General features: G+C 46.0%; 1 protein-coding gene and 1 non-coding gene across 2 annotated transcripts; one reads left to right on the top strand and one right to left on the bottom strand.

Annotated features, from left to right (window-relative positions):
* Nucleotides 1-5,354: 5,354 nt before the first annotated feature.
* On the bottom strand, nucleotides 5,355-99,191 carry LOC8053221 (leucine-rich repeat extensin-like protein 1). The gene is made up of 8 exons (XM_029979527.3): nucleotides 98,987-99,191; nucleotides 32,071-32,230; nucleotides 11,864-11,955; nucleotides 11,439-11,508; nucleotides 10,630-10,705; nucleotides 9,388-9,756; nucleotides 8,286-8,865; nucleotides 5,355-5,529 (listed from the first exon to the last, which is right to left on the bottom strand). Exons 2-8 carry the CDS (start codon nucleotides 32,222-32,224, stop codon nucleotides 5,488-5,490), a joined length of 1,383 nt encoding a protein of 460 aa, XP_029835387.2. The 5' UTR covers nucleotides 32,225-32,230; nucleotides 98,987-99,191; the 3' UTR covers nucleotides 5,355-5,487.
* A 13,653-nt stretch (nucleotides 99,192-112,844) lies between these two features.
* Nucleotides 112,845-112,926, top strand: Trnav-aac. The gene has a single exon. It is a non-coding gene; the product is annotated as a tRNA-Val (tRNA).
* The last annotated feature ends 12,059 nt before the right edge of the window (nucleotides 112,927-124,985 follow it).

Raw genomic sequence — 124,985 nt, 5'->3', positions numbered from 1 at the left:
CCTTTTTCAGGATGGCATTTTGGGAGAGCCTATCGGCTTGGCTTTCTCCAACAATTTAGGCACTCTGGTTGGTGCGTTTTCGTGGACGTCAAATTGCCCTGTTTACAGGGAAAGAGTGAGGAAAGACGGGGTGAGGCTCAGGTAAACGTGCCTCAGGGATTCATGCGCTAGTCCTACGCCGGCTCCCAGATTTGCTTACCCGATACCCGCAAGCGAATCTGGGACCCGTCTAAGGGTCAGCGCCTGAAACATTGGAGCGTGTTTACGTAAGCACCCCCCCCCCCCCCCTTTCTCGCCGTAAACCATTCGATGAGACGTCCATGAAAAGGCGCCAATCAGAGTGCCGAAATTGGCCTGTTGACTTACTCCACAAGCTTTTCCGAATATGCAATTGGGACGAGTGGTATACTTCGTTTCAGCTTAAGGGCGCCCTGGGGAGTTTTTTGCGATCGCCTAAATATGCTGATAACTCACTCTGCTGGTTCTAGGCATCGTAGAGATTCCTAAATCAACAACACGCAACCGATTTTTCTATTTAAAAAAAAAAGTCAATCAAAGATCGCAACACACCGAGGTCACCTTCGGCGACAGAGGAGTGTTCCGAAACCAGCACCACTACCAGCCAATAACAAGCGAAGGGCCCTCGCGCCTCCGACCGGTGGAGCCACGGTGTGATACCTCGAATGCACGCGGCTCGTTGCCCATACAACCCGACCTATACGATTCCACTCAGCGAGCACGCGCTCGAGCGCTGACAAACACACACACTACCGCCGCGACAAAAAAAAAAAAAAAAAAGTCATTGCGCGTTGTTTTTGAGACGATTCTTGCAGTATTATGTTCCCTTTCCGCGAAAAAAAAAATTTGTTAGACTAGTCTTGTTTGTTTTTATCATCTACGAAATCATACACATTTTGTAATAACAAAGTTTGCAATCTCAATGAAATGTCGCGTTCTCATTGTTCACATGTCGTCCTGGCTGCCGGAACAATGTTCCTCCCATCGCCGGAGACGGTGTGCTCGATCTTTGATTGCTTTTTTAATGGAGAAACCAGCCGCGCATCGTTATGATTTATGAATTTCTGGGGTGCTTAGAGCCCGCAGTGTAATTTATCGCACTATAGGCAGTATTCACTGGCGGCCATAGCCGTGTGCGCGAATGCTGAGCGCGTGCCGATGGCGAGCTTTCACAGTTCTTTTGCAACGTGCGCACCATCAAGAGTGCCGGTCTTAGCAGCCTATTGATGTGAGCTCGTTCTGAGCATGCGCTCTAAACAGCACCCACAAATATGGCGTCCAGTGAATACTCCCTATTTATGAGATCCAGATACCTCCTCGAGGCACTTTTATGTCCAAACGCAGCCGACACTATGGGATCAATCAAACGGCGCCAAAAGCCCAAGTTAGTGGACCTTTTCTGTTTATGATTGGTTCAGCGATGATAGAACACGTACAGAAACATGACAAACACCACCAGGGGCGCGCCGATTCGGGTGTCGATAGCAGACGATCTATCGAAAGTTTTTCGTTGGATACGCCATCTGTGGGCAGCGTCTCCAAGCCAACGGACACCGCCTGCGTCGCCTGGGAAATGGCGCCGTAGATTGCCCGAAACAGGTCCTCCTTTCTTTCTTCCTTCAACGAGGTAAGTTTACCTGTTCATATTTTAACTTTATGCGTGCGCCACATAGCCGCACCTCTGTAGTATGGTGCCTCGATTGCGTCTTCGACTGGTGTGTTTAGCGCCCTATCCCGCCCATACATCAAAAGTGGTCCCAATATGGCAACAGATGACGCGAGTGTCATGCTGTTGCCTGCCGCGATCCTGGCGGTTGATCGTAGAAATGCTGGCGAAAAGCACGAGCGGACGGGAGTGTCGCTGTCGTCACGGCGTCGCTTTAGGCGTCCCAACTTCCGGCTGTCCTAGCTTCCGTGAACTGTCTCAATGGAAAGCGACCTGCAGCAGAACAGGCGTCTGCCATATTTACCACAACTGTTGGGACGCCGCCAGGGTCGTGACCGGCGACAACATGACACTTTAATGACGTCATCAGGCGGAAATCGAGGGACCACTTTTTTGGCCGCGGTAAACACACCAGTCGGAGACGCGTTCCAGGCACCATATCTGTAGTAAAGCCCAGCGCGATACGCTGAGAAGCCGGTTTTGGAGACTGTCCAAACTGGGATCCAAAACTTTATGTGGACAGGGTGTCACAAAAAACAAATTTCAAGGTTTTTCTTTTTTGTTTATCGCAAAAATAAAGTAAGCAACGCGAAACGCTCATTATCCGCCGATATGTAGCGCTAGAGGTCACAACCAGATGCAAAGTTTCAGCCCGATCCGATACCTTATTCAAAAGCTAAAAGTGATTTTCTGAAACTTTCAATGGGAAAATGGAGCCCATTTTTGCCCGTTTTCGGTTTCTGGTGCCCATAGAGCCCCATGTATTCGAAAACTCCGTCGGCCGCCATTTTCCCATCGAAATTTTCATTGGATCCAGAGCGGCGTTCTGGCGACCCCACGCGCTCTCGTCTCCTCTCTCTCTCTCTCAGTTGGTCGGCACATAGGCGTCGTAAATAATGGTTTCATGTCGTAGACTCATTTACACTCAAAACGTTGCTCTGTTCTTACGACGCGCTCGCATTATTTTTTTGTCTATTCTGTTTCTCTTGACTGACTACTGTTTCTCCCTTATTTTTGCTTCTCACCTGCTTTTCATGTTACTCACCTGTATCACAATCCCACTGCTATGTTACAAGCGCGAGCTCTTTAGGACGCACCTCGACTGCACGAACTCATGACCAGCAAGAGCAGCTTTCAAAGCTGAAGCTATGAGGTCGGGTTTCTAGCTGTCAAAATGTACCATTAGAACGCACGAAATATCTTATAGTGCTACCATAAAAATTGTCAAACAAGCAAATCTGTCGTGATATATATATATATATATAATAACATGCTGAATTTGCATAATTTTTTGAGACACTCGAGTGACACCGCATCGACACTGAGCTTGCTCCCTTGTTAAATTGAAAAAAAACAAAAAACAAAAAAAAAAAACACGTTAGTAGAGCCGTGTTATTTTCAATCCGGTTATCACATCATGGATGGGCTAAGAGTAGTCACATAAAGGAATCAACGCTGAATATGTCATCACTGAAACAGCGAGTTCACGAAAGGCAGGGAGCACGAGGTCCCTTTTCTAGGAAATCTCAAATGTGCCGATGAGAGAATCAGCTATATTTAAGCATGTAAACCACCGTAGTTTTCTTCTTTTACTGGGATCCTTAAAACGATCTCTCTCTCTCTCTCTTTCTCTCCCCCCCCCCCCCTCTTCCCCAATCCTGCGCCGGCCCTCGGCCTCTCGGAGTGGGCTATGAGGCCCCCACATCTGAATGAGTTTGAGACCCCTGGTCATGCGGCTAAAGTCTGGTGGCTTTTATTATTACTTAACAGCAGCTTCTAGGGAAAAGCTGGAGTTTTCTCAAACTCTTGGTTGCTAGAAAGCGTTTAGAAACGGCCGGATGTTTCCGAAGAACGTTATTTCCGCGCATAACTTGCGCCACCACACGGAAGTCACACGCACGTTTCTGCCCGCTTCCTTCGCGTGTCGCCTGCTCTCATATGACAGGCATATAGTGGAACTTACGTGGTTAGTGTGGAACAACATTTTACTAGTCACACAAAAATATAATGCGAGTTTTGTATGCCATTTACAAAACACGCTATTTTTACAGCGGAGCTGTCAAGGGCTAGGTTCGCTTAGATCGTGTCCGGTATGTCGACACAAACCTACCTTGACAGCTACCGCCATCTATAAGCGACGGCGGCAAGCACACAACCAGTATGGTTTCCGCCGTCGCTCGTAGATGGCGCCAACCTTTCCAGATATAATAGAAGAATGGATAGTTGGGCGCGTTGGTGGGAATTCATCGTAGGAAACAGCGCGAAAAACAGACGACGACGAAGAAGTAGCACACAGTGTATCGAGTACAGCTCCGCTAGTCTTCCTTCTTCACGAGAGTGGAAAGGCTGAACGTTTGAACGTTTTTTTTTTTTAATATTTTTCTGTCTTTTCGGTGCTGAAAATAGGTAAAGACTGACCCATAAACGGAGAAAGAGAAACATGTATTCTTGGATATTTTAATGCAGGACAGACGACACCGTTTGCGTTAGAGATGTTGGCACTCCTCGCGGAACAGACAAAAACGCACAGGGAGCAAGAACTGCTGGGTGCACGCCATGAGTTAATAATGGGTAATAAATTATAAACTTCTTATTTACAAGGAACGGACCCTTTCCGAAATCTAGCGCAACCTAAGGGCTCAAATACTCTTTGTTCCGTTCTGTTCGCATGCTAATGGCAGTAAAAAAAAAAAAAGAAAAAGAAAATGTAGGATTTTCATCGCGCACCACCAATTTCGTACGTCAGCGGCAGAGCGGAATGTCTTCTTTGCCGCACATTTCTTTCTCGAGTCATTTTAGTTTGGATAGTGGCCAAGACACCCTACGCGAAGCGCTTACCCCAGTAAAGTCCTTGATCAAACGCACTACATCATGAAATTGATCCCTGACAATTGAATAAACGCAGGACGTGGCCACTCCCGAGCATTTCACTTTAGCTTCGTTTCTGACGCCAGTCCGAAACGAACGCGGTTCAGGCGCCGCACTCCACTGACGTTTAGGATTCACGGGCTCTGTGAAATATCCGCCCCGGTGCATGACTTGAACTTTTTCAGCCACCAGAAAGGCAGCCATTAGCATGCGGCAGGTGCCGTCAACGTTAGGTGCCGTACATTCAGATGTTGATAGTGTTCAGAGTGGCCAGACTAAATTTCGGAATGGGTCTATCGCTATGGGTCTACGAGAAGGTCGCAGCGTTCCTGGCCTCCGTCTGAAGGGGCGAGGCGAAGAATGGTGGTCAATGGCTGCGTTTACGTGGATGCGACCATAGCGTCAGCGAATCAAGATTTGACTATTTTGATTGGTAGTAGATGGGTAGAAGGGAAAAAAAGTAGGAAGACACGCTGCGTGCGATTGGTCCCTGTTCGATTCGATGCGCTGTGATCGCATCCACGTAAACCTAGCCAATGACTATAATTACGTGAATGCGATCGTAGCGCATCGAGTCCAGCAGGGACCAATAGCACGCAGCCTGTACTCCTACTTCTTTCTCTGCTACCAATCAAGATAGTCAAATCTCGATTCGATACGCTACGGTCGCATCTATGGCTGCATTTATATGAATGCGACCGTATAGCGCATCGAATCGAGATTTGATAATTGTGATTGGTAGCAGATGGGTAGAAGAATAAGAAGCAGGAAGACAAGCTGCGCGCGAATGGTCCCTGCTGTATTCGATGCGCTACGATCGCATTCACGTAAACGTAGTCCATGTAAATGCAGCCAATGAATCCCTGGGATGCGTCGATGAGGCAGTGCTGGTCCGACTGACTTGGGAGCCTCGCGCAGCGTGCGTCCGAGCTGCTTCAGAATGACGGCGGCCGCCTCTTTGCTTTGCCCTTGGAATGCTGCGATATAAGCGAAATGTGGTGTCATCAACACGGCATCTCTGACGGTTTGTTGCACATGATACAGGTAGTATTCACCGGCGGCCATAGTGGAGTCCGTGACTGCTGAGCGCGAGCACATGATGAGCTTCCACAACACCAACATTGTAGTTCTTTTTAGAAGGGGGGCTCGTTCTGAGCGTGCGCTGCGAACACCGCTCTCAAATGTGGCGCCTTATGATCACAACCACCTTTGTGATCACTGATCTTAGTTCTTTTACTACTCGAGGTTTTCTCATTCTGTAAAGGCATGCAAACAACCAACCATGTGGGCATATCTGATTTCCCTTTATACGAGAGTTCCGCGCATGTTTACTCCAGGCCACGGTGTAAGATACACTCTTTAGGTGAGGACAAGGCGGGGCTGAATGCGCGGCGCGAGGAATCAGATAGCGTTCGTTCGACGGGCATCCAAAAAGTTGCATCATTCCGCGGTCACCGTGCCCGCGGCTAACAGTGTCGCCGGCAGCCAAACGGCGAAACTGCGTGAGAGCGAAAAAAATTATCTCCTTGCCATGACACCCCGGTACACCGTGGTCTTTCTGGACGTGCGACAACCTCGCTGGAGCTCTACGCATGAGGAGCATGAGGCGGCACGAGCCGTCTTATGCACTGCTGCCTGCCTCCTGCGTTTTACACCGTGCGCATGGGTCGACAAGTCATCTGCTGGCGCCGGTTAGTTGAAACCATAGTGAGAGAAAGAAAGAGAGAGAGAGTGAAAAGCGAACTGTATCGGCACGTCGCGAGGAGCACGCTGTCCTCACCTGAAGAGTATCATCTTACACCGTGCTCCAGGCTCGGCCCTGATCGCGTGCTTTTTGAAATTCCTTCTCGAAGTATTGACGGCGAGATGTTTTGGCTGCGCCCTCCTATGGTTACCTCTCGTGACGTCAATACCTTGCAAACAACAAGTTCGTCGGTGTTTGTAATGAGCATGGTGGAAACTTGAAATCATTGCGCTCTGAAACCAACCCTGCCTACACCCTCGAAAGTGAAGTTCTTACATTACTCTTATTTCCGTCGATGCGAAATCTTTGGTGACGTCATAGTCAGCATTAGGCCAATCGGGGAAGGCTGATCACAGCGACGCTTTCGATCACTCACGTCGCCAATAGGCCATTTGCTATATTACCCAAAGCATCAAGGAGAATGCAGGGATTGGTGTTCCACGCGCCCACACGCGCACGCCTTCCCCGTATAAAAGATTCGAAGTAAATAACCAAAATAAAGCGTTGACGAGCGCGCGTGCAAGACGCCATTGGTTTGAGGTATTTGCTTTAGAAAAGTTACTACTGCTGACGCCAGCTCGTGCGGCACGTGGAACACCAATCCCTGCATATTCCTTGATGCTTGGGTAATATAGCAATAGGTCTATAGCACTAATCCAATTAAACTACCCGTAGAAGAGCGCTCCGGCGCCTCTATATCTTCGATGGCTCTTTAGATAATTTTTAGGCGTATAGCATTTGGAGCTGGTTTCTGAATTTTGGGCTACACGGTTTACGTTTTGTTTCTTGAATTATTTTACTCAATAAAATTAGCTGAATCGAAGGTGGAAATATTCAGAATAATGATCCTGTCCTGACTGAGCTGCTGCAAACTGTGCTTACTTTTTTTTTCTTTTCTACTCTCTCCCTGCTCTTTTTCTATCCTTGTAGTTCCGCCAGTGCGTTGTTCAACGCCCGAGGCTGAAATGTATACCTCTAGAACAACCTTTTACTCGTAGAGCACACCCCTAGAAGAGTCACATATCCACATTAAAGCTGCAATCGTACTGCTCGTACATTATACAAAAGGCAAACAGAATTATCTCCGGACACGCCTTAAAGGGACACTGACAGGGTATTTACGCTCGCCAAGGTTTTGATTTGAACATGACATATGGGAACCCAGCTACCCAGAGCATAATTTTTGGCTCGAAATTCGATTTCTCTCCGCCCATGAACCGCCGATCGAGAGCTGGCCGGTTTGAGTCGCGCTTACTCGCTTCTCCGTGGTCACGTGCCGTTTTGTATGGTTTAGTAATTGGGTTGTGTGTGTGTTTATACAGCCTAGAACTTGGTCTGCCTCACAGGGGCGACGAGTCTCCCAGCTGTAGATGAGAAATTTAGCCAGTGCGGTACAGCCGCTAGCCTGGGGTCTTTAACGTGCATCACGCAGTAGTGATACACGACCGCACGCCGGTACGATGCTCATCCAGATCGAAACGGGCAGGGGTGGGGCTCGAACCCAGGATCCCAGGGTTCTGCAGCGCGAGCTTTCGCTCCACGTGCTCCGAGCTGGTGTGCGCTAGACCACTCGGCCACCGATCCCCCCATGTATAGTTTAAGCACAACCACCAAAGATAATCAAAGTCGTGGGGCATCGAAGGCACACACTCAATTCTAAGAATAGTCAAAAAGTATGATAACCTTTTTTTTGTGGCTTGTAAAAAGTTGCAAATGCATTGATTGAGAGAGAGAAAAAAAAAAAGTTGCACAGTCACGTAGTTTCAGTAGCTTTTTCCTCCTCTATATCTCTTCTTCCTCCCCAACCAAGTTTCGGTTTCGGTTTCGAGTAGTTGCGTTTTCTTACATCATTAAAATATACGAGACTTTATCCCCAATATGACAGCACCGTCGAACAAGAAAGAAACAGGCCTTAAACAAAGTCTGCAGACTATCTTTTGTATAATGTATTAGCAGCGTTATAAAAAACAAACCAAAAACCCTCCGTACCCTCGACGACCTGGCGTACTGAATGAACGGCCGCAGCCTGATGCCTCCGGGAAGCCGTCTCGTCTTGGTGCGCTTGTAGACAACCAGCTGGGCAGGCGGTGGAGGCACGTGCACGGGCACCGGCAGGGGCGGGGGTCCCCTGCGCAGCTCGAACATCCCGTGTGACGTCCCCGGCAGCGCGACGAGCTGGGGCTGCAGTGGGATGTGGGGCAGCGGCATCCCCGATGGGCCCATGGGCGGAATGGCGAAGACGTGGGAAATAGACTCCTGGGCCATCGGAGTCTGGATGTCCTGGAAGACTGCGGGACCTCCTGGTCCTATTGAGGGTCCTGGTAGCAGTGGTGGTCTCTGTGGCAGTGGTCTCTGGAGCTGCGGTATCAGCGGTTGTGGTCTTTGGAGCAGTGGTCTCTGCGGCTGTGGTCTCTGGGGCTGTGGCCGTGGATGCGGTCGGGGTTGGGGTTGCGGCTCTAGTTTGTGCAGGACCTGGACATGGGGTGGCTGCGGAGGTCTGTACTTCACCGCTGTTCGTCGCGGTGGCGGCGGGTTGGGCGACTGCAACTGGTGCATCGGAAGCGGGGGCCTGCGTCGAGGGAGTATGCAGGCAGTGTTAGTTGTTCGTCTCTTTTAAATACGAGGATTGTTCACTATTGAGAACTCCTAGTGATACGCTGTTTTCTGACACGCTTTTACAGCTTTATGCCTTGATTGTTTAAGCACTGTGAACGCTTTACAAGATCATGAATGAACGGATGTATTTTGATCGTTACATGTGGTGTCTTAGAGATGCCTGAGCTTCGCACTTTTGAGCATATGGGAGTATTAGCTAAGCATTCGAAGCACCATCAAGTGTTAATAATACCTGGTTGGCAAAACATGTACCCGTGAAACGACACATATTTTGCTGTTGCCTATACGTCCCGCGAAAGCTTCCTGTAGCGAAATGTTGTCGTTTTTTCCCGCGCCTTCACTGCACACCATGAGTTTCAGAAAACTCTCGCCATATATGGCAAAGTCTACGAATGAAGACATTGATATTGAGAAATGGTAGAATAAAAATGGTAGACCGACATTGTTAAGCTTGTTGCGACGACGTATAACGCACCTCTGGAAAACTATGGGGACCGGCTCCCTGTTCTCCCGATGAGGGGACTGCAGCTTCTGCGGTGCCCGAGGCCTTGGCGGTCGAGCCTTGTGGGCGCTGGGCTTGGCGGTCCAGCGGTCAGGTTCCCTGGAGCCGATGCGTTCGGGAGCCCTCCTTGTGGGCCCCGAGGACGATGTCGTGGGCGGTCCGTGGCTGCCGGACTCGTAGATGCCCTTGGTGAGCTGCGAGAGCTTCTCGAAGATTGGTGGAGGCTCGATGGTGATGCTCAGCCCAGAGGGGGCCGCAGTCATGTCGCCTCTACGTATCCTAAAGTCGCAGCCGTTGAAGAACTCCAGAGTGTTGCCCGAACACTTGTGACTGAACATCATCCTGCGAGTGGGGAGATAAGACGGGTTCGTGGAGAAGTTTCTACTTCGTCGCCAAATATATTTTGCCTTACCCCCACCCCTTCCCCGGCTTCTCAATAACCAATTCTGTACGTGTGTGTGTTTTTTTGTATTAGGTGGTTTTCTTTTTCTTATAGATTTAGAGTTTGAGTATCATTGTCAACTAGCTAGGGACAACGATGAGAATTTACGGAGAAGGGGAACAAGGGGGACAAAGGACAAACACATATCTCCAAAAGCAGTTAAGGTGACTGATGCGCGACTGAAATAATCCAGCTGGTACTGGTATCGAACCAGGAACCTCCATTTCGAGTGGAGCACTCTACCAATTGAGCTAACCAAGAATTAGACGTCACTTGAGCAAACAGGTTTTAACAGCTTCCACCAGTCTAGCACCAGCAAGGGTGAACGACCTGCCTTTTAAGGCTATTATGTTAATGCATTAATGCTAAGGTGCAGCGAGTTTTCGCCTACAGCTGTGTTTGCAGATTTGTGTTTGTCCTTTGTCCCCCTTGTTCCCCTTTTCAGTGGATTATTTTCGTTATTCTTGTCCAGCTCGCTGCACCTTTGCACTGACTGCATTAACATCACAGTTAGGAACCATTGCGTTCGTGCCTTTACCTCGTAGAAATTATGGCTTACGAATCTAAGTTGGAGACACACTTGCTATTCTGCAAGGTTAACGGCCAAAGCTCGCTGGAATACGGCACGTAATCGAAGACTTCTTTCTCGGCCAAGAGTAGTTTACAGTAATTCATGCAAAATCCTGCCTGTGACTTGCGGTGGAATTTAACATACGAGGCGTAGGCAAAGTCTATTTTCGTGCATCCAATAAAAAATAATATATTGCACCCACCAGGCGTGAAAACCGTGTCGCCGGAAGATCTTGTTTACACATTCAATGTCATCGTATAAGTTGTCGTCCCGCAGCACTGCAATAAAAGGAAGGTTATTGCTGTATTTCTTATACAGCAAACACAGGTGAGTCATTACATCGAACCTACATTCAATAAAGATAACTTTAAATAAATAATGAAAAATAGCGAAAGCGACCGAACGTTTTTTTTCACTGCCCATTTTATATAGTGCCACACAATGAATTCAAACCTCGATAGAAATTGCTGTGCTCATAAAATGTACCTCGCTATGGCCAAGAGGAGGTATGACTGAGTTCTATTTCGCAATTAGCGTTATTTGCCGCTAACTTTATTACTTATATATAGCACACATTTTGTAGTTACAGACGCGCGAAATTAACTGCATAAGTTGTCGAGTGAAGAATTGAGAATTTTTTTTTTTTTTTAGTTTTGAAGAAGTGAGGACGTATGTCAACACTGTGACCGAAACCTTGACATGCGATGTCTGTTACAATCAGATGCTCGCTGGCAGTCTGTAGGACAGGAGTCGGCAAACAATCATTAACGACCAAGTAAATTCGGAACTTCAGCGTAGGCTGCAGGCCTGTTCAGCATGCCCGTACATCAGACCGCCAAGCGTGCTGATTGATCCTTCACCATACCGCCAGAGACAAAGTTGCGACTCTGACAGGTCAATTTTCGGGGGATAAGATTGCTCTAAAGCGCATGTACTTATCGCATGCTCTCTACCACGGCAAGATAAGACGCCCCGAGGGGCCCGTCGGATGCGAGTCGTATCGTCACTCACGGTAACAGGGCATCCGGCAGACGTTCTCGCTGAGTCCTTGGTGCGGCTGACACCAGTGTTTGTCGTTGATCTGCGCCACGTCGGAAAGACAAAAGATTCGCGTAATAAACACAAGTTGCACAAGGCGTCTTCCAAGTTTGTCGCGACCAACGTGCACAAGTACATCAGGTCAGTCAGTGTCTGTAGAGCGCATGTCCTCGTATTTCTGCTGAGCGCGATTACAGATTGGTTATACATAGACTGTCTGCCAACATAGGTTCGAAGCATTCGTGTATGAAGCAAACATGCTTGGACGATGGTTGAGGCGCGTCCGCGGATGATACTGTCATCATGTCGGCAGCGAATTCCGTGTCGTTTGTATGATGTACGAGCGGCGTGATTGTGTTTTAAAGGTCGTATACAGAAGGAGAGAGAAGGGGGCTGACCTGGAAGATGCCATGGTCTCCGCTGCCGTCGTACTTTCCTTTGTGGTAGGCTCTGGTGTCGAACCTGCTCTCCCAGTAGGCGAGACATAACCCTGAAAGGAAAGAAAAAAAACGAGCCAAGGTGAGAGTGATGGTAGGGACAAAAAGGCCATGCTTGCACCACAACACGATGAATACAACATGGAACTTGTGCCAAGTGTGCCAGATAAAACGAAGTCATCGAGGAAAATAATTTATTTATAGACAAGTTTAGTAATCGGTTAGCAAAAAACAAAAACAAAACAAAAACAAGAAAACACTCCCTTGCAGTGGCGTACCAACTTGTTTTTGAGTGGGGGGGGCAAACCCGACCCTCTCCCCCCCCCCCCCCTTTTAATCGAAAATTCGGCGCAACTTTTGTCGAACTTTTCTAAAGATGTGGCAATGATTCCGCAAAATTGCAACGTTACCAGACTTAACATTGATATTTTGTTTTTTCTCACGGAAAAAATTTTGCTTCTTCTTCTTAAAATAAATACAACTTGTAGTGCCTATTGAAACAGTTATGATTAAATAAGGTGATATTCTACAAGATAATTGTATCGATGTCGCTTTTGTGTGTTTACTGGCAATTTTAGTGTTTGCTTGCAGAAAGTGGCGTGACAACGAGGTTGGGTAGTAGCCGGAGCAGTCACGAATCACACTACGAGAGTTTTGATTTTGAGGCTTCATCAGCGCACGCCTGCAAGTGTGTTTACATTGTTAAAATAAAGACAATCACTGCGTTCTTACTTTCTCTGGGAGTCACCGTTTCGTGCGCGAAAACGGATGCAACGGTTGTTTAGCCTTCACCAGAAGAGATAACAATACTGTAAATATGCATGTTTTTCGATTTGAGTCACTTGACGTCAGCTTTGCATGAAAGTGCTCGTTCCATATTCGCAACGTGCCGTTTTTAACCTTTAAAATTCCGGTTTCTGGTGTTAGGACACACACGGACGTTTAGGAAGATGGGGAGAGTTAGGAATGTCGGATATGCAACGTCGAGCATGATAGTTCTGTGTTTAACGAATACTTTTCATCAGTGTTTACTAACGAGTGCTTGCACTTCGTCCCCACTCTCCCTGAAGAGCTTTACGAGCGCATGCATTCTATTAACGTTAACTCCGCTGGTATTAAAACATTGATTGATAAACCAAAACTTACTTCGTCCGCTGGAACCGATAACATCAACCCTAAAATTTAAAAGAAACACCCGTGTTATTTCTAGTGAGTATTTGAAACTCATCTTCATTCAGTCCTCATCTCAAAGCTGCCTTCCATCTGACCAAAAGGTGGGAAGGGTAATTCCCAGTCTTTAAACAGGGCAGCCGCTCTTCCGCATCTAATTATCGCCCTAATTCATTGACTTCAATTTCTTGCAAACTACTTGAGCATATCCTCTACTCCAATATCATGAGGCACCTATCATCCCATTTCTTTTCTTTAAACAGCAGCACGGTTTTCAAAAGGTACTTTCCTGCGAAACGCAACTCTGCGACTTCATCCATGACTTGCACACTAACCTTGAATGTCACGTCCAAACTGACGCAGTTATTTTTTTTTTTTTCCCAAAGCGTTTGGCCGTGTCCTCCATCAACGCCTTCTTTCTAAGCTATCATCTTTTTGCCTCGACCAATAACCGTTTGCATGGATTCGTGACTTTCTTTTTTCCCGTGTACAGGTCACGTCCATGATGATCATGAATCTTCCTTAATAAATGCATCTCCTGGTGTTCCCCTGAAGTTCGTACTTGGGCCCTTACTCTTTTTAATATTTATTAATGACATTCCCATTGGGATTTCTTCAAAAAAACGCTTTTTCTCCGACGACTGCGTCATTCATAACAACGTAACTTGTGTGCAAAATAATAACCAGCTTCAGGAAGATCTAGATAAAATTAACAATTGGTGCAAAGAGTGGATTATGTCACCAAACAAGTATAAACGCAAACTAATCCACTTCACCAAGAAAAAAAACACTCTGTCATTTAATTACTTCTTGGACTCCGATCTGATTGAGACCGCTACTGTGTATAAATACCTTGGCGTAAGACTAACATGTGACCTTCCCTGGAATAACCACATTGAAGTCATTACCACCAATTCATCTGGAACTCTTGGACTAAGCAGACGTAACTTAAAAAATCGCTCCACCCTTTGTCCCTAAGCTAACCTTTCACACGTACGTCAGACCAAAAATAGAATATGCTTCAACCATCTGGAATACCCATCGACTGTACCTCATCAATACGCTGTAGAGGCAGTTCAGAACAGAGCTGCTCGCTTCATCACTTATGACTTTTCTTTTAGTGTCTCGGCGCTAAAAACTGAACTAACCATGTCCTCTTTGCAGCTTCGCAGGAAAGTCTCTCAGCTGTGCCTTATTCACAAAATCTACTACCACATTCCCGACCTCAAAACCACTTTGTTATTACCCCTCGACCGAACATCTTCTCGCCTCAACAACGTCTGCACCATCAAACACACTTCTGGCTCTTTGAACGCTTTCAATTGGTCATTCATTTCTCAAGCCATCAGCCACTGGAACAGTCCCCCATCCTCCTTTGTCACCATCTTGGACCCTGCTGATTTCTCCTCTGCAGTAAAACTACATTTTTCTTGGCCCATGTGATGGTGTGCGGGGCTAGGCAGATCAGTGAAAACACTTACGCAGAGCGCTTGCCAGGCCAGACTTGTACGTAGTTCAACTACTTTACTCGAGTTACTGTAGTTTAACTACTTTTCTGGGTAGTTTAGTAACTTTTAATTACATTTCTATTCTAGTAATCAGTAGTTTACTTAACTACTTTTCCGAGTGACTTCCACTCAAATTACAAATTACTTTCTAATTTTAGTGGTTGTTTTGCCTATCAACAGAGAACAGAGGTCGGAAGGTCAGCTGATATTTGCAGAGGGGGAAGCATGCGGAGTAGAAAAAGGGGGGGATGGGAAGGAAGAAAGTAATTTAGATAGTCCAAAAAACCCCACAATTTTAACGAGCCCCCCCACTGCAACAACACTGCTAGGAGGCGCGGGGAGCGAACATACACGACGCAAGAGAAATCAAGTAAATGTGGGATTAGCTCCGAATAGTGGCGTTTCTTTTTATTCCGAAGCTCAAGGAGACTTGACGCATTTGAAGAAAGGGCTTGTTCCCGCTTCTCTCCAATGTAGGAATTCTTGCCCACTACAGGAGGTGCACACACTGCTCCTTTTACGGTGCAGGCGATAGAACCCCTAACAACGACGCTCACGCCGGATGGGCTGCTCGTGTATCACTTGAAGCGCGTTAACCCACCCCCGCGCCTGCGTTCACGCCGCTTCGCGGTGACGGTGTGCGGCTGCTAATTACAAATCTATTAACCCACCTAGCCCCCCCACCTCCCGTACACGCCGCTTTGCGGCGTCCGGTCGGCAACCCAAGCCCCGCTGCCCCCCATGCACTTCCGTAAATAGAGTCGATACGATTTAGTTTAGCGATGTTTCGTCAACAACATTCGTTTTTTTAGTGTTAATGGTAAAAAAGAAATGTAAATATCGCCAAATGCCTCGACAAAACAAAATGTTCGAGAAAAAAAAAATAAAAAGAAGTAAGCCGGCCCACACCATAAATAGAACCCGGGTCTGACACGTATGAGGCAGACATCTCACCACTAAGTTACGCTACCTCTTCAGAAACTCGCATTGCATCCGCTGCCTAAGTTGACGGCGGCAGCGCCTATCTCCAAGCAAGCAAGCAAAACTTTATTTTGTGTAAGGGCCTACGTCCTGGTCTGGACGGCCCGTCCGGCCCATGTCTCGCGGATGGATTCCGTAAGGTTACCGTGTAGCCTTGTTCGTGGAGCAAGGCTTTACGAACCAGCCAATCCGGCGTGCGTGAGCACCGTTGCTAGGGTTTGTATCGCCTGCGCGTTAAAAATATGCCCGCGCGGGTCGGAGGGCAGTGCCCTTTGTATTCCTTGGGCGCCGCCGGCCTGTGTCTGCTCTGCCCAGTGGCGGCCGTTTCAGGGGGGGCAAAACGCATGCCTTGCCCCCCCACTCTGAGAACTGGGGGGGCAAGTGCCCCCTTTGCCCCCCCGGTTGGTACGCCCATGCTCCCTTGATATAGACGCTTTCAGGCAGTAGAGTAGATTGTTGGGCTAGTTGGTTTTGGATTTTGGAATACATTTTAGCGCTCAAAAAACAGGGACAAAGAGGCGAGAAACAGACAAACAGACAGACAACTTTCAGGCAGCTGTGCATGGGCGTCGCCATAACCGACCTTCAGTTTTTGTTCCCTCTTATTCTGTTCGCTGCACTTCATCATTGCCACAGCAGGACAGGTTATTGCCACTTTGGGTGTTACTGTGTCCTTCTCCCCAGCATAGGCCCTGGTGGAGACTCGGCAACCCCCGCTTCAGTGGCTCGGCATCTCGGCAGGACAATAGAAGGTCGGCTATGGCGGCTCAATTGGCGCGCCCCGAAAGCGTCTATAGAGAACCAAATAACCATGGCAGGTCATTCATTTGTAGATGTCAATTATAGTTGTTCAGCGGAACGAATACGTCCCAAATCTTCTACACCGCAGCTGTCTCGTGGGAGATATCCAAGGAGGTATTATTTTTACATCAAACTATCGGTGTATTATGTTAAACGCGAGATTGAGTTAAATGTTCATACTGATAGAAACCGAGGGAGAGGAGGAGACGACAGCGCGCGGGGACGTCAGAACGTTGAGCTCTGGCTAGAAGGATTAGATGGTAGACGCAAAGCTCCTTTGTCTCTAATCTCTCTTCGAACGCGTTCAAACAGCAAACGCTGGCGTCCGGCGCTCGCGTTCGGACGCGTTCGAACAGTGAGCAGATACAAAGGCAACTAGCGTTGCGTAGAAATGTGGCCACCGCGCACGTCGCAGATGCCAGATAAAGTCCTCTCCTCTCATTGGTTGCAAGCGGCGCCACCAGACGGCTCCTCGATATGCGGCTAATGGCATCCTGTCGCGGGCTCGGTATTCCATGCTTCTTTATGGGAGGTGTGCTCGTTTTTAACGTCGTCTTTTGGATGTGCCACGTCATGTATACTCTGTTTCATACTTAGCGTGCAACGCTGTCAAAGCTACTGGCGCGAGCGCGTGGCTTCATCTATGGTTTTGTTTGCACTGTCATTGACCCTAGTGCAATGTCATTGACCCTAGCGGCGGCAATAACATTTTTTTTTTATATAAACGCGTTGAAGTTGAGAGATCTCTGTAGTGGGTGTCTAAGCCAGCATCCATAAAGCCCGGAGCAGACCCTCCAAGCGGAAAGAGTGCGTGCCCGGGTGCCATGGGAACGAGACACCTTGTTTTGTATTGCATCTTACATTTTACCTCAGTTGCGCCGTCTGGACGGCGGAGACGCTGTCGGCGGAGGCTACTTGTGTCCGTCCAGATGCCCGCCGTTGGTTTAGCACGTAAAACCCCCCAATTCTTTTTTTTTTAACTTGTGTCCGCACGTATTATATCTTACACCAGGAGTCTCCAAACCCCGGCCCGCGGAAGTCTTTCGACCGGCCAGCGGCTGGCCACGGACCGAATCCCAAGGAAGCCCGGCTCGCAGCCCGTTTCCAGCAGACCCACTCCAAATGCGCCAAAGAAGATACCAGAAAAAACGAGAGAAACTGCATCGTAACGGGGTTCTCTCGCCATGACTGAACGTTGTCATCACCAGTATCACCATTGTGACTCCGCGCCTTCATATGTTTGTGTAACTACGTTAAAATTCCTTTGCGTTCTTACGTACATTGCGTCAGCATTAGTTTTATCATTCTCATTAGTATTTGTAAATGCGCACGAATGGGCCGAAGTTTCCACGCGCTTTGATTTATGCTTTTATGCTTGGTGAGTTTTTAGTGGTCGTAATTGTTGCGTAACTTCATGATTAGCTAAATATTACGTTTCAAATTGAAGTGTATGTAATCATCCAACTTAGGTGCTTCTTCTTTTCTTTTAATACTTACTCTAACATTTTTATTTGCGTTCAGATTCTTACCTAGGTTTATTAATTCAGCTTTTCCTCGTCTATAATTACTATGTTTCTTCTCGGTCGTCGAGATTGCGAGAGACGCCCAATCTGGCCCCTTGGCCAAAACGTTTGTAGACCCCTGTCTTACACCGTGGCCTCTACCCACTAATCATTCCAACCCGAGCTAGGTGTTTCGGCGTCCCACCGCGCCCTCGTCTCCTCATGCATGACTTTCAGCTTCTATCCGTACACCCGGTTGGCGTGTATTTCTTCCCACTTACGTATTTCCGGCGTGCTCGTATTTCGGCTCGAAACTTCGGTACCATCCCAGGCATCCCTCAAATTGCTTACACAAATATTTTCACCATTCTTTACTAGGTTTACGGGTACTTTTTTCTTTCTTTTTCCTGTTTGTTTTGAGCACACCAAAGACAATATATCTAGACAAAGCACTTCCGTGTTCCACCACCACTACCCGAAAAGTATAGCCCATAAATAGATAGATAAATATAAGGTACCCTTAATTTCGGAGCAATTAACTATCACGATGCAGATCACGACGCAAGATTCGTGCACGCACGAGTGTGCGTCGTGTTTGGTATGTGCGCGCATCCATCCATCTTAATTTAGCCTTCGCCAGGTTTCTATTCGCCACTCTAGTGTTCCTAGATTTCAGAGTGTTTCCAATTTCTCCATCGGTGTCACATGGTTTATGGGCCGTGTTTGCAATACGAGCTGCGAGAAAGTGACGAACGCGTTGGTCGTCTGCGAACGCCTCCGCCTTTCCGCCTGTTTTTCTCCTCGTCACGCGCAAACGCAGCGCATGCGCACTTGCCCCCCCATTGTTTAGTTGGTTCCTCTCTTCAATCTATGCTCACTGTACCACCCTGGAGAGCCTAGGTTGAAGAGAGGTACCAACTAAAACCGTGAGAGGGGGGGAGGGATTGGGGAGGGGGAGGGGGAGGGGGGCAATTGCAATTTAATGGCTTCCTGCGCTTCCTGCGGACAATGGTTCCCAATGCGCATCGCGATGGAGCAGTTGGAATTTCTTTGTAATGCAGGCTCTCTATACGCCACCCCGGAGGAGGCAACGTGACCCAGCCGAAAAGACCTGAAGGAAAGAGGTGAGGAGCTACCGCTCCTTTTGAGCATGCCGACAGTCCTGCAATTTCGGCTGGGGGAGCCTGGCAACCAGGAAATGGGATGTTACCTCCGCCATATTGTGTTATCGAATTTCGGACGCACTCTGAATTAAGAACACCTAGAATGCGGTGTCGCTTCATCGTACTGAAAGTGTTTTTCGATAATGCAAGCGTACAAAGTCGACACTGTTAGCGCGAACAAGCGATCGCTGGTTTTTCCAGTTTTTCTCATTGAAACCAAGGAATGTCATTCGAGTTGTTATTGCTACGGAAAGAGCTAATTTAGTACTATAATCTAAGCGATAAAAGTTTGCGCTCGATAATACTATTTAGAAGTAAAACGCGAAAGGGCGCCGATGTCGTGTTCGCGCTAACAGTGTCGCGATGTGTACGTCTTTGGCTCTGCAGTCAGCTGTTCAAACTTCCTCATGTGCAACAATCTTCTAAAATGTGGTGTTCTTTCATTTATCAATCTTGTCTAAAAAAAATTACTTCTCACAACCTAATTCGTAAGTTTTTGTCGTGAGAACAGTAAAAATGATCGATGCTTGGAAACAGATATGCTTATACACGCACCCCCCCCCCCCAAAAAAAAAAAAATAAAATAAATAAATAAATAAAAAAGAATACCCTAAAGCCTACCAGCTTTTTGGGCGCACAATAAAACACAAGATTGGTTGATTGGTTGACAGTAATCAATTGCAGGTGTAACAAAGGTCGGTGTACGAAAAAATTGTTTTTTATAACACGATTTGTAACCGCGAATTTGTATTGGCTCAATCCAAATAATAGCGCCCCCCTCCCATCCTCCCCCCCTCCCCCCCCCCCCCCCCCCCCCCCAGAAAAAAAAACAGCTACGCTTTTTCGATCAAACGCGATAAAATGCGGTAGCTCTACGGAACGTCGTTAGTGAAGACAATTAGGAAAGAATGTATGGTGATCAAATCGTAATAGGCCACGCACACATCGAAGAAGACGTCAAGGACGACCTCTAGGACAACCTGAAGGACGACGTTTAGGACGACGTCAAGGACAATCTCTAGGACGATCTTGAGGACACCGTTTAAGACGATATCAAGGACGGCGTTTAAGACGACGTCGAGGATCACGTCCTGGAGGACGTAATTCTCGACGTTGGACCTTTCCTGAGCGAATTGGTCGCTACGACGTCAAGAACGACTTCTAGGACGACCTAAAGTACGACTTCGAGGACAACGTCTAGCAGAACCTCTAAGACGTCAAGTAACGTCAGCTTCAGCTACCGACGCTTACGAGCTTACGCGACCGGCGCTAACGCGAGCGGAGCTTACGCAACCACACTTACATGGCCTTCATTAGGCGACCTTGAGCTGCAGCCACGGGCGTTACAACCAATATTGGGCATGACCTTGAGCGTTGTTGAACCTATAAAGCTACCTAACGTCACGTGACGCCATGGTGTCGGTGTCACGTGACGTCAACACGGTGTTCACCTGATGACATCACGGTGCACCTTTTAAAACGTTGGTGTGCTACGTCAACACCTTGACGTCGTCAACGTGATGTGACCGTTGACATATCCACGGACACAAAAGTGCTAAGTCTTGGCTCAATTAATGATATGCATTTAGAACCGTTCGTCTTGCTTTATCGCAAAGTCCGCTCGTTTCAGCGGGTTTTATCGGGGGTAGCGCCATTTTGAGAGCGAAAGAGAAAAGGGGAAAGGGCTACCGGCGCTTTCCCCCTTTCTGGTTGTGTAGAAAGAGTGAAAGTCCTGGGGATGAGAGGCTTGGCCGGTGTTGGGTGTCTGCAGTGCCCCAACTTCGTTCGCGGTTTCTTCTTGTTTCAAGCTCCCAAACTTAATTAGAGCCATGGTCTTCGATGACGACAGTCCCCCGGTCATCGGGACACCATTGCTGGGTGATAGGGTGCATGAATAACGACAAAAAGCGTCGAATACTGTTCGAGGACTTATATGTGGCTTGCATGGAATCCGGCAAGGCGAGTGTGGATGCAATGTTTTTTTAAGCTCCATCGCTTTCCGCATGACTGGAAATGGTGAACCATCTATCAATTTTTGCTTTCAATGGGCTTATTTCAACGTAGCCATATTTAGTAATCAACAAACGATACACGAAACGGGAACTTTAACTTTTGTAAACACCCGGAGCTGCTACAGAGCGTTTTGCTGCGCTGCTTTTATCTTCGTGTCCGTGTTCTTATATTTCTTTGTGGATGAACGACGAAGACCTTCTAGATGTATTTATATCGAACCGCAGAAAGCCTGAAAGCAGCCACGAATTATTTTACTATTTGATGCCATATCTTGAGTACTCACCTCCAATTTCTATCACTGGCACGTTCGCCGCCGCTGTTCCCCCCGTCGCCGCACTGACGGATGCCATGACTCGAACAAAGAAACTTGCCCACTGAGCTCGAAAACGCAGATTGCAACACACGAGACGTACCCTGCAGTGACTATAGCGTTTCGAAGCGCCCAATCAACGAAAACAACCCACCAGCGGCACTCCAAGGAGCGCTTTTGGCGGCTCTCTGGTATCACGCATACAGGAGATCGCGATTCAGGAAAACCGATGGAACTACCATTTCAAAAATTTCCAGCCTCACACGGCGGCGGAAGTGAGCCTTCAACTAAGTGTTGTAGATAATAAATTTGAGTCAGTCACCACTGCAAATGATCAATATTAAGATATATTCAGTTACAAAATTTTACAAGCTGAAACAGCAGTTATCACGAGAAAACTCGCACGCACCTTGCGAGCGTACGCCATGTTCATCGGCGGTTCAGCGTTCGGTGCGCGCTCCATTCACAAAATGTTCCGAGCACAGTCGAGAGGATGGCGTTGAGGAAACACCTTTTCGGTTCACGGACGCAGTCCACTGCCGCCTGAAACCGGGGTCATGTGGAAAGCGATGGAGCTTAAAGACATTGCAGCCGCTCTCGCCTTGCCGGATTCCTTGCAAGCTACATAGGTCCTCGGACAGTATTCGACGCTTTCTGTTTTTATTCGTGCATCCTATGACCGAGCAATGATGTCCGGATGACCGGGGGACTGTTGCCATCAAACCCCGTAGCTCTAATTAAGTTTGCAAGTTTAAAACAGAAAAGAAAGTGCGAACGAAGTTGGGGCACTGCAGACACCCAACACCGGCCAAGCCTCCTCATCCGGGACTTTCACCCTTTCTACACAACCAGAAAGGGGGAAAGCGCACGTAGCCGTTTCCACTTTTCTCTCTCGCCCTCTTTCAGTAAAACGGTCTATACAGCAACTCATGTTTACAAACAAACCGGAGCGCCCCTAGCGGACGCCACCGGCGCCGCGCATGCGCGATGAGGGTGTGAGCAAGAAGTTCGCCGTCGCCCATAAACAAACCATTGAAATGCGATGTTGTCGGCGTCGGTGTAGTCCCCCTGCTCTCTTTCGCGTTCGTATTGTGGATTCTACGTCTTCCTGGCGATATCTGACTGCTTGAGCGGCGTCAGCGAAATTACCGAGGCTCGTTACACCGCGAAACTTCGCGTGAAGAATGTGACATGTGGCGATTCATTCCGCGTGGACGCCGCATGCAGTATGTATTCTAAAACCTGATTCGCATGACGAGATTTCGCTCGCAATTTTCAGTCGCGGCGCCGCTCGGGCTGCAAAAGCGTGAACCGTAGCTGAGATAGTCGACGTCGATACTGAAAATCGCAAGCAGAATCGGACCAAGTCAATTAGGCATAGCAAGTCAGTGACGGTTACTCGTAACAATGATCAACATCTCCTTGTATTTACTGTTTACATCGAGCCTGCTTACCAACCTTCAAACTTAAGTCATTTGAGGCGTGCTTTTACTTCGTATAGCAAGTACCGGGCCAATATTTAATCTACGGGCCGGCGTCGTCCAGGAGTGCCGACGACAAGCAGAAACGTTTGAAAGAGCAGACGACAGTTCGAACAAACAAGCGGCCGTTCGAACTTGAAGACGCACTGAACGTAGTCCGCAGGTGGTCCGCGCAACTTGATGGTTTTCTGGCGTTCATGTTGGAATAAAACAAATAAATCTGATGACCACAAGTATCCGTGAATTCAACTCAAAGTGCTTCCCGCCCAAGCAATCGTTGTCCGTCGGCGTCTGCTTTTCCCTTTTCACGGCACATATCCAGATTCTCGGACGAACCGAGCACGTGAAAACTGACCTTCAAATCTTTCTCGACACATTTGGTACGGCCCCTGTCTCGGCGTTTTGAGGAGAAGGCAGATTTGCGTCTGGTTCCCTTCAAAACAACGCAGGAATAAACGTCTGGCATGGGGACTTCTGTAATTGAAAAACAGCGCGCAAAAAGACGAAGACGACGAGAGAAGAGCACAGGACAAGCGCTGACTATCAACTGAAGTTTTATTAAAAACGCCTCAAGCAAGAAAACACCACACAGTCAACCAACGCCGAAACAACCAATGGCGTGTCGCTCACCAGTAATCTATAAAATCTATCTCTTTTTTGTGAAGATAAACAGAAGGTTGGCTGACGCAGTGCCCCGCGCCAGCTTTTTCGATAGCATGCGCCTCCAGCACCTCTCTTTGCACTTTTGTGCGCCCCCTGCCAATGATTAAGGTATTTTGGAAGACGGGGTGACACTGGCAGTCTCTGCAATGTACGTACAAGTGACCTCCGGTCATTGACCGCAGGGAATTCGCATGCTCACGCATTCTCTCGTTGACGCAGCGTCCCGATTGTCCAATGTAAACCCGTCCGCATGACAATGGAATTTTGTAGATGACACCCACAACGCAATCCACGAATTTGTTGACATGCTTAACAGTATATGACATCTTGTTACTGCTTGCCTGGTTTACGCGCGGGCAAAGTTGTGCTAATTTTTGAGGCGCTGAAAAAATCATTGGCACATTGAACCGGTTATCCACTTTTTTTTAAATTATGTGAAACCTTATGTAAATATGGGACAACCTGAGGCCTTTGTTTAGGCTTTACTTTTGGTTCCTGAGAACCGCTCTTGACTTTTTTCAAGAGTGTCTGAGAGACACCAAGCAAAACAGAAAGAGGAAATCCTGCTCCTAAAAGTCGCTTGACCTGGGCTTCATAGCTGTCAAGCATGGCATGGTGACAGGACCTGTACAGTGAAGCTTGGAGGCATGACGTGGCAATATTTCGTTTCACAAGTTTGGAGTGGGCGGAATCGTATGGCAGGATTTCCTTCTTGGTTCGCGGGTTGTAGCGCCAACACACACGTTGCCCAGTGAATTGCAGCCGTAAATCCAAAAACTGCAAGTACTTCTGGCCACAACCCCAGACCGGAAGTGCGACCGACGCGCCACCACCGCGCCGTGACGTCACAGAGATAAGTTGGTGTATACGTCCATCGACTAAGCTCGTTACGCAAGTGTGTCCCAGATTTGAGAGAGGGACCAACTCAAACCATGGGGAGCGTCTACAATCTATCGGCGGGCTTCTCCTGGGCGAATCGGCCACTTGAGTGCCCTTGATAGCAAGCGTTTGTTCACCATATGTAGTTTCATAAACAAGAAATCTTCCATTTATCAGTGCATCGGGTGGGGTATGTTTGATGTTTGGGTACTGAGAAGCCAATTCAGTGAGATTATAAACATTTTTATAAACTTCAGATTTAAAAATATGCATAAACGAAATTCGTATAAGCTATTTGCACCCATCAAATCTACGCTTCGAAAAAGAGGTACACTTGGGTGGTCGAATGGAGCATTACAGATGTTTCGGAATATTTTTTCTGCAACAAAATTATTTTATTTAGTTTTGTATTGGTGGTATTGCCCCAAAGACTAGAGAAAAGTGAATTAGGCTTCAATGTATCGTATATGGAGGGAGGGAAAAGAGTGAGGCATCAATTTCTAGGCTGAATGTATGCAGAGGAAACTGTACTCTTAGCAGATTACCGAGAAGAGTTGCAAATATTGATTGAAATCTGCGGCGTGGAAGAAAACTCTCCTGGGCTAAAATTCAGCGAAACAAAATCTGGAATTATGTTTTTTTTAACGACATCAAGGCAGAAAATTTAAAGATGCAGCACATAGATATAGAAATAGTGGTCAAGTACAAATATCTGGGAGTGTGGACCTCCAGGCATACCAGAGACATATAATTGGTAAGGGTAAAAGGAATTCCGCCATTATGAAACACAGTGCGCTATGGAACTTCAATATATACAAAGTGGTGCGGGGAGTATTGAAAGGACTAATGTTTCCAGAATTGACATTTGGTAACGCAGTCTTGTGCATGAGTCCTGAGTCACCATCGGACCTAATCTGCTTATCCGGAACTATTACTTTCCGGCTCGTAATGCTTCTGTAGCGCTAGGTCATGTTCTTATCCGCATTTCTAATTTGCTTGACTTTTCAGTTTACAAGGTTTTAATTTTGGGGAACTTCAATGTACCTGGCGTACTCGATTTCGTGAATTTTAACGGCCTTCGTCAAATTAGCCGTGCCATAATTAAATACTGCCGGTAACATCCTCGATTTGACTAACGTCAAAGTGTCCTCGGAGGGCGCTGTTGCCTGTCCAGTCGTTCCTGTTGACAAGTGGCCTCCTCCTTTTTTTAGCAACGGTCTCTTTTCTGTTTACTATTAGCCCAAACATGCAGACTGCCGCGTTTGATTATGCTCGTCCTAACTACTTCGCACTGTACATGCATCTGAATGATACTGACTAGGACACGGTTTTGGAAATATGCCGACGTTGACTTTGCCGTCTCTCGGTTGACAGATATTGTCGAGTCTGCTCTGGGGCGCTTTATACCGGTATAGTATCCGATGTGCGTTTCCTCGGTGGTTCCCACGTGATTTCCGGCGGGCACTGACATTGAAATCGCGTTATCACAAGATATATAAATCGTCTGGCTTGGACAAACGGCACTCTTTATCCAAGGAGCATCGGTCTATGGTGAAGTGATCGATTGAAGTGATTGATTAATAGGGTCAAACGCCTACTACACGGCTCCATTGAGTCTGACCTTAGGCGTTATACTCACCGACTTTGGGAATATATTTGGTACAACAGGCCATCCAGTGGAATTGAGCCTATTAGCGGCCAGTTGTTTTAGTGGCGCCCTCCTACGGTTCCCCCTTGTGACGTCATTACCTTGCAAACAACAAGTTCGATGGTGTTTGTAAATAGCATGGTGGAAGCCTGAAATCATTGCGCTCTCAAAGGAACACTGCCAACACCGTCAAAATTAAAGTTCTTTCATTCCTCTTATTTCCGTCGATGATAAATCCTTTTCTGACGTCATAGTCAGCGTTCGGCCAATCGCGGAAGGCCGACCACAGCGACGCTTTCGGTCGCGCACGTCGCCAATAGTGAGTTTTAATAGATCGTTTCCATGACTCCGATAAGGATACCCGATACTCCGCCACCGCCTTTCTTGCGCATGCATAGTGTCGTTATCGGGGCTATCAGAGGTATCGGAACGACCTACTAAAACTCTCTAATAAAGGCCATGTTCTACACATGGCAGCGGAGCGCTGGAAGTATAGCGTTGACCTCGCGCTAAGCGCGTGCTGACGGGAGCGTTCACCACCTTTGTACCCTCAAAACAGTTGCTCATGGCAGACCATAAGACGCTGACCACACGCGAGCAGCGCTACATCAGCTCGTCTCTGCATGTGAGAACCGACTTTAACTCTGAAGACTCTTACTAGTCAGGTCTCTGACTCTTGCTAAACACTTCTCATCTATAGTAAACCCCAATGTTCTCCAGTGTAACAACACAACCCCTTGTCCTGGTAATCTTATTATGTCAATTCTTGTATTGACAATTGTTGATGTGGCGTCGGCCATAAAAGAACTTGACCCGAAAAAGTCGTGTGGGGAAGATGGGATACCTGCCTTCGTTGTTAAAGGGACACTGGCAGGGTATTTATGATCGCCGAGGTTTTTAGTTGTAATTGGCATGTGAGAGCCCAACAACCCAGAACAGAATTTGCGGCTCGAAATTCGGTTTCTTTTCTCTCGAAAATCGCCGATCGAGAACTGGCCGGTTTGAGTCGCGCTCACTCTCTTCTCCGTGGTCACGGGCCATTTTCTAAGGTTCAGACACAATCACCAAATTTGATCAGTCGTGGGTCATTGAAGGCACACACTCACTATTAAGAATTAAAAAAAAAAAAAAATGAAACCCATTTTTTGTGGCTTCTAAAAAGCTGCAAATACGTTGACTGAAAAAAAAAAGTTGCACAGAATGCCGGAAGCTATCTGTGCATTCGCCGCGTAATTCTCAACATGGCGTCGTATCGCGTATCGAGGGACTCGCGGGCTGGACGGCGATGGCAGCGGACGACGGGCATGGGACCTCTACTTGAAAACTGTCTTTCGCGGAACCGGCGAAACTGTCTTCCTTCGAAAGAGAAATTTTGGACCGATCAAAAAAATTGGTATTCATTCCGACGGCACACCCGACCACCAAGCCGATTTGCACGAAGACGTCGCCGAGCCGTCGCCCTTTCTCGTGTCTGAAGACATCGCTGGCGCAAACTTCAAGCACCAAGTGCGTACTTCGAGTTGAATATGCACGCGTATGATTTTTTTTTACTAGGTGCGAATGTGACCAATGCATGGTGCTGCCCGACTTTAAGCCTAGGAAGTGCCTTTGCTGGAGGGAAATCGGCAGCAAACATTCCGACCTACAGTCGACCGGCTGCATTACTACGAACGAAAGAGTTCCCCCTGTAGCTCAGAGGAAAGGTGTCCGCTTCACACGCAGCGAACCCAGGTTCAACCCAGAGTGTGGGCATACATTTATTTTTGTCAATCATTGTGCAATATTTACACTTTTTTACAATTATTATTGAAAACAAAATGTTGCGGACGAAACGTCGCTGAACTAAATGGTATGGCACTCCTTTTTTGACACTTGTGAACTCGCTGTAGTCACTTTCCACTAGATGCAAGGAACATATAAATCAGGTAACGTCCGCTTTTTGAGGTTCCCGTAGCTGTTCTGCAGGATTGCAGACAGCCATTGGTCCTGATCCCGTTGATCTTTCGGGAACTTGTGCAGACTCTGCTGCACAATGCCACTTTCGGATGCAGGACCTGTGAGGCAGCTCTTCACGCAACATCTTGAGAGCATTCTTCTCGGAGCCGATCACGGGCATTCACTGCGGGCACTCACTACTCATTTCCAACTCTTCAATGCGTGTACAAAACAACACATTTTGAAGGGCCGAACAGCGAGCTGAACAAACATAACTGCAAAGCAATCGCACGGCAAGCGGTTCCCGCAAACCAAGACGTCTGCTGCGCGCAGCCAAGAAAAAAAAAAAAAAAAAACGGGGGGGGGGGGGGGGGGGAATAAAAAGCGCACGGTCGGGTGTAGCCACGTCACTTTCGGCACTCACTCTCTCCTCCATGTTTCTGCGACCTTTGTGCGAAGGTTTCGGTTTCGGTTTGGAGCAGTGGCTTTTTTCGGCTTTATTAGAAATATACGTGTCTTTGTAATAAAACATTAATTGGGCAGTCTTCTGACACCCTACTAAATCGCCTGGTAAAAATGGGGGGAAAAAAAAGGGGGGGGGTGTCAGTGTCCTTTTAAAGGGTGTCCTGTTATCTTGGCTCCTGTGGTGCAGTACATTCCTAACGTGTCTTTAAAGACAAGTACCTTTCCATCTTCGTGGAAAAATGCTGTGGTTGTGCGAGAGCACAAATCTGGAAACTTCCTATGTCGATAATTACAGACAAATTGCACTGCTTTTTGCTGCTTTTTTAAAAGTTTTTTGAGAAAGTTATTTCTAAGCATCTGAGTTTTCCGATTAGACCAATGCTCCGTCCAAATCAGCACGGTTTTTGTCGGGGACGTTCTGTTGAGACTAACCTTCAGACCTTCACAAAGCCTATACTTGGCTCCCGTCGCCAGGTTGATGTTATATATTTTGACTGTTCTAAGGCGTTTGACCTCGTAGATCACAACCCATTGCTGACGAAGCTGTCTAATGTGGGTCTTTCTTCGGGTCTTTGCGACAGGTTTGGCAGCTACCTTAGTGATCGCTCAAATATGGTGCCCTACTTAGAATGCAATTCATATCCTTATATTGCCACGCTCGTCGGCGAGCGACCGCGTGCGTGGCCGAGTGGTTACCGTGCTTGACTGTCGCGCGGAAAGTCTGGGTTCGATTCCAGTCAGTGAGATGCTCTTTAATTCGTTCTTTCAACATTGCGTTCTCGTGAGTTCGAGAACATTCTCGTCTGATCGAGTTCCGAATGTTCCAGTCGCCGAACAATCTAGGCCGATTGTTTCAGAAGCTAACGCGCGTCCATAAGGGACTCCGCGTGGCGATCTGCAGTCAGTCTCGCCCCAGCGTTCGCCTCTGCTGTTACGCCGACTTCCACGCGCGCGACGCTCTGTTATTATCTTTTGTGCCATTTTATTTTTGGCACAAGTTCGCCACATTACACGTTTATTTCTTCCTGTTTATTTATTGTTTTTTGGTCACCACCCGTGACATTTTGGTGGAGGTGCTGGGAAAAGACAATAACAGAGCGTCCCGCGCGTCGAAGTCGGCGTAACAGCAGAGTCGAACGCTGGGGCGAGACTGACTGCAGATCGCCACGCGGAGTCCCTTATGCACGCGCGTTGGCTTCTGGAACAATCGGCCTAGAATGTTCGGCGACTAGAACACTCGGAACTCGATCAGACGAGAATGTTCGCGAACTCACGAGAACGCAATGTTGAAAGAACGAATAAACGAGCATTCCACTGACTGGAATCGAACCCAGACTTTCCGCGCGACAGTCAAGCACGGTAACCTCTGGGCCACGCACGCAGTCGCTCGCCGACGAGCGTGGCATTGCTGGAGCCGTGCACAGTCCGAAGGGCATCACCTTGAACTCGTATACAGCCCATCCGGCGTGACGAAAGCTGTCTTCTCTCGGTTCCGTTCGTCGACTTCGATCTGCCAGTAGCCGCTCTTCGGGTCCATCGATGAGAAGTATCGGGAGTGGCGCAGCCGGTCTAACGTGCCGTCGATGCGGGGGAGTGGATAAATTCTGGAGTACTACAAGGGTCGAACTTTGGACCGTTGCTTTTTAATATTTTTATGAATGACCTCACAACTTGTGTCAGTAAATCAGAGATCCTACAGTTCGCTGACGACATGAAAATGTATTGCAGTATCCACACGCCTGCTGACTGTGAGCTGTTTTTAAACGATGTTGATGCGATTCGCCTGTGGTGTTGTACAAACTCGCTCCCATTGAACCTAACCAAAACTAAGGTTGTATCTTTCTCCCATAAGGCAAATGTTATTGTTCATTCCTACTAATTGCACGACTCAAACATTTCAATCTTCAGTTGTACGTGACCTAGGTGGTTTGATTGACTCGTACCTCAATTTTAATTACCATGTTTCGAAAATTATCAATGATTCGTTACGCATCCTAGGCGTAATTGTACGCATTACCCGTAATTTCCGCAGTCACAACTGCACCTATTTCAATCGTTAGTTTTATTAAGGTTGAACTTTTCTTCTACTGTGTGGAATTCTCTGGGAGGCAATTAAAATCAGTTAGAGTGCGTAACGCGACGATTTGTAAGACATATCTAAGATCACCACATTGAACGGATGGTTCTTATGATTACGTGTGTCTCTTGATTACACTTGGTCTTTCGCCTCTTTCGGATAGACGACTAGTTCGCGACATATTTTTTTATATAAACTTACCAACGCTGCTATTGATTCCCCCCGTTATTGGGTAGAATCTCACATCATATGAAAAGTAAAAAGAAACCGCGGTTTCTTTTTACTTTTCTAACTTGGAATCTATTCCACCGCTGACTCGGATGCAGATCATCTATAACAAGTGTTTTAACCCTGACGCGGACTTTTTTAATCCTGACGCGGACCCTTGCATTCTTTTTTTAATTTTTTTTAGGTGTAGTACTTAGGCTTATTTTCTAGTCTGAAAATATTTTTGGTCTGATTGTCTTTCACTTCGTGCAGGTGTAACCCTCCTAAGGCCTTACCAGCTCTTTGGGCCACAAAAACACAGATTGATTGATTGATTGAAGTGCAGGCGAAATTGGACATTGGACAAAGGAGCGTTGGCAGGATAGCTCTCGGGGCGCATCGGAACACTCCAAACGAGGGTGTGTAACTAGGGTGATATGGGCTGATCACCGTTTGAGAGCTGAGAGGCAGTGAGTAAACACAATTTTGACGAAAGACTAACAGACATTGAGGACACGCGGTGGGCGCATAAAATCTATAAATATCCTGTATACGAGGAGTCTGAACACGATATGGACTAAACGGACATGAAAGCTTAGAATGAAATTCCTGCAGGCGGACAATGTTTTGGTGCAAACGCGTTCAGTTGAAAAGGCAGGGGCAGAGAGATGGATGTGAGAGGAGTAAATTCAGTCGCAGTCAGCTTTAAAGTTTATACGTCACAAAAGCAAAAAAATAAGAAAGGAAGGTTTATTCGATAAATCAAGAGGGAGCGCTTTACTGTTTGAGACAAGGACGGGATTCTTAAGAACAAAAAACATGTAGGGCCAAATTCGAAGACACAGATAATGTGCGAATTATGTAAGGAGGAGACGGAAACAATTGTGCATCTGATTTTAAAATGTAAGGAGCTTAGTCTCGCCCTTCTCAGTAAACCTAAAGAAAAAAAAAAGAAAAAAAAAAAAGGTTTTGCGCATTGTTTATGCACTGCGCGAAGTAGTTCTTACGAGATTTAGCTGTCGGAGGAATCAAAAGTGCTTTTCGCGTTTGGAACGTGCACGTGTTGGTAAGCTGACATATAGCTCATTTAAAATGAATCTACATATATCTTAATTACTCGCATAAAATGGGAAGTTAGTAATGTAGCACGAGGAACTGGCCTCTTTTTTCCTGTGGTTCTTACGGTGAACACGGGTGTAGGCACATTGGTGAAAACTGGCGCTGACATGGCGGCCGAAATCCGAAACGGAGTAAATGGGATTACGAATACTCGATTGATCGGAACAGAGAGCACGTTTGTTTTGTTTGTTTTCTCCCAATGCACACCTCGACAGAGGACAAGAGAAGAAGGGCAAAGAGGCTTACACTTGTCGAGGTCCCTCTTGGGGAACTTGAAACGCTCGTGCAGCTCTAGGGCCAGCTCGCAGCGGTCGTAGACCTTGGCCCGGGCGGTGGCCCAGAGGCCGCTCATCAGGAGCGCCAGCGTCCAGGCTGGGAGCCGCCGCCTCCTCCGCTCCATCTCCCCCTGCGCACCAGGGCACGTGGCCGGGGCGTCACTGATTGCACCGTCACACCCTACGTTAGTTATACTATGGTGCCTGGAGTGCGTCCCCGACTGGTGTGCTTAGCGTCCTATCCCACCCGTAGATCAAAAGCGTTCCCGAACTGGCAACAAACGACGTCGCAGAAGCCGGAGTGTCCCGCTGTCGGATGTCACGATCCTGGCGGTTAATCGTACAAATGCTGGCGAAAAACACGAGCGAACGCGAGTGTCGCTGTCGTCGCAAGTCTCCACTTCTGGCTGCCGAAGCTTTCGTGAACTGGCACACTGGACCTGCAGCAGAACAGGTGTCTGCCCCATCCACGACCGTTTTGCTGGGATACCGCCAGGATCGCGACCGGCGACAGCATGACACCACTATGACGTCATCAGGCAAAAATCGAGGAACCACTTTTTGGGACGCGCTAAACAGACGAGTGGGAGACGCATTCCAGGCACCTTAGTTATACCTCGCTCGCTTAGTGAGTAAATAAACCCTTAGGGACCAACAGATTGTTTCCATGTAAGAACGCGTTTGCCCACACCAGATGTGTGCAATGCGGGTGCGCAGAAAGCAGATTCGCAGGATGTGCAGGTTTTGTGCATGCGCCATGCGGACAGCAGCGCCACCGCAGAGGCGTGACGTCGTCGTCGAGCGTTGGTGTGTAGGCGTTGTTGTCATTCACCGGCCTGGCGATAGCAGCCATTATGTTTACCGAACACGCTCTTAGCAAGGACGAGTATATTCTTCGAAATTACTTGATGCGAGCTCTAAAATCAAATAACCTTGAAAAGGAACCTCCTGCTGGGGGCCTCAAAGTGGTAACCGACGTTTTGTCGAGAGACTCGAAGCACTCAGATTACGTTGAGACGTTTTTTTAGGGGGGAATCTACATCTTAGCGAAGAAATGATGATTAACACAATAAAATGGAAGGAAGAAAAATGAGGCGTTCGTGGGAGGGCAACGGAACAGGCAAAAAGAAATGATAAAAAAATGTTTTTTTGTTTTGTTTTTTATTTACACTATGTTAAAGGGCTACTGAACCGAACGCAAAATAAGGCCGCAGAAGTGTTGAACGAAACGCTACGAACTCCAAAACATCACTCATACATCAATATCCCAAACGAATGGCCGTACTTTTGGAAAAGAAGGGCGCGATCACGCGAGGCCTTTGACGTCATTGTCCCCCTGGAAAATTTGAGAGTGAGGGGAAGCGGCCTCGCTTCTCTCCTCCTCACCTAGGTTCACCAGCTCGACGGGACGTAGCGTGGAGGAGAGGGAATGAGAATCGCAACGGTGACGTCCCCCTCCTCCATCCTTCATCCTCCTCCCCCTCCTTCCCTTCTCCTTCAGTTCCCGCGCTAAATTTAGACGGGAAAATGGCGTCACATGTCTTGGCGAAACGTCATCTATGAACAAATTCAGTTTCTCTGCTAGATTTAGCGGAAAAATGAACGTCACATGACCGCAACGCCAGTTCGATTCCCCGCTAAATTTAGCGGGGAATTAACTTGTTGTTGAGGTCCCGCTAACTTTAACAGGGAATTGAATTGGTGTTGAGGTCCCGCTAAATTTATCGGGAAATTGGATTGGTGTTGAGGTTACTTGACCTCGATTTTCCCGCCAAATTTAGCGCGGTTACACCGACGCCGAAGCCGACGCCGCGATACACCGAAACGGGCGCCTAAGTGCTGCGCTGTGAACTGTGAACGATACATCAATCTGGTTTGTGCAGGTGAGTCACACGGCTAGGAGGGCGACATAATATAGGGGCTAATCGTCGCGATAAGTCACATAATTAACCAATGTTTGTTAATTAAATGTTAATGCGATAGTATTATTAAGCTACTACTCCAGATTTTCAGCTAGATAGGTGCTTGGCCGTGTTTTCAGGTTCCCCGCTAAATTTAGCAGAAAATTGACGGCACGTGAGTTCCCCGCTAAATTTAGCGGAAAATCAATACCACGTGACCTGCGCGCCAATGTAGCTTGCCCGCTAAAATTTGGCGGGAAACTGACGTCATGTGACCTACGCACCAGTTCACTTAACCCACTAAGTTTGGCGGGAAAACTGATGTCACGTGACCTATGCAGCAATGCAGTTTCCCCGCTAAATTCGATGGGGGGAAATGGACGTTACGTCACTAATGCGCCGATTCAGTATCATCGCTAAATTTAGCGGAAAATTGATGTCGCGTTACCAATGAACCATTTCAATTCAACAGCTAGATTTAACAGAAAAATTGACGTCACGTGACCTATGTACTAATTCAGGTTCCCCTAACCTGCCCGTGTGTGCAACGATAAATGTTATCGCATTCATGATAATCACCCCTGTGGTTACATCTTTGTTCAAACTTCAAAGGCGGATACAACATAAGGGAAACAAAATGTTCAGTGTAAAATACATTTAAAAGGCTGAGTCGATACATAAAAGCCTCTTTAGTCAGTGAAAATAGACACATGGTTCACAATAGAAACTTGTTGAGTGTCATCAAACGCCACTAAACGAATCATTTTTATAAATACTTTGAGCGCGCGGGGAGCGCAGCAAAGCGATGAAGTTACCACTCGCGCCACTGGCACAAAGTGGGGGAGAAAACGCGGATGATAAGAGACAGGAAAACCGCCGGGGCGTGTTATCACCACGGGTAGCCTTGCTTCTGCTGCACGAACTCTGGCGCCCCACGGCGCTTCCCAGGTGCTCCGAGTATTTCTAATAATCACTGATTTGGTGGTTTTTGATGACACTCAGCAATTTTATAATTAGAACTAGATGTTTATTTTCGATAATTACAAGTCAATTAACGTGTTTTCTTTATTTAGCCGATTGATCGTTACGATTTGCTCCCTACACTATGTCCCCCTGGCTGTATAACTCACTCGCCCAAACCGTATTAGTGTCACTTTTTTGTTTGTTTTCGTTTTACAGATTTAGTAAGCTTGAAAAGAAACACCTTGCATAGCGACACTGTATGGTGACGTTCAACTAAAACACAATATCAAATTAAAAAAAAAAAAGTTGTATCTTTATCTAAAGATGTCGAAACCAAAGACAAAAAGGCAACCTTTGTTCGCTTTTGCCAACAAAGCAGCAATAGCCAAGCTACTGGCGCGAAGCCACGTCTTGAACATTGTCTATCTAATGGAGTATAATTGGCCCGTGCACGCCGCCTGTGGGTCACAAATTTGAACCTGCGCGTTTAATTTAAGTGACACCCCTAGAGTGCCTTCATGTGTGCAAAGGCGCGCGCCCATTCGAGCGGAAATGTTTGACTTTTCATTACTACCACTAAATGGCACTGCCTTTTAAAACGGGAAATGCAATTAATAAAAAAAAAAAATCTATATTTGTGTGGTGTGTTGTCCTTCGTCCTTCCCCAGTCTCGGGGTTTTGTCTTAAATTATGTTAAACTTCACCAGCTCGTTTGCGCCCTAACGTTTTGTGGGTATATTTATTCGTCGAGCTTCAAAACTTTTTCATTCATCCAGTTGATTGCGTGGCAGGCACGTCTTTCCTTCGAGGTGCGGTAACTGAACTTATCGCCTCCTTTCAACGGTAACCGGACAAAAGCTCACCGGACAAAAGCTCACCGGACAGAAGCTCACCGGACAAAAGCTCACCGGACAAAAGCTCACCCGTTTTTTGACAGACCCGGACAAAAGCTCACCCGTTTTTTGACAGACCCGGGCAAAAGCTCACCTCGATTTCTTTTTTTTTCCCTACCCGGGCGAAACACGGGCTGAAATAAAGTGCGGACGCAATAAACATCGGACCATTTTTAGGAGAATTTGTACCTCATCCACCATTGAGTTGCGAATTTTTTAAAAAATACTTTGAAAGAACGGGAGTTTGGCCTATTGGAAAAGTACAAGACACATGACCAATTTAGAAAATTGTGCGGGATTTTAGATAGGCTCGGGTTTCTTCCACCACAGCTTGTTCCACAGGGAAAAGTATACCGGTGACATCGGCTAACTGCTGGACTACTTTGATTGCACGTATGTCAACGGCCACTTCCATTATGCTTCTGTTCCATCTGCGGCGGCACCCAGAACGAATTGTTCCCTTCGCCTGACTCTGCGCCGACGGCGACCGGAGTTTCCCCCGGTACGGTGGAATATGTACGACACCGCTCTTCAAGATAAAGACCGGATGAACACCTGCGAAAGATAGAGTACCGGGTTCCAGAAGCTCGTCGGCCACGCCCATCCAAGCGTCTGGAGGCTGATTGAATGCCTACAGCAAAATCAGGCGCTCGTTGCCACGGCATTGACAAAAGCCCGGAGAGGTGAGCCCACCGTAAAGCGGGTGCGAAAAATTACTCTGCACCTGCAGAATCGTCTTAGAAATATTTGCGAGGGCCTGCATGTACATCGATATCTACCAAGACTGCTGGAGCTAGTGGGGGACTGCATTCGCTTCTAACCAATCGATAAATAAACTTGTTTCTACTAAAATCAACAAACCATGCGCCTGTCAGATTTAATTTATCGTTGCTTTTTTGTGTCGCACGCATGCACCTAAGTTGTCCGCACTCGTGTTGAGGCCAACATGACATTTTCTCGTGGTGAGCTTTTGTCCGGGTCTCTGAAAATATGGGTGAGCTTTTGTCCGGGTCTGTGAAAGAATGGGTGAGCTTTTGTCCGGTGAGCTTTTGTCCGGTGAGCTTCTGTCCGGTGAGCTTTTGTCCGGTGAGCTTTTGTCCGGGATTCCCTTTCAACATACCTAGCGAACGTTGCTTTTCAAAGTACTTATACCGATTGATTTCGCCTGCATAAAAATAAAAAAACAAACAAGAAAAAATACGATTTTCACGCTTCCTTTTTGCCAACTTCCTGATTATCTACGCGCTGGGAAAAAAAGTAATACGAAACAGGCGCCCAATTTCCGAAGGAAGGAAATGTTCATTCGGTCTTGCATCGCACACCCGTTCGGACGCAGGAAGAGGCGGAGGCAGGCGTCCGCCGTGAACGTTACGCGACAGCGGCGATAGATGGCACTTGCGATAGTCCAAACCTCCTCGGAGAATCCCGAGTGCACCTCCAGCGGCACTGCTTCCGCGCTAGCCTCACCCTTCAGTACCGGGTGCCTCGGGCCCTGCATGCCCGCGCCCTTCCCGCGTGCACGTGCCACTGCCGTGGCTCTAGATGCGCCCGGAAGGCTGGACGCCACGAGAAAAACTTGTTCATCTGAGACGTGTTCCACTCTGGTTCTCTCCATGCCGGGTCTCGAGACGCCCTCTTTTATCTCGATTTCCTACGTCGTCCCTCCCCCCGCCTTGGGCGAAACAACTTCCTGGCTCGGGCACATCGTCGGAGAAGTTTGCGTTTTAGTTTACACTGGAGAATATCGCGAATATATATATATATATATATATACCGGGTGTTTCTGCGAAGACTCAAAAATCCTAAAACTTAAAGCGTAAAAAAAAAGAAAAAACTTTCTTCGGGAACAAACTACCAGCCACGGCGGACGTCAGGAATTGCCAAAAACATAGTAATTAGCCAACTAATTAATTAAAATTTGTTAATTAACTTTTTAATTAGTGGAAATAGACATATGGTTCTAATTAGAAAGTTGCTGAGCGTTATCGAAAACCACTAATTCAGTCATTTTCAAAAAGACTTTGAGCGCGTGAGAAGCGTAGTAGTGCACTAAAGTTACCGCTCTTTGAGCAGGTACAAAGCTAGCGGTTGCGATAAGGCGCCCGCGTGATTTTTCCGTCTCTTATCTAGCCCCAGCCTTGTACCTGCTCCACGAGCGGTAGCTTTAGTACAATACTACGCTTCTCACGCGCCGAAAGTCTTTCTGAAAATGAGTGATTTAGTGGTTTTCGATAACGCTCAGCAACTTTCTAATTAGAACCATATGTCTATTTCCACTAATTAAAAAGTTAATTAACAAATTTTAATTAATTAGTTGGCTAATTACTATGTTTTTGGCAATTCCTGACGTCCGCCGTGGCTGGTAGTTTGTTCCCGAAGAAAGTTTTTTCTTTTTTTTTTTTACGCTTTAAGTTTTAGGATTTTTGAAAGTCTTCGCAGAAACACCCTGTATATATATATATATATATATATATATATATATATATATATATATATATATATATATATAATCTACAGTGAATTTTAAAGGCTTGACTGTTCGGGCGAACCTTCAAACTAGTAAAATTCGACCATGTTCGACTTATGGGCAGTGCTGTCCGAATTCCACACCAACGTTTCGAATTTCGGGAAACAATTAATTTATAAACTAGATCATCTTTTTTTAAATTTAAATTTATAAACCAGATCAATGTTTAAACAATATAAAAGCAAACGCCATGTCACTAGTTCTTTCCAATTCTCTTGAAATTGAAGAGCTGCGATGAAAACTACTAGTGTGGCGGAAAGTTCTCACTCGGGGCATTAACAGCAGAAAAGCAGCAGTAATGTTTAGTGACCGTTACCACGGTCTATGAACAAAACGCAGAAAAGCGCCGTTTTCGTGTTCGTGTTAACGGTGTCGCGCAGTCGACATTTAATGTACTTTATTTATTGTGTGCCCTCGGGGCTCGAAGGCATTACAGAGAGAGCTGTGTGTACAATCAAACAATATGCTCTCTAAATATTGCGTTTTTCCACCGCCAGGTGAGGTCGGCTAATTTTTGTAACTTTCGCGCATTCACAGGAAATTCAAGCTTTAGTCGCAATTTAGTCGACATTTAAGTCGCACTTCGCGTTAGAAGGTCGAAAAAGTCGAGCCTTTTAAAACTCACATTTTTGTCCCGTTATTCGCGAAAGATGAATCTTTCGTGGCTCTTTTTTTGGAAGGTTTTTCGTTTCGGTTTTCAATGGCGCCATCGCGATGCGACATAATTATATCGTCTCTCGTACGGGTCAGCAGCAGATGCGCGAAAGAGATGGGCGCATTTCGCAATGAAACCGGTAGCGCGGCGAGCCAATGCCAGCCAGAAGACAAGGCTTCCGCATGACGTCATCGTTCGTGGCTTTCGACCCGACCCAAGCTGCAAACGCGCCAAAGCTCTGCGAGAGACGCCGCACAGCGGCAGACGCGTCCGTCTTCGCGTCGCCATGCGCTAACGTCGCGCTCGTTGTGAGACACTGCAAGACGCACAGGCGGCGAGGCTGACGCAAGTTTAAACAGCGCTGCGCAAATAAAAAAAAAAAATAAAAAAAAAATTTGCTAGGTGGCGCAAGTTTCTGCCCCATTCAAAGTGTTCAGTCTTATCCATCCATCCATTCATCCATCCACCCATCCATCCAGTTATGACGGTTGGGAAGAAAAATGTCAGGCCTTGTCTTCCAGAATGTATTGAGTGAGCTTGCACCGCTTGCTCGCGTTCTCGCCGAAGCGGCTTTTTCGCCCGCTGCCGGTGAGCGTGGTTCCTGCACGTCGGCCGACAAGGCTCATTATCTCCACGGTGTTTTTCTTGTCGGGAGGGATCTTCCAGTCGCTGTAATTATGAGCATCGTTTCTGCCTGCGTTTACTGCCTTTTTGTTTTCTTTTTTGCAAGGTCGTGGATTGTTTTCGGTTAATTTTTGGCATACGGTACGCTTTTTGCGGGCGTGCCGATATCTCTGAACCCGAGGCTGCACTATAACGGTCGCTGCTTTTGTTTATGTGTAGCGTGAAACGAGAAAACCGCGTATTTGGAGTGACTGCAATGAGCCACGTTTATATTTCATCCGCGATTCTCGATAGCACTTGGTTGCTCTAACCTACTTAACGATAACCTCCCCTTCTTGAATAGCAATATAACTTTACTAAAGTCACGCGTTTGTCATAAGAGCAATTTGACTGTAATGGGCAACGGGTGACCCGATAGCAGCTCCTCCAGCACGCTCTCGTCTCCAGCCGGACTTAGCTGCGCGTGTGACGAGGTGTGATCGAACGCAGACACTAAAAATGGACAGAAAAGGACCAACAGCCCTTTTTGAAAAAGGTCTACAGGAAGTATTCACTGGCGGCCATAGCTGTGTGCGCGACTGCTAAGCGCGTGCTGATGGCGAGCTTCCACAGTTCTTTTGCAACGTGCATTCCGCACCGCCAAAATCTCTAGAGCATGCGCTCTAGACAGCACCCACAAATATGGCGCCCAGTAAATACTTATTACAAACCTTTCAAAGACAAAAAAATGAAAAAGGCTCCTATCCGGTTCCATTTTCTGCGTTGGTGCGTATGGCGCGTGATTGGCCTGCTTTCCGGAGTGTCGAACATGCGCGTGCCGCGCTGAGAACATCGCACGCTGGGCTGAAGACTTGTAAATACGGAAATGGTGTACACGACCAGATACTGAGGGAGAGGAGGAGACGAGAGCGTGCGGAGACGCCAGAACGCCGAGCTCTGTTCTCGGTAAACACAAAGTTGTGGACCAAGTTTACGGAGTTCGCCGATTGAACTCTTGTGACGATGAGTCGGCGCTTTTTTGGCGAAAGTCCAATAGGCGTGCTCCGCGAAATTTCGGCTCAAACCTTGCGTTTGGCGAGTCCAGATAACAACTCCTACAGTCGATGACAAGTTGAAGAGTCCGGGGAAAGCTCCCTTCACCTCTCTCCACTTTAGCAGAGCGAATTCTGGAGAGGATTCCATCTCTCCGGTATTCGCTCTATAGTGAAGTGTAAAAAGGGAGAGAGGGTCTTCTCCTGAAAACTTCAGCCGGGGCACACTGCTTATACATCATGCAAAAGACAGTCTGCATACAAGTTCGACCGCGAGTCACCGCGACATCCGCGCTTCAAATGCCGCATAGCACTGATTTCGATGACAAAACTAGGCACGCTGATTCGAACCACGGATATCGCAGTGACTCTTGTTTGCAGACTGTTTTTTGTACGACGCATGAGCAGCGTGACCCCGACTTTAAGCTGTCACCAACTATCCATAAGAAAGCCTAATTCCCCTGTCAGACGGGCACGTTAAATGTGCACGCTCCACGTGTAGAACCAGGATCACGAGCTGATTCGCGGAGCGGTGAATGACATTCGATCAAAATGACATTTACTTTTCTGTCTGACAGGGGCATTAGTGCTGAATTCGCCTGCGTCATTCAAAGAGGTGACCCCGGGGCGCAGACTGGACACGACTGCGGCGTCAGCGTTCGGCTCGGGTTCTCACTGATTGGGCACGACTTCCAGCCTAGCACTTAGGCTTCTAGAGCCCCTGATTGAAACGATTAGTGGGTATAGACGGAAAGCTATACCCTGTTTCAGCTTAAGCAGCGGACGCTACAAACTAATGGGACTAATCAAGCAGCGTCAAAAGCGTGAGTCACTGAACCTTTTCTGCTAATGAATGGATCAATGACGACTGAACACGCACAGGAACATGACGAACGCCATGATGGTGCACTTTTGACACTGTCTGATAGGTCCCATCAGCTCGTAACGTCGGCTGCGTCTGGACTTGAAGTGAAGTGCCTTTGGGGGTCTCTACTCCCACTTGGAACGCGTCCGATTGGCAAATGCCAGCGTTCAGCGTTCAGGCTCGAACGCGTTGGAAGAAAGAGTAGAGACAAAGGCAGCTAGCTTTAGGGCTACCCACTAATCAGTCGAACCAGAGCTCGGCGTTCTGACGACGCCGCGGCCTCTCGTCTCCTAGGATATGTCAGGAAGGTAAACATGAAAGCAGAACGAGGCAAATCGTTAGCGCTCGCATCGGACATTCTGAGAGTAAGAACGAGAAAGAGAGCGACAGTAAAGCTGACAAGGAAAGCAGACGATAGGCTAGGCGTGTTAGTTTTTACCACAAAAATAGAGTTGTTCGAATGCTGAGGAACTTTATTTATTTTTTATGCAAAGCGCAACGCCGGTGTTTTTGTGCATAACAAAGCAGGAAAAACACTAGATACAAAATCTTGGAAGTCATTATATATATTGGGGGTGTGTGGATATTTATACTGCGTGTAGTTGGTTAGCCATTTCAAAGTTGCGACGAGTCACTTGCCGTATAGGTGAGCAATTTAGCCAGCGCAGTACAACAGCTAGCCTGGGGTCTTTAACGTGCACCACGCAGTAGTGATACACGACCGCACGCCGGTACGATGCTCATCCAGATCGAAACGGGCAGGGGTGGGGATTGAACCCCGGATCCCTTGGTTCTGCAGCACGAGGTTGGAAGTCACTCTTTCCTGCTTCCTTGTGTATACCGAAAGCGTGACCATCAATAGGGTTCCATCGGGCCTTCCGATGTCGGGATGTACGCTCCACCGCTCAGAAGCGGCGGATATGCATGGGACCTTTCCCACTAGATTATTATATTAACTCTATGAGGGATATGGATGGAACAGCCACATAACCTTCATTCGTCATTTTGTGTGGCGCTTTTACACGCCTTGACCCAAGCTCGTACCGTGAGCTTCAAGTAACGTACCAGTCAAATAAGAAAACTGTTTCAAGCGGCTTATATGGCCACGCAATCCAACAATACGGTGGCAAAGTGTCGTCATAGCAGCAAATCGATGAATATACGAGGTGCGCATTAACAACGGAACTATTTTTCAGCCAGTGTGATTGTAAACGTGTCAGGGTGCATACTCGGGGACAACTTTTTGTTGCTACGCAGTCAAGCTTGAGCGTGTACTTGAGAGTGGATCAAAGCTGTGCACCGGCTACTCTTCTGTTCGGAACGGCTGCAGAATGTTGTCATAAAGCATAAAAGAATAGCCGTTATCATCTGCGCGGCATGTGTTCTCGCATATGAATTCAAGAAAAAGCTAGCAATAATTTTTTTTAATATTACAGGAAAACAAAAAACACTCTCGAAGGCTTGGCTTAAGGTGATACGAGTTTAGGGGTTTGTTCCTTCTTGCCAGACTTGTACGTAACGCGTTACAAGTAATTGATTACTTGTAATCAATTACAGTTAAGTGTAATTTTGTAACGCTTCAATTACATTTGTCAAGCTGTAACGCTCGGAGTAATTCAATTACTTTTTTTCTGTAATCAATTACAAAATCAATTACCAATTACATTTTTCATTCCACAATTTTTTTTTTCTCACAAAAATCAACATAGTCACTCAGCCATGGAGCAAAAATGATTGACATTTTTTTAACATCTAAAAAAAATAAAACTAGGATTAGTCGGCAAATCCTTTTTTCTTTTACGCCACGCTCTTCTACAAGCGCGCCACCAGCCTTGGCTGGGGAGTTCCGGATCTCGTTGCAGATTGCTGATAAAGTCGACGGGAAGCGGGAACTCGCTATTGACTTTTTAGTGGGCTTTGTTCCTTAGGTCGACGCGTCAGCTACACGACAAGGTACGGGTCTGAAAACAAAAAAGGGAACAATAACCAAACAAAATTGTGTACGCAATATTTTACTGTGTATTTGTGTATTTCTGTCATCGCAATAAGAAGTAACGTGAAAGTAACTTGAAAAGTAATCAATTACTTTGCAGTAATTGTTCAATTACTTCTGGGAGGCAGTAATCAGTAACGGTAATCGGTTACTTTTTTTACTGTAGTAATTGTAATTGTAATCAGTTACTTTTTTTCAGTAACGTGTACAAGTCTGCTTCTTGCTTGATGTGCCAGGCGTTCGGAGCTAGACATCAACCGACGCAAGATCGCAGTTCGGCCTCCAGCGACAGCAATGCTGACATTACCGCAAAAACAAAACAAAACAAAAAAAAAAAAAAACCAGGAAGTCATTCAATCCCGATCGAAGACGCGGTTTCGTGTACGGATACCCTGCGGCTGGGTGACCTGTACCCCTGAACTTGCGTATTCCCGTTCGACCGTCGTCGTGACCGAAGTGTGCAGTTTGCGCACGGCAGAATTTCTAGACTGCGGATCAAGGTCCTCTCGCCAGTGTCCAGACCGCCAGGTTACACCGAGCACCCTCCGAGAGCTCCTGATGCATTTTACCACTCGAGGCCTGACCTTGAAAATCGTAAATGTTTATTTAATAGTGCGCTGAAATGCATTTGACTATACTCGTGGACAACTTTCTGTGGATATGCAGTCAAAGCTGTGAGCGCACGGATCTTCGCGCATCATGAGAGCCGATCAAACTTGTGCACGCGCACCATTCACTTCTTTTGAAATACCACAGGAAGTTGTCTGGAGGGTCAGGCGGAAGATTACTAGGTTCCTTGGTTTATTCCGTTAAATAGTTCAAAGGAAAAACAAAACTTAGTAAATGATTTTCACGCGCAATAGGTCACGATTCATGCTAAAGCGGGAAAAATTCCCCGTGAGCATATATTGATATATTTTAACCTACTAACCTATTGGCAGATGTGCGAAACGTATTGGTAATTATCAACGTCCGTGCCGGCAACAACACAACCTACATGGCGTAAATTTATTTCAGTTTCTTTTAGGGAAGGTAAGGACGAGAAACGTACGGAGGACGAAAAAGAAAGAATAGCAGTACAAAGTGTCATTTCCTTCAAGCTTATTAATGCTTAAGGCTGAAGGTATCCCGGGATGTTTGTAGTTGGCTGACCTTGAACAAAGAATTCATTCCTCTGATCCACCCACTAAAAATTCTTGTCTCCAGCTTGGATGAACTACCTGACACCTGCTCTCTTGTGGACCGTCGAGTATTTTTACCTCTGCTTCCAAAACAAAAATCAGGCCCACAAAGGCCACCAAACCAAACCCGCACACGCGCCTCGCGGTCGACGCAATCGAAATGATCTTTCCCTAGTCATCGCAGAAGACAACACTCCAAGGGGAGACCTCCAGTCCTCCCATAAAACGCACCGTCACCCTCCACTGCGCAAATGCGTAGCCGCAGCGAGCAGGAAGCCCGTGTAATCATCGTGTGGAGGAAAGGCCACTGGAACGGACCGACAACCTCGGGAACACACCCGCTCGGCTCGTCTGACGGTCACGGTCGCAGAGCCTCGGCGGTTGACTCGAAGCGTGGTCCCGCGTCCACGGCTTGTCACCTTCGCTTCGTCGCCAATCGGTCATCGTCTGCAGCGGGCAGCGGCCATGCAACCCAGAATTGAGCGCCTTCATTTCGGACTTAGTTTATCTGTTACTGTTTGATTTTTTTTTTTAATTCTTCTTGTGGTAGGTTAACGTACATATTTGCTGAACTGAAACAATCACTCTTGAGATGCCAAGTCCTCTTGCCGAGCTTGTCTTCCAGCGTGGTGATTCTTGTGCTGTGACCGGATCATACATCTGGCTGTAATAATGCGTTGCTTCAGTCTGCAGCCATCAAAGGTGACAACTTGTTTGCTTGCCTTGGAGCGCGGTGATGCTTTGAGTAGAACGTGTATCTGAAGGCGTTTTCTTGAACGTACGCAACACATTCGGCTAGCCCGCTGCCGCTAGAGGTGACGGAATTACTGCTGCTTGTCATTCTTCGTGTATATGACGTGCCGCGTCGATGGAGCGCAAGTATGAAATCTCACTAGCGGTTGGACATGCCTGCCACCGATGAGATCCTCCTGCAGACGTGTCCCTTGCAGACTTGCACCTTCTGGTGGCAGGTTCTTGAGAGACGCCGTTGATAGGGTGCGCGTGCCAGAGATTTTATATTTCCCAGATCAAAGTAATTCGGATGATATTCAGTTTGAAGAGGGTGTCTGTCTAATGCATCATATGAGTGCCTCACTTCCCACCAGTCTGTTTTTGTAGCAGCTCTTGTTAATTTGAAGCATTTGTTTAGACCCTTGAAACAAGTTTTATCAAAACGCAATGTTATCGGTTTCCGCCGTATCTGTTGCAAAGAACTTCACTCAAGACTTATATTTATAGGACTTGACTTCCGTCACATCGATGTAGTGTCTATGTTTGGAATGTACCGCCCTTTGCGAAGTCTCCTAAAAAGTTCAATCGGCCCAACGACTTTGGGAGATTTTACGACTGCTGCAGTTTAGTGGAGGGTTTCTTCACTCGTCGCAGTTTCCAATTTTTAACGGTTGGTAAGTGCCTGCGGCTCGTTACGTCCGTCAGAAAGATTACGGATCTCAAAGCCTCTGTAGTATTTCAAAACGTAAGTTCTTTTTTTGCTTTTTTTTAATCGTTACCGGAAATGAAGACGACATGATAAAGTACGGCTTGGCTTCTTGTCTTATACGCCGGAGGATGCTTCTAGGTCAATTGCGTTTACGTGACCTGCCAGCTACCGAGACCTGGAAAACCTGAGAAGATTCTGTGTATCTTTGTGTATGTGTGTGTGTGTGTTTGAGGCGAGTAAAGGCGGGGAGGGCGGTTGCACTTGCAGGCCTCTAGGGGGTTGTGGTCGGTATTTCGTTTCGGCATGGGCTTCCCGGTACTTTAGGTGGTCCTGCAGTTATCTTTGACAGCTCCCTGTCAATACTCCGGTTCGAACGCGCGGACTTCTGCGAAACCTTCTCTGCGCTGTAATCGGGGCGGCATCGAGGAAACGATCTGCGGGAATGGCGGTGAGCGTCCATGCGGCCGGGGGGTTACAGATGTACGCAAATACGTTCGGTTTAGTTTTCTCTCTTTGTAATTTTATTATATTTTTTAGGATAATAGAAGAAGGCGCCATTTCATGGCGGCAGCAATAATATAATGGTCGGCCACGCCGGCGCATCTGGAACGGAGATGTCGACCCTTCCAAGCAGATTTACAACGAATCTAACTATGTGTTGTTGTTTTTTCTTGGGGGGGGGGGGGGGGGGGGGCTGGTAAATATTAAGAGGCACTTTGGAAGGAAGGTGGAAACCGCCGTAAAACAGACTCATATGATATCAGCGTACGCTCAGAACTTGTGCACTCTTTACCCCACATGTAAGATTTATATGCGCCTTCTTTTTTAAGGACACCAAAGCCCTAAAATAGCTGTTGCCGGGAAGAGGAAATTGGGGAATACAATAATCACCTACGAAGTTTCAGAGTGGCGACCTACGTTTAGGTGCGCAGGAATTTGCGTGTAAAAATTCGCACGACATTTTTTTTTTTTTTTTTTATTTAACTGCAGTAGAAAAGTTTTCACACACACAAAATAACTGGAAGAACGGACTACGATTATACCTTAATGAAGACGAACTTGTTCATTTCGCCTTTTTTTAAGTTTGAAATCGATTGCGCATTCCGCGTGTGGGTGTCGATCGAAACGTGAAACACGGCTGATCGATGGATGCCCCGCATTCGTATACCCATTTGTCGATAACGAGGAGCCACCGTAACGCTGAAAAGCATTTAGTACCAGTCACGGTTAATTGAGCGGATGATGGACGAACCTGTCGAGCACTAACCGAAGCATGCGATATATGCACGTCCTGTAGGAAGAACCGGTTTCGGTGCAGGCCATTTTCTGACGAGAAAAAGACGACTCCGCTTTTTGCTGCGAACGCGGTTTTTGGCGAAAGGAAGTGACGTCATTCAGCCGGTGCCGGACGCTGGAACAACACTTTTTAACATTTTTTTTTTTTTTTATATACTGGGGAACATCCAAGGCTGCGACATTTATGTTATGTTAGGCACAATGGCAAGCCACGCTATGTGTCTTGTTTGCATCATTTTATAAATTGTGGATGGCGAGGCACTCAGACGTGACGTGCTGGCTTGTTTTCTTTGTGAATATTTTCACAAATACTTTCAAGTTAGTGTACATAGTTTTTTTTTTTGTGAAATAAAAATATCAAAACGCAAAAATAGAAAGCTAAAAAATGATTCGAACGCATATTCAAAAACATTTTTAGATGACAATTTTTACTAATAATATCAGAAAAGAACACAACCGACCTCTAAACTGTCAATTATTAAATACGAGGGAATGACGCTCGCACGCAGGTGCCCAAATAAGCATCGGCCCCGCATTTAAGCGGTCTTCGCACGCTTTTCGCCATACCCTACTGCCTTGAAGGTTTCACGAATTATCATGAGGGCTCTCAAGATCCGGCCGGAATGCGTCGCCTGCTATAAATAGTAATTATCCTGTCGATACGATCCTAGACGACCGTCATTAGGGCGGACGAGCACGTTATCTTGCTGCCCCCGGGGGCAACTAAGCGCACACTCACAAACGACAGTTCGATCGCTCAATTACGCAGAGAACGTCTTTGCTTTCTGAGAACCCTCGTGCGATGACCCATCGACAAATTTATTTTCATATCTATAACGTTTTTTGTATCTAAGTATCGATGAAGTTCGTGAACAGTAATTATCGGCGCAATCTTGCAAAGCATTTCGATTGGAAGATACCACAGAGTCGTCCTTTTTCCTATAAGTATATTTACTTTTCAGAAGATCGTGGGATTTTATCTTGAGCCACTAAACAATATACGCTTAGACTATCCGCACTCGATTCGCCGATTGTATTCATGGCGCCGAGTGCAGACCGGTGATTGTTTTAGTCGAAAATCCTGAGCTTCAGAAACGCTGTCCAAAAGCTCAGGCGAAGTCGTTTTCTTTTCTTACGTTACAGACTATTTTAACGATTTTGTAAGAAGAAAACAAAAACGCTTCTTGCAAAACTGTCAGCAATGATTTTAAACAGCCAAATGGCTAGGCTAGGTGGCGCTAGCTAGCGCCCGATACAAAGGGTATAGCCATATGCTACACCATTCAATGACTAAAATGTCGTTACTCCGAAGCCAGAGCCGTATATGTAGAGAGTTTGGTCAATGGGAGGCGCGGGCAGAGCCAGGGCGTGCGGCAGACTCGGAAAGAGGGCTTGGCATGCTCTCTTGACCAACCAGAAGCCGAAAAGAATCCCCTAGCGGCGGTAGCGAGAAACAGTTCTGAGCCGATCGATCATCGAACGTCTCTGTTCGTAAATGGTTTTAATAAGTGCGTAAGAGTGAAGTGTAGTAACTCTTTGTGGTTGAAAATAGGGCGTGTTGTTTTATCATGATCATGCAGAAAGATGTAAGAAACGAATGCGCCGCTCAACTCTGTTTTGCGCGGACAGGGTGTGACCGCTCTGACGGCAGATTCCCGGCGCTCGGCGTAAGGATTATGTCGATCTTTCCGCTAGTCGCACTCTTCCACTATCACTTTAGATGAGTGGGATTGAAACATCACGTGTACCATATTTTCAGCCATCGAGAGTTACTCCAATGCAGTTATCAGGTTTGTTTCTCGCGACCACCGCCAGGGTATTATTTCCGGCTTCTGGTTGGTCACATTCGAATTTCTGAAGACGCCCTGGAACACGCCCAGCCCGCTTTCGGCCAATGGCGCCGCTTCATTTGTCTCCTATACTTCCCAACGAATGGCCAAACTCTCTACATATACGGCTCTGTCCGAAGCGTATCTTATCTAGTGGCTCTAGTTTAGTCTTGGGTAAATTACTTTCGAAAAGTAATTCGATACAGTTATCTTTCAGAAAAAAGTTGCGAAGTTACCATTATGGTTACCGCCAACGAAAAATATTACTCGTCACAGTTACTTTAAAAAATAACTCGGTTAATGTCTAGTTTTTTTGTTTTTTTTTTTACGAGTAATAATAATGAAGTAAAAAACGCCCCTCCCGCTGAAGTGTATTGCATGATGTGCAAGTACGCGTGTTGCTACTTCACGTTATAACTAGCCCACCTTTTTACAGTGATTGGTCACTGCGCATATGTCATTTCACGGCTGATGTAACCAACAAGTGGTTAGTCATTAACAAAAAAACGGGAACAATGAGTGCTTCAACTTGTCAACATGCAAGTGTCCGGTCACAACATAGTTATTATAATGTACGCTAGAGGTTCAACTGGCGCTAGTGTCTATGCGACTTCCATGACGCAAATTGAAGCAGACAGCAACCAGTCTACTTTTGCGGTGCTCCTGTGCATTCCTATGGGAAAACGCGCGTGCATTTTGTCTCTTCGCCGGAAAATAACATGGAACAGTTTGGCTATTTCGGTCGTACCGAATAGTATGTGTCTTAATTAACATTGTAAAAGTGTAATTGCTTTAGTTAGCGCATTTTTCTTCATCAGTGAGCGACGTTTAACTTCGCTGCATTTCAGTCCCAAACGTGTGTTCCGCAGCAGGTGTGTAAAAACAAGCGACGATTCAAAGCAAAATTACGATCGAAACGAATATAGAGTGTGTTCAAGGCTCGCCAGCATTCCGGTGACGCTTGTATATTGGTAATATGCCAGCCCTGTCACCATATCAAAATGATCCCGTCGTGCATGAGCGGATAAAAACCTTCAACGTAGAGAATAAAGTCCGTGGGATATGAAAGGTGTCTCTTCGTATTGTTTTCTCTGCTGGGCAGCTTTTATCGCGCACTTGTTCTCAAAGATGTCTAGCGCGCGGGTGATATTTTGAACGTAGAACACGCAGCTTCGCTCAGGACACAAAGAATACAGCGGTACTCACTTTTTTAAAATCGGAATAGATTACGTGGCCTTCAATTTATTTTGATCGTACATGCACTGCGACTTACTGATACGGTGTTGCTGCATAGTTTTTGCTGCCGCTCTTGATTTTCCAGATGTCCTTCGTTCGTTTGGCATGTATATCCCCCATGCTGGAAATCGCCGACGCCGCGTTCGCGCTAACAGTGTCCGACAGTGCACATAATAACACGTACGAAGCCGTTTTAGCACCGTTTTTAGTGCGATGAATTCGAGAGAAAAACGCCGAAACTAACCATTTCTTTCGTCGGCCTGACTGAGAAATGTTCCAAACTACCTAGTACGTACGAATTATTTGGGATATTTGCTCTTATGATCGAGCGCAGGGAGAAAATGCACTCACTTTTTCCCATAGAAATGCATTACCGGAAGTCAATTTTCGACTGGTTGCTCTCTGCTTCAATTTGCGTCAGCACACTAGCGCACTTGAACCTCTAGCGTACAATATAATAACTCTATAGGTCACAACGAACACGCGCGTGCGTAAAGATAACTGTTTTTCCCACCACATTCACACCGCTCACAGATTGCTGTAACCAGATCGTGATTCACGCGAAACTACGCATTCGAAAGTCTTGTCCGTCCTCGGTCTTTTGGTTCTTCCCTTATTCATATTTTACCCCTACCAGCACGCCCTCCATTCGTGCAGTACAGCCAAACCTACAGGGGAGAGAGTGTACCCCCGACCTGTTCAAGAGGAGGGAAAGGAAAGACGTGGGAATCCCAGCTCTTCTTTCTCGTTCTTCCTTTCCCTCCTCTTGAACAGGTTGCCATACGCGCTCTCCCCTGCAGCCTTGGCTGTACTGCACGGTTTTAGTGAGACGGAGTATAAAAACGTAATGTCAAATACTTTGTTGTTGGCCGAGTTAGTGAACGTTTGGATACATGGCTTTGCGCAAAAAAGACGGACACAAGAGAGAGAAACAAACACGAGCGTTCGTGTTTGTTTCTCTCTTTTGTGTTCGTCTTTTTTGCGCAAAGCCATGTATCCAAAACGTAATGGCGTTACATTCATCGTTACCCTAACAAAAAGTAAGAGAACTACAAGTTACAAGTTGCTTTTCGAACAAGTAACGGGTTCCTGTAAAAGTCACAAAAATGTAACAAAGTTAGTGTAGCGCGTTACTACCCAAGACTGCTCTATAGTCTGTGACAGGTTAAGAGTTGAGGGGAGACTCCTACCTCTTCCCGCTTTAGTAAAGTCACTCTACACTTTAGCAGAGCGGACGCTGGAGTCGAGACGACCTTCTCTGCAGCGTCATCTCTGCTAGAGTGGAAAGAGGTGGGATGAGTTTCCCCTGAACTTTTAATCTGTCAACAACTATAGTTGTACCTACTTCGGAGGAAGGATCGTGCACTTTTCCTAGAACTGCATCGTAGAAAATAACTCTTTTCCATTCTCGTTTTAATATACTCTCAATTTAGTTTTCGTTATCTTTCTTTTTACTTTTTTTTTTTTTCTTTAAGAACTACTCGCAGTGCCCACTTCTTATGAAGTCCAACGTCATGAAATGGCGAAACTGTGCTGAAACTTCGACGCCAACATGGTTGGCAGAAAAGCAAAATCCACACTGCCGCCGTGATTTTTTTTTAAATTTTTCAATTAACTTTTGCGGCAGATTTTCCTATGCAAACGAAACAAAGGACAGTCCATTCCAGAGAAGAAAAGAAAATGAGAGCTTACATGCAGCGAAGGAGAGTGGAGCCGCGGCGCAGCAGAGCGATTTGGGCGAACGAGCAGCGCGCGGCTAAGAGCCACCAGAATGCGGTCAGCTCCGCGGTTTCTTTCGCTTAATTTGAAAGACCGAAGCCGCCGTTTTCAGAACATACTCCTTCGTTTTTCTACCTCTTCGTTTGGCCACCAGTTCCAGAGAGAGAGAGTATGGACAAGGAGGGAGGATAGAGAGGGTGACGCAGCCGCGTAAAGCCGACACGTTCAAGTGGACTCTGGCGACCTGATTTCCATTTCGACATCCTCCATGAGGCAGCCGACGTCGGTTACACCATCGCCCTATGAGGACAGCGTGGTCGCTCAAGTACCCTATTGTCCTAGCAGTGATCCCTCGATCGTTCAAAGCCTCGGACACATTGCTATATCACATCGTACAATATACTGTCAGAGGAAGGGGGGGGGGGGGGGGGGGGGGGGGGGAGCCTGTTCGCAGCCATGTTCGAAGCATACATGTATGCATGAAGCTAACATGATTTCCACATGCTTGAGGCCTGTCCTCAGATACTTCTGGTATCATGTCTGCAACGAACAAGGCGTCTTTTGTGTACGATGCACGATCATGTCCGACTGTGGCATTATGCTTCTTCTGCCTCGACGCGCAGTGTGAGTGCTTATACCGGATGAGATGAACGACTAAGATGAATCTGAGCAATGAAACGGGGAGATAAAATTGTATTTATTCTATATTGTTGAGCGCAGCGGGAAAAAAGGAAGGAAGGGGCCCAACTTTTATATTTTGTAACGGAAAGCATTACCCCGATATCATTCAATAATGTGAGCAAGCAAATGGAAACACCACAAACAATATTCGTATTTTATGGCTGTGTCGCCATTATTCTCATTTCAAACGTTTGAAATGGACAAATTGTACCCGGATCACCATTTGGTCAGAAATTCGCGCACACCAAACTCCCATTGCGATAAAAAAAAAAGAAAGAAATTGTAGCCATAGCAGCTTGGCATAATTCCAAATTTGTGAAAGGGGGGGGGGGGGGATTAAATTTTAATTGCGGTTATACATGTAGGTTATATGTCTATAGACAGAATTTGACATTGAACTTGTACTGCGATTAAAACAAATCCTCTCTACCACTCGTCCTGAATAAGAAGGGTTCAAGTTTATTGGCATTCACCAAAAAATGCCAAAATTTCTGATAATAACTTGGTCCAACAAAAATCAATAGAATGTACGGAAATGACAAATATTAAAAGTCTGGAGTGAAATAAAAAGGGCAATATTTCTGAGTTTATTGTTGTCACTGGTGATAGGCTAGATAGGCACCTAGGCCTATCTTAGTTAACACAAGCCCGTCACAAAATGGAAGGGTGACTGGTCTATAGTTGTTTGTGCGGAATGTCATTTTAATTCGATCAGGATGAATAAGGTGTTCGCACAAGCACTTAGCGGTGCCTGCTTTTTGAGAACGTCTGCTGTTTTTATCAACAACATTTGTTTCTCTTTCAGTAGTCGGAGCGAACCCTGTTGAGTAAAAAACACGAGAAAGTGTTCTCGCACATGTACTTTCTAGATGGCGGGGCTTTAATATATCTTGTTCTGTATAATGCCAAGAACGTGGTTCCTACACTCATATGGAATAAACTGTGGGAGTCGGCTGTACTCTTAACAAAATATCTGGTCGTAAAATCACTCTTAGGGATTCTTCGGCTTGTCTATGTTTTTCACCGTATTAAAAAGTTCTGTTGAGCATCGCCTAAAAGGGATCTCCGTGTAAAAACCTATAAGGGATTCTTTTAAGCTTCTTCTTTTTTTTTCGAAAGAGTTCTTCAACGTCCAGTTGACTTTCTCACTTTAAAAATATTTCTGATTGTAAAAGAACTGTTAGGGTTTCTTTGGCTTGTCCATATTTTGCACCATAAAAAGTTATTTTAAGCACCTTTTTAAAAGGGTTCTTTGTGAAAAACCTATGAACGGTTCTTTTAAGCTCCTTTCTTATGGGAAAAAGTTCTTCATCGCCAGTTGGGTTTCTAGTGCGCCAGGGGGCGTAGTGCTTGAGACGAAATCTTGACGAACTGAAAAAGGTTTTGGAGCATCACAAAAGCTAGAACAGACTTTTTTTTTTTTTTTTTTTTTTTTTAGAGTGTAGTACGTCAAAGGGCAATAGTGCTTTAGCCGAAACCGTTTTTCACGAGCTGAAAAGGTCTTGTGGTGTCAAAAAACCTTTCAAGGACATTTCCTTTTTTTTTTTTTAGAGTGTACAGTTGTTGACGAAGAACAAATCAACATAATAAGCCCCGCTCCGCATTTCTTAAAGCTTTCAGGGACATATAGCTCCCAAACTGTTCAATTTCATTCAACGAAGCACCTTTCTCGCGGGTGCCGGGCAAATTGACTTCTCAGTACAATATAGACCCCGGAAAGTGCGGCGTATACGAATGAATATAAATACCGAAAAACATCCGTTGTTTTCAAAAATTACATCATCAATGAACACCGAAAGCGCATATACACTGCTTTTAAGTTCTGTCACACCGCGCTGTCTAAAAGCCTCTGTCGGCCTGTTTCGTCCCACGGCTATTATCTCTGAAAGTCAGGGTAGAAAGCAGATGGGATCTGGTTGTGCGGCTTGACCCTAACTCATTGAAGCGCGCAAACAAAAAAATAAGGAAGAGAAAAAAAAGGAGGGAGGGGAGGGGGTTCGAGTGTCGTAATTACGGGCTTTGTTTGCACGCATGGCAGATGAGTCTATCCACACTCTCGTTGCGAGTAACAGCGCGTGTCTTCATCAGACCTCAAAGACTGGCCTAGGACATAAAAATGTAGGTCTCTGTGTTCACTCACATGTGCGACACGTAAATGTCCAAAAAAGCTCGAAGTTGTCTCTGATTCGTAATAGCCGATTGATTCCTGATCACTTATAAAAAAAAGAAAAGCGACATTGCCACAGTTCTTTTTTTTTTTTTGTACCTGACATTTGTTTATTGTTTCTCGCTCTTTGATTTGCCTCTTGTTTCTCTCCTCCTTTGTCTTCAAACCGGGTTGCAAACTACGTATTTAAATATCACCAACTCGCTTGCCTTTTTGCTCTTGCGTAATCATTAAAGACGTTCTACAATATACTACCTTCAGCGCCCGTACACCGCCTCTGTGACGATATCTTAATTATGGTTATATTCGGCGTAATTACATAACAATTTCATTACTCTGCAGTGTTCGTTTCGTGACAACGTGTAGCACAAGGTCGGAATCGAAGTAACATGTCGATTGACCGCGACAAGAGGAAGCTTGACCGTCTTAGAAGGGAGGCTCCTACGAGTCCGTTAGAAGCGAAATCATGTCACAACTCTGAGACACGCTGCTGCTCCCAATAAAAATAGGGCCGTGGCCGGCAGTACACGTAGACGGCACAGCGAAATCTTGTCGACCGCAGCACGGGTATACGATCTTCTCCGCAAGGTCGGCAGACTGCTCGAAACGTCCACAGCGAAAAACTGGTATCACGCCCTACATTGGAATGCTAGAGTGAAAAGGGGGCACCATAATCGTTTCTCGATACGAAACGTGGGATCGCACACAGGCACACTTACCGCGATGTCTCTAATCCTGAACTGTCAGCCATTTTGTCTAGCTAGGCGACGCGGCTCACGAAAAACAACGATCAGAGAAAAGGAGAAATGGTTTTATCCCGGGCTATAACTCGCCTGTCAAAAGCTTGCTGGATATTCAGGGCTATTCACGACGAAGAAGCAGATTTCAAAAATCTATTTTAAACACACCCTACAAGACAGAAACAGATTCCACATATTTTTGATAGGGGAAGGTTCGGAGTTCAGAATTCTATGGCCTTCGACGTTTGAGTACCATATGTTGCGCAACAAACGTCAAAACGGTAGTCCATTTCGTGACACACACGAATCATCTGGTCCCTATAGCTATTGAATTCGTGGCTTCAACGATCCGATGTTTCAGATTTCAAAGAGTGTCAAGCATAGCTCGGTAGGCTTTTTTTAAAAAGAAAGTGTAACCTTGCTTTGTCTAGGGATGTGCGAAATTTGTTTGTCTTTTACAGTTTGTTTAAAATTTAAAAAAAAAAAAAGGAAAATGGAATCTGCTCTTTCTTTTTGAATAGATCTGTACTATAACCCGACAATGGTCAAAAACGGTTGTTTTTCGAGAAGTGTACTGTATATCGCACAGAGGATAGCCTCAGTGATCCACTCCGAACTTGGCCACTTCGAGTGACGGGGATGTCTTGACACCCCTTTTGAATAGGTTCTGTCGTGAATTCAGCACCCTGCGAAGGAGACTTGTTACCTTCCAGTCGACCTTCAAGATCGCAGCTACGTGGCGGAAAGCTTATTACTCTTTCATTGAAAGGTCTAGCTTCCCAGCACTGAATCCTAACACCGTTAAGCCGGGGTCTCACTGCTCATACATCGAGACAGTCTCCAAAAACGAGTAACCGCAATATACGCGGTTAGAATTCCTCGTGCCAAGTTTTTCATTGAACTTATTGCCGTACAGCATTCGAAGCACGGATCTCGTGGGGATTCGCGTTCGAATCTGTATGCAGACTGTCTTTTGTATGATGTATTACGCCCGTGTCCCACTAGAGCGACATACAGAAACAAAAGACAACGACAAGCCTCAAACCAGAGTTTTTCGCGATTTGAGAGGCTTTGTAGAATAAAAGAGGCTATGCTCAAACACGAGCATCATGCACGCGAGGGTATCTTTGGCAGGCTTGCAATTGCTCGTGCTTACCTCACGAGCACCGAACGACTAAACACCTGCCAAAGCTACCATCGCGGGCAGGCTGCATGGGTTTGAGGCATGTCGCTGTCTTCTGTCTCTGTCTGTCGCCCTAATGGGACACGAGCATAAGCAGTGTGACCCCTTCTTTACGTTCAAGTCATAATTGGGGGTTGTGTGGATATTAATACAGCGAGTATTAATATCCATACTATACTCTGTTTCAAGTTATGATGTACCGCAGAAAAGGCTACAAACGCGAGCTACTTGCTCTGGGGCACATCTCGGCGGCACACGGTCTCGTGCATTAAGAGCAGCTGCCAACGCTATGAGCTCGCGCTTCTAGCCTTCGCTGCGGTACAATATGAGGTGAAACGGAGTGGAGAGGTTGGTCATTTCAAAGTTGCGACGAGTCGCTCGCTGTAGGTGAGCAATTTAGTCAGTGCAGTACAAGCGCTAGCCTGGTGGTGTTTTTGACGGACATCATGCAGTAGTGATACACGACCGCACGTTGGTACGATGCTCATCCAGATCGTCAGCGCTCTTCATGATTGAGCGCTGCAATGCATGTGTGAATGGGCCATACATTTAGTCCTGTATAAAGATCGCCAAAATTACCCCAAAATGTGCGTGCATTGTCTTTGACTCTCAATTTTATAGAAAATGAAAACATGAAAAACAAAATGAAATTCGAGAGGTCTGCTCAGATCAGAAATTTGTAGAGACGGTTCATGCTCCACAAAATAAACACCAAAACAATACACAAATCCAGAAAATACCAGCAGTGACCGCAAGGAATGCGACGCAAGAAAAAAGAAAGTAACATATGGGCTTTTGTTTCTACCCGCAAATCGTTCACACGTCTTCTGTTGCTGTTAATGTTGTTTTTCTTTTTCGTTGCGGCTCTATGCGCTGCGTCGCTCGCCGTTAGTGCCCAGTCGTTCTACTTAACGGGCCTGGCAACGACACCCATTGAGACAAACGCCGAGCGAAAAGAAAGAGAAAAAGAAACACAAATAGAAGAATAGATGCGAATAGCAAAAGTAAAGCCGAAAGTGCGGAACCGTAAGCCTCTGTTTTTATTCTCAGGCCAGGTAACGCGGAAAAGCGCCCATTTACGCGCATCATTGGCCACGCGCCTTCACGCGCGCGTGTAAAGTTATTTATATTTTGTGTATTTTTTAGCGTCTTCGAGTGGCGGCGAAGGAGCGCGTATTTGTGTGCGCATCTTGTACTCAAAATTCGACCACTAAAAATTAAAAAAAGGCAAAACATAAATAAAAATTGGGCTACAAAATTAACTGCACAACGTAGCAGCTTGGGCGAGTTGGTTGCACATGATAACACACACCACAGCGCACTATAGCAAATAACACTCACACCTTACACACGAAAAATAAAGCAAAATTCAAACAAACCGCGCTGACTGACAACTCTATTTTATATAACTTTGTCTTCTTCAACCTCTAGCACCACCGAATTTCCCAATTCACGCGCACCGATCTCCTAGATGCCTAAAAATGTTTTCTCTTTTTCTGTCAGGTGTAAAGATGGTGTACTTATACAGTTGTTATAGTTCCTGGCGATATGTTCTGCTTCGATAATTTCCCGAGTTAATTGGTTTCTGTTCCTGCCTAAAATTGTACAGGATGGCAAGTGAACGTCGCACCCACAATCCCGGCAGTGTATGCCTAGATGCCCTGAGTTGGCTCTGGAGCTGTTGTTGTTGTGTTCCCGGAGCCTATCGTTAAGGCATCGTCCGGTCTGACCAATGTACACTTTCCCGCACGAAAGGGGAAATGAGTACACCACTTCATCGGCACACTCGACGAACCTGTTCTGATGGTTTTTGGTGCAGCATACTGTTCGGTGGAAATCAGGTGAGTTGACTTGTTTACACAAGTTGCCAAGCTTATTGGGAGCAGTAAAGACGACAGTGATGTTGAACTTGTTTGCAATTTTCTTGATTCCATGGGAGAACCTGTGGAAGTATGGAAGCACGACAGGTCTCGTAGATCTTTCTCTGGCTCTTGGTGTGATATATGATGTCGTATTTTTTGTTTTCAAGATGCTCTCAGCAATCGATGTTAATAATGACGTGGGATATCCGGCGGATGTTAATCTGGAAATTTGGGCATCGAAGCTTATTGAAATAGAATGCTCGCAAGATTTTTGAAGAGAGTTACTTAGACATAATTTGACGATTCCTCTTTTTACTAGCTTAGAATGTGCCGAATTGTACGGAAGAATTGGTTTTTTATTCCTTGGCTCATATTTCCAGCATATATGAGTGTGTTGTAAATTGAGCCTGAGATCGAGGAATCGGATTGATCTTTCTTCCGGAAGCTCATAAGTGATTTCCAGTGGTTTTAGGCAGTTTTTAAAAGTAGATAGAACACCGGCAATAGTGGTTGGAACATTACTGTTCTCGGCGTCAAGAATGATCAAATAATCATCGACGTACCGAAATACTCTAGCAACTCTGGTGGAGTCAAGCCAATTGTTCAAGAGTCTGTCTTGGTGGGCGAGATAGAGATCACTTAGCACTGGGGCAATGCACGACCCAATGCAAACACCTTTCTTCTGTAGATACGTTTTTTCTTTCCAGGTAATAAAGGTGGAGTGTAGATAAACCGAGAGTAGATGTAGAAAATTGTCTTCGGAATCGTCAAATTATGTCTAAGTAACTCTCTTCAAAAATCTTGCGAGCATTCTATTTCAATAAGCTTCGATGCCCAAATTTCCAGATTAACATCCGCCGGATATCCCACGTCATTATTAACATCGATTGCTGAGAGCATCTTGAAAACAAAAAATACGACATCATATATCACACCAAGAGCCAGAGAAAGATCTACGAGACCTGTCGTGCTTCCATACTTCCACAGGTTCTCCCATGGAATCAAGAAAATTGCAAACAAGTTCAACATCACTGTCGTCTTTACTGCTCCCAATAAGCTTGGCAACTTGTGTAAACAAGTCAACTCACCTGATTTCCACCGAACAGTATGCTGCACCAAAAACCATCAGAACAGGTTCGTCGAGTGTGCCGATGAAGTGGTGTACTCATTTCCCCTTTCGTGCGGGAAAGTGTACATTGGTCAGACCGGACGATGCCTTAAAGGAGCTGTGCAACGATTTTAACGTTGAAAGAATTGGCATTTTCTGCTTTTGATATTGTTCACTGTGTCACAAATGGCAGAAAACACACCTCCTTTCATCGCAATGTTGCGATTCCGCCGCGTAATAGCGAGGCAAAACTTGGAATATTTCCCGACCTGCAGCCACGAGCGGCGGCCATGAGAAACAAGCGGCGTGACGTCACTTGGGTCGTTGTAAGAAAGATAGCAAGTTGTGCGAATACCTGCTCGATAAAAGGTAACTCTTTTTACAAATCTTGTCGTTCCAACATATATATAAATGCGTCAACACCCTGGTATCATCCACAAAACTTTTATTATACGGAGTTTTAGTGGCGCCATCTATCCTAGGTCCACAAAACCGCGAACAGCCGCCAGAAGCCGGAGGGGGAGGGTGACAGCGCCGGACGGGCAAGGACGGGTGGTCACGCGGTCGGCAGCGGATGAGTTCTCGCTGCTCGCTGATGGCTCTAAAGAGAGAACTTTTCCGGAACTCCGCGCCTACTCTAGTGACGTCACTGTGCACGTGACCCGGAAGACGATGCACGAGTTGAGAGGCGGCGAAAACCTGGATCTTTTTCATTTTTTTAAGTAAAAACTAGGGTATCCAGGCAAAATCTGTTTTCTGTAGTTCACTGCAGAAGTGTCAGGCATCAACTTCCACAATTATTTAAGCAAAGCCCTGAAATTGTTGCACAGCTCCTTTAACGATAGGCTCCGGGAACACAACAACAACAGCTCCAGAGCCAACTCAGGGCATCTAGGCATACACTGCCGGGATTGTGGGTGCGACGTTCACTTGCCATCCTGTACAATTTTAGGCAGGAACAGAAACCAATTAACTCGGGAAATTATCGAAGCAGAACATATCGCCAGGAACTATAACAACTGTATAAGTACACCATCTTTACACCTGACAGAAAAAGAGAAAACATTTTTAGGCATCTAGGAGATCGGTGCGCGTGAATTGGGAAATTCGGTGGTGCTAGAGGTTGAAGAAGACAAAGTTATATAAAATAGAGTTGTCAGTCAGCGCGGTTTGTTTGAATTTTGCTTTATTTTTCGTGTGTAAGGTGTGAGTGTTATTTGCTATAGTGCGCTGTGGTGTGTGTTAACTGCACAAGTTGCGCACATTATGATGTAATGAAATTAGGTCGTAGATATAAGTAGGGGATTATACATTGCGGAGTAGGCCAAGAAAGCGCGGCGAAACGAGACGAAAAATAGGAATCCATCCGCCAAAGTGCTCGAAGGGGAGAGCGGAGCGACGAGTTGAAACAACCTAATGGCGGCCGCGTCACGTGATTCCGAAAGGGCATCGCTTATGCGACTTAGGATGAAAAGGATCGCAAACTTGTCACGGAATCTTCAAAAACACGGCCATACGTAAAAAAAAAAAACCAAAAAAATGCCCACACTAAAAAATAAAAAAATTACAAGAGCACACTTGAGACTGCATGGTTACATGTAGGAAGGCGAAAGCCAGTCAAGGACGACATCTAGGATGACGTCGATGACGACGTCTAGCACGACTTTTAGGACGACATCTAGGGCGACTTTAAGGACGAAGTCTAGGACGACGTCTACAACGATACCTCTAGGACGACTTCTAGTACTCTAGGACAACGTCTACAACGATACCTCTAGGACGACTTCTAGTACTCTAGAACGACATCAAGAACGGTGTATAGGACGATTTCTAGCACGACCTCAAGGACGACGACGAGGACGACGTCAAGAAGGACGCCTAGAGGAGGACACTTAAGGAGGCTGTGGCGTATTTGCGTGGACGGCCACGTTTGCCTGCGGAAGCCGCCGTAGATCTAGACGCGGTCGCCTCACAGCCCATCGCACGAAGCACACAACGAGCAGAGATGAAGTCCTAAGCGCAAATTGTGCACACGGCGCTCCGGTGGTGACATCACGCTGATGACGTATGATTACGTATCTTTATGGCCATCTTTAGGGCAGAACAAGGCTAACGCCGCTTGTTTCTGACGTAATGTGACAGGTGAGGTCGTCCTAGGGGTCTTTGTCGGCATCTAAGATGACTGCAAGGACGACGCCAAGATAATGGGACAAGTAGGGTCGCCCAGTGAGCGGCGCGTGCCGCGCAATCGCGTTTTTATTGGCTTTCTCGACGCTCTTTCGCTCAATGGGACAAATAAGGCTTTCGCCTTAATTTTTATTTTTACACGAAATCTAAATTTTGAGTTAAAAAGAACAACCAAAAACGCATACATGTCCCAATGTTCCATGAGTTAGGCATAAGTTTCATTATTGCAGCGGCCCTAAGGCCGCTGTCCACACTGACCATGCATTATACAAAAGACAGCCTGTAGTTACTCTTAGAGGCGTGTTCCTCGCTTGTAGGACGGTCCTGTCCAGAGATGTACACGTTACCCCCAAAAAAGTAACTAAATACGCTACTACTTACCGATTCTCAGAAAGGTGCGTGTTACTTTACCTCAAATGTAACGAGTTACTTGTGTCGTTACTTTGACGACTGAATTCACGACTGCTTTTTTTTCATGATGTTTCCCCGCTTCTTTGAGAATACATCTCCGGCGACGCTGAGGATTCGTTCTACTGACGCAATCGAAAGAACGTCAGTGTTGCGCTTCAGGAAGTGCTGGTCAATCTGGGATTCCCCTGTCTCTTTTGTTTTCTCTGCTTCTAAAGTTTGAATGGGTTCTGTGTCTTCCCTCGTTGACCACCTGCGGGTTTACATTCGGTCAGTACACGATTCTAGAAGGTCTAACCAACGAACCTCATACTCTTCGCCGGGTGAAGGGCATTCCCAGCTGTAGAGCTCAACTGACGTGTTCAGCGATAAACGTTGCTGTACTGTCATACTGTTTAGTTGTTTTTCGGATTGCCCATCTGCCTTTGTCGCAATAGACACATGATCAGGTTAGAATTAAAACGAGGCTGCTTAAACGGAGTTGTACATGTTACTCCTCGAAAGTAACGAAATGCTGTCCCTCGTTATTTGGGCCTTAAAAGTAACTAACTACGTTGCTCGTTCCTTTTCTGAAAAAAAGTAACTAGGTAGAAGTAACTACTCGTTGCTAGTAACGCGTTACGTACATGGCTGATCCTGTCACACTGAACATATAAAAAAATATTTAGGAATGTTTGAAGCATACATATGTACGAAGTGAACATGCTTCAGTCGTTTCAGCAAATAATTTTGTCGTCGTTTTTGCAACTTTCGTATGATAAATGAGCAGTGTGTCTTAAACAAGGCCAGGGCGCACACTTCCTATCTTAACGTTTCTTGATCCGTGATTCGTTTCTCGGCGTTTTTATGGGCTAATACCGCAATTTATACTGGCTGCAGAGAGATAATAAGACGCTTATAGGACCCAACACGATTTGCGTTTGTTTAAGCTATCGGTCATCTTTGAACTAGCTTAGCCGATAGAAAGGGCGATTCGTATTATACTCGTAGAACAATGCAAAGTCTCTGCTTCAGTTCTTATTTAGCAACAGAGTACTATATTAACCGCGTAACTCCATTTTTTTTTCTTCCGCAGTATGCAATGGACACAGCTCGGAAGATGTGGTGTTACAGATTACGTTAGGTTTAGCATTCGCTTCCGGATGCAGTGTCATTCAAACTAGCGACCGCTTGACCGGTATCAGTCTCGAGAGGAGCCGGCCGCGGCTGAAGGCGCTAACCGTACACCGATTCGCGGAAGCGGGTAACACGCTGCACGAACGAAGCGTGCGTGCATGACCTTCAAAGGCGGACCGGCCGAGCACACAGAGCGGTTAGGCGGCGCGTGCTACCAGAACACTCACGCAGGACTGCCGGGCACAAAGAGCACGCGGGTTTGAAGGACGGCCACGAAGCACACAAAATGGCGACTGCTCAATTTCGAGAACGACCATCTTCAGTGTGTGAGTGTATTCCAATCTTGCTGCAGTCCGAAGGGTAATCATTTGTATTCTTTTATTAAGTTTAAATAACAAAAACAAATGAGTATCATGTCCTAATAAACGTCAATTTCAGAGTTAAAAATAAAAATAGTGCCCCATTAAAACGTTGCTGTGGTCGGCTTTGCCCGATCGGCTAAAATACAGACATAAAAACATTGCCAGACCTTCAACGTCGACAAACATGACGTCGCACCTATTATTAAGTACCCACAATCACAACTCGTGACGTCACGGCGAGGCGAATCCTGGTCGTGACGTCACGGAAGAAAAACTTAAGAGGGCGCCACCGAACCGTCTTTTGGCCGTAATTAGACCGCACGGCTATTCAAGTCTACTCGCCGCCGTCCCTTTCTAGTGGTCCAGCTTCTTGGAGAAGGACCAGTGAGTGGTGTTCACTGTGCAACGTGGACCAGCATTCATATAGAGTTTCTTAAGTTGTTTCCGTCCTTGACACTTGACGTATTGTTTAAAAAAAAGAAAAGGTGCGGTTTTGATATTTAGTAGAGACGCTTTAAACAGGCGCCAGATTGAGCCGCCATGGCCGACCTTCTATTGTCCTGCCGAGGTGCCGAGCCACTGAAACAGGCGTTGACGAGTCTCCACAAAAGGCTATGCTGTGGAGAAAGACACAGTCGCACCTAGAGTGGCACTAACCTGTCCTGTTGGGGCAATAATGAAATGAAGCGAACGGAATAAGAGGAAGCAAAAACTGAAGGTTGGTTATGGCGGCGCCCGTGCACAGCTGCCTAAAGCGTCTCTATAGCATTGAAGACAATGTATGCGTTATCCATTATTTGATTTTTTAACGTCGTACATTCCCCATTGTAATATCATTCTCTAAATTTAGATGACGAAATCTAATTTTAATGTATTGCGAAAGTTTGATGAACTATATGTTAAGAGGAATTAGAAGGGCCTCGACGAACTTGTTGGCGTGGTTATATTAGTAAATTATAGAGCGAAAAGCTTAAAGGGACGAGAACGCAGATGAGTAGGCTATCATCCATACGCCTACCTGGAATTACGATTTTGAAAGCAGCGCTAAGTTTCACCTGAACGTGTAAAACGAAATATAACCAACTGGCCACAGCACGTGGCTTGTTCTCGCTTTATAGTTGGACCCTGATTGAACTTGTCAGATCACGCTGCGAGCTCACGAGCTTCCCAGTAACAATGACGTCACAGCACCTTGTCCTGTCACTTCTAAACCTGGTAGAGGCAATAGTCGATTTGATTCAGCGCATTTGGGCCGGCACAACACCATCGGCGCACGAATCTAATTTTAACTTTTTTTTATACATACTTTAAACACGGGATTGGGTCTTATTTCCTACCACTCTATCGCATATTACTCGCGAACGACTCGGTGAGACGTCTTACGTAACACAGAGGCCGAATCCAATTGCGTCACCGCATTCCAGTGCACGGACGAACCAACCAATTACTTTTGAGTAGAGGCTTATCTCACGGCACACATCATCATATCATCGGCTGCAGAGTTTGAGGAAATCACGTACGCGAAAGCGCTAGAGGGCATTTGTACCGCCCCGAACGTTGTCCCTGCAGCGTCCCCCCAGATCGGTCGCTTCTTCCTGCACGCTTCCACTGCTCCCACACTCGTGACGCAACGGCAACGATTCCCGCAATCGGCAACGTCGCACTCTGGCGTAGAATTTGATAACTTCCTCGAAATGAGCGCGACATATGTTAAGAGTCTACTTTGATCGGTCGTACTCAAAAGTAAAACAAGATAAATATTTTGAGGCAATCCGGAGCTTCAACTGAACTTTTAAAAAATATTACATTTTTTAATCTCTAGAGAAAGCATTGCACAAAAGTTGCAAGTGATATGTACCGCCCTGTGTTTAATAAAGAAACACTGCTAGAATAAAGAGCTTTCTTTCTAAAAGGGCATGAATAGGACGCGTAAGTTTTAAAATATATATTCTGCAAGTTCTTTTTTTCTCAATATTTCAGTTGTTAGACGAAATTTAGGTGCAGAAGGTGGGGGTCGCAGTTCTCTAAGCCCCGCCCCGTGCTTAAAAGGGGGCTACATTTCTCAATCAATTTCTCGTTAACACACTCCGCAGACACCGGCTGCCCATGTCTGCGGAGTGTTGAACGAGCCAAGCTCGTTGAGTTCGTCAATTTTTATGAGTGCGAGTTCGCAACAAACAACTGCCGTAAGTACGCGCCTTGGGAAGCGCTATGCAGATGCTTGTTCTCGTAGCTGGACTGCCCTAAGCCTAGAGTTCCTATTTTGATTGATCTGGCTTGATTCCTTTGTTTGCGCGTGTTAATGCTGAAGAAAGATGTTTGTTCCCGAAATAGGCGGCCCTGCTGCTCAGTGAATTGTGCAACCGTCATGACTGCAACCCCGATTTTGAAACACAGAAGGTACCTACACAGGTAAGAAGTTCCGGGTCATTTTACAGGAGGCAATCGATCATTCGGCTCGCGTTAAGTTGGTATAGGAATGTTCCCGACATTGAGCCTCGGAAGGCAACCTTTGAAGTTTTGCAGTGCACCTGGCCTACCAAATCGAATACTTTTACGTCGCATTTTAATTGTGCGTCATGACGCTCACCCACCTTGCTCGCGGATACCATGTGAAAAAAATAACAAGAACAACAAAGCTAGAAGGACTGCATATTTACTTTGTGAATTTTTTTAGTTCTCTCGAGCGCTTATGGCGCACATCGATAGACGCTGACAGAAGCTTGCATTGGACCGTGGCTCCTGCATGATGAAAAGCTAGAACGCCGCTTTTATGGTCGAGTTTTTTTTAGGTTTGCAGAAGTTTTTAGACGGCGGATGAATAGCAGACGGACGGAGGCAAAAACGAACGCCGACGCGCAGCTTTCGTGTCTGCGTCTCACTGCACTGTACGCGACAATAGACAGCGGTGAAATAGCAGACGATGCCAAAGGCTGCCACTCGTCTGCTCACACCACCAGCAGGCGGTGTTAGACTTCCAGACTGATGCACCGGATGACGCGAAACGGATGTACACTACGTTTGCTAGACTGTTCGGTCAAGCAGCCAAGCCATGGGAGGGGCCACTGATCTGTGGGCGAGGCTTAGAGCGGTCTGTGACCTCCACCTAAATTGCGTCTAACGGGGCAAATGTAACGCCTAAAGTTTTTTTTTCGTAGAAAAAGTATTAAAAAAAACGTATCCATCTATGCCTTTAAAACTTTTTTTTTCCATATAGTGTTTTTTATGCTGACAGTGACTGTACAAATTCAGCATGTTCCAGCAACTTTAAAAATAAAATAAAATAAACCTCAGAAACTTTAGGCCGAACCTTGCTTTGTTATTATTTTAATATCAAAAGCCGACGATAGGTCAGTAAGTTTAAAGTAAGTTTTGAATCTCCTTGACGTAAACGCAATGAAGACACGCTTAAAGAAAAAAGAACCTAATTCAAACACGATTAGACACGTTCAGTATCAGCTAGCGAGTGATGATGGGCTGTCATTGTCAGGCAGGTTGAGTGCCAACAGCCTTAAGGGATACTAAACCGAAATTGGGATTTCGCAAAATAAGGTCGCAGAAGCGTGGAACGGGACGCTACGAATTCCAAAACATCCCTCATACATCGATATCTCAAACGGATGGCCATACTCTTGGAAAAGATGGGCGGGATCAAGAGACATGACGTCATGGTCTTCCTGGAACAGTTGAGAATGAGGGGAAGCGGCCCCTCTTCTCTCCTCCTCGCTTCGGTTCACCAGCTCGAAGGGCCGTACCGAGGAGGAGAGGGAATGAGAATCGTGACGTAGCTTGTCTCGTCGGCTTGGTCGGCCGTGTTCAATCGCGCACTTCTTTTCCAGAAATACGGCCATCCATTAGAGATATTGCTGTATGAGTGGTGTTTTGGGGTTTGGCAGCGTCCCGCCTATCAGTCCAGCCTTGTTTTGAGAGCTCGACATTTCGGTTCAATATCCCGTTAATTCTAAAGGAGCCATGAAACGATTTTTTTACTTTGGTTAAATACTACTTAGAATCCCTCTTTAACGTTAATAGCTGAATTAAATAGCCTTAGTTTTTCTTTCTAGGCAATGGCAGTCGCCCGAAAAATTCGATAAATAAAAGCATCGTTCACCCCCTCCCTGAACTCGGAGCCAGAACAAGCGGCCGTGCACGTGCGCTGGTGCCTACCCTATGCCGCCAACGTTACTGATGGCCACGCGCTGAGGTTGGCAAAGTAGAAAACGCGTGCTGAGATCCAGGCATTGTTTGAGTTTGGCTATTCTCGTCACCACTGTGGTTGGACACGAGCCACTACCCGAGTGCCCGCCGAAGCGTTGATTGTTACGAGCCGAAGTCTAGTTCTTACGCAGTTCTCGTGTCTAACCCATAAGCCGCGCTCGGCTGTCGTCAGGCGGGTGGTTTCGATCCCACAATTACATTATCAAGCTTTGCGAAGGCGAGACTGAAAGAAGTAGTCCCCTTTTATCCTTGCAATTTCCCCGCGACAAAGAAGCTTCAGAATCAGTAGCGGTCCGTGCAAGCATACTGAGGACAGACTATAGGATCAGCAGGCCTCTGCAAAATCACGAACATTCCAACCCGGTATCGTTTCACGACTCGTTTAATCAACACTTCACTTCTGTCATTAGAACTAAGTTACTTTAATTAGAACAAACGATGAAAATAAAAGTAGATGTGTGCGAATAGTACAATTTTAACTCAAATCGAATTCAAATCGAGTAGTGCCGAATAGCGTTCAAAATGTCACATTCCGAAGCGATTATCGAATGCTATAACTTTTACTTGCAATGCGAAGAAAGTAACAAAAAAAAACCGATTCGACTTAAAAGTAAAGACGGTGTTAATAATCTCGACAAAGACAGGGACATACTTTTGACACCACTGCAGTAACATTGCGAATACATTATACAAAAGACAGTCTGCAGATGAGACGGGTTGCTTTCTTGTATTACCGTCCTATCATATTGGTCATAAAAAAAACTGGATTCAGACACGTTCCAATCCTGCATATTTTTTTTATCAACGTGCGGCTGAGGCGCGTGTTGGACGGATGGGTGGATGTTTATGGCTATACCCTTTGTAACGGGCGGTGACTTGCGGCACCTAGCCTAAGTCTAAGGACTTAGGCTAGGTACCATCTGTTCTAGTCTGGCCACAAAAAACATCTAGGAAATTAAAATCTTCGAAATTGGTGTTACAAGTGGGATTCCTGACACGGCACCTCATGCAATCCGCGGAAAGCACCCTGTCAGGATGAAAGTTGTCTGCGACGTGGACAGTGCCGGCGCCTCATGGAGCGATCGCGGCTAGATCACCTGAAGCCGCAGATGTTCAAGCCCGACCTCCCGAACGGGATATTTACCTCTTTACCATGTTCTCCACGACTACTCTCCAGGCCTGAAATGAAGATCGTATACACTGGCCAATGGCCACATCGGCATTCCGAGGCTTCGAGCCATTAAGGCGCCTAAGTGCGCGCTGAGCTCGAATGCTTTCCTGACCGTCGATGTGCCCATTCAGCGAATGGGGCCATGAGCAGCAATTTTCACAAAACGTTCTATAGCTTCTCCTGGGTTTCAGTTTCGGCCTTACCGGCGCATTCCATTTTCAGTGTCGATTAATGCGCGAGTGTGCGGTGTACCTATCCACCAAAATAGCGTGTGTCGGCGTCGGAGTTCTCCCGAGGTACGTCACCAGGGGTGACGAAAACAGAAGCCGCCGGCGGCCAGGTGACAAGACCTCGCGCATCAACTTAAAAAAAGCGCGAATGTGCTGGATTTTGCCGTTGCGCAGGAACTTTGACGTTGGCGCGATATTCGCGAGTGTGTAAAAGAGAGCATTGGCCACAATTGATTTTTAATTGATTTGAATCTGTGCTGCCAGGAGGCCAAAGACAAAACTGAGACAAGGGAATAACGACACGAACAGGAGAATCGAAAACTTACAACCGTTTATTTCCTTCCATCCCGCAGGAGAGGAAAACACTTGAAAATATAAAACGTAACGTACGTAAGTACGTAACGCACGTATGTGCGAAGATAAAATGCCAAACGTACGTGTTTCCGAAACACCTGCTGAAAAACCAAAGAAACATCTGCTTTTATTGGAATATGGCGAGGTTGTTAAGCAGAAAGAACCATTCTAGGAGAAAACATCCCTCAAAAAAACGTAGAGAGGGAATGTGGAGCGCAAGTTCGTCTGCTTCTATTGCAGGGGTTGTGGTGACGTGAGAACGCCGAGCTCTGATTGGCTGTGACTGAAGGATAGTGGGTCGACCTCAATACCAGCTGCCTTGAGGTCTACCCACTATCCTTCAATCAGAGCCAATCAGAGCTGGGTGTTGTGACGTCACCACAACCCCCGCAATAGAGGCAGACGAACTTGCGCCCTGCATAGCGTAGCGATCAGACATGTACAAGTTACTTAAAAAAGTAATTAAGTTAAGTTACTGAGTATTGACGTGAAAAGTAATTTGAGTAGAGTAGAAATTACTCAAATAGAAAGTAATTGAGTAAATTACTAATTACCGCAAAAAAGTAGCGAATTACTTTTTAAGTTACTCTAAAGTTACTTTTATATGTTTTTTATGGTAAAAAGAAAGTACAGGAGGTTTTGATCCGTTAGCAAAATTGTGCTCACCGAATATAAATGGGCTTGTTTTTTTTAACAGATATGCTTTAATAACTGGTTCTGCTTCTGCGTGCCTGATTGTTTTTTACTTTCTTGTTTGTTTGGTCAATGATGTACCGCGAATGTGTCATTTGTACTTTGAGGTTTAGCACTGTCTGAGCTTGATTTTTAGACAGTGTTTGCTTGTTTACAGTGTTGCATAAAGTACATCTGAAAAGGACTTGAAGTAAAGTACAAAGTAAATGAGAGGTTATGAACTTCAAGTAAAGTAGTAAGTACACCGGGTGAAAAGTACTTGAAGTAACGTATATAAATACAATATATTTCACGGTAAAGTACAAGCACTTTTAACACAATCTTTCATGATGCTCTTTCATTCCCTATACTGTTTCTTTAACTGGTATGCATTGCTCCAGGGGTAATCGGAGGCGCATCAGTTTTTACAGAAATGGAAGCAAATATTGTATAAGGTCAAGTCGCCGCAAAGTGGTTGTTTTACTCTCGCTGACGAGCTATTTCACACAATCAACTTATAAGGCACTTATTCGTTTCGGTCTTACAGCAGCCATTACTTCACTCAGAGAAATGACAAGATAGCGTCTCGAAAGAGCGAGTTTTCACACGACAATACCGCCATTTTTTTTTTTTTTTTTTTTTCAGAATTTAGGAATGTACAGTGAAGTTGGGAGCTTTACATTCCTGCAAAAATAGAGGTACATGCTTCGAAAAATTACTTCAAGTAAAGTACAATTTTTCTAAACAGTAGTACTTTAAGTACCATGTACATAAAGTACTTCCCAACACTGCTTGTTTATTATTTTTTATATAAAAATGGCGGGGAATTACTACAGGTTTATTGAACGATCTATGAATCTTTGAGGATCCCCATAGTCTGAGTTTTGGCAGGAAAGACAACGCAAAAAGGCAATCTTTGCGTTGCCCTTGAGCCCGCGATTCTTCGCGTACAGCACAAACTACGGGAGCATCAGATGAGCTTCAGAGCAGGTGCTGCATTTTGTTGCCTCCTTTGAGTGAGGATGCAGTGTGTGCACCTCCTGTGGTGGGTGAGGGTTTCTACGTTGGGAGAAGCGGGGACCAGCCCTTTCTTCAAAAGGGTCGAGTCTCCTTGTGCTTCGGGATGCAAAGGAACGCCTGTCTTCGGCGCAAGTCCCGCAGTTACTCGGCCTCTCTTGCGTCGTGTCTGTTCGCTCCCCGCGCCTCGTAGCAGTGTTGTTGCAGGGGGGGGGGGGGGGGGGGGGGGGGCTTGTGAAACTTTTGGGAGAGTCTCGAACTCTACAAACAATTTTCTCCCCCCCCCCTTTTTCTACGCCACATTCTTCCCCCTCTTTCCAAATATCAGCCGATCTTCGAACATCTAATATCCTTTGTGCAGTAATGTTTGTTGATAAGCAAAACAACCACTAAAATTCGAAAGTAATTTGTAACTTGAGTAGAAGTTACTAAAAAATTAATTAAAGTAAACTACTAATTACCGAAATAAAAATGTAATTGAAAGTTACTAAACTACTCAGAAAAGTAGTTAAACTACAGTAACTTGAGTAGAGTAGTTAAACTACGTACAAGTTTGGTAGCGATGCGGCCGAGGGGCGCGCCCCAGTGTACACACCGAGGACGGCGACGCTGCGCGCGACAATCTCTTCCAATCTGACCATGGACGACGTCTAGTAAATTAAACTGCGTAATAATAGGTATGAGATGTAAAAATACGCTTTGAAAATGCTTGATACGTATCCGCAGACAATTCTGTCATCATATCTGCAGCGAACTCCGCGTCTTTCATATGTGTGCCTCTCACGCCACTCAGACATCACGCAAAAGAGTCAAGACGCGGGGTTGGCTCCAGACACGATGTCAGAACTATCTGCGGATCCGCTTCAAGCATCTTCGAAGCATGTTGGCTTCGCACATGCTTCGAAAATGTCGGCAGACTGTTTATATATGACCAACGGGACCGTCGTACAAAGGAGAAACACGCTTCAGATTGTCTTTCGTATACAATGCATTACCAGTGTGACCACGACTTAAAAAATTCCCGTGCGTCTTCACTAGTGGCCAGACTGAATTTCAGAAAGAGTCTATTTCGCAAATCGCTTTTGGTCGGTATACCGACCAAAAGCGATTTGCTTACAGAATGCCCCCCTTTTTTCTGATTTTTTTTAAAATTTTCTTGGGTGGGCAGAACAAAAAATTACTCTCCGAGTAGAACGGAACCAGCGGGGCAGTCTGCAAACCCCGGAATAAGCGAGAGAACAACGACGTACGACGGCAGATAAATAAAAGAAATAAGTAAAGCGACCCCCCCATCTCGAGACCGTCAATGCTCGTTTGCCTCGAAGTCCGCAGGAAGCGGCCATTACCGTCCGCGTGGGCAAACAGCGGCGACCCCCCCACAGTCCCGGGGTCACGCGCCAACGACTCAAGATGGCGAGCATCAAAAAAGGTAATCCCGGAAACCTGTTTTTACCTGCCCGCCTCACGGGAATATTCCGACTTGGCGCGTCTTTATTTATCCGTGCCTGTCCAAAGCAGGGTTTCTCTACCGAACATTCTTCAAGACATATATGTATGTTAGTCCATTTTATACAAACTCAATAGATAGCAAAAATACTTAAGAAGCCGGGAGACATCATAACTAAAATGGGTAGGCCGACTTAACGCAACGAACAAAACAAATTCGTTAACCGTTTCGCCTCCCATGCGGGAGGCATCGTCAGTAGGTTCAGGTACAAAGCATATCTACGTGTGATGAAATTGTGTGTCTCAATATTTAGAGTCAAATGATTAAAATGCATATGGATCTTACATTAAGCCTTAAACACGCGGTAATGTCGCTCCAGAATGCAATATTTTATTGAAAAATTGCGAACGGCCCAAGAAACGCGAGCCTCAACGAAAAAACAAGACCCATTGCTTGCGTGGATAGCCTCTAATTTGATTGATAATTTTGGGTTGGAGACAGAGAGGGATAGATATAAAAGTGACGTAATAAAAATTAAAAAAGAGTTGCCTTACTGTCTAGGTTGACCTTATGGCTCCTACACTAAGTTGAACTTATTCATATAGTGCAACGGATTATGATATAAAAAATTTATTGTATTCCTTTTTTATTTAGATACTAATATTGTGAACAGTGTAATCCTATCAAGTTATGAACTCATTTTGATTCTCCGTTTGAGATCTTGTGTCAAACCGTTTACTTTGCCTTCACGTTACGTCAAATCTCATAAAAGAGAGATTGGTCCTCGTGTTTGGAGCGCGATAAGGGGAGTCAATCGCAGCTATTAAAAGAACCTATATTACAAGGTTCCTTAAATTGTCCGATAAATAGGGTGAATGCTGCCGAGGTGTGCGGTTATCATGTCCAAATCACGCGCATTCTAAGTCATTCCATCGAGAGCATAGGTCGACTCACCGAATGTGCCCTCTACAAAGCGTCACAATTAAACACGTCTGTAAACGCACCACGAAATAAAAATAATAAAAAATCACTCTCGGTAAGTACGTTTTGACGTCGTTTACTATTGTCACGTACATACCATTCACTGAAGCTGGGGGTGAACGTGATAACCTCTTAAAAACTTTCCACTAATTTTAGTTTCACGAGGTAGCTCGTAATTGACGAGATGCACCAACAGAACTGACGACGTGATCAGCAATCTTACTAATAGGTTCACAACTAACGATCCCCTTGTTCGTCTCTTAAACAAGATACCACGAAGACAAAAGGGCACGGGAAGAATACAACGGGGCCACGTTCGAAGAAGAGCCGCCTCTTGCTCGTTACTGGCGCACAGATAGCTTTGTATCTTCCTGAGAAGAAAAAAATAGAATCGCGGAGGTGGCTTCATTCTTTGAAGCCGAGCTTTAACGAGCCGCAATCCTTTTTACTTCACCTTTTCACTGGCTTATCACCCTGACGAAATGTGCCCGGTCGTGGGAACGTTTGCATGGTGTATGGTATTTCGCAGAGGAGAATATATACTGCGCACGTTGGGAACTCCATCGAAAGCATAGTGGACAAAGGTGGCAGGGCGCAGAAGGCCATTATTGGAAGGGTCCATACGAATATATTAACGGGACGCTGTATTGTCGGTCGTTGTCCGCAACGCATGGTCAGAGCTAGCTCCAATTTATCTTATGTCCCACAAACAAATCACGGCTAGACATTGGAATGACGTACTGCGCTTTCAACGGATGATTGGCGAGTTTGGACAAACACTGCGCATTGGCAACGCGTGTCATTGGCTCAGCTAGTTTAAGATCGCGATTGCAATAACCGTATAGTGGATCGTCGAAAGCTGATTGATCAATATGATTTTCGTCACTGACAGCTCCCGCAGGGCGTGGCAAGTTCCGGGCATCTTATTAAAATGCTTCACGGCCATTAAGACTGCGGAATTAGCCAATCAAACGTAGAAGACCCATTCCTGACGCAAGACAAGGGGACCATAATAAACCATGCCCTGCCATCCTTAAGCTCTCAGTGGCTATTGAAATGTATTGACACGTGATAGACTGAGCTTTTGTATATCTAAATGTTTTTTTTTTCGGTTCATTTTAAGGTGAATCCGACTGCCTTCGAGGATACTACGTTCCATTAGACGGGAGGGGCTGTTGTTTTCCTCACGAGAAACCCACGCGCGTGTCTTGACCATTTGCTGGACGAAAAACCATTTCATGCGCCACATAAAAAATAAAAAAATGAGAAAGTTTACATTTTACTTTGAGCCATACAGCGTGCATCCTAAAGTTATTTTTCGTGCGTTGCGTGTATTTGTGTTCGAGGTGATCATCTAGTTTCAAAACAGCTTTTCGTCGTTTTCGTTTGTCACGGCCAGGAAAAAGGAATACGCGTGCTTCTCTCCGTCTATTTTTTACCCTTCAGAAAGGTCACGAGAGAATTTGTGGGGCCTTTTCTCGCTGTATATACTCTCCAGAATCCAAACAACTTTACTCGGCCAGTAGAACACCGTAGATTATGCGTTCTTCAAAGTAACGCGCGCCTAGCTCGGATTGCTTGTAAAGCCGAGGCCACTACTACAGTACTTCGTACAAAAGACAGTCTGCCGACACTGTCTGCCACATTGGTCAAACGAAGACTGTCTGAAGGTATGTTCGAAGCCTACATCTGTCAAGATCCTTCGATGATGGCTGTGTACGCAAATACTTCTGTCGGCGTGCCTGCGCGGCTAACACCGTGTCTTTGGGTACTGTGACCCGGCTTCAAGACCGACGACCAGTTCGCGCTTTTCACTTTTCCCCCTCTTCCTCCTCGCCCCCCTTCCACCCCGTCCACCGTTGCCTGTTTCCTCCTCCCCTATTGCGAGGAGGATCGTCTGCCTTGCAGAATCTCGGGTATGGTCGTCGGCCTTTAAGAGCCGGGTAGTGTGTGTGATCCCGGCTTAATTAAAGAGCGGCAGACCTTACGAGTCACACATCTCTAAAACGCTCAGCAAGTGGCTCTCCGGGATCAGTCTCTCTCTGACATTTTTTTAGAATACTTATTTGGTCGACTCGAGAGACCGCGTGTTAACAAACTCCGACTCAGGACCAGCTTAAAAGATGGTGGCTTGGTCCCAGCCCGCCGCCTACGCACGTAATATTTCTCCCGGTGTATGGTCACCGAATGACGTTGATATATTGTTGAGGGTGTGTCTCAAGCCGGGTGGGTCTCCTTGCCCATAAGGTAAATACGATTGAGCAGTCGCTCGCCCAGCATGTCCGTGGTCTCCCATCATTCTCGTTCTGCTGAATATATGTACTATATGTATATTTTTGAAGGCTAAAGATATAGAAGGCGACCTTCCCCAACGGCGTTTTTTGATCAAAAGCAGAGGCGCCAGATGCCGTACCTCAGCTGAGTGATTTCCCGCTGTCTAATGTCAAATTCGGGTGGTCAATAGTCGGCGAGCCCTTTCTGGCGGCACCGGCAACCACAACAACGCCAGTGGTGCACCACGTGACCCTGGCCACCCGAACACAAAGCGTAAAAGCAAATGGTTGTGTGCATGTTTATACAGCCGGAAGTTAGTCTGCCTCAGTGGGCGTCTGGTGTCTCAGCTGTTGATGAGCAATTTAGCCAGTGCGATATAACCGCTAGCCTGGGGGCCTTTAACGCGCACCACGCAGTAGTGATGTATAAACGCTTTACACACGCGCCAGAATACAGCCGCCAGTGCTGACCTTCTCTTGTTTTACCGAGATACCGAGCCACTGAAATTGGTATGGACGAGCCTCCACAAAGGCCAATGCTGGGGTGCAAGACAGAATAAAGTCTATGGTAATAATGAAGTAAAGTAAACGTAATAAGGGGGAACAAAAACTGAAGGTCAGTTGTGGCGGCGCCCATGCACAGCTGCTGCAAAGCGTCTATACGACCGCACGGCGGTACGATGCTCATCCAGGCCGAAAGGGGCAGGGGCGGGGAGAACACAAAGCGCCGGCAACTGGTGTTTTCGTTTGCTTGGGTCTCTCGTGAGCTCTGTTAACTTCTTCGATTATTTTATGATACAATAGGCACGCTGTATGGATCATTGCATATATTCGTACTCTGAGATGTAAGTAAACACAAGTGGCTTCACAATATATATATATTTGTTTTAATTGACGATACCACAGTCCGCACAGCTTACAGTATCTAAAATTAGAAACTGAATGGGAGGGCAGATTAATAAATGTCTGTGATACTCCACGCACATGCGTCAAAATATATATATGTTTTTTTTATTTAATTTCCGAAGAACTGTTGGCATTTTACGAGGCTCATAAGAAGGTTTGCCTGCGTCGCTTTTCATACTTTATTTTCTTGTTATTACTTTTTTCTGGAATCCTCAGTCTTTTCACTGCGCCCACCCCTTTGAAGTTGTAATGTGGGTTCAAGTGCCAAGCTGCAACACTATCAATACACTTTTTCTTACAGCGGTGTAATAACACGCTGTGTCCCTGAGCAAAAAATCTCGCGCAACATTCCTTTAAAATATTTTATCTTGTCTTCGTTGTCTTTACTATTTTTTCTCGAAGCAAAAAGGGGTGTCTGTCTCAATGGCTTCGTTTTCTACTCAAACCCGCTATCAGCGAGCATTATATTGTTTGGTTCCCATTCCTGATTCGGATATGACGATACCGGGTACAATCTGGCAGACAAGCTGCCCGTCCTCTTGGTGCTCGGGCAAAAATCGTGCGGCCAAATTGCCTCCTCAAGCCTGAGAAGCGCCACCCGAACGGCGCGCACTCGCCAACCTTTAACCACGCGAACGCCCTTAATAAATAATTAAATAAATCGTTTATTGAGCAATTCTTGTACATAATTTTGTTGAAGGCCTGCATAAGCGCGCGACTGTGGCAGCCCAACAAAGTGCTCAAAATAATTACAACAATGGTAACACAAACATTTTGCTCAGAACAGGCTATACATTGTTAACACAGGCAAAGTAGACACAAAATGAAGGAACAGTATGTATACACCTAAACATAACGAAAACACCACTCCTTTAATTTATGTTTCGTGTCTTTCAGAGACCCCTATTGAAAAATCCACCAGACCGATTTGGTGTGTCCTAGTGCTTTGTGGTGTAAACATCAAACCGGCCTGGTGTGTTCTGATGCGCACATCAAACCAGCCTAACGTGTTCTGGTGTGCCCACCAGAACACGTTAGGCTGGTTTGGTGTGCACATCACACCATTCAAGTGTGGTCTGATGTGCACACCAAAGCACACTAACCTGGCCTGATGTGCACACCAGAGCACACTAGAATGGCCTGATGTGCACATTAAGCCCCACCAGACCAGTTTAATGTGCACACCACGGCAGACTAAACTAGCCTGACATGCAAACCAGGGTGCCTCTGGTGAGCACACATTACGGGCAAGTCGTACAATTTTTCCGGAAGTTTATGGAAGTAGAATGCAATGTAATATTTTCTTAAGCGCCTTCCGTAATTTGTGTATACCATAGAAATGAAAAGGGTTTCAGAATGTCTCAGATGTTTTTGTCTTTTGACTCTGTACTTGAAATCATTAGTCTAATATTTCACTAAAACTACAAATTCCCTTAATTCCTCAAACTGCAATATCTGTAGAGAGGACAAGTTTTCACCGTTATCAAGAGTTTCAAATTTCGAACCACAGGCAATACTATTTGCAATTATATATATATTAGTCTATTTAATTTTTTTCTTCCGGTGGGCAGAACAGGTTACATACACAGTGGTTCCGTAACACAATAGGGAAACTCCTAGTGCTTCGTACACTCTTTTCCTAAGTGAAATATTATTGACATTTCTCAGTTTGTACATATAAGCTAAGACCAGATAGGCGTTTTACTAGATTTTCGACGTGTGCATTCTATGCTAGGCTTTCATCAAAAGTTATTCCCAAATATTTTGTTTCGGTTGTATATACGAGCAGAGAGGAGTGGCAAGAATTACAGTCGGTGTAATGCAGATAGAAAGGACCTATAACGTTCACTCTTTAACACCTTGCCGAAGATATGGCAAAATATTTTGTTTGGAAATGACCACCCGAATTAGCCATAATAAGTAGACCCTATCCAAAAGAACGCGCCAACGCCTGTCCGCCATTGCTTGATCACGTATACACGTCTGCAAGAAAGATTCCTGTGCGCTGCCACTTTGAGCGATGCTCGCGCCGCGTAACGTTTTCGTCATGCTGGGTTGCACCAGGTGCACGTCACTGGGGTGCGCGATGACAAGATGGCGGCGCCTGGTGTATCACCAACGGCCAGCGTTAGCCACACACTTTCTGTTTCGGAACGTAGGAGGAGGTATGCACACAAAATCGTAGCATCAAATATTGTAGGACGGGGCATCATTAAGGATTGGAGCTGACTTTATAAACATCGCAGCCTTTGTTCCAGCACATCGTGGAAGTCAGAGCTGCCGCGAGCGCAGCCATCGTTGATGCAATGGCCATTCTGATGAGCGCCTTGAGACTTCACATATTTTTTCAAATTTCGATTTGTTACTGGTTTAGGTTTTCTATTTAATTGTTTATGGTCTTTCGCGGTCGAAGACAACCTGTATGTTTTATAATTATTTTGAATTGCTTTTCGCGCTCAGTGGTGTATGCTTTAGCAAGAGACGCTTGGCAATATTGCACGACAAGCAGCGAACGTCCTGGCTGGAGAGTAGGTTCGCCTCACCTCGGCGTGCGGTTCGAGGTTAAGCCGGGATCCCACTTCCAAATGTGTATACTTTGAGCATGCGTATTGGATACGAAGGCTGTGTCAGCGTTCGGCGTGAACCGGGCTCATTTTGTGTCGAAAAACGAGTGTGACGTCAGCGTTCGGTGAGCACCCGGACTCAATCGCGCTCTCTGTGTCCAATGGATGGATGGAGGGGTGTTAATGGTCATACTCTTTGTATGGGCGGTAGCTTGCGCCACCTAGCCTAAGTCTAAAAAGACAAACAATGGCGATCGCCAATGTTGCTTGATGGCCCCTTGAAAAGGGTCTGCTGTGTTTTGTGTACGTTTAGACAGCGGGAAGTTATGCATTTCGACCCCATGTGGGCGTCCGATGTCTCTGATGCAGGGGCTCCGGAAGCGGGGGGGCAGGGTGGGCTTGAGCCCCTCCTGTCCTCAGGACCGAGCTGCCGAGCCCCCCCTCCCCCTCCCTTTTCTTTTTTTTTTTGTTTTTTTAGTTTGTGTGTTTGCAAGTTTTCTGGTAGGGGCCTTCGGCCTATCTGCTGTACCTCCGTCTCTCCTGAGCCGAAATAAATTAAATGACCCTTTATGCATGCTGACCTACCGCCCTCCTCATCTCCGCCAAGCACAAAGAGCACCGGGGCGACGGAGAGGCTTGCTTGAAAAGTCAAAACCAGAAGAAAATGACAGGCATGACTCATGAGCCTGATTGACAACCAGTTTAAAGCGAGCAAAGAGGGGGCAGCGAAATGAATGGATTCCGACAAGACGACGTCGGCGAGCGTTTGTCTGCTTCCCCCGTGTGGAACAAGAAGCCCAGAAGATGCATGGTGCTTCTCTGGCCCGCGGACAAAACAGGCAGGCGGTACTACCGCGGCGCTTAAAGGCCATCATTAGGAGAGGGAGGGGGGCTGGTGAGCTTGAGTGGGGATTTGGGAGTGCTTAGAAAAGGCGAAAGTCTACGAGCTCCCAAATTTGACAAGGCGCCTTCGATGGCGAAAGCTTTGCGCGCATGCGGCGTCGTGCCCGCAGGGTGGTGAGGCATGAGGCGACACATGTTTACAAACTCAGGACAACACAACACGAAGAAAAAAATTGGCTTGCTCTTTATGTTTATACAGCCTTGATGGAGATGCGCCTCAACGGGTAATCGGTCTCTTAGCTGTAGATGAGAAATTTGGCCAGTGCGGTACAACCTCTAACCTGGGATTTTTAACGTGCATCACTCAGTAGTGATCACACGAACGCGTGCCGGTACGAAACTCATCCAGATCGGAACGGGCGGGGACGGCGGGGATCGAACCCAGGAGGTTCCCAGCGCAAGCTTTCGCTCCACGCTCCGAGCTGAGACGCGTTAGCCCACTCGGCCACTTCCTCCCCGTCACAACACGAAGTCTGAAACACAGCTCTTATCCTTTAGTACCTTTCTTTTGTGATGCCCCCCCAACTTGCATTGACGCCAGGAGTCCGAAGTTATCACGGTCGATGTACTTGATCCTGAGGTACATACCGATGAATTCAACCTCTGCCTCCAGTTGAGACATCCGATGGCCCAACTTGCTGTGTTTGAGACTCCGTGTTGTGTTGTCCTTTTTTCCCCCGAGTCTCGGAGTTTTGTCTAAAACTTTTAACACTTGTTTGTCTACGTCTGCGTTAATGCATCATGCTTTCCCGAGAATCCCTAAATGAAGGAAGGTTTTCATTTTTAGACATAGCCAATTTGGCATAGGCACAGCTGACATGTAACAGTTGGTATAGGAAAGAAAAAATAAAGAACACATGGTGCGGCTGATTTCAGTGGTTATGCAATCATTGTATGAGTTGTCAGTGCATGCTTCTTACTGTTATTTTACTGAACCATTGTTTTAATTTGTTTTCCATGGATATGTGCGTGAATATGCGAACGCGGTGCATTAATATGTTTTCATTCAAATGTGGCAATTAATGTCAACCTGAAACCAACCTAACCTTGAGGATTTCGGAGATGTCGAGCCCCCCCTCTAAAGAAAGACTTCCGGAGTCTCTGCTCTGATGTTCACGAGAAATTTAGGTGGTGCGGTACGAATGCTATAGCCTGCAGGGTCTTTAACGTATATCACTACTGCGCGTGATTCCCCCTCAGAGCTTCACGCTTCCAGTGGTATACTACACTGGCTAAATTTCTCACCTACAGCAGCAACAACAAACGCCCACTGGGGATAACTAATTTCCAGCTCGAAAAATACACACAAGTCCAGACTTGTACTGTGCTCATTACATGTAATCAAATGACTTGTATTTGGTTACTCTTTGGGGTAATTTTGCGATCGTTTGAATACATTTATTAGGAAGTAATCGCAAGAATAGTCTGATCAGTTTTCAAAGTACTATAATGACCTATAACCCTTTCCACTTCCCTTTCTACTGGCGTTCTTTATTTAGAAAAGTTTCCTGCCTAAAAATCTTCGAACCAAGTTTCCCACAGGAGAATGGTTTACCAACGTTGGTGGATTAAGAAAATAAGTAGCTTATAATTTGTTGAGTTTAATCCAATAATGGACAGCACGAAAGAACCCCTTTAAAACCGACAGAAAAAATTATCGCGAGATAACAAAAATGAATAAAACGTAGGACGAAACACCTCCGTGTTTCGTCCTCTCTGTGTTTTATTCTTTCTGTTATATAGTATATTTTACCAACACTCTCGTAAAAAATATAAAAAAATGTATCGTTTTGAAATCTGAAGTAATCGGAAAAGTAACGGTTACCTTTTCATGTAACGGCCAATTACTTTCCTTGTCAAGTAATCAAGTAATATGGGTGCATACTTTTAACCACGTATAATTGCAGCTGTAATCGATTACTTTTCGAGTAACGTGTACAAGACTGCACACAACACGGTTACTCTATCTCGAGTATCGAGTGAGGATGGAGGCCAATGCCACGGTGATCTTGGAACCTCGCAGCACGTGGCGCGATTTGTCGCGTGATGCGTCGTTGTGTAGCTGGTGTACGAGGAAGCGGTCCCGAGCTCGCTGAACCACGGCGACCGTGCATGTACGGGGAAGTTTGCGTTGTAAGGAGCCGACGCTCGCATAACGCGGGGAGCGGGTGGGAGTCTGCGGCGCTCCGTTGGCCCGGGGACGCATAATTTCGAGTTCGGGTGAACTCCGCCGCAAACGGATTGAGGTTTTGGGGTTGGGATCTCTCGCGGGGGGGTGTCTCCTCGGGAATGCCATCGGGTCGTGTCGGGGGCTTTTGTTGACCCCCATCGTTTCTCGTGGGGGTGGCAAAAATTTTGAGAAGGAGCAACACGGTGCCTCGATCAGTTTATTAGAGGTAGGTGGAGGTCACCGTCCAGGAAATACAACACCCATGATAACGATGTCCCTGTATCTGTGGTGAGAATAAAGTTTGTATTGTATTGTATATAATGAGATATGCCATTTTATTGTTCGTCTTCTGCGAGGTGTTAGCCATCTTTGCCCATCGGGTTACGGCTCACGGTCTGGGCATGCGAAGCGGCATTCTTCGAAATATCAGACACCACTTATCTATATACAGCATAGTGACTTGGACTTTTTTTCCCCGGGTAAGAAACGCTGTCTACACACATCTTCAGCGCTTATCCCCAACGCGAGAAATGCCTTGTCTATGCTGGATTGGGAACGCGTGCGTGGCGTCTGATATTGCGGAAGAGAGCGAGTGCGCATGCTCAGAGCGCGTTTCACAGCCGGGCAGACAAAGATGGCCGCGCACACAAGGGGAAGGGTCCTTTTAAAAATATCTTCCTGTCTACTTACAGTTTGAACACGTGGAAGGCCAATTACTGCGATCAATGGCGAGAATCAAACCAACAACGAAATCCAAGAAAACAAAAGTCGCCCTTTTATTGCGCTAGCGCGGTAAAGGCAGTGGTCGCACAGAATGCGATGTGTTAGTGCGAAGCAACTGTGTACGCATGTGGACACTGGGTGGCGCGAAGCCGCGCTGTGTCGTGCCAGGCATTCGCGTGAGCGCTTCATGAGAGTCTTACTTGGGGGTGCCATCCTCTGCGGTTTCAGTGTAGACGCGACTTTCTCGGAGCCTGTTGTTACGTGAGACGTTGTAGACGGACTGTACGAAAAAGGGTACTTTTGGAACACGGCAGCGCTGAGCAGAGCCCAGGCGCCAGCTCGCAGCAAAAGAGAACCAAATACTCGCAGCAAAGTGAGCTTCTGCTTTCTTTTCTTTTTTGAACCCGAAATGTGATACGCGCTGCAGTATATCCTGAGCATGACGTTCTAGAGCTTCATAAGCGTCAAGGATTCCGTCACATTCTGAACTTTCTTTTATAAGTTAATTAATTCCACCCGCACTATATTTCTGCATTTTGCTATTCAAGCGTTCCTTAATTTATTCCATCGCTTATGTCCATCTTGATAGATAGGGTGCCAGACGAAACATTCCTGGTGGTCAACTTTCCCATATAGCGCAACGAGGATCAATCAATCCAGCCTGCAGAGCACGCCCATCTAATGACAAAACCCATAAAAATAACATAAAAACATTATGTGCGAGGAAACAATTAGCGTGCCGAAACGTCCTGTTCGTTGATCATGAGCGAACCATACTCTCGTCATTCGCTGGGCACAGTCACTTTGCAGTATGTTTGATAGGAAGCCTTCAAAAGACTTATTCAAATACTGACTCATATTAAACAGTCCGGTCGTCACCTAACAACGCAACGTAGTGATACCCGCGAAAACGTCCGAAAAATTAAAACCACGTCCCGCGGCCCTCGGGAGCTCGACGACCTCCTTCGCGCTTGTTTGCTTTCCGAGTAGCTCTTCAAGTGCAAACCGGACGTACAAACAAAAAGTTAAGTAGAACAAATTCCGTCGTTGTTTTTCGCATAGGGCCTGTTTGTCCGCCCGCCTGCAGGCGCGCCTTGAATGAATCGCGGCGCGGCGAGTCGAAAGAAACCACCACGACGTCGTTTTCCCGGTCGGACGCTTCAAGGCCGCGCCGCGCGAGACGAGTCTGCCGAAGCCCTCCGCACTAACGACCTCTTCTGTCGGGCGCTGCGGAGCGTGAAAAAGTCTCCGACGCCCAGTTCACGCAGCGGGAAGTTCAGGCAAGGAGGAGCGCGGAAGGAGAGCGCACTCTCGTCCGCAAGGTGGGGCCTACAGTCGGTGACACGTTAAGAGCCCAGTGACGCTCATCCTTCAGCTCTCTGCCTTTGACAACACTTCGCCACATGCGCCTTCAAAACCCAGCTTCGGGGCATCGAGCGCGTGCTGGAGACAAAGCGTTTATTGCGTTCTTAACCTGCCACCGACTTGCCATCACAAACATCTGAGACGGCCTGCTTGCCAGGTTACGTTGAAACTCCAGCACTACGGCCCTGTTATCCAGGAGGTTTTGCAGTATGAGTCTACAAGTGCTATTGTGATGGAGCGTTAACGATAATGATAGCGAGTGTGCAGTCTGGCCACGCCTCATACAGGGTTGTCCGTCTGTTCAAATATGGCCCATCTCATGGCGTGTCGAGTAAGCCGGCCCGGAAAAAGGTGCTTTGGATAGGTTTAAATGATGTTAGAAACGCCGCCATGGAATTTCGCATTAGGGTAATTCATATCTCGAATAGAAAGTCAGGCCGAAAAACGGGCTGGTGAAGATTGTACATAAGGCAATCCCGAAAGTGCATGTAATCAAAGGGGGATTGGTGAACGAGTGGACTAGTGCGCACCAGCTCGGAACACGTGGAGCGAAAGCTCGTGCTGCATAACCCACAGATTCTGAGCTCAATCCCCACCCTCACCCGTTTCGATCTGGCCGAGCGTCGTACCGGCGTGCGGTCGTGTATCACTACTGCGTGCTGCACGTTAAAGACCCCCAGGCCAGCGGTTGTACTGCACTGGGTAAATTTCTCACGTAAAGCTGAGATATCAGACACCCATTGGGGCTGACAAACTTCCTGCTGTATAACCTTGCACACAACATTGTTAGGTAACCAAAGGACGACACACACATAATAAAGGTCTCAGTCTTTTAGTGAGTGTGTCGATAGATGTTGAGTGTAAATGTAGAAGGTAAAGATGGAATTATATTTCTGTCAAGTAGTTCGTACTCACCGTTTGGTGGGGCTTGCGTTTTAATTACGAAGTGAGATTACGTTTAGTCCTTTCACCACTTAGAGCAGCGCGATAGGTTCATGCAGGCTGTAGTTTTTGTAAGAAGTGAGAATAAGAACGAAAATGTCACATGTGCAGAACTGCAAGACTGATGACTGAAGGGTCCGTGTGGCGGTCTTCCTCCAACAACAATGTCGCACAAACGCACCACGAAGATACGAAGATGAAGAAAAAATGATTGCATCTCCACGTGGTGAATGATGTTGATTGGGGCGAAGCTCTGGTGGGTGCTGATGATACTGATTTTATTGTTCATAGGTAGTGCTGATGGTGCTGATTGTTTTTCTTTTATTGCTCATGGGTAGTGCTGAGTTCCGGGTTGCGTTTCGACTTCATTATTACTGCTTTATGGTCGGTGAAATGCAGAGCCAGTGGTTCTTCTAGCGGATCACCTTGGATCCGCTAGAAGCCGCGGGAACGCATCTACACCGCTTAAGTCAACGGTCCATGTCAGAAAGAGAATGTGTGGTATGGAACGTGGTTTTATACGCATTTGAGCATTTGACCACAGCGCCCTCTCGTCTATAAATGTTGAGCCAATGCATGCAAAGTTTAGCGCGATTATATACGCATTTGACCGCAGCGCCCTCTCCTGTATAGACGTTGAGCGACTACATGCAACGTTTCATCCATGACATCCCCAGCTCTTGAGTTACTACCACATCTCGGAGCCCGCTATTCGTCCCGCAGTCGTGGCCGAGTGGTTAAGGCGATGGACTAGAAATCCATTGGGGTCTCCCCGCACAGGTCCAAATCCTGTTGACTGCGCAAACATTTTTTTTTTTTTTTTTATATGTGAGCACGGACGTTGGCCGGCCGGCCGGACGGACGGACGGACAAGGCTAAACCCTAGGGACCTTCGCCCCTAAAAAAAAAAAAAGACGATGGTGGCGAAACATTCACTAGGTATCTGAGAGCTCTAGCCGGGATATACTTCTTACATTGCGCTTCAGAGTGTAAAAGGGAAACAAGTGTGCTGCGGAAAAGGGACAGATACCTACATACGCCTGCGCCCAGGCATCTTAGTGAAAGCTTTTGGTTTTCTTTGTGTAAGTAGGACGTACAGCGCAGAAGGACGATATACTCAAACAGAAAGGTACAGACCACAGCGCTCTTATGTTCTTCTTCCTATTTGTGTCTCGTTCTCTTGCGCTCTACTTCTTTTGACAGTAAGCATCACCAACTCGTAAAAGCGTCCATCTTAACACCTTTTTTTTACATAGAAACTTTTTTTAAGAACAAAAAAAAGTAACAAAAAAACAAAACAACATAAGGCGTCAAAGTGGTGTTACTATATACTGAAGCGCATCGCGAGCTTATAACCTCTCGCGAAATTACCAGTATTCTTTGTGATACGTGAAGACTCCTGATGTCACAAGCAAGCAAGGAAACCGGAGCACGCCCGCGAGCCGATCGAAACCAAACAGCGACTGAGATTGAGTGGCAGTTTGGTGTTAGGAAGCATAGATATACAGAAGCGGCTTTATTTGTAGAAAAAAAAATAAACATAAATAATATTAGAAATTGTTGAAAGTAAACTCTTAACATTGGGGATATTCATAAATTTTATCAAAGCATTTGATAGGATATATCGCAAAATTAAATTAAAATGTGAGGGAATTCGAGGTAGTGGGTTATCGCTAATAACATCCTATTTACAGTACCGATCCCTATAAGTTCAAATTAGCAATTGTAGATCCACTGCAGGATGCATTCACACTAGGGTTCATCAGGGTAGTATCATATAAAACGTCTGTTTTTTTTTGTTTTTTTTTTATTTATAATGTCAATGATATTGTAAGTATTGAACCTTCCGCTGAATTTATTATTTATGAGGACGATACTAGCATGCATTTTCGTGGTTCTAGGAAGGACTTGCTTACTCTTAAAGCAAACAAACGTGGATAGATATTAGCTCTCTTAGAATCAATGCCGCGAAAACTAAGGCAGTTTTGTTTCAATGCCAAGGTCACGTGTTAGATTATCATGCGATTTTCTTTTTGGATTATTCACGATTGAGTGAGTTCATCGTATGAAGACTATGGGTGTATTATTTTCTGAACACATGTCCTGGAATGCTCTGGGAACATATATTCTTTAAAAAAGCTTTGCAAAGTTGCGGGAATAATGAATAATTATAGAAATATTCTTCCGGGAAACATTAAAAAACTAAATTATAATGCACTTTTTTTATTTATCTGTTACGCGCATCTAGTTTGAGGAACGAGCACAAAAGGTCACTAGTTACTATTACAGAAAAAAAAAAAAAAAGCTCTTAGAGTAATTGAAAGCGTTCCTCTTGATCATAACTCTTTTTCTCTTCTTGAAAAAGAAAAAAAAAGAAACAGAATCATCAATGTATGTATTGTTAGATGTTAATTCGCAATTATCAACAATCCGTAAAAAGAAAATAGATTTATTTGAGTCTTGGTAAGTTCGAAAAAAACTTATTCACTTGTACCCATCGCGCTATCGGGACCCCTGGCTTATTCCCACCGTTCATGGGCAACTTTCTGGGATATTCCGTGAAATAAGTTTTCAGAAATTGACAATTATGTGAATGTGGCCCATTCGATGCAGTGCAATATGTGGCATATAAGATTCAGAACCGTAGAATAAATGATATACGCGTCCAAATGTTTAATTACTGCTTATTGATATTTCAAGTCCGGAATCTAAAATATTCCCGGGGAACATTCGATGTTTGTTGTTGTTCACTTGAAATTCTTATTTTAGTGCATGCATCCAAGCGTTGATGTCCAAGAGAGTTGGGGATGAGAACAAATTTTGGTACTCATGGATGCTTTTACATATTACCGGCTTTATTAAACACTTTGTTTTCTCGTGATATTAAAGTATCCTCGTTAAATAGTCCTCCTACCAACCAAAAAATATTGTAATATGTAATCATTATTTACTCTGTATCATATAAACTTTTTTTAAAAAATGTTTTTGTATGCATTTTTTATATATATATATATATGTATCTGTGCACAAATGTATACAAATGTTCCTCTTGAAAGTGCTACAGCAACCTCGTAATTGGGGCGCTGGAACTCGTCTTTTTCAATCCCGCAGTTTCTTTTTTTTTTTTTTTTTTTTTTTTTTTTTTGTCTAGCGCTTTTGTCAGGAATGTATTCTTTGGAGGGCTAGCTTCGATTAAAAATTGTAACCCGATTAATCGCCACCCTTTAATCGTTGAATTAATCAATTAATCGGTCTCGTTCATTTCCATACATCATATTTTTAGATTGTCAAATTTGCGTTTTGTGTGAGTGTCTGTGTGTCTGTGTGTGTATGAATATGTGATGTGCTGCGCAATATACAATTTCGATTCAACCTTGATGTGTAGTTAAGAACACTTCAAAGTAATCAAACTCGTCGATTCTCACTTTAGCTGCATGAGGCTAAGGGCTTCGTTGATATTCTCCGGCAAGAGTGACCTCATTTGACTGCTCGCCATAGCCCCTGCTGCGCTATAAACGAACCCTCGCACGGCGTTGAATGGGACGGGATACGTGTAGCCTTCTGCACCTTGTCTGGAGTTACAAATCTCGCCACTACAATTTACTCTAGGTTAACATTTCATCTAAAGTTTGTCCTTCTACAGGTGTGCCCGTCCGCGTCTAAGTGATGAAAGCGCAAAACATTTTACTTTCTTTTGGTTCGTTAAAATTTTACCGATAAACCGGTTAAAACAGAATTAATCGCGATTAAAGCATTAATCCATTAGTCGGTAGTCTAATCAATCAATTGCCCAGCACTAATTTTTGTGGCAAAATAAACGGATTTGGTATGATTTGATCTGATTTTATTCATGAAACACCTCGCTGAACCTCGTTGCTTTTTATTAGCCCTTTATGTGTACGCTTACGTAACCAAAGAAAAAGCTCGCTTCGTCCCGCCTCGTCCTAATCGGTCGGTCGAACGGAGTCGGCGGACGGCGCGATAGGTGCCTCGCCCCCGTCCGTTGACACAGACCCCGCGGCCGGAGCCGCCGATGATACCCGCCGCTTTGCGACGAGGGCGCACACCTGGCCGCGAGCGGGAGATGTGCCGGACGAGATGGCCGCGGACTGGCACCGAATTGGGGCCGTGTTTTCTGGAGGAGGAGGCTCTGCGCGGCACGAGCCGGGCTCTTCACGATGCGACCGAGACCCAGAAAGGGAGCCGCTCTCCTTTCGTCGCCTCTGCACTCGCCGCCGGTGGTGGGACAGCGGCGTAACTGAGAAGGATCTCGCGGGGGAGCGGGCCTGCTTCGGACACAGAGACAAGCCTTGTGTTCAGGAGCTTGGGTGCAAACTTGCCGTGCTCCGTTGGAGATCGTATAGTGTCCAACGAGTTTAACGGAAGCTTATCACTCTCTATGAAGGCCCGCTCACATAGCAAAATATCGTGTTGGGCGTTTGTTCACACAGCAGAGAGTTAGTCAGTCCGAGTGGCCGTCTGGTGTCTTCGCTGTAAGATGAGAAATTTGGCTAGTGCAGTACCGCCGCTAGCCTAGAGTCTTTAACGTGCTCCACGTACACAGGGACGAGCGTTGTGCCTGGGAGCTTTGGTGGCCACTTGAGGTGCTCCGTTGAAGAACGCCGCAGGAAACGAGTTCAACGGAAGCTTATTACTCTGTATGATGGTCCACTCGCACATTGAAAATTGCTTTGTCTGTTTGATTAGACAACGGAAAGTTTGTCAGTTCCAATGGGCGTCTTGTGTCTAGCTGTAGGCGAGAAATTTAGCCAGTGCAGTACCCCTGCAATCCTGGTTTCTTTAACAAGCAGACGACTGCACGCCAGGACGATGGTCCTTCAGATCGAGGTGGGAGAGGGTGGGGATCGAACCAGGGATCTGCGGTGTGTTAACACTTTCGGACACCAATTCCCTCTTTTGTTAATATTTTGATTTCAGACAGACCGGTAACAATAAAGTCATTCATTTTCACACAATGGCTACATGTATTTCACTATCACACAAAAAATTGGGTTGTTTGTATGTTTATACAGCCTAGAACTTGTACTGCCTCAGCGGGCGACAAGCCTCCCAGCTGTAGATGAGAAATTGAGTCAGTGCAGGACAACCCCTAGCCTGGAGTCTCTAGCGTGCACCACGCAGTATAGTGATAAACGACCGCACGCCGGTACGATGCTCATCCAGATTGAAATGGACAGGGGTGGGGACTGATCCCAGGATCCACTCGGCCACCGATCCCCCCTAACTTTCAGACACTAGACACCACATACTGTTCAGACGCGTGGAACATGCAGCCGTGTCAACCGTCTTGAGAATTTCGTGTACGCACGTCATTAACATGCGGAAAAGGATCCTGGTAACATTACAAATGTGGTTCTATATCGGTCCTTGTTCAATCCGGATAAAAGCTAGGCTTATATGGTTAAAGCACGGATCACTTATACTTAGGGTTCCGCGTTTTCGGTTTCTAATATTTCAAAATTTGGTGTAATTTTTTCGGTGTTTATTTTAAAACTCAATTTTCGGTTTTTTTCGGTGTGCATTTATGCCCAAAAAAGTTTATCGGCTTCTTTCGGTGAATCAAAATAAACACTAACGGACACCGAATCAGACGATCCTTGTAGCTTTGATATTTGAGATCTCTCAAAGAATAACTGCAAAGATACATTCAAAAAGAGATCGACACTTTATTTGGCAAATGTGTGCAACTGAGAAAGAAACCACAAAAAAAAAAGAGGGAAGTACAAACAAGTCAGATATGAAGCCTATGCCCAAAAAACATGGAACTTTACCTTCTGTACATCGGGATTACGTGATCTTATTATAGTACAAACACATGTACTTTCCCAGGTTTTCTTCGTTGAACCGCACTTTTTCTTTTTTTGTTAATATGACCCTGAGCCTCGAGAATGCCTTCTCAACGCTAACACTAGACACTGGCGGGCTGAGGAGATGAAGCGCTGCCTGAGCGAAAATCGGCCAATCAACCAGTTGTCATCGCCAAAAGAGACACGGTGCGACATTTTGAAGCACAACACAACATGCAGAGCTTGCATCCAGTCTTCCTCACAACGAGTTTGAAAACCGGCTCGGACATGGCGAAGTCATGGGGCATTTCGGACTTCTAGTTCCGATCGATGATTGCACACATTAAACCATAACTTCATGATGGCATCCGTGTATCCCATACATTCGGACAGGTTTCGGTCGGCACTATCGTTCCTTTTTTTGCCACGGCTCTGCGGTACGACTGGAAGGTCAAAGTGACCTTTTCCGGTTAAAACTGAATTTTAGAAAATGAATTCGACGTACTTTTATCGGTTTTTATTGGTTTAAGTCGAAAATGGAGAACCTACAAACTGACCTTTTTCGGTTAAAACCAAATTTCTGAAAATGAATTCGGCGTACTTTTATCGGTTTTTATCGGTTTAAACCGAAAACTCTGAACCCTACTTAAACTTCATCTGGATGAGATTACCCAGTATTGGCGCCCATTCTGGGGCCTCCTTGGCAGCAGCATAGATGCTCTTAATCTTGGTGATGATTGCGATGAAATACAGAGTTACAGGTTGAGGGTCCTCACCTCGCCGCCTTAGTGGCTCCGATGCAATAAAAAAAGAAAAACAAATTTTAGTGGCTTTAATGCAAAGCGCCGGCTTACGGATCCCCAGGTGGCGGGCTCAAGTCCCGGCCGAGGTGCACGCCACCTGGCGGAGGCTTATTGCGGAAAAGGCACAGTGCAACCGAGCTTTCGGTTGCACGTCAAGAGAGCCCCAGGGCCCCGTTGCTCGAAGCTAGTTAACTTTAACCGCGGCAGAAAGTTAACCGTTTTTCCCCATACGAGGGGTAATTTTAGGTCACGTAATCGGAAGATCGGGGACGGCGGGTAAACGTGGCGGTGCCCCTCCCAGCGAGCGTCGCTCGCTTTAGAACTGATATGTTGAAGGCGCTGCATTATCGGGCACGTTTGTCTGCGATGAGTTGTGCGGGAGGCTTTCGCTTTGCCTTACCTCAATTAAATCGCAAATTATGAGCAATGATCTCGCCCCATTTTTTATAGCGTCTTTCTATTCCGGCTATTCCTAAGCCCAAAGGGAGGCGGTAATTGTCGACATGGAAACATCTTTAGAATCCTAGTGAATTGACTTGACTCGATCGGCCGGGCATTTTTGGCACGCAAGAGCAGACCGCGAACCAATTTCCACTGGACATGAAGTACGCGATTTTCATTTTACGAATAAGGTTTTATGTACATTCCCTACATGCTGGCCAACCATGTTGCCGGTGTGTCTCCCGGCTTTCACTGCTCACTTCTTCCTCATCGCACGAGCTGCCACCCCACAATGACACACAAAGCTATCGTGCATACAACCCTCGTCAAACTTGGGTAGGTACTTGTACGTAGAGCATAGTAGGGAAGGGCGGGTAACTTTCTTTCGCGGTTAAAGTTAATCAGCTTTGAGCAAACGGACCCAGGTGGTCCTAATGAATCCTCAGTCCTCCACTGGGGCTTGCCCGATTCCTGCCGTTGGTTTGACACGTAAAAACCCCGAATTTGGCTCTCACCTCGGGGATACTTTTGTATGGCATTTCCGAAAAAAGAAGGGGTGCGATACACAACCTTAATCGGCGCTCGAGGGACACAAGCGCAAGCTCTGCGGTACCTTTGGTGGAAAGAGCTTCAGACACCCACTCGCACACAACTTTCAAATCCAACAGCGACATACGGGGAGAGAGAGTGTGTGCCGTCCCTCTTGTTGCAAGCACAAGGGCTCTTATCCGATGCCCAGCGAAGCGGGCCACCAGCGTTTCTACGAGCGTCACATTAGCCAAGAGTCAAAGACGCACGTCCCTGCTCTAAGGGAGAGGTTCCCACCGTTCTCTACTCCTAATCTCTGGCGCGCGAGCGTGCGTGTCACGACGGGGCGTAGCTCCCGACTTTCGCGGCCATTATTTGGAGCATCTCCGGCCTCCCTCCGTAACCGAGCGTGTAAAGGACGGGTCGGTACACTTTCGGTGCGACGCGAGGAGGTTGCCGAGCTTCAGTTTGGCGACACTAAGTAATCTATATCTGCCTCGGGAGTGGCTCGATGGAGAGCCGCACGAGGCTCCTCACCCGATCGCGAATGCTTCGAGCACGCGTGGAATGCGTATACGCGTGCGCGCCCTAGTTTTGGAAGTAATCTGAGGCGACGATCCGGGAGATGGTTCTTCAATCGTACCTATATGTATTTACACGTTCCGACGTGGGGGCGTACGCGGGTGTCATTCTCGAGAACACCTCCGGAAGGACGATCGAAACCTTGTGTTGAGATATCAAGGATTCATTTTCTCAACGTAACACCTTGAAAGGGGTACTCCAGCGAAATCTTGATCGGCAGGGGCAACTGTCCAAGCTATGCGTTGGAGTCTCTAGCCTTCTGTGCAGTACGCATTTCAACTCGCGCGTGCAATTATTTGCGCCTTTGTTTACGATGCCTTGTGTGCTTTCCTTTGCTGTCACGTATCGCGATCAAACGAAACTGGCAGAGCTTACCAACAGTGAAGTTTATGATATACGGTGACCCGCGTGAAACGTGTATGACCGTTTAAATTTGAAACTGTCCTAAATGCTTTCTTCCGTACACTTTTTTTTATCGACCCTCTTCCAAAGCATCACCCCATAATGGCATCCTTTTATCTAAAGGGGAATAGCAACTTCTCCCAGAAAAAAAAAAAAAAAAACCGCTTCATTTGAATACAAACGCTACTCTGAGATAATTAGCACTTATTAACTCCAACGATATGTCCATCTATAAATAGATTCTTTGGCGTACTGATCAATGCGGCATTAATCATGTTATCTTGGCGATATGTAATTTTGGGGTAAACTTTGGCCTGCAAACTCCTTGAATTAACGAGCAAGAGCGATAAAAAACGAGTTTTGTTTCTATTGTTTGTTTTATTTATAATACCGAGGCACCGGATGTGTTTAAAAATATAATCGCCTCCTTCAATTATTGAAATACAGCATTTACTTACTGCTCGCCTATATCTATAGACCAAAATGTAGAAGTATAAAGCATAAATACACAACATTATAATTGTCGATTTGCCACCCTAACTTCTTGCTTTGGGAACCGTTATGAATGCTACTCCTGTCGATATCGTCGACAGACTTTTAAGCGATAAATTCTTTCTTTAAGGGAAAATGTAGCTTCCTTGAAACGTTCGAAGGTTCTATGAACAGCTATCGCGCCAAGAATTTACTCGTATTTACGCTAGCAACAATTCAGACACAATTGGATCACGCGACAATGTCGCCCCAACACCACCAACCGAATGCTTTCTACGAAGCCAGAAATCGTCCCGATCAAAATATCCCTTTCGCTTTACGGCGATGATCGCTAGTTGACAAAGATTAAAACTGAACCTTCGTCTCTCGCTTTAGGCAGGGTAAACCGTCCAGAATGGCTCAGTTTACATGGACGGCGACCGTAGCGTACCCCATCGAGATTTGACTATTTCGTGTCAATCCAGCCACCGATAGCTAGGGAACCGCAAGGCGTGACTTTCCATGTTCACGTTGTTTTCTTCGCGATTCCTTTTGCGGGGTTTTAATGCCGCAGTTTTTTATGGGTTGTGGAGCGATAATGAGATGACTGTGATTCGCCATGCACTTCATATCCTTAGCTGTTAGAGGCTGAACCCTTTTCCACACGGGTGCGGCCATCTTGAAGCGCTGAACTTCCGGTAGGGGGAAAATAAATATCGTTTTGCCTTCGACACGTGACTGGAAGGTGTTGACGTTTTTATCACGGCTGTCAATCCTTGTTTCGCCTCCTCTATATCTTTGCACTTGTTCCAGGTTGTAATATCTTGTTCGTTTTTTGTTTGTTTGTTTTTTATTTTTATTTTTCCGCCTCTCATACCCGACGTGTGAACTGGACGAAGGTAAACGGAAAACTTGTTCCTTGGAGTACGACGCAATTGTTTTCGGAGCGTAAGATCGTGGGAGCATTTTTTTTTTCTGTATTTATCGTTTTTGCGCTTTGATAACGATACGATGATGCATGTGCAAAGGCGTCGGCGGAAAATCGAGTAAAGTTATTGAGGTTTTCGGAGGAATCTACGAAACCTTTCTATTACCGAGGTTTTGTGCCTCCAAGGGTTCGGTACCTTAGGTGATAAATGATAAAACAACCCCCCCCCCCCCCCTCTTTTTTTTTTTTTTTTTTCTTTTTTAGCTTATGTAGTGCTTTGACCCGGAGACATGTCCCGGAAGGGATGGGAATCGTCGCATCCGGTAAAAACGGTCGTCGAGCCCGTTTTGCCCCTCTGAGGTCACGCTCGGAGATTAGCACCAGAAAAAAAAAGAAAAGTCTCTAAAAAAAAAAAGAAAAAAGGGCCCCTATCTGATCTTACAGCAACCGACTGAGTATTCTTAGCGCGAACTTCAACTATGTTCCCGCGGGGGTTGACTTTGCTGCGGACCTCTTTAATCGTCTTCCCCCGTCGTAACCCCAGGCCTGGAGGTAGCCGTGCTTGGGTGTCGTGGTACGGTCTATCAATTTCGATTTATCTGTTTGGATTTTCGGACTCCGCTAAATTTAGCACAACGTTTGCCCCGAGCGCCTCGCCAGCCGACAGACGCCGACCTTCGTTTTATTGACTGATTTGAATAAGAAATCGGGTGATTCCTTTGTGCTCCCATAGCAGCCGCTAAAAGCAGGAGCGGTGGCCGGGTGTTTTAACGCACTGTAGCGAAAGGTCGCGCTGCAGAATCCAGGTATCCTGGGCTAAATCCCCACTCGTGCACGCTTCGATATAAAGGAGCATCGTATACCGGTGTGCGGTCGTGTATCACTGCTGCGTGGTGCTCCTTAAAGACCCTAGGCTAACAGTGGCACGCTGCACTGGATAAATTTCCGCTCTACGGTGGAGCCACAAGACGTCCATGGGACCTGACAAAGCTCCCGCTCTCTGAAGGTTCACACGACAAAACTACCTCTTTATAAGCCAAGGGATGGTGTCAAGCGTTCAAAATGTGAAGCTGTCCAGTCAGGGCTTCGCGCCAGTTTACCGATACCGTAAACCTAGTAGCGAGTTTAGGTTGTGTGTATATTCGTTTGTGCGAACGCCTAGTAAAACTAGCACTCACTTGAAACGTTTTCGCGCTTTTTTACTCTCTTTGTGATTCGCTTTTCGGTACTCGTATGGCGCCTTCTCATTGGCCGTGGAGTGACAATTGAATGATCGGGACTCATCGCGTCCTGCATTTCCTAAACTGATATTGACATTAAGCAGCATCGAAAATCCTGTTTGTAAATAACACACCGTTTATGATTATAATGGAGCTTACGTTATCACATTAAAAACAGTGGCAGCTCCCGCAAGACCGTTTATCTAACTGTGATGGCCTTTTTATATAAAAAAAGAAAAGCTATTACAGCCAGTAGAGACGCTTTACACACGCGTCAGATAACAGCCGCCATTGCTGACCTTCTCTTGTCTTACCCAGATTTCGAGCCATGTGAAACTGTCGTTGACGAGCTTCAACAAAGACCAGGGAGGACATGGTAGAATCGAAACGGTAGAACCTTAAGAGCAATAACCTGCCCTGCTACGGTCATAATGATGTGAAGTAAACGTAAGAAGAGGAAACCAAAATTGAAGGTCGGTTAGGGCGGCGCCCATGCACAGCTGTTTCAAAGCGTCTATGTTTGTTAGTTTTTTTAAATCTCTGGAACCACAGTTCAGGCACAAGTTATAACAGAACGTGACTAAGAACGGCACTTTAATTGATGTTTCCAAATTTTCAGAACGCATACCAGTTCCAAGATAGCTGTCATAATAGTGTCTATGACCAAAAGTCGTTGAATCGCCGCTTCATGGACAGTTACTCATCTGAAGAATAATTAAAAAAAGAAACACGCTAATGCACGTGTTTTATGTGTTTAGAAAGTAGTGCCAAATTAATCTAAGGTTCCTTAGTTTAGGTTCGGTTTCGGATCGCTTCATTGGAGATACGTGCACTTCATCTTATATAGGACGATGAAGCTAAATGTCTCTTGAGCGAAACGTCGCCTTTGAACTTTTCGACGTTTCCACGAGATGCCTACCAGCTTCGACTGCCTTTGCGATTGTCTGCATGAATAATGAGACGACGCAGCACCGGTCATTGACGCATACACGTGGGCCTTCATTACGTCCTTGTCTCGTTCGCGTTATTTAATTAGTTTTCAGTACGAACCAACGGACAAGTTTAAAAAAACCCAGAGCGTGGCGTATATAATGATCATGGTTCGTCCTTCGTGATTGGTTCCTTGGCGTTTTTATCTGCAACGTCATTGGCTGCGGAGCGATAATGAGATGCACGGGCCGCCTCGTCACGCCCCGCATTTCTTAAGCTCTCGTCGACCATAGCCGAATTACCGACACTTATTGCTGTATCGTGTGCCTATTACTTTTTCGCCCTTGTCTCGCTAGCACTATTTAGTTCGTTCTCTACGTAAAACAACTAGTCCAATCAAGAGTTTTGCCACAGGAAGTCGTGCTGCTCTTATATCATACAAAAGACACGGTGTTCGCAGTATAGACACGACGACAGTGTTTCATCTGCGTACACACGCCGTAAGCACCTTCGAAGCCTGTCTTAACATGTCAGCAGACAGTAATAGTTTTAGGAAACCATTTTTGCACATCCGATACGATACCATCGGCCCTCCGGTACGAACTGCGCATGCGCCACCGCAGAAGACTCGCACATGCGCAGTTCGTACCGGAGTGCCCATCATACCTTATCGGGTGTGCAAAAACGGCTCCCTAAAACTCTCTAGTGTCCTGTATGACGGATATGACAGGGCTGCCGTATACGATGAAGAAGCACGCCCGAGACAGCGTCCGCAGTCTGTTTTTTGTGGGATGTATCAGCTGTGTGCATGCCAGCATGTTCACGCTCGCGCGGTGTTCCCAAAAAGAAGGGAATGCGAGAAACGACTCACCTTGGCATGAACCGAGCCTGCCTGGCGCCGTTATCCACAGTGGTTCTCGAAGCGGCAGTGCGCCGCGCACCGCAGAGCACAAGCGGAACCCGTGTGACCGGGCCGATCTCTCTCCGGCCGAGCCAGCCGGCCAAGAACGTCGGCGGCAAGAAGATCGAGTCTCTGGAGCACGGGGGCTGCCTCGCTGCGCACTCGGCGGACGCTGCTGCCGTTGTCCGACAACAAGGCCTCGTTCCAGTTCTCCGTACGGCGGCCGGGGGCGAGGGGGGCCCCGATCCGCCTCGCACTTCGTCGGGATCCTCCGGAACCGCTCGTTTTTTCGGCGGGAAGAGGAGTCTCAGGAGGAGGAACCTATGACGTAGCGAGGGCGTCACTTCCGTCCGTCTGTGTGCCCTGAGCCGCGACAACGGTGCTTCCAAAAAAGCTGAGCAAAGGAAAAAAAATAGGGGGGGGGGGGGGGGGGGGGGGTTAAGACAGAGGTATCCGATGAATGCAGAAAATTCTGGGAGGTAGGAAACAAACATATTCAGCTTGAATCTTGGTTAGTCGTTGAACAGGTTAGGGCAAAGGGCACTTTTATACATTCAGAGGGTTATTTGCACGCAAGCACAGGCAGGTCTCAAAAGTTGGAGGAACTGTTGTAAGACCCACAGGCCTGGGTGCATTGGTTGAAAGCCCGCTCAAAGCGGTAACTTTTCCTTCATCCCTGTAACTCACCAACGCGGTCCAATTCGTCGAGTGCTAGCTTTACTTCAGTGCTCGTGCAGACTTGGCATTTTTGAGATGAGGGACAGCTCCATTGCTTTGAAAGGTGCCCTGCGGAGGTTTTTGAGATCGCATAAATATTGAAATAACTCACCCTGTGGACTCTAAGCATCCTAGAAATTCATAAATCATAACGATGCGCGGCCGATTTCTCTAAGTAATCAAAGATCGAACACACCGACGTACTCTCCGGCGATGGGAAGGTCATTGTTCCGGCAGCCAGGACGACATGGGACCCAATGAGCACGCGACATTTCGTCGAGATCGCAAACGCTCTTATTACAAAATCTGTATGCTTTTTTTAGATGATAAAAGCAAGTAAGAGTAGCCGAAAATTTTAATTTTTTTTTTTCGCGGAGAGGGAACGTAATACTGCGATAATCATCAAAAAACAACGCACTCAGTTTTTCTGCTCTTTTTTTTTCCCCGCAGGAGTGATCTGCCCGTTCGTCAGCTCTCGAGCGCGCGCTCTCTGGTTTGAATCGTAGTCCCGCGGCTCTATGGGCAACGACCCGCGCGCATTCGAGATATCACTCTGTGGTTCCGCCGGTCGGAGGTGCGAGGATCCTTCGCTTGCTATTGGTTGACATTGATCCTGGTTTCAGAACATGCTCCTCTCATCGCCGGAAATGACGTCGGTGTGTTACGATCTTTGATTGCTCTTATAGCGGCGCAGCTCCTTAGGGCCTTGTCCGTCCGGCGTCCGTGCTCACGTCGATTGCCATCCCATCTCTCTTCTTAAAAAAAGAAAAAAAATGTTTGCGCAGTCGACAGGATTCGAACCTGTGCGGGGAAACCCCAATGGATTTCTAGTCCGTCGCCTTAACCACACTCTAAAAAAATCCCGTGCGTCTACTTTCCCGCACAGCACTCCGAGAGCCAATCACCGCAACTTACGGAGGCAGCTCAGCGAATGACGATGCCCAAACATATGTTTAGACCAAACAACGCAGTCTGAGTTGTGACATTAAGCTATGTAAAACCTCACGCTTGCATTGCTTAATGTCACTACTCAGACTGCGTTTTTTTTTTTTTTTTTTGTCTAAACATATGTTTCGACATCGTCATTCGCTGAGCTGCCTCCGTAAGTTACGATGATTGGCTCTCCAAGTGCTGTGCGAGAGAGTAGACTCACGGGCTTTTTTTAGAGTGTGCACTTGGCCACGACTGCGGGACGAGTAGGGGGCTCTGAGATGTGGTAGTAACTCAAGAGCTGGGGATGTCATGGATGAAACGTTGCATGTAGCCGCTCAACGCCTATACAGGAGAGGGCGCTGCGGTCAAATGCGTATATAATCGCGTTAAACTTTGCATGCATTGGCTCAACGTTTATAGACGAGAGGGCGCTGCGGTCAAATGCTCAAATGCGTATATAATTACGTTCCATACCACACATTCCATACCAACGGAACCCGGAACTCAGCACTACCTATGAGCAATAAAAAAAAAAATCAGCACCATTAGCACTACCTATGAACAAAATCAGTATCATCAGCACCACCAGAACTTCGCCCCAATCAACATCATTCACCACCTGGAGATGCGGACATTTTTTTAATGGCAAAATCGACCGCGTATCGTCATTATTTAAGGATTTCTAGGATGCTCATAACCGGCAGAGTGAGTTATCGCCATACTTAGGCTACAGAGGTTTAAAGGGGTAGTGTAACGAACGCGCTAGAAGACGGCCGCATGGCGGCGCGCTTGTGCGTGCAACACCGCTTTCGCCGCGGCGGATTCGCGGCAGCCGACGCTGTTGCGAGCGTTGTCGTTTTATGTGTGTGCTTTTCAACAGCAGATTACGGTGTACTGTTGATTGCCTGTGATCTTGAGGGGAAGCCATGATCACGAACGTTACTCTAACAGATGTTTGAATCTGATATCGGTGCTATCTAAGCAAGTTAAAGGGGTACCGAAATGGAATGACGTGGTCGCGAGCTCTCTACCTTTTGCTGCAAAATGGACCAGCGAGAAGCACAATGCCTATCGCGCTCCCGACGCCGATGGCTCCTGCGCGGCCAAGGGTACTGTAGTTGCGAGCGTTGCCGCTTAGTGGCATCAACGCGTGACAGTCTCGCCTAGTAGTAATATCTGAGGACTGTACGTCCTATGGCCATACATAGCTGGCATTTTATATGCCACGAGCGTCCTGTTTTTTTTTTTGTTTTTTTTTCACCGTGTTAGTTTCACACCGCAGAAGTAGGAACTCGAGTGAATCAGTAAGTATAAATAACAATCAGTACCCAGCAATGGCGACACCTGAAAAGCCTGGTTCAGACAGTTGCGTTTGACTGCGTTGCGGCTGCGAGAAACCAGGACATTCCTGCTGCTTCTATCGCGTGACAAGATGATTCCTTGAATTGGATTCCACGCTTCATACGAAGCACAGATGTGACGGTGACTCGTTTTCGGTTCTCGACGCAACGCAGTCAAACGCACTCAAACGCAAGTGTGTTAGCCGGCTTTAAGCTATGTATAAAAGGAATCACCTGGGTGTCATATATGAGCGCGTTATTCACAGTGAATCCGAGGGGGGGTTATGGTTTGCTTAACAGAGGTCCTCGCACGCTCAAATTAAGCTCCTACCTAACGTCTGCACAAAACGGCGATCTTGAGGGTGTGGAATGCACGTTGCGGAAGCAATGTGGAAGTTAACATATACAACGTAGTAGACCCGTTAGCGTTTTCCGCCAAGTCCCATTCAGGACTAAGTAACTCCACGAGAGAGCCATATACTGCCACGAACTGGCGCTGCTTCTAAGAGGCCGATGACGTGGCGGCATTCGAACAGAGCTTCACAGACCGTCATCAGGGTCAATCTTGAAATCGGACCCCTCACTAACAGAGATGAAAGCGAGGAACAGAAATAACTCTCGTACACTAATAAATAAAGTTATCCTTTTTGCATGCAACCAACAATAGAGAATTGATAAACAAAATACATTTCCTAATCACATATTTTAAAGTAGTCATCTACATTTGCCCATGAAGCCAGTGAGAAACCTTCCACGTTTAATGTTTTTTTAATAAACCCTTTCAAAAGTTTTTAATATCTACTTTTGTTTTTCACTATCAAAAGTTTTTAATATCCATTTTTGTTTTTCACTAGTTTCTGCATGAGTATTATGACCCAACAACGGAGCGAGCAAGCCAGAAGGCACACGCAAAGCAGCAGAGAATGGAATAAAAAAATTACATGTAAAGATGCTTTCGCTTATGTATGGGTGATCAACTTATAAAATATTTTGTCACGTCGCATGTGTCATTTGAATCAAACCAATTTTGAATAGTCCGCGAAAATGAAATAATTAGATATCTATCACGCGAGCATGGACATAACAAAAGGAGCAGCAACCATTCTGGCATTTCCAACTTCGCAGTGTGGCAACCGCTATCGAGGGAAAATTAAAGCAGACGAACAACTGCACCGCGCGGAAACCCGACTCGCACGATCTCACCAGGGCGCGCGTTTGGAATTTCGTTTTTTTCAGTGGTGCTTAGGCCGAAGAACTCCACCGACTATACATATTTCCCACGTTTACAAATTCGCAGCCCAGCGTGCGATCTCCGCAGCCTAGCACGGTCGTGTTTTGTGACACCGGAAAGCGAGAGGAGCGCACAAATTCTGAAGCTGGCACCTGCAGCCAGAAGCCCTTTCGTGGTACGGTACCTCGGACGCTTGGCCTCCACCCCGCTCTCGTTCCTCTCCGTCGTACTTTGCCTGCACGTGCACGCTCGAGGCTCGCGAGACGCGCAAGCGTTATTGAAAGTATACGAACCTCGCGCGGGAAGCGGCACAACTGAAAAACATTTCTGCCGTTCTTAATCATGCCAGCGACTATTCACCCTTTCGACCTATACGATGTACCGTAGCAAGGGGTCTTCGGCATTCTTCGGCCTTCGGCGTTCTTCGGTATTCTTCGGCATGCCTCGGCATTCCTCGGCGTTTATTCATCATTTTTCCCGGCTATCCGTGTCTATAACTACACTCTAGAAAAACTGGAGCGTCTACGTTCCCACAAAGCACTTGAGAGAGGTAATGACTGCAATCTACAGAGGGAGCTTGGCAAATGACAAGGCAAAAATATGCTTTGCCTTTCTTATCACCGGCCGAATCAATCACAAAAACAACAAGTACAACAACAGGATCAAGGCGCATTTACCGAGCGTGATTCGTTTGGTCGGTTATAGCAAACTCAGAAAAAGAGGACGAGCACCGTAACGATGCCCTTTTGACGCTTCTTGATTGGCTCCTTCTGACCATGGCGTCAGCTCCGGTCGGACTGGGTGTTAAACGTTGTAGAGCATCTCTGTTTATCACGCCCGAGTCTCACTGTACGTACTTTGTCTCATCCTATGATGGAATAGAGATCAAAGCCACGGGCCGCCAGGTCCAATCCCGTTCCACGCTAAACCATAAAATGCTTAAAAATCATGAGGGAGGGAAGAATAATGCTCCGAATAAAAAAACGCTGCATCATTACTATAGCTTCGACACTGCAAAGAGCCTGTATATCGTGGCTTTCTTCGCAATGTAAAACTGATGAGTCACTCGGTGCTATTTGATTCGAACTACCGTCCGCCCATCCCCATCAGCGATCCAGACGCGCGCACTGACACGTGCATTGAAGTGAAACACCACGCAATGTTAAGGTGGCTCCTGCTTGGATCTGGTTTGGCCTTGAGCCCATCGTAGGGTGAGACGAAGTAGAGAGCGACAAACAGAAACAAACGACAGCGACAAGCCTCAAACCAGAGTCTTTCACGATTTGGCAGTGTTTATAGAATAAAGGAGGCTACGCTGAGCATCGTGCACGCGAGGCTATGTTTGGCAGGCTTACAATCACTCGTGCTTACCTCACGAGCACCGAACGACTAAACGCCTGGCAAAGGTACCATCACGAGCATGCTGCATGTGTTGGAGGCTGATCCGTGTCGTTTGTTTTTGTTTGCGGCGAGACGTTTTAGTGGCGCCCTCCTATGGTTACCTTTCGTGACGTCATTACCTTGCGAACAACAAGTTCGATGGTGTTTGTAAAGCGCATGGTGGAAGCTTGAAATCATTGCACTCTTAAAGGAACACTACCAACACCGTCGAAATTGAAGTTCTTCCATTCCTCTTATTTCAGTCTATGAGAAATCCTTTGCTGACGTCATAGTCAGCATTCGGCCAATCGTGCAAGGCCGACCACAGCGACGCTTTCGATCGCGCACGTCGCCACATTAAAAAAGCGAGAACGGCGTGCACCGTCGTAAGATAACTCGGCATTCGACCCGAGATGTACAGAGACGCGCGAGGGTGGCGCGCCCCCGGCCTTCCGCGAGGTCAAATGTCTCTCCTTTCGTATAAGCGGTGTCGCCTCCGCCCAGACGACAGAAGCCCCGACGGTGGTCGGCGCGACTCTGCTTAACTCACCTCAAAGCACTTGACTCGACTAATGTACCAGAACAGCGCACGCGCGACCCGAGTGGTCTTGAACCAGGAAATCAGCACGCCCGCAGAACAAAAACTCACCCGCCTTTTTGGATTCCGAGATAAAGCCACTTCGGTGGTTGACCCTCCAAAGGTTACCATCGCCGAACGATAAAGCCACCCAATTTTGAACCGTTCTCTCCAGTCGATAAACTAAACCAAGTTTTGTTATACACTGTGAACGTCTCCTGTCGATGTACCGTAGGTGGTGCATCCTCTGGCCTTGGGGCGGGACAGGTCTTGGCCCATGGGTGTCTTGACCCACCGAAATAGACTGTCCCCGCCGTCTGCTGCCAGAAGGAAGAGGACGAGGAAGCCATTCGTACTCGAGGATTCTTTTCCCGCGTCGCTGATCGGGCATCTTCGAAGATCTCGACTGCGTCCGTGCTTCTTTTATCCGTTCGGCGAAAGGTTCCTTTCGCCGTCCTATGTCGACCGAGCCTCGTACTCCAGGAACTGGTTGTTCTGTTCCTCGGTCAGGCGTGTTCCACGGACTAAATGGAAAGAAAGCTCTGTCGAGGGAATCTTCCTCGTGGCCGGGACAACATTCGAGGCAAATGAAGGCGTATGCATCCTACTTAAACCACTGCTTATTGTCTTTTCTCAAAGAGGTGCGTGTCATCTCTTCTTGCCTTGACACGTATTTTTGGGCGGAAGAAAGTGGCGTATTTCAGCCGCTTCCGGCTGCTTTAAAACGCTTTATAGCATTAAAGAGCTAAAAAGAACGGTTGTTCCTGGAGTGGATTTATAAAGACCGCCACAATTTACTCCCATGACAAGCCATTTGTAATTTGGCCGTAAACGTTCCGGTTTTAACCTAAAAACACCCATACACATCCGTCGGTGGTAAAAATAGAAAGTCGATGAGAACTGTAAAGTACCTAAAAACATCCGTTGGCGACAAAAATACACAATAAGTTAGAAGCTAAAAAAAAAAAAAAAACCCGCCGAGTTTAGAAAGTTTGCGCCAGCTAAGACTGTTTTTCACAAAATTCATCCTTTTTAGGCTTTAACTCTTAGTTCTTCATGATACTTTTTCTCCGATAGTCACTCTTTTAGCGTATGTCTAAAAGAAGTGTCCTAAATACACCGATAGTTAGAGGATCGATCAACACTGAAAAGCATCCGCTAATTTTTTTTTATAAATAAACACCGCAAAATCTACGCTATTTATAATCTTTTTAAGCCGGCCAGAAGCGGCTGGAAGACGTCACTGCATTCTCATTTGTGCGTACGTCTTGAGAAACCACAAGCAAAAGCAAAATACAATTATACGATTCCATTTTGTCGTTCCATATATTTCAAAAGTATCGTCAACGATCGAGCTCATACTCGTAAGGTATGCAAAATGGCGGCTTGTTGTTTGTCTTGAGGAACTGCAGGCCTCGCCCAGAGTATCGGAAGCTGTAGTAGCCCATCTCCTGTTCCGGGGGTCCAGGTAGACACGAACCGTCCCGAAAGGACTTCTTGCCTCCCTTGCACGAGTACGAGAGAAACTTGCATTCGCTGCGGTCTCTCAATGATTCGATGAAGAACTTCGGTGCCCTGCCGTGGTCGCAGCTGAAGTCTGCAAACATTGAAACGAAATCTGTCGAAATATGAAGCCGAATAGGATTTGTTTGATCGTTTTTGAATTGCCTATCTCCGCGATTGAAATAAAGTTACAGAGGTAGGTCAGCAGCATAGTAAACGACCTGCGTTAGTGCATTGTTGAAAATATATAAAAATAAATATATATATATATATATATATATATATATATATATATTATATATATATATGGGTGGTTTCGTTTGAAATCGAACACGCTTGTCGGGGTGGGTCTTTTGATTTTTTTTTTAATATATATAATTGCCCCATTTCTGGAAAGAACAAAACTGCTTTCCAAAATTTAAAAAAAAAATATTTCGCTTCACAAAAAACTATTGAGTGGAGCAGGGTGAAAATCTGTTTTTTACTCCGTGATTGTTCTACCCAGTTCTGTACGCTGGTATGAATACGGGAAGCATACAAAACTCACAGTAATTTTTTTGTGCTTTTGTATGTTATTTGGACTATTTTTTAGTTTAAAGGAAAATACTTTTGTAGTTTTGTTTATTGAGGTAAAAAATGCGAAACATCGTCTCTTTGACAATCCGTTGACATCTTCAGAGCCTTGTAACTCATGATTTATTATATTTGTCACTTATTAAATACTATGCGGGTGTAGCCCTATACAGGGGCTATCGACGGGCATAAGTTTGATTTATTTTATTTTCACTGAATTTTTTATATAAAATTTGAAATATCGTCGAAAATGAAATTAACCGATATTTTGAACTCACTTCATCAAAAAAGGCCATTTTTTATTTCGTTCAATTTTTTTTATTATTGCTGCCGATCATATGAACTTTCAATTGGCTTGATGCGATTTCCCCCTTTTTTTTTTTGTATCTTCTCTAGAAGTGATCGAAATCGCTCTCACGTGACAATGCGGTGACAACTTCAGAGCCTTGTAACTCATGAGTTATTATATTTGTCGCTCACCAAATACTATGCTGGTGTAGACCTATACATGTAATATCGACGGGCATAAGTTTAGTTTATTTTATTTTCACTGAATGTTTTATATAAAAGTTGAAATATCGTCGAAAATGAAATTAATTGATATTTTCAACCCACTTTATCCAAAAAAGGCCATTTATTATTTCGTTCAATTTTTTTTATTATTGCTGCCGATCATATGAACTTTCAATTGGCTTGATGCGATTTCCCCCTTTTCTTCTTGTATCTTCTCAAGAAATGATCGAAATCGCTCCCACGTTCTCTGAACGGCCAAACGCAGTTTCCGCAGGTCGGCTTCGCTGCAAAGACTATACTGCTTATCTGTGTGTTCAAATTCAGCGGCTAAATTCATTTTGACTGAGAGCACTTGTGCTTGGCTACATTGTATTTTATTAATTTTTAATGATGGCAATTAACATTCCTTAGTCTGATATTTAGCGGTGCAGCGGATGTTCCATTATCCGATGTTTAAAGCCAGGGCACGAAGGGCGGAGACCCACCCCGACAAGCGTGCTCGATTTCAAATGAAACCATCCCCATACATATATATATAAGTTTTCAGAAACCCGCCGAAAGCCAAAAGACGGCGGAGCCGTTTTTTGGCTTTCGGCGGGTTCCTGGAAACTTTGATTCTTTGATTCATTGGATTAAGTACGGTTCATTCATCTGCACATATTCGTTTATATATATGTACATATATATATATATATATATATATATATATATATATATTTAAGCTTAACAAATTTGTTTTAAAAAAAACTGTGGAAGCTACCCTTATGCGATTTATTCAGGTGAGTTATACGGCCAGGGGGACATATTATATTGAGCTAATCATAACGATCAGTCGGCTAATTAATTAAAATTTGTTAATTAACTTTTTTACTTATGGAAAAATAATAGTCTTAAGGCCATTCACACTGTGCATTTCTTACGTTGAGTTACGTTACGAACTCGTACGACAACTTACGAACGCCCGTGACCATGGCAACCAGCGACGCAACGCGAGTCGTAACATAATGGAAGAAGTTGGGCTTGGTTTAACTTTTCTTCAAAATTCTTACGACCGCTTACATTCAACCAATCGGGACTCGCGAAGCTCCTGGGCATGCGCGCTAGCTCGGGAGCCCGGCGGCCCGGCGCTGCTCTACAAAATGGCGACCGACCCAAAGGTTCTGTCGACTCCAGCGACGGTGGAAGTAATAATTTCCAAGGTAGAAGGGTGTCCCTGGTTGTGGAATACCTAGACGCATTGTTAAAGGAACCATGTAATGAAAACGAACGCCTGGAAAGCGATCGAAGTCGCACTGACAAAAAAAAAAAAAAAAAAAAAAACACTAGTGCACAGCGCTGACTTGCAACTCAGGTTTGTATTTCCTCTTTCTCTAATAATCTCCTTCTCACTGCGAAGTGAAACATGAGAGGAAAAATATACGGTCAGAATTTAAGGGTAAAGTATGATGAAGAAGAAAAATAAAAATAACAATAAGAAATACTACGCTTAACAGAAAATAAAGCCGTCGTTCCTTTTATCTTGTCGCAAGATAGGCCATTTCTTTCTGTGATAACGCTTGAGAGGGGTGCTCACACAAGCTTGTTCTAACCTAGCTATCTTCTCAGCTTCAATAATTTCCCTTGATAGCTGGTTGCCACTCCTGTTGATGACAGTGAAGTTGGTCATATCCGCCAAGCAACCGCAGTCTTTGCAGTGGATTCCAGGTGTCCGGAAATTACTTTGTGGATGGTGTATCGATGTCCATGCAATCTGTCGTTGAGACATTGACCGGTTTTTCCTATATACTGCTTGCCACATGGCAGGGGAATTGAATTCATCACTCCTTCTGTATTCGGAATGTACGGAAGATTTCGCTACGCCGCCGCTGGCGCGATGCATTCTGGGAACTCTAGTCTTTCTGCACTAAGGCCAACGCCGCTGTGGGCTTCCGCGTGTCGATCACGAGCCATCTCGTGCTCTGCCGCTGCCTCTTGAGAACTACAACTACGGCGGCGTCACGCATGCGCCAAGCGGTTGGTGGATTGGTCTATTACATATTTACATGATACCAGACTCGTGCTTAGTTCAACTACTCTACTCAAGCTACTGTAGTTTAACTACTTTTCCGAGTAGTTTAGTAAGTTTCAATTACAATTTTATTTCGGTAATTAGTAGTTTACTTTTATTATTTTTTTGAGTGACTTCTACTCGAGTTAAGCAAATTACTTTCGAATTTTAGTGGTTGTTTTGCCTATCAACAAACATTCCTGCACAAAGGAGATAAGACATTGGAAGATCAGCTGATATTTGCAAAGAGGATGAAGCATATTGGGGGGGAAGAATGGTTTGAAAAGTCCGAAACCCCCCAAAATTTTAACAAGGTTCCCCGCCTTCACACACACACACACACACACACACACACGCGCGCGCGCGCACACGCACACGCACACGCACACGCACACGCACGCACGCACGCACGCACGCGCGCACGCACGCACACGCGCACGCGCACACGCACACGCGCACGCACACGCACACAGCACTGCTACGAGGCGCGGGGAGAAAACAGACACGACGTAAGAGAGGCCGAGTAACTGCGGGATTAGCACCGAAGACTGGCGTTTCTGTGTGTCCAGAAGCTCAATGAGACTTGACCCATTTGAAGAAAGGGGTCCCCGCTTCACCCCAACGTAGAAACTCTCGACCACTACACGAGGTGCACACACTGCAACCTCACTCAAAGGAGGCAACAAAATGCAGCACCTGCTCTGAAACTCATCTGGTGCTCCCGTAGTTTGTGCTGTACCCAAAGAATCGCGTGCCACAGGGCAATGCAAAGATTACCTTTTTGCGTTGCCTTTCCTTCCTAAACTCAAGATATGCTGATCTTCAAAGATTTAAAGATCGTTCTAGAAACCTGAAGTTATTCCCCCAACGTTTTTATATATAAAAAAAAAAAATAAACAAGCAGTGTTGGGAAGTACTCTATGTATATATGGAACTTAAAGTACTACTGTTTAGAAAAATTGTTCTTTACTTGAAGTAAATTCTCTGAACATATACTTGTATTTTACGGGGAAAGTAAAACTCCCTACTTCAAAGTACACTCCCTTAATTTGAAAACAAAAAATGGCGGTATCGTCGTGTGAAAACGCGCTCTTTCGAGACGTCATCTGGTCATTTCTCCGAGTGAAGTAATAACTGCTGTAAGACCGATGGAAATAAGTGCCTTATAAGTTGATTGTGTCAAGTAGCTGGTCAGCGAGAATAAAACAACGACTCTGCCTCGACTCCACCTTATACAATATTTGCTGCCATTTCCGTAAAGAACTGATGCACCTCCGATTACCCCTGGAGCAATGCATACCAGTTAAAATAACACTGTGTAGAGAATGCAAGCGCATCATGAAAGATTCTGTTAAAAGAACTTGTGCTTTACCTTGAAATATATTGTATTTATGTACGTTACTTCCAGTACATTGCACCCGGTAAACTTACTCCTTTACTTGAAGTACGTAACCTCTCATTTACTTTGTACTTTACTTGAAGCACTTTCTAGATTTACTTTATGCAACACTGTAAACAAGCAAACACTGTCTAAAAATCAAGCTCAGACAGTGCTAAACCTCAAAGTACATATGACGCATTCGCAGTACACCATTGACCAAACAAACAAGAAAGTACAAAACAATTAGGCACGCAGAAGCAGTACCAACTATTAAAGCATTTCTGTGAAAAAAACAAAAAAACAAGTCGATTCATATTTGGCTAGCACAATTTCGCTAACGGATCAAAACATCTGTGCTTTCTTTTTACCATAAAAACATCATATAAAAGTAACTTCAAAAATAACTTTAAAAATAAATCGCTACTTTTTTACGGTAACCAGTAATTTTCTCAATATCTTTCTATTTGAGTAATTTCTACTCTACTCAAATTACTTTTGTCGTAAATACTCAGTAAGTTAACCTAATTACTTTTTTTTAGTAACTTTTACATGTCTGCATGCTAGAGCTACTTTACCAACCAGGTCTCCACTTAGTTTCGGTTTAAACGAAGTGCACCTGCCGGCTGAGTGTCAGATATTCAGAGACGGAGTTATTAGGTTGAAACGCGGCCACGTGAGAACTATGGATAACCTAATGACGTCATAAAATGGGACGTAGGAACAAAAAACCATGCAGACCGTGAGGTTATCGCTTTTTATGGATGATACGCTATTGGCTGACCGTAACCACTGCCAGAGGATTCATATTGGTTCTTTCTTTTACGGACGGCAGGGTAAACTCTTAACGCACAGATCGTAAGCGGCCGTAACGTTAGTTGTCGTAAGAGTTCGTAACGTAACTTAACGTAAGAAATGGCACAGCGTGAACGGGTCTTTAAGGTTCCAATTAGAAATTTGCTGAGCGTCGTCCAAAACCCCTAAATCAGTCATTTTTAGAAAGACTTTGAGTGCGTGAGAAGCGAGTAGTGAAATAAAGTTACCACTCGTGGAGCAGGTACACGGTTGCTAGATAAGAGAGGTAAACATCGCGCGGGCGCCTTAACGCAGCCGCTAGCCTTATACCCGCTACACGAGTGCACTTTTAGTGCTGCTCTTCTCACGCGCTCAAAGTCACGAATGACAATTGATGAAACGATGGTAACTGAAGGAACTAAACGTTTATTGGGGCGAACTTGTGCCCCCCCCCCACCCCCGGCCCCCCTCCAAAAAAAAAAAAAAGACCGCATCTTTACGTGGTGAATGATGTTGATTGGGGCGAAGCTGTGGTGGTGCTGATGATACTGAATTTGTTCATAGGTAGTGCTGATGGTGCGGACTTTTTTTTCGTTTTCATCCATGTCAGAAAGAGAGTGTGTGGTATGGAACGTGGTTATATACGCATTTGAGTATATGACCTCAGCGCCCTCTCGTCTATAAACGTTAAGCCAATACATGCAAAATTTAACGCGATTAATCCGCATTTGACCGCAGCGCCCTCTCCTGTATAGGCGTTGAGCGGCTACATGCAACGTTTCATCCATGACATCCCCAGCTCTTGAGTTACTACCACATCTCAGAGCCCCCTACTCCTCCCGCAGTTGTGGCCGAGTGATCAAGGCGACGGGCTAACAGTCCATTGGGGTCTCCCCGCACAGGTTCGAATCCTGTCGACTGCGCAAACATTTTTTCATATTTTTAAGAGGAAAGATGGGATAGCAATTGATGTGAGCACGGACGCCGGACGGAGAAGGCAAGACCCTAAGGAGCTTCGCCCCTAAAAGGGAACAGAAGAAAGCAGAGCGTCGCAGGCGTCGAAGTCGGCGTGACAGCAGAGTCGAACGCTGGGGCGAAACTGGCTCCGGCTTGCCACGCGGAGCCCCTTTTGTACACGCGTGGGCTTCTGGAACAATCAGCGTAGAAGCTTCGGCGTGTGGAACATTCTAACCACGAATTAGCAACACGGTTCTTGAATTTACCAGAACATCACATTAGAGTCATCAAAAATTCGTCCCCGCGGCCAGGAATCGAACCCTGGCTTTCTGCGTGGAGGGATAGAGTGATAACCGTGAGGCCACGGCCGCTCAGCAATATATATGTACCTCCCCTGAAGGATTACACCCTTCAGTGGAGGTAGAAAGTGAACGAGAGATGATGATTGAAAAGTAGAGAGGTCAGCCTGAGCGCATAACTATAGAAAACTACTCTACATTGGAGAAAAAAAAGAGGGACTGAAGCAGGTAACAAGTTTAAATGAAATGAGAAGAAATATGGACGACGATGATGAGGGGATCAGAGTAAAGTAGAAAATGCATGAATGACACCACTTGCACACGCTTTCTGTGTGGTGACATCGTTAAAAAATGAGGACAGGAACACTCGACCTCCTCCAAGAGGAAAATACGAAATATCCTACATTCCGATAAGTCATGTGCTAACCAGATATGCACATATTACTGAAAAAAAAACACGAAATATCCTACATTACCATAAGTCATCTGCGAACCAGATATGCACATATTACTGAAAAAAAAACTAAATACCGTTGCTTGGAAAATACGAAATATCCTACATTACCATAAGTCATCTGCTAACCAGATATGCACATATTACTGAAAAAAAACTAAATACCGTTGCTTGTTACTCTGTCAGAGTAACAAAGTACGCTACTCATTACTGAGACGAAAGAAGAACGCATATTACTTCAACTCAAAGGTTACGAGTTAATTTCTTGTTACTCTGAATGTGTCCTCTTGAAGCTGCAGCCGCTTTAAAATATTTTGTGTTGTTAATAATGGCTAGTTGTTAAACGCAATTATGAACTTTTTTTTGCACTTTTTGACGTGAAAGTTACAGAAGCAAACTTGGGTGAAAACCAGATAGATTACCTAGTGGTGTACATGCTCAGAAGTAACTAAATATCGTTTCCTGTTACTCTGTAGAAAAAGAACGAAAAGACGTTACTCGTTTCTTCTCTCAAGAAGTAACTACGTCGTTACATCGTTACCGAAAAAGTTCCTAAATAAAAGTAACTCGTTACTTGCAACGCGTTACGTACAAGTGTAGTACCGGCTTCTATTGTTTTGTTCCGCTACCTTACCAGCTAAGCAATAAACCATATGCAAACTTTTTGAACGTGTGGCAACACTTAGCGCGTTGCCATCTTGTTAGGTCAAGATTCCTCTGCTGTTTGTCAATTTCGTAGTGTGGTCGGTAACGATCGAGGCCTTGCTGCTCACCGTCATCAATCCTCGCCCACACCCGCGAGCTAAGGGTTATTGTTGTGTTACGCTCCTCTTGCGGATGTACTAGAGTTCCTGTATATAGCTACCTACGGTAGCAAAGTTGCGCATTCAGCCTCGGCGGGTGGCCGTAGCGCCGGCTTTCCTGCGCGCCCTGGATGCTTTGCTCCTCACGTGACTAAATTTGGCGTGTAGCGGCGTCGCGCATGGAAAACAGGAGAGGAGGAAAAGGAGCGCGAAAGGAGGGGAACATAGGCTGCGTTTACATGGATGCGACAGCAGCGCATCGGATCCAGTTAGCGAATCGGATCCACTTCAACCACTACGTTTACATGGATGCGGATCGACCAGTAGCTACACCTCGTGTCGAAGGATCACAACGCAAACCTTGTGACCTTCAGATTGTTTCGGAGGTTTCCGGTTTGCCTAGCGGCATGCAAAGCAAAGCTCCCGTAATCCCTCGCTCGAGCACTTGATCCGATCCGCTAGCGTATACAAGGCCAAGATTCCGAGACATTCGGGCTAGTTTCAAAACTTCCCACCACGCGGCGCTCAAAGACCAACCTGCAGAATATTTTTCAACCAGAAAAAAGTTCCCCTCGCCACACTTCCCATTTCCTCCTCTCCCACAGTTGACTTGACGGCGGGGAGACTCCTTTTGTTGCTGCATCTCGGGGCCAGATAAGCCAAGCTAAGCGCATAATGGGCGATTCGCGGCGGGAGGCACAGCGACCCCTTTCCTCCGGCGATACCAGAGAAGCGCCCGCAACCCCAGGATTCTCGGACAGGCGAGCGCCGCCACTACTTACGCCATCTATCGGCCGCCGTTGCGCCGGCGCCCGTAACTCAATGGACCAAAGCGATCTTTTTTTATACAAAGAAAACTAATCACTCAATCGCTTTGCACTTTATTGTCACGTTTTAATACGCTGCCCTCAACCTCCACGAGAAATTTCGTGGTCCTGGGTTTATATTAAGTCTGGCCAAAATGCAACCAAACTTTTACTCATTGGTTCCTATGGCGAACCGCAGAAAAATCATACGTCTTTTCAACATTCAATGCAAACCCTAAGAGAACCACACCATCAATTTAGTTGCATTTTGCTATATATATAGCCAATGTCTCTAGCTCCATGGAAACATATTTTATTTTCAAATTACTTAAATTTAAAGTGGTTCCCCAGGACTTTAAATACCAAAAAGAATCCGCAGTTGGTGAGGAGACTCGAGGATTCAGTGACGTTGTTGCGTTCCTAAATACATTTTTTAGCAACATATGTAATGTATAACAAAACGGCAACTACACTGAATATTTTCTTAATTGATAAACACGGAACCTGAATGCAGGTTTTTTCTGTTTTTTGTTCTCATCGCGTAATTAGCTCAAATACATTATACTTAAAGCGCTGAATAATTAAGGAGTCGAAACGTTTTTTGATCCGAACTATATTTCACAAAGTGTCCAAATTTCATTTCACCAGCTATTCCACTTCCTCCCCCCCCCCCCCCCCCCCCCAAGAATGGTATTAAAAATAAAAATGCCAAAATGAGTGGGCGTGGTCCAGACATTTTGGCCAACGCGACATGAAGAGTACCATTTATGGCGACATTTAGCACGCTGTTACTGCTAATTAATCAATCTTATGTAGGTTTGCTGCGCGTGCGCCCAAGAGCGTTTGAAACGGCCCAGTATCTCTTTAGTCATCACAACCTCAGACGTCAAAATCAGGCAAAAAAGGGGCGTGTCCCAGAAATTTGGCATACGCGCCGCCAATTATACCATCAATGGCGACACTCAGCACTCTATAAGCCATAATAATGCATCTCCTCTAGTTCTGCGACGCATATGCCCGAGTGCTTCTGAAGCGGCCCAGAATTTATTTAGTTATCACTCTCCAAAGCTTGCCTCAACCGTCAAAAGGGGGCGTTTCCCACAAATTCGGGCATTCGCGCCGTCAATTGTACCATCAATGGCGACACTCAGCAGTCTGTAATTCATTATAAGGAATCTCCTCTAGGTCTATGACACGTATGCCCGAGTGCTTTTGAAGCGGCCCAGAATTTATTTAGTTATCGCTCTTCAAATGTTGCCTCAGACGCCAAAATCAGCCAAAAAGGGGGCCTTTCCCACAAATTCGGGCATACGCGCCGTCATTTGTACCATCAATGGCGACACTCAGCAGTCTGTAATTCATTATAAGGAATCTCCTCTAGGTCTATGACACGTATGCCCGAGTGCTTTTGAAGCGGCCCAGAATTTATTTAGTTATCGCTCTCCAAATGTTGCCTCAGACGCCAAAATCAGCCAAAAAGGGGGCGTTTCCCACAAAGTCGGGCATACGCGCCGTCAATTGTACCATCAATGGCGACACTCAGCAGTCTGTAATTCATTATAAGGAATCTCCTCTAGGTCTATGACACGTATGCCCGAGTGCTTTTGAAGCGGCCGAGAATTTATTTAGTTATCGCTCTTCAAATGTTGCCTCAGACGCCAAAATCAGCCAAAAAGGGGGCGTTTCCCACAAATTCGGGCATACGCGCCGTCAATTGTACCATCCATGGCGACTCTCAGCAGTCTGTAATTCATTATAAGGAATCTCCTCTAGGTCTATGGCACGTATGCCCGAGTGCTTCTGAAGCGGCCCAGAATTTATTTAGTTATCGCTCTCCAAATGTTGCCTCAGACGCCAAAATCAGCCAAAAAGGGGGCGTTTCCCACAAATTCGGGCATACGCGCCGTCAATTGTACCATCAATGGCGACACTCAGCAGTCTGTAATTCATTATAAGGAATCTCCTCTAGGTCTATGACACGTATGCCCGAGTGCTTTTGAAGCGGCCCAGAATTTATTTAGTTATCGCTCTCCAAATGTTGCCTCAGACGCCAAAATCAGCCAAAAAGGGGGCGTTTCCCACAAATTCGGGCATACGCGCCGTCAATTGTACCATCAATGGCGACGCTCAGCAGTCTGTAATTCATTATAAGGAATCTCCTCTAGGTCTATGACACGTATGCCCGAGTGCTTTTGAAGCGGCCCAGAATTTATTTAGTTATCGCTCTCCAAATGTTGCCTCAGACGCAAATCAGCCAAAAAGGGGGCGTTTCCCACAAATTCGGGCATACGCGCCGTCATTTGTACCATCAATGGCGACACTCAGCAGTCTGTAATTCATTATAAGGAATCTCCTCTAGGTCTATGACACGTATGCCCGAGTGCTTTTGAAGCGGCCCAGAATTTATTTAGTTATCGCTCTCCAAATGTTGCCTCAGGCGCCAAAATCAGCCAAAAAGGGGGCGTTTCCCACAAATTCGGGCATACGCGCCGTCATTTGTACCATCAATGGCAACACTCAGCAGTCTGTAATTCATTATAAGGAATCTCCTTTAGGTCTATGACACGTATGCCCGAGTGCTTTTGAAGCGGCCCAGAATTTATTTAGTTATCGCTCTCCACATGTTGCCTCAGACGCCAAAATCAGCCAAAAAGGGGGCGTTTCCCACAAATTCGGGCATACGCGCCGTCAATTGTACCATCAATGGCGACACTCAGCATTCTGTAATGCATTATAAGGAATCTCCTTTAGGTCTATGACACGTATGCCCGAGTGCTTTTGAAGCGGCCCAGAATTTATTTAGTTATCGCTCTCCAAATGTTGCCTCAGACGCCAAAATCAGCCAAAAAGGGGGCGTTTCCCACAAATTCGGGCATACGCGCCGTCAATTGTACCATCAATGGCGACACTCAGCAGTCTGTAATTCATTATAAGGAATCTCCTCTAGGTCTATGACACGTATGCCCGAGTGCTTTTGAAGCGGCCGAGAATTTATTTAGTTATCGCTCTCCAAATGTTGCCTCAGACGCCAAAATCAGCCAAAAAGGGGGCGTTTCCCACAAATTCGGGCATACGCGCCGTCAATTGTGCCATCAATGGCGACACTCAGCAGTCTGTAATTCATTATAAGGAATCTCCTCTAGGTCTATGACACGTATGCCCGAGTGCTTTTGAAGCGGCCCAGAATTTATTTAGTTATCGCTCTCCAAATGTTGCCTCAGACGCCAAAATCAGCCAAAAAGGGGGCGTTTCCCACAAATTCGGGCATACGCGCCGTCAATTGTACCATCAATGGCGATGCTCAGCAGTCTGTAATTTATTATAAGGAATCTCCTCTAGGTCTATGACACGTATGCCCGAGTGCTTTTGAAGCCGCCCGGAATTTATTTAGTTATCGCTCTCCAAATGTTGCCTCGGACGCCAAAATCAACCAAAAAGGGGGCGTTTCCCACAAATTCGGGCACACGCGCCGTCAATTGTACCATCAATGGCGAAACTCAGCAGTCTGTAATTCATAAGGAATCTTCTCTAGGTCTATGACACGTATGCCCGAGTGCTTTTGAAGCGGCCCAGAATGTATTTAGTTATCGCTCTCCAAAGGTTGCCTCAGACGCCAAAATCAGCCAAAAAGGGGGCGTTTCCCACAAATTCGGGCATACGCGCCGTCAATTGTACCATCACTGGCGATGCTCAGCAGTCTGTAGTTCATTGTAAGAAATCTCTTCCAGGTCTATGACAGGTATGCCCGAGTGCTTTTGAAGCGGCCCAGAGTTTATTCAGTTATCGCTCTCCAAATGTTGCCTCAGACGCCAAAATCAGCCAAAAAGGGGGCGTTTCCCACAAATTCGGGCATACGCGCCATCAATTGTACCATCAATGGCGACACTCAGCAGTCTATAATTAATTATAAGGAATCTCCTCTAGGTCTATGACACGTATGCCCGAATGCTTTTGAAGCGGCCCAGAATTTATTTAGTTATCGCTCTCCAAATGTTGCCTCAGACGCCAAAATCAGCCAAAAAGGGGGCGTTTCCCACAAATTCGGGCATACGCGCCGTCAATTGAACCATCAATGGCGACACTCAGCAGTCTGTAATTCATTATAAGGAATCACCTCTAGGTCTATGACACGTATGCCCGAGTGCTTTTGAAGCGGCCCAGAGTTTATTTAGTTATCGCTCTCCAAATGTTGCCTCAGACGCCAAAATCAGCCAAAAAGGGGGCGTTTCCCACAAATTTGGGCATACGCGCCGTCAATTGTACCATCAATGGCGACACTCAGCAGTCTATAATTAATTATAAAGAATCTCCTCTAGGTCTATGACACGTATGCCCGAGTGCTTCTGAAGCGGCCCAGAATTTATTTAGTTATCGCTCTCCAAATGTTGCCTCAGACGCCAAAATCAGCCAAAAAGGGGGAGTTTCCCACAAATTCGGGCATACGCGCCGTCAATTGTACCATCAATGGCGACACTCAGCAGTCTGTAATTCATTATAAGGAATCTCCTCTAGGTCTATGACACGTATGCCCGAGTGCTTTTGAAGCGGCCCAGAGTTTATTTAGTTATCGTTCTCCAAAGGTTGCCTCAGACGCCAAAATCAGCCAAAAAGGGGTCGTTTCCCACAAATTCGGGCATACGCGCCGTCAATTGTACCATCAATGGCGACACTCAGCAGTCTGTAATTCATTATAAGGAATCTCCTCTAGGTCTATGACACGTATGCCCGAGTGCTTTTGAAGCGGCCCAGAATTTATTTAGTTATCGCTCTCCAAATGTTGCCTCAGACGCCAAAATCAGCCAAAAAGGGGGCGTTTCCCACAAATTCGGGCATACGCGCATTCAATTGTACCATCAATGGCGACACTCAGCAGTCTGTAATTCATTATAAGGAATCTCCTCTAGGTCTATGACACGTATGCCCGAGTGCTTCTGAAGCGGCCCAGAATTTATTTAGTTATCGCTCTCCAAATGTTGCCTCAGACGCCAAAATCAACCAAAAAGGGGGCGTTTCCCACAAATTCGGGCATACGCGCCGTCAATTGTACCATCAATGGCGACACTCAGCAGTCTGTAATTCATTATAAGGAATCTCCTCTAGGTCTATGACACGTATGCCCGAGTGCTTCTGAAGCGGCCCAGAATTTATTTAGTTATCGTTCTCCAAAGGTTGCCTCAGACGCCAAAATCAGCCAAAAAGGGGGCGTTTCCCACAAATTCGGGCATACGCGCCGTCAATTGTACCATCAATGGCGACACTCAGCAGTCTGTAATTCATTATAAGGAATCTCCTCTAAGTCTATGACACGTATGCCCGAGTGCTTTTGAAGCGGCCCAGAATTTATTTAGTTATCGCTCTCCAAATGTTGCCTCAGACGCCAAAATCAGCCAAAAAGGGGGCGTTTCCCACAAATTCGGGCATACGCGCCGTCAATTGTACCATCAATGGCGACACTCAGCAGTCTGTAATTCATTATAAGGAATCTCCTCTAGGTCTATGACACGTATGCCCGAGTGCTTCTGAAGCGGCCCAGAATTTATTTAGTTATCGTTCTCCAAAGGTTGCCTCAGACGCCAAAATCAGCCAAAAAGGGGGCGTTTCCCACAAATTCGGGCATACGCGCCGTCAATTGTACCATCACTGGCGATGCTCAGCAGTCTGTAATTCATTGTAAGAAATCTCTTCCAGGTCTATGACAGGTATGCCCGAGTGCTTTTGAAGCGGCCCAGAGTTTATTCAGTTATCGCTCTCCAAATGTTGCCTCAGACGCCAAAATCAGCCAAAAAGGGGGCGTTTCCCACAAATTCGGGCATACGCGCCATCAATTGTACCATCAATGGCGACACTCAGCAGTCTATAATTAATTATAAGGAATCTCCTCTAGGTCTATGACACGTATGCCCGAATGCTTTTGAAGCGGCCCAGAATTTATTTAGTTATCGCTCTCCAAATGTTGCCTCAGACGCCAAAATCAGCCAAAAAGGGGGCGTTTCCCACAAATTCGGGCATACGCGCCGTCAATTGAACCATCAATGGCGACACTCAGCAGTCTGTAATTCATTATAAGGAATCACCTCTAGGTCTATGACACGTATGCCCGAGTGCTTTTGAAGCGGCCCAGAGTTTATTTAGTTATCGCTCTCCAAATGTTGCCTCAGACGCCAAAATCAGCCAAAAAGGGGGCGTTTCCCACAAATTTGGGCATACGCGCCGTCAATTGTACCATCAATGGCGACACTCAGCAGTCTATAATTAATTATAAAGAATCTCCTCTAGGTCTATGACACGTATGCCCGAGTGCTTCTGAAGCGGCCCAGAATTTATTTAGTTATCGCTCTCCAAATGTTGCCTCAGACGCCAAAATCAGCCAAAAAGGGGGAGTTTCCCACAAATTCGGGCATACGCGCCGTCAATTGTACCATCAATGGCGACACTCAGCAGTCTGTAATTCATTATAAGGAATCTCCTCTAGGTCTATGACACGTATGCCCGAGTGCTTTTGAAGCGGCCCAGAGTTTATTTAGTTATCGTTCTCCAAAGGTTGCCTCAGACGCCAAAATCAGCCAAAAAGGGGTCGTTTCCCACAAATTCGGGCATACGCGCCGTCAATTGTACCATCAATGGCGACACTCAGCAGTCTGTAATTCATTATAAGGAATCTCCTCTAGGTCTATGACACGTATGCCCGAGTGCTTTTGAAGCGGCCCAGAATTTATTTAGTTATCGCTCTCCAAATGTTGCCTCAGACGCCAAAATCAGCCAAAAAGGGGGCGTTTCCCACAAATTCGGGCATACGCGCATTCAATTGTACCATCAATGGCGACACTCAGCAGTCTGTAATTCATTATAAGGAATCTCCTCTAGGTCTATGACACGTATGCCCGAATGCTTCTGAAGCGGCCCAGAATTTATTTAGTTATCGCTCTCCAAATGTTGCCTCAGACGCCAAAATCAACCAAAAAGGGGGCGTTTCCCACAAATTCGGGCATACGCGCCGTCAATTGTACCATCAATGGCGACACTCAGCAGTCTGTAATTCATTATAAGGAATCTCCTCTAGGTCTATGACACGTATGCCCGAGTGCTTCTGAAGCGGCCCAGAATTTATTTAGTTATCGTTCTCCAAAGGTTGCCTCAGACGCCAAAATCAGCCAAAAAGGGGGCGTTTCCCACAAATTCGGGCATACGCGCCGTCAATTGTACCATCAATGGCGACACTCAGCAGTCTGTAATTCATTATAAGGAATCTCCTCTAAGTCTATGACACGTATGCCCGAGTGCTTTTGAAGCGGCCCAGAATTTATTTAGTTATCGCTCTCCAAATGTTGCCTCAGACGCCAAAATCAGCCAAAAAGGGGGCGTTTCCCACAAATTCGGGCATACGCGCCGTCAATTGTACCATCAATGGCGACACTCAGCAGTCTGTAATTCATTATAAGGAATCTCCTCTAGGTCTATGACACGTATGCCCGAGTGCTTCTGAAGCGGCCCAGAATTTATTTAGTTATCGTTCTCCAAAGGTTGCCTCAGACGCCAAAATCAGCCAAAAAAGGGGGCGTTTCCCACAAATTCGGGCATACGCGCCGTCAATTGTACCATCAATGGCGACACTCAGCAGTCTGTAATTCATTATAAGGAATCTCCTCTAGGTCTATGACACGTATGCCCGAGTGCTTCTGAAGCGGCCCAGAATTTATTTAGTTATCGTTCTCCAAAGGTTGCCTCAGACGCCAAAATCAACCAAAAAGGGGGCGTTTCCCACAAATTCGGGCATACGCGCCGTCAATTGTACCATCAATGGCGACACTCAGCAGTCTGTAATTCATTATAAGGAATCTCCTCTAGGTCTATGACACGTATGCCCGAGTGCTTTTGAAGCGGCCCAGAATTGATTTTGTTATCGCTCTCCAAATGTTGCCTCAGACGCCAAATTCAGCCAAAAAGGGGGCGTTTCCCACAAATTCGGGCATACGCGCCGTCAATTGTACCATCAATGGCGATGCTCAGCAGTCTGTAATTCATTATAAGGAATCTCCACTAGGTCTATGACACGTATGCACGAGTGCTTTTGAAGCGGCCCAGAATTTATTTAGTTATCGCTCTCCAAATGTTGCCTCAGACGCCAAAATCAGCCAAAAAGGGGGCGTTTCCCACAAATTCGGGCATACGCGCCGTCAATTGTACCGTCAGTGGCGATGCTCAGCAGTCTGTAATTCATTATAAGGAATCTCCTCTAGGTCTATGACACGTATGCCCGAGTGCTTTTGAAGCGGCCCAGAATTTATTTAGTTATCGCTCTCCAAACGTACGCGACGCCATATCCCATGTTACAGTAGCCATGTCCTCCGGATTTCGACAACAGCGCCACTCGCGGCAGTCTGCACTTCTGGCTTCACACGGCCGATGGGACGCCGCCGACCCTTTTTCCACTGCCCCTATATTCTAGTTCAGTGTAACTAGTAGGGATGCCGCGAACCGCCCCAGGTTCGATTTCGAAAGGTTTCGATATTTGCGAAGCAAACTGAAGTTCGATTTCGAAAAATTTCGATACTTTCGTATTGACCGAGGTTCGAATTCGCAAAATTCGCAACTTTCGATCACAGTGAAGTTTCGAAATCGAAAAGTTCGAAACTTTCACGGTTTCTAAAATTTCGGATTCGAATATTTCGCATATTTTTTACTTCAGGTTCGATAAATTCGAAGATTTCGAAATTCTTTGGAAATAAAATTCGAAAACTTCGAACGCTTCGAATTTTTATAGACATGAAGTTCGAACAATTCGAAGATTTCGAATTTCTTTCTGCATAAAGTTCGAAGGTTTCGATTTTTTTTTTACGCTAAATTCGAAAAAAAAAAAAAAAAAACTTCGAAGATTTTGCATTCCTTTCTAGTCCAAGTTTTCAAAGTTCGAAGTCCGGTTTTCAAATTCCTCCACAGTTTGTTTCAAATAACGTTTTCACGACTCACTGGTTTCCACAAAATCAAGTTTAGAAAAGTTAGGGTGTGATATCTAGATTCTGCGAAGTTGGTCAGGCAATTAAATGAGGCGACGAGTGTCCCGGATGTGCTGGAATATTTGCCACTGCAGAGTGACGTGTGACCATAGATCAGTAATTGGGACCGCCAGCCCGGGGGGGGGGGGGGGGGGGGGGGGGGTCTTTAACCTGCATCACGCAGTAGTGATCACACGAACACACTGTTTTACGAGACTCATCCAGTTCGAAACGGCCAGGGGCGAGTAGGAGGTTGAGGCTCAGAAAAACCTTGAAGCGACCTGGCAAACCACCTCGCCACCCACTGCACGCTGCTAATAATCCGATCGAACGCCGCCCGAGTGACGCTGGCATATAGTAAATTAAGTTTGTAATTGTCCTGGGGGTTTATTTTCTGGGACGGAGGAATCGCCTCGCAAAAGCCGACACAACTCGAGATTAAGGAGCGTTCTACCATACAAATGGCGTCGGAAGAGGAAAAACGGGGGGAAAGAGGGTACCGGGGGGGGGGTCTTCAGTACCCTTCTCCCCCTTCCAAATATTTCGGACTGTTAAAGGAAACAATACGGGAAAGAGGGCGAGGTCGCGCTTATTTTAATCTGAAAGTATTTATGCATATCTATCGCTACTGTCGCTCTTCACTGCATAAAAGATTGCATAGATGGTCATT

This window comes from Ixodes scapularis, unplaced genomic scaffold, assembly GCF_016920785.2.
Source record: "Ixodes scapularis isolate PalLabHiFi unplaced genomic scaffold, ASM1692078v2 PGA_scaffold3__209_contigs__length_174095766, whole genome shotgun sequence".
In the NCBI taxonomy this organism is placed as follows: domain Eukaryota; kingdom Metazoa; phylum Arthropoda; class Arachnida; order Ixodida; family Ixodidae; genus Ixodes; species Ixodes scapularis.
The sequence above is the reverse complement of the archived record's forward strand: the minus strand, read 5'-3'. Positions and strand labels throughout refer to the sequence as shown.

What these genes read in the sequence shown, in the direction of transcription:
- LOC8053221 (XM_029979527.3), bottom strand. Translation starts at nt 32,224, where the DNA reads ATGGAGCGGAGGAGGCGGCGGCTCCCAGCCTGGACGCTGGCGCTCCTG. An exon ending in CGACACGGTTTTCACGCCTG is followed by an intron (nt 9,757 to 10,629) that starts GTGGGTGCAATA and finishes CCCCACTCGCAG; the next exon opens with GATGATGTTCAGTCACAAGT. An exon ending in GTCCCCATAGTTTTCCAGAG is followed by an intron (nt 8,866 to 9,387) that starts GTGCGTTATACG and finishes CCCTCGACGCAG; the next exon opens with GCCCCCGCTTCCGATGCACC.